Source organism: Odocoileus virginianus, chromosome 10 (assembly GCF_023699985.2).
Source record: "Odocoileus virginianus isolate 20LAN1187 ecotype Illinois chromosome 10, Ovbor_1.2, whole genome shotgun sequence".
Lineage (NCBI taxonomy): Eukaryota > Metazoa > Chordata > Mammalia > Artiodactyla > Cervidae > Odocoileus > Odocoileus virginianus.
The window spans coordinates 71007290-71126215 of NC_069683.1; the positions used below are offsets into that span (position 1 = coordinate 71007290).

At 36.9% G+C, this 118926-nt stretch overlaps 2 pseudogenes; one reads left to right on the forward strand and one right to left on the reverse strand.

Moving 5' to 3' along the window:
* Positions 1-26333: 26333 nt before the first annotated feature.
* On the reverse strand, positions 26334-27230 carry LOC110141481 (myosin regulatory light polypeptide 9 pseudogene; annotated as a pseudogene).
* Positions 27141-102060, forward strand: LOC110141472 (inactive caspase-12-like; annotated as a pseudogene).
* Positions 102061-118926: the final 16866 nt, after the last annotated feature.

Below are 118926 nucleotides of genomic sequence, written 5' to 3' on the forward strand. Positions count from 1 at the left end.
TTTTACAATAGCACAATAATAGTGGCTACTTTAATAATCAACTCACACTGATGGATAAATTAACAAAACAGAAAATTAACAAGGAAGCAAAAACATTAAATGATATATGAACCTCGTTAGACTTAGTTGATACCTACAGGGCATTTCACCCCAAAACAATGGATTTCATCTTTTTCTGAAGTGCACAGGGAGCATACTCCAGGATAGACCATATTCTGGGCCACAAATCTAGCCTTGGTAAATTAAAAAAAAAACAAAAAAGAAGTCATTCAAAGAATTTTTTCTGATCACATTGTGGTAAGATTAGATATCAACTACAGAGGTGGGGGAGAAGCTATATAAAACACAAACATATGGAGGTTAAACAACACTCTTCTGAATAGCCAATAGATCACTGAAGAAATTTAAAAGTAAATAAAAATATGTATGGGAACAAATGATAATGAAAACATGATGAACCAAAAATCAGGGGAGTTAAGAAGGAAGTCCATAGTAAGTTCACCTCAAGAAACAAAAGAAACATCAAATAAACAACCTAAATGTACACCTAAAGCTAATAGAAAATGAAGAACAAAAACACCCAAATTTAGAAGAAGGAAAGAAATGACAAAAAATAAGATCAGAAAAAAGTGAAAAAGGAATGATGGAGATCATAGCAAAGATAAACAAAACTAAAAGCTGGTTCTTTAAGAAGATAAGCAAAATAGACAAACTGTTAGCCATACTCCTCAAGAAAAAAAGGGAGAAAACTCAAATCAATAAAATTAGAAATGAAAATGGAGAAATCATAACAGACAACACAGCAATACAAAAGATCATAAGAGATTGCCTTGAAGAACTATACGCCAACAAAATGGACAACTTGGAAGAAATGGACAAATTCTTAGAAAAGTATAACCTTTCAAAATTAAACCAGAAATAAATATAAATTCTGAACAGATGAATTCCAAGCACAGAAAGTGAAACTGTAATAAAAATTTTTCCAACAAACAAAAGTCCAAGACCAGATTACTTCACAGGTGAATTCAACCAAAAACTTAGAGAAAAACTAACACATATTTTATTCAAACTCCTTCAGAAAATTCCAGAGGAAGGAAAACTCCCAAATGCATTCTATGAGGCCACCATCACCCTGATACCAAAACCGGACAAAGATGCCATAAAAAAAAGAAAACTGCAGGTCAATATCACTGATGAACATGGAAGCAAAATTCCTTGACAAAATTCTAGCATATAACAACACATCAAAAAGATCATACATCATGACCTAGTGGGCTTTATCCCAGAGATGCAGGGATTCTTCAATATTTGCAAGTCAATCAATGTGATACACCATATTAACAAACAGTAAGATAAAAGCCATATGATTACCTCAATAGAAACAGAGAAAGCTTTTGACAAAATTCAACACCCATTTATGATTAAAAACAAAACAAAAACAAAAAAAATTCCCCAAAAAGCAGGCATACAAGGAATATATCTCTACATAATAAAATCCATATATGAAAAAACCCATAATGAGCATTATGCTCAATGGCAAACAGTTGAAAACATTTCCCTTAAAATCAGGAACAAAAAAAAAGGGTGCCTACTCTCACCACTACTGTTCAACATAGTTTTGAAATTCCTAGCCACAGCAATCAGAGATGAGAAATAAAAATCAATCCAGATTGGAAAAGAAGTAAAACCCTCACTGCTTGCAGATGACATGATCCTCTACATAGAAAACCCTAAAGATATCACCAGAAAATTACTAGAGTTAATCAATAAACACAGTAAAGTTGCAGGATATAAAATTAATACACAGAAATCCCTTGCATTCCTAAACACCAGCAATGAAAACCAGAAAGAGAAAGAAACAATTCAATTCATCATTGCAACATAAAGAATTAAATACTTACGAATAATTTTGCCTAAAGAAACAAAAGATCTGCATATAGAAAACTATAAAACAATGATGAAAGAAATCAAAGACGACACAAATAGATGGAGAAACATACCATGATCATGGATTGAAAGAATCAGTATAGTGATAATGAGTATACTAGCAAAGCAATCTATATATTCAACACACTCCCTATCAAACTACCAACGGTATTTTTTTTTTTTTAAGTAGAGCAAATAATTTCACAATTTGTGTGGAAACACATATAACCTCAATAAGCAAAGCAATCTTGAGAAAGAAGAATGGAACTGGAAGAATCAACCCTCCTGACTTCAGATTATACTACAAAGCTACTTTCACCAAGACAGTATGGTATTGGCACAAAGAAAGAAATATAGATTGATGGAAAAAAAAAAAGATAGGAAGCTCAGAGATAAATCCTATGGATACCTTATCTTTGACAAAGGAGGCAAAAATATACAATGGAGAAAAAACAGCTTCTTCAACAAGTAGTGCTGGTAAATCTGGTCAACCATGTGTGTAAGAATGAAACTAGGACACTTTGAAACACTATACACAAAAATAAACACAAACTGGATAAAAGATCTAAATATAATGTCAGAAACTTTAAAACTCTTAGAGGAAAGCATAGGCAGAACACTCTCTGATACAAATCACAGCAAGATCCTCTATATCCCACTTCCCAGAGTAATGGAAATAAAAGCAAAATAAAGAAATGGGACCTAATTAAATTTAAAAGCTTTTGCACAATGAAGGGAACTATAAGAAGGTAAAAAGGTAGCATTCAGAATGGGAGAACATAGCAACAAATGAAACAACTGTCAAAGAATTAATCTCTAAATATACAAGCACAGCTTAATACCAGAAAAACAAACAAGCCAATCAAAAAGTCAGCCAAAGAACTAAACAGATATTTCTCCAAAGAAGACATACAGATGGCTAATAAACACATGAAAAGATGGATGACATCACTCATTATTAGAAAAATGCAAATCAAAACAGAAATGAGATATCATCTCATGCTGGTCAGAATGGCTGCTATCAAAAAGCCTACAAACAATAAATTCTGGATAGGGTGTGGAGAAAAGGAAACTGTCTGACACCATTGGTAGGAATGAAAAATGGTGCATCCACTATGTAGAACAGTGTAAAGATTCCTTAAAACATAAAATAATTTTAAAAATAAAGTATAAAAATATGGAAGTACTTCACAAATCTTATAGATTCAATACATTATCTTTCAAAATACCAGTTGATGCTTTTACAGATACTGACAAGGTGACAAGCCCAAAGACAAGGTTACCTTAAATTTTATATACACATCCACTGGATTCAAAAACAATTATGATCCTGGGGTGGGGGGTGGAAAGCCTAGAGGACTCAAAATATCTGATTTCAAAACTTAGAAGTTATGATAATAAAGACTACAAGCACAGGCATACAGATAGGAATATAATTAAGAATTCAGAAATAAATTTCATATTTTTTATCATATTTTTGATCAATTGACTTTTGACAAAGACTCCATGACAAGTCAATGGAGAAAAAATAGTCTTTTAAGCACGTAGAGGTGGGGAAACTGGATATCCATATGCAAGCCCTGAAGTTGAACCATTTAATGACATCATACACAAAAGTTGACTAAAAATGAATCATAGACCTAAATATAGGAGTTGAAGTTTCAAATTTGAATTAGGTAATAGCACCTTAGATATGACATCAAAAGTACAAGGAACAAGAGAAAAATTAGATATCTCAGACTTTATAAAAATTGAAAATTTTTGAATAAAATAATACATGTAAAGTGAAAAGACAACCCAAATAATTGGAGAAAACATTTTCATTTTCTGTATCTGATAATGGTTAAGCTTTCTGAATATTTGAAGAATTATTACAACTCAACAATAATAAGGCAAACAATAAATTGGCAAAATATTTGAATAGACATTTCTACAAAGAAGATATACAAGTGGCTAGTAACCACATGAAAATATACATGCTCAACATCATTAATCCTTATAGAAATGCAAGTCAAAACCACGGCGAAAGTGCCTTGCCCATGAGTAGTTGTTTGGCAGGCTGGGGCACTGGATCAATTGTCAACCCGGTAAGATATCAGCAGTGACTACCTTTCTGTTTGCTACTGGGCAAGAGAAGAGGAGCAGTGCAGAGTCTGTCCTTGGAGGCCAGATATTTCAGAGTATGGGAAGAAAGTCACTGCACACTATCTAGAATTATGATGATAAAGACTACAGGAAAATTCCATGTGTAGGTTGTCGGGGAAGGTAAACGAAAACTTTGCCATTCATTAGATAGCTGAGTAACTTGTAAGTGAACCTGAGAGTTCACTAATAGTGCACAATGGCAGGGTGAAGGTAAAGGGAAGACTTTTGACCACCAAAAAGAGTAATAAACTTTGACAAAGAGAAAAACAGGAACAAGGAGTTATTGTGGACTCCAGTTGAGACAACACAGTCACTAGAGCAAATTGTATACCCTCCTTCCATCTTAGGAGGTGGTGTACGTAGGCATTTCGATGTTAAAATATGTGAGGGTCTTAGTGCTATAACTAAGGTGTTCCTTGTGTTGCATAAAGAAAATTGTCACCAAGAAAACATCAAAATGCAAAAAAACATAATACACTAGCACTTCTTTCCTACTTGGATGGCTATATATATATATAAAGGGAGTTATTAGTTTTAGCAAGGATAATGAGAAATTAGAGCACTCTTACTTTGTTGGTGAGAATGTATCACGGTGTGAATGCTTTGGAAAATAGTAGTTCCCAAAAAACTTATATGCAATATTATCCAGTAATTATACTGACTAGTATTTATTCAAGAGAAATGAAAGTGAAAATGTTTGCCCACATGTAAACGTGTACACAGATGTTTATAGAAGCATTATTTGTAATAGGAAAAAAAACAGAAAACCTAAATGTCTGTAAACTGATGAACTGGGAATCAAGAGGTAGTATATTCATACAATGGAATATTAACAGTCAGAAAAGGACTGAAACACTGATGCATGTGACAAGATGAATGGACCATGGAAACATGCTAAATGGAAGAAGCCAAAAACAAAAGACCACACATTCCATGTATATGAAATATCCCTCCTCAAATCATTTAAAGAATCAGTTCTAGGTAGTCCTGTTTGGCAGGGTGATCACTGACCTCTTCAGACAGTTCAATTCAGTTGCTCAGTCGTGTCCGACTCTTTGTGACCCCATGAATTGCAGCACGCCAGGCCTCCCTGTCCATCACCAACTCCCAGAGTTTACTCAAACTCATGTCCATCGAGTCGGTGATGCCATCCAGCCATCTCATCCTCTGATGTCCCGTTCTCCTCCTGCCCTCGATCTTTCCCAGCATCAGGGTCTTTTCCAATGAGTCAACTCTTCACATGAGGTGGCCAAAGTATTGGAGTTTCAGCTTCAGCATCAGTCCTTCTAATGAACACCCAGGACTGATCTCCTTTAGGATGGACTGGTGGATCTCCTTGCAGTCCAAGGGACACTCAAGAGTCTTCTCCAACACCGCAGTTCAAAAGCATCAATTCTTCGACGTTCAGCCTTCTTCGCAGTCCAACTCTCACATCCATATGTGACCACTGGAAAAACTATAGCCTTGACTAGATGGACCTTTGTTGGCAAGGTAATGTTTCTGCTTTTTAATATGCTATCTAGGTTGGTCATAACTTTCCTTCCAAGGAGTAAGCATCTTTTACTTTAATGGCTGCAATCACCATTTGCGGTAACCTGTTAGCTTCATCCAATTGGACCAGAATAGGCAACTTACATAAGCAAGGTTAACTGAAAGCTGGTCAGCAACTTGTGATGTGACTATTGATTTGGATTATTGGTAGTCACATTCATAGACATTTAAAATAGTAATGTCTTGAGATAGTAAGTTTAACTTACTTTCCAAGTTCAATTAATCATGGTCTCAGGATGAAATAGATGATTCCCTCAAGTTAGAATTATTCAAGGAGGATTTACTAGAGTCAGAGAGGTGTGTGCAAGGTTTGAGTGAGACAAAGAGGATATCTTTGGCGGAAGAGAGGATAGCTGGAGAGTTTAGGGAAGTGAGAATGGAATAAATGACTAGAGCATAGGGCACAGTGAAAAATGTAAGGGAATGAGTCTCAAAAGTTTTCATAAGTATGGTAATGTGAGACATACATGCATTGAAAACTCTCTTAACAGATGTGAAAAATTCGAGGACTCAAGAATTGTTGTCTGAATATGATATATCTACATTTTTTTATTTCTTTCTTTTTTTCTTTTTTCTTTGTAAGATCAAGTACATGTCATTGGGCCTCTGACTTGAGGAAATTCCCACATATTCCTTTAAAGGAGTTGAACCTTTCTTCCCTTCTGAGGTAAATACCAGAAAATCTTAATGATGAAATCTGTTTTCCTCATCCAAACAGTAACCCCTGTTCCTTGCATCTTTTCTTTCCAATCTTTTTCTAGGAAGATAGAGCAAATGTGCATTTCTCTACTCCTCCAGCTAAGTACAGGAAAAGGGACAGCCTAGCAAGACAAACTTTTAGACAATAGCCTCCACGCTAGCAAAGCACCACAGCAAAAAGCTATGACTGAACATTTATCCATTCCAGCAAAGGCTAGGTGGGAAACCTAAATTTCCCTTATCTGGCTATATACTGAGTTGTCTTAAAGTGATATAAGGGAAATTGAATAGAGAGCTGGAACTTTTATCCTAAAAGGACAGACCCATGGTACTAAGGGAGTTTATATAAAGATCCTGGATTTCCATGCTGCCATGAACCAGTGAGATGTTGCTCTTCTTTCCTGCTAAGGTAGTGACAGGGATATTTAGTAGAGTCAGAACATTGACTGCCACCAGGTGCTATTAAAGCCTCCCATCTGTAGAATCAGTAAAGCTAGGTGGGGAACAATGAGGCATCTTCAACTTTTATAAGCCAGAAGTTATCACTAAAAGAATACTTGGGGACTAGAACCTCCATCCCTTTATAGCAGTAATGAGGAAACACTCCTCAGGTGTCAATAGAAGCCAGTTGAGGGACCTGAGCAGCTACTCCTACATTTGCCTATAGAGACCACCGTAGGTAAACTCTGTGAATAGTGTACTTAACCAACTGGTAATTGTTAGTATGACCCAGGATCATGTGAGTCTAAGAAGAGTATAGGAGCCTAAGTCAGAATTAAGTTTAAATTCTTTGAGGTCTCTCTAGATGGCTACTTACAGACAGTATCAGTTGGGCTTCCTCAGAGTAGAAGTCAATGGGAAGAAGGAACCATCATGCATAGGACTGGCCATGGTAAAATTCCCAATTTTTAAGTTAGCCCCCCCCTTTTCTTTTTTAGTTGGAGACTAGTTACTTTACAATATTGTAGTGGGTTTTGTCATACATTGACATGAATCAGCCATGTAAATTAGCCCTATTAATTACTCACTTTCTTCATTAGCCTACAGATAACCAAAGGATGACCTTGTTGGGGGACAGCCATTTTTAGTGACCAGACTTTCTTACTCAGTTATGTAGAACAGAGTTGAGCGTGGAAGAATCAGAAATCTTTTTGTGTTAACTTAAAGATGTTCATTCCACCTCATTTTGACTCCAGTAATCTAAGGATGATAAGGTGTCTGTTGAAAATCATGACAGTTAATCTATTAAGTGTTTTTTTGTCTTCTGTTTTTTGTTTTTTTGTTTTGTAAGACAGAATGCTCACCACTATTAGAACATAGATGATCTGGAAAGCTTAAAACATGCCACAATTTTTGCTTTATGGACTTAACTGCTCAAACTGGAAGAGTAGTGAACTATTAATAGTTGCCTAGTTCAGTTCGGTTGCTCAGTTGTGTCTGACTCTTTGCGACCCCATGGACTGCAGCATGTCAGGCTTCCCTGGCCATCATCAACTCCCAGAGCTTGCTCAAACTCATGTCCATTGAGTTGTGGATGCCATCCAGGTATCTCATCCTCTGTCATCCCCTTTTCCTCCTGCCTTCCCAACATCGGAGTCTTTTCCAATAATAGTTGCCAAAATATTCCACATGGGCAAATTTCCAGAAGCAGTCAAGGGCTCATCCAGTACAATATGACCTTTGTTGCCCTAAGACAAATGGGATCATTGTTGGCCAAAGTCATAAGTTGACTTGCAGTTGTAGTTTTTGCTTTAGAATCATATAGAGTATTAATAGTGTTCCCCGTCTATGATGGTGGATGTGCTACCATATCTGATTTGATGATGGCTTCAAGTGGAGATGGTAGTGATTGGGTAGTGCTGGCTTTATCAGCAACTGGATTGTAGTTAGTTTACTCAGAGAATGGATTTTTTTTTTTACTGTGGAATCTACCTGAGTGACCCCAAATTTCCAATTTGCAACAGTGATTTATTTCTGCAAATTGTGACCCCTCTCCTCTCAGTGATCATTATCCTGCACTCCTGGTTACTGGATGTATGAAACTGTCATTTCCTACATTTTGTTCAGTTTTTAGTTTTTCTGAACAGAAGGGCAAATCCATCCCGTTTTACTCCACCATGTCCAAATGTGGAAACTCACTTCTCTTTCTTAGTTGAAGCAGTAAGAAGAATATATTTCTCAGAAGATCCTTCCTCTAGGAGAAAAATACTGGCGAAGGTAATTGGAGGTTGAAGAGAGAAACAACATAGAATATCCAGATATAAAAATTGTTCAAGGGACTGGTATGTTCTTTTGTTCTATTTTTAGGGAAATCTTAACCATCATGTGAGAACTTAGGTTGCCAAGATTTATCCCTAATTCTTAAAATGATAAACCAAAGAAATGTGCTCAAACTTTTTCGGGGGGTGGAGAGCTTCACCAATGGCATTACAAGATGCTTCTGTGAGTATGAGCTTATTGACCCCTCTTCATCCTGCCTTTCACATACTTTTCTTTGCAAATATCCTCTCTTTGCAGTGAGTTTAATTAATTACATTCTGAGCAAGGAGCAGTCTCAGCATCCCAACAACAGCTTGATGGATCACAGGCTGAAGGTATAAATGACTAGTGAACATATTCAATTTATTAATTGGATTTTCCCATATAACTTCCAGCCAAATCCTTTTCAGGGCAAAGGGAAGGCCAAAACATATGCCATTAGCTCACTAACATTTTCCTTACAATTACTGGCTCTTCCCTTTGACATCTATGTGTTTGTAAACAGTCACACATCTAAACACAGATCTCATCTCTGTTTATGTTTTAAAGTTCATCTGTTCAACATATTTTCATTTTTGGAACTGTTACCAATAATTAGTCTAAAACAAAGTCTCACTATAATTTTACATAGTGAGACAATTTGTCCAGTTGTTGTTATATGCATTTCCTACATTTCACTCATCTTTTGAGCAGTTTTCATTTCTCAAAACTAAAATGTAAGATGTATGTCTGTGAATGGCTTTTTTTTTTTTTTTTTTTTTTTTAAGATCTAAGTCAGTGAGCTGGGAAGAGTAACAAGAAAGGTAACTAGTGGACACTGAGGGCCTTTTTACTTATAACAACCTCTCTACTTGGGATTGTGGATTGAGTGTCTCATTCAACAACCTTGTGATGTAGCTGCTGTTGTTCTGAATTAATAGGCAAATAAATATAGACCAAGAAAAAGACCAAGATCTGTGCATAGGCTTTTCTCAATTCTCCCAATTTAAAACACTTTTTCTTATATTCTTCTCTTTTGCAAATTAAGTATGTAAAGTCAAGCAGAGATTATACTGCTCTATTTTATTTTACATATGCTTATTTAAACACTACTAGGATTTCATTCTTATTATAATAAAAGCAATTCAAAAACTAAAAAGTGGTGTTTTTTAATTTTTATTTTTATTATCTCTTTCTTTTCTTTTCTTTTTTTAAAAAAATATAATCCAGTTTATTTATTTATTTATTTATATTGTAGTGAAGAGGGAGGCGGGAGGGGGGGATTGGGATGGGGAACACATGTAAATCCATGGCTGATTCATGTCAATGTATGGCAAAAAAAAAAAAAAAAAAGTGGTATTTTTAAAGGCATAAAATTTGTTTTCTGAGTAACCAATAACTTTGAGCTTTGCATTACATACATATATTCAAATACACATGGAAGTGGTGGTGGTTTAGTCACTAAGTCATGTCCGACTCTTGAGACCTCATGAACTGTAGCCTGCCAGTCTCCTCTGTCCATGAGATTCCCCAGGTAAGAATATTGGAGTGGGTTGTCATTTCCTTCTCCTCAAATATACATATTACTTTGTATACTGGTAACTTTTAAATTTCATGTATTATATTCAACTTTTTTTAAAATTTGAAATTAATCTTTAATTTCTTTCTTCATTAAACATGATATACTGACGTCTAAAATTGCTGCATGGTATTCTGTTGTGTGCTACAGCTTAAATTTTTAATCATTCACTGCTTTACTGTTTATACACACACACACACACACACACACACACACAGCATTTTATATTATAAATAATACTACCACCAACATCCATATAATTACATCTTTTCATATATGTAAATGTATAATTCATTTTCTTTGTCTATTTGGCCAATTTCCTCTTTTAATTTAGGAGATTGTAGTTTAATTAGCGAATGCACTTTCCAGTAACATTGCCAGCTTTACCTCGTCTTGCTAGAGAATTTAAATGATCTCTCTATCCCAGCACTTTTTGGGTTGACTGATATTGGCAGTCAGATAACAAACTCCTGATTCACAGCCATTCAGGTCTTAAAAGTATTGGATGTTCCAGTACTCACATTGTCAGAGCAGGTTCATAGAGTTATAGAAATTAAGAGATTGAAATGACCTTTTTGCTCCATTGTTCCATATACCTGCCAGCACAAGATTCTTCTTTATAATATAAATTATTAATAGCATGAACTGGAATATATTTCTTTAGAATTAGTTCTTCCACTCAAACAAAAAGGAAAAAGTCTTCAATGAGAAGAGGCATTCACCTAAATGAGTGACTTCAGCATCACATAAAAAATAAGGCTATAGTTTTACTGCAATTTTAACAGAATTATGTTGAATGATGCTATTTAGCTTGATTTAAAATGTTCTTTATCAGTACAATTTCTCTCTTTTTCTCAGAGCAGTATTCCATTACTTAAAACTTATTACCGATAGGAAAAGTAATTCATCTCAAAAGTAAATTTTCTAATATTCTTAACTGAAGAAGTTTGATAGCTGAGGGAATGGGCCACATTCTGATTTCAAGAATAACCACTTTAAGTAAGAATAATACTGCCAAAATTGACATCCCACCCTCCTCATACACAAATATGCAATTTAATGATATATAGGTAAGACAAAAATGTTCAGTTCTTAGGACATCATGTAGCACACACTCAAAAACTGTTTGTTTTGTTTTTTTCTCATCTCATTTATTCACCTTCCTTACCACCTAAATTAATCTTCAATTCTTTGTCTTAGATATTCATTCATTTATTTATAATACACTGAGTTCCAACACTATTGTGGTAAATACTACTGGTATAGTAAATGGATATGGGGACTAACTAAAGGTTAGTTTGTTTTGTTCTTTTGGAAATTATAATCTATTTGGGAAATTGGTTACTAATCAAGGAATCACACACAAAAATAAAAAATAATCTACTATTGTAGGTGAAAGAAATATGTATCATGAGAGTCCAGAGAGATTAATTTGTATAGTCAGAGCAAAACACCTACATGACTAATCTAAGGTGGAAAAGGGAGGAGAGGAAAGGCGAGAGTATCCCATCATAGAAAGAGAATACAATGAAAATTATAAGACACTGATGAAAGAAATCAAAGAACATATGCAGATGGGGAGATTCTCTGTGTTCCTGGGTGGGAAGAATCAATATTGTGAAAAAGACTATGCTATCAAATGCAATCTACAGATTCAAAAAGATCCCTATCAAATTACCAATGACATTTTTTTCCCAGAAATAGAACAAAAAACTTCATAATTCATATGAAAGGGAACACAAAAGACCCTGAATAGCTAAAGCAGTCTTGAGAAAGAAGAATGGAGCTGGAGGAATCAATCTTCCTGACTTCAGACAATACTACTAGCTATAGTCATCAAGACAGTATGGTACTGGCACTAAAACAGAAATATAGACCAATGGGACAAGAAAGAAAGCCCAGAAATAAACCCATGCACTTATAAGTACTTTATTTTTGACAAAGGAGGAAAGAAACAATGGGGAAAGACAGCCTCGTCAATAAATGGTGCTGGGGAAACTGGACAGCTACATGTAAAAGAATGAAATTAGAACACTTCTAACACCATGCACAAAGATAAACTCAAAATGGATTAAAGACCTAAAGGTAAGACCAGAAACTATAAAACTCTTAGAGGAAAACAGGCAGAACACTCGATGGCATAAATCAAAGCAAGACCCTCTATGACCCACCTCCTAGAATAATGGAAATAAAAACAAAAGCAAACAAGTGGGACCTGATTAAACTTAAAAGCTTTCACTCATCAAAGGAAGCTATAAGCAAGGTGAAATGAAAACCCATTGATAAAGGATTAATTTCCAAAATATACAAGCAATTCATACAACTCAATACCAGAAAAACAAGCAATCCAATAAAAAAGTGGGGAAAAGACATTTTTCCAAAGAAGGCATGAAGATGGCTAACAAAAACATGAAAAGATGCTCAACAATGCTCATTATTAGAGAAATACAAATCAAAACTACAATGAGATATAACCTCACACCAGTTAGAATGGCCATAATCAAGAAGTCTATAAACAATAAATGCTGGAGATGGTGTAGAGAAAAGGGAACACTCTTGCACTGTTGGTGGAAATGTAAATTGATACAGCCATTATGGAAGATGGCATGGAGATTCCCTAAAGAAAACTAGAAATAAAACCACCAAATGACCCAGCAATGCCACTGCTAGGTATACACCCTGAGGAAACCAAATTGAAAAAGATACATGTATCCCATTGTATTTACAATAGCTATTCTATTTACAGTAACTAGAATATAGAAGCAACCTAGAAGTCCATCAGTAGATGAATGGATAAAGAAGTTGTGGTACGTATACACAATGGAATATTATTCAGCCATAGAAAGGAACACATTTGAGTCGGTTCTAATGAGGTGGATGAACATAGAGCCTATTATACAGAGTGGAATAAATCAGAAAGAGAAAGATAGATATTGTATTCTAATGCATATATATGGAATATAGAAAAATGGTACTGAGGAATTTATTTATAGGGTAGACATAGAGAATAGACTTATGGACAAGGGGAGGAGGGAGGAGAGGGTGAGATGTATGGAGAGAGTAACATGGAAACTTACATTTCCATATGTAAAAGAGATAACCAACAGGAATTTTCTGTATGCCTCAGGAAACTCGGACAGGGGCTTTGTATCAGTCTCAAGGGGTGGGGTGGGAGGGAGGCTCCAAAGGGAGGGGATACATTTACCTATGACTGATTCATGTTGAGGTAGACAGAAAACAACAAAATTCTGTAAAGCAGTCATCCTTCAATTAAAAAATAAATGAAATTTTTTTAAAAGAGAAAAAAATCAAGACTAAAATATTCAATAGCTAAAATGAAAAAGACATACTAGATAGAATGAACAGCACTCTAAGTGATACAGAAGTGTGCATAAGTGATATGGAAAACAGAATAATGGAAATTATTCAATCAGGACAGCAGAATGAAAAACCCTTAAAAAATGAAAGCAATTTAAGAGATCTAAGGAATAACATTAAGCTTTCCAAAATTCACATTTTAAGTGTGACAGAAGAAAGAGAAGGGTGACAAAACTCTACTTGAGGAAATAAGACTGAACACTTTCCAAACTTGAAGAAGGCAGCAGGCATCAAGATTCGTGGAGCACAGAGGGTTTGAAACAGCATAAACTGTAACAATGAAAGGAAACCAAATATTGAAATTATACCAATGGCAACAATGTGGATGGACCTAGACACTGTTATTCTTATCAAAATAATTCAGACAAAGACAAACACTGTATGATATCTCTTATATGTAGAATCTAAAAAAAAAAATATGCCAACTGATATATATGCAAAAGAAAAACGGATTGACAGATATAGAAAGCAAACTTGTGATTATCAAATGGGAGAGGGACAGTGAAGGGACAAATTAAGGGTATGGAATTAGGAGATACAAAATACTATGTACAAAATTAGGAGCTACAAGCTACTATGTACAAAATGGATAATCAACAAGGATATCCTGTATAGCACAGAGTGTTATAGCCATTACCTTGTAATACCTTTTAATGGAGTATAATCTACCAGCAATACTGAATCACTATGGTATACAAGTAAAACTAATACTGTAAATCAACTATTTCTATAAATACTGGAGAGGGTATGAAGAAAAGAGAATCCTCATATATTGTTGATGGGAAATTGATAAACACTGTGGAGGAGAAGGGGACGATAGAGAATGAGATGGCTGGATGGCATCACCAACTCAATGGACATGAGTTTGGGTAAACTCTGGGAGTTTGCGATGGACAGGGAGCCCTGGTGTGCTGCGATTCATGGGGTCGCAAAGAGTCAGACATGACTGAGTGACTGAACTGAACTGATTGAGAAGAGTATGGAGTTTCCTTAAGAAACTAAAACTAGAGCTTCCATGTGATCCAAAAAACCTACTCCTGGGCATATATCCAAAGAAAAACATGGATTGAAAGGATATATGCAACCCAACGTTCATAGTAGCACTGTTTACAATAGCGAAGACATGAAAGCAACCTAAATGTCTATTGACAGATGAAAGGATAAAGAAGATGTAATATAGGCACATAATGGAATATTACTGAGTCATTAGTGAGAATGAAATAATGTCATTTGCAACAACACGTGTTGTACCCGGATCGCGGAACCCCACCAGACACCACAGGAGCCGCGGATCGATGCAAAAACAGTGAGGAACTTTATTACAAGCTTAAGCAGGGACTCTCTTCACACAACGGCGAAGGAGCCCCGAGTGAAAGTGGCGAATCTTTTTTATACTGTATAGCAGGGGAAGCGGGAAGGGAAGCTTAAGGGAATTGGTTAATTCACACTGTGCAGCAGGGGAAGTGGGAAGGGAAGCTTAAGGGGATTGGTTAATTCTTCAACTAAGGATGTCTTGTTAGCTACTGATTGGTGGGTTAGAGTAAGGGGGGTGAGGGACTTTCCTGTCCTCCCCTGATTGGCTTGTTGAGTTTCTTTCTCTCCTCGGGAGGGGGTTTTACTCAAAATGGTGGTGCTATCCTAAAATGGAGTCGTTTGGGTTTCACATTTCACATGACCTAGAGATTATCATACTATGTGAAGTAAGCCAGACAGAGAAAGGCAAATACCATACAATAGTGCTTATATGTGAAATCTAAAATGTAATAGAAATGAACTTATTTACAAGACAGAAACAGATTTGTAGACATAGAAAACAAATTTATGGTTACCTAAGGGGAAAGCGGGAGAGATAAATCAGGAGTTTGAGATTGGCAGGTATAAGCTACTGTGTATACAACTGGTAAACAACAAGTTTTATTGTTTAGCAGAGGGAACTATATTCAAGCTCATAATGAACTACAATGGAAAATAATTTTAAAATTCAATATTGCATTTAGAACATGACATACACTATGGTTATAGATAGTAAATGACTTTGCCATAAATTTTGTGAGTAATATGTGTAAGGTATGGAGTTAGAGTAGGTGAGGTTCAGAAAAAGAATGAGACTGGCACTCTACAGGAACAGATCTCCTTTAATGAAGCAAGAAGGGGCAGCAGTCAGATTAATGAGCTGCTGCACTCATCTAAGAAAAGAGTAAGTATATATAGGCATGTATGTAGAAAGATACTGCCTTAAGGGGGCCTCTCTTTCTCCAAGGTTGCTGGGAGTAGTTATCTCTTAAACGGCTGGGGCAAGGAGTTCTGGAGATCGGCTAGAGGCTGGGCAGGCTTGCAGATGGGCATAGTCAACCTAATCTCTATTTTTGCTTCGGGTGAGAGAGTTCTTTGTTTTGCCTAGAAGGGTGGGGAGGAGCTGGAGGAGACTTTTAACTCCAGGCTACCTTAAGCCATGCAACTTTCCTTCATTCTAGATCTTAAGGAATATATATATGAAAAGAGAAAGAGATGTGGCCGCCGTTAATGTTCAGGGCTTCTTCGTGCTGATAAATGAGGGTCAGGTGTTTCTAGTCCAGGAGGAAGTCTAAGGCCTGTAGTGTTGATTTTCTTTTCTTGCCATCAGGGTTTCAAGCACAAGAACAGTCTTAACTTGGTCTCGAGAAATGGCCCAAATCCATTCTTGGAGAAACCTTTGAAAGAGATTGAAGAGCCAGGGTCCAAATAAGAGGAATAAAATGATAAGTACCAATGGTCCCAGGAAAGGGAGCAACCAAGGGAGGATCTGTTGGAACAAGTTTTGGGGAATGTAAAGGTTTTGTAACTCTTTTCTGCGGCATTCAATTCTGTCTCTAAGTTCTGTGACTCTGCCCTGGACTATGCCCATTTCATTAACAAAATAGCAGCAGTCTTCCCCTAGAAAATGGCAGGCCCCTCCCTTTTCTGCAGTGAGAAGGTCCAGTGCTTGCCTATTTTGTAGGGCCACAGAAGCTACTGAGTTAATTTGTCTTTGGACTGAAACAAAGGACTCTGCTACTTGCCCCATATCCTCATTAAGTTCTTGGGACAGCTTGTAGTAAAAATGGGCCATGGTTGAAATGCCTCCAATCCTGGTGCATAGGGCTGCTGCTATGCCAGTCCCAATCAGGAGGGGGACTATGACAGCACGTCTTTTTCTGTGGGAAAGTTTCCCTTGGGGGTAGACTATTTGTTCTACCTCTTTTTCTTTGAGGAATGTTAGACCTGGGGTCAGGAAGACCAAGATGCAAGGTCCAGGGGGATCAAGGGGGAGACATGAATATGCATAGGTCCCACAGAGAATGAAGATTCCCAGGTTGGTGCAATTATTTGTGCTGTTCCAGAGAACCCAAGTGGAACAGAAGGAGGGAGTGGAGTTTGTAAGACCAGTGTATTTGGGACTAGAGTAGTTGATACAGTCTAGGCTTGAAGAGGCTGAGAGTAGGACATTGTCAGAGACTGGCCCAATAAGTTGTGTGTTTTTTTGTTGGGAAGGGGAGGTATAGTTGCCCTGTGACAGCCAAGTTGTGGGTAAGAGAATGGCTCTGTGTGGTGAGGGAGACAGTGACATGCATATCCAACACTGGGATGTGTGTTGTGTGCACTGGAAGAATTGGAAGGAAGAGTTGAGAAGGCGGGTAAGGTGTTGGTTATCAGAGGGAGGTTTTAGGAGAGGCTGTAATTGGGAAAGGAGGTCTAGGTGTTTAGAAGGCTCAGGGGTCATCTGTAACTGGGAAATTAAGTTTTTATAACTTGTTCTTGTTTTGTTTTTTTTTTTCTTTTCTTTTCTGATTTTAATTTTTTTTTCTGATTTTTCTTTTTTCTTTTTTTTCTGACTTTCTTTTTTTCTTTTTTTTTTTTCTTTTCTGATTTTAATCTAATATCCAATCCCCATCTGAGTACCCCCAGTGGGTAATGGGATAGAAACATATGTGTTTTTGTTTTTGTTTTTGTTTTTTCCCATTTGGCCTATGGCAGGTGCTCACGAAACTTATTCTCTTTTGTATTTTAACAGCGAGTAGGGATTTGGACTCCCCCCCCCCCCACCCCAAGGTTCATGGTGCACGGCCTTGAAGCCGTATTATAACATGAGGAATGAACATAGGAATAAATGTCTGAGCAGGGCCAGGGACTAGCCAGAAGCCTGGGGAGTGCAGCAAAAGATAAGGAACAGAGAAGTCATGGTTCTGTTAGTTAGGTAGTGCAGAGAAAATAGTACCCTAGGAGTAGAACACTGCTAAAAATGTATGTGGTACCAATGGAAAGACGAAGGATAAGTGACCAGTCCTGAGGTGAGACAGTTATTAGGCCTATAGCAAGGACTAAGATTAAGAGTGCAGTTATAGTTAGATGGGAAGAGGCCAGTCAGGGCAAGGGGCGGAAGGTCCCAAGTTGGTGGTTGCTTGAATCTGAGGAGGAACAATGTTCATTAGAATGTAGAATGATGTAGAGAATGAGAGTAAAGAAATCAATTTCATCTGGAGTTAGGTTGTAAAAGTTCCCCTGGAGCCACAGTTGAGACAGCAGCGTGGTCAGGTCTTCGAAAGAGGTTCCTGTCAGGGCGCTGGTCCAGAGGTCTTGAAGCAATTGGGTCAGGAACAACTGTAGGTTGAAGATTGTCCAGGTCATTCAGTGTCTTCTTGGATGGTCAACAGAGGTTGTCGCTGGATGATTTTTAAGGAGTTAGGCCCTGTGAGAGAGACCTGATAGGGGTCAGTTAAGGAGGGCAGCACAGGATCAGAGGTGAGGTGAGAGAGGTATACCCAGGAGGTGACTCCAGTGGGTAATGGGATAGAAACTTTTTTTTTTTTTTTTGGCTTGAAGTTGTACTATTCTGTCTAAGGCTGACATCTCAGGCAAAGTGGGTTGCCTATTTCAATAACGTGATAAGAGTTAACTACAGGCTTTTGCCTAGGCATGTTTCTATTATATCACGGTTGGAGCTGTTGGGTCAGGAACAGCTGTAGGTTGGAGTGTCCAGGTCATGCAGTATCTTCTTGGATGGTTGGCAGAGGTTGTCGCTGGGTGATTTTTTGAGGAGGTAGGCCCTGTGAGAGAGACCTGATAAATTAAGGAGGGCAGTGCAGGATCAGAAGTGACCCGTTTTAGGCGAGAGAGGTGTACCCAGGAGGTGACCTTCTCGAGTTTAGCTACAGTTGGGGTAAGCAGGATGATTTTGAATGGTCCCTGCCACTTTGAGTTTAGGTCACCCTGGGGATTACTTGACGGATAGACCATATCCCAAATTTGTAAAGGGGGCAAGGGGGCTTGGGGGTCAGGGGCAGGCAGGTTGTGGTTGACGAAATTTCCAGAGGGCATTGCGGAGTTCTGCCAGCAGAGGGGAGTGTAAGAAGCTTGGTATGAGAGGAGGCTCGGGGGAGTCCAGGAGGGAGCATGGGCCTTCTGTACATCACATCAAAGGGACTCAGCCCCAGGGGCTTTCTGGGCAAAGCCCACACTTTGAGGAGAACAATTGGCAAAAGTTTAGTCCAATCCCGATGTACCTCGAGAGTTAATTTGGTAAGAGTTTCTTTGATTATTCTATTCATCCTTTTTACCTTTCCCGAGGACTGGGGATGATACTGAGGATGAGATTTCCAGGATATCTCTAAGGATTGGACAAGTTGTTGGGTGACCTTGGATGTAAATTCCAGGCCCTTATCAGACTGTAGGGATGAAGGCAGGCCAAATCTGGGGATGACTTCTGTGAGGAGGATTTGGGCCACAGTGTGGGCTCTTTTGTTTATAGTGGGAAATGTTTCTACCCATCCCGAAAAAATGTCCACAAGGACCAGGAGATATCTGAATCTCCAAACCGGGGGCATATGAGTAAAGTCTATTTGCCAGTCCTGTGCTGGGAGGCTGCCTCGCATTTGATGGGATGGAAAGGGGGTAGGTTTAAGGTTGGAATTGGGATGAATGCATTGACATGTTTGACAGGAGCGGGTAAGGTTATCTAAATATTGTTGGTCAGCAGTGGATATGGGGAAGTGGTTACGGAGGAATTGTTGGAGTGTCTTGGACGAGAGTTGAAAGAGTTGGTGTAGATAAGAGAGGATTTCTCTGGTGGTGGGAGGGTCAGATGGAGTCAGAGCTAAGATGACAGGGGACTGGAGAGAGGGATGGGACAGTACTATCTCTTTTGCCTTCTGGTCTGCGGCATTGTTGTAGGCTGATATGAGACTTCTCTTTTGATGTCCCCTACAGTGGAGGATGGTGGCTTTGTTTGGTAAGAGTGCTGCTTCTAGAAGTTTGTGGATCAGGTCTGAATTAATAACGGGGGATCCCTTTTGGGTTAGGAAACCTCTCTCTCTCCATATTAGGATGTTTGAGTGAAGAATGTTATAGGCATATTTGGAGTCTGTATGGATGTTAACCCTTAGATTTTTAGCCAGAGTCAAAGCTCTGGTGAGAGCTATCAGTTCTGCCTGTTGGGAGGTGGTGTGAGGTGGCAGAGGTGAAGCTTCAGTTGTCTGGGTCACGTAATTGTGGCAAAGGTCCCCATGGATGATGGCATATCCTGCTGCAAAGGGTGGGGATTTTCGAGAGCTGCCATCAACAAACCAGTGTGGAGTGTCTGGGTCTCGGATGGACTGATCTGTTAAATTTTGAAAAGGGTTTTGTGTAAGATCTACTGTTATGCTGCAGCTATGAAGGAGAGGGTCTGTTTGTAGAGGATATGGGGTTAAGGGGAGAGCAGGGGGAGAATGAGAGCCGAGGGTCGAGGAGAAAGGCATGAAGGACTTGCACCCTGGAAGTGGGAAGGGAGAGGAAAGCCCGATGTGATAGTAAGTCTTAGAAGGTGTGTGGAGAACAGACTGCTGAAGGGGCATGTCTAGAGGGTTTATTTGCTTCGGGTACGAGGGCTGCGATAGCAGCCATGGCCTGTATGCAGGGAGGCTACCCCTTGGTCACCATGTCAAGCTATTTTGACAGATAGATTATGGGAGCCCAGGTGTCTCCGGCCCGCTTACATAGAAGTCCCAGCGCCTGTCCTTGGTTGGAATGGGCAAAGACAAAGAATGGTCTGGTGTTATCTGGCAGGTGGAGAGTTGGCACTCGGAGGAAGCTCTGGGTGAGCTGGTAAATAGGATTGGCCAGAGAGGAGGGGTTAAAGAGGGGCTCATCTAGACATCCTTTAGTAGCCTCATAGAGTGGCTTTGCAATGAGGGAGAAGTTAGGGATCCAGATAGAGAAAAAGTTTAGGAGGCCAAGAATAGACAGGTATTCTCTTTTTGTTTTTGGAAGTAGACAGTTAATTAAGGCCTGGATTCTATCTGGGGAAATAGTTTTTTGTTGGTAGGATATGCGGAGCCCCAAGTAGGTGACTTTTGTCTGTACTTCTTGGGCCTTGGATCGGAACACCCGGAAACCCCAGTATCCTAGGGCCCCAAGGAGTTTGACAGTATGTTGGAGACAGAGTTTTTGGGCTGGGCTACAAAGGAGGAGGTCATATACATATTGAAAGAGATGACTTGGGGTTAGGTCAAGTGTCTGTAGGTCCTTTTGTAAAGCCTGTCCAAAAAAGTGGGGGCTGTCTCTGAACCCCTGGGGGAGAACTGTCATTGTTAGTTATTGGGAAATGTGTGTCTTGGGGCCTTTCCAGGTTAAGGCAAAAAGGGGTTGGGAGAGGGGGTGGAGGGGGATGGTGAAAAAGGCATCTTTGAGATTTAATACTGTGAAGTGGGTTGCAGTTGGGGGTATGGCAGACAGAAGTGCGTAAGGATCAGGGGCTACTGGGAATGTCGGCATAATAGCCTCACTTTTTTCTCAGGTCCTGGACCAGTCTCCAAGTGTTTGAACCCTTTCTTACTGCCACAATAGAAGTGTTATGTGGTGAATGGGTAGGAATTAAGATGGAGGCTTGAAGAAGATGATCTATGATAGGCTTAAGTTCCTTGTGTGCCTTCGGGGAGAGAGTACTGTTGCTGGGTGACTATAGTTGAGGGGTCTTTTAAGGTAATGTGGACTGAGGGATGATGTTTGGCTATGGATGGGTGATCAGTGTCCCAGATTTGGGGGTCTAAGGCAGGTAGATCCAAGGGAAGGCCAAGGGTAAGGGATAGGGACGGTCCAGGTACCATCTTCATGCAGGAAATAGAGACTGTATCGAGGGGGCTACGGTAATAAAGACTCCCAATTTGGATAATAGATATCTCCCTAGGAGTGCCATTAGGCATTTAGGCATTATGAGGAATGAGTGTATGAGGGTTGATTTTCCAAATTGACAGAGTAATGGACGGCTGATTTTTGGCCTTAAGGGAACTCCAGAGACCTCCTTTATTGTGAGTTCTGAGTCTTGAGTTAGGCCAGAGTAGGAAGTTAAGAGAGAGAAAGTGGCTCCAGTGTCCACTATGAAGGAGGTATTTTTTCCAATCACTACCCCGTCTACCCTAAGTTCCAAGATCATGTCTGGGACATGGGCTGAGGGACTGGAACCTGGGCCCCATTATTGGAACAACTCTTGTAGTGTTGGGCTGGGGTTTTGGGGAGAAGTGGGGATCTCCCCACGGGCATCAGGGCGTCTCTGTGGACATTCCATTCTCCACGTCTGGGAGGTGGCAACCTCTCCAGGGATGTCAGAGCGTCCCTGGGGACAGTCCATCTTCCAGTGTGCCCATTGGCCATAGGTTGGACATGCTTTTGTAGGGAGCCGCGGGTTTGGGTATGCCTTTGCCCAGTGTCCTGACTGGTTGCATCGGAAGCAGGGTCCAGGGGGGTGGGGTGGGGCGGGAGGGAGTGCATCTTAAGTCCCTGTCTGGGATGACTTGGGCTGGACTGATCTCTTCCCTTAATTGCTGCTGCCAAAAGGGCATATTTCACTTTTCTCTCATGGTCTTTTTCTCTTTTAGCTTCCTCCTCTCTATTATTGAACACCTTGAAGGCTACTTCTAGAAGTCCTCTTTGGGGGGTCTCAGGGCCCTACTCTAGTTGTCAATGCTTGCGTCTAATATCAGAGGCAGACTGGCTGAACATGAAGGTATAGTAACCCAGCAGGGGTGGCGATATCTAGGTTGGTATACTTTTGGACTGCCTCTATGAGGCGTGCCAAGAATCAGGCTGGATTTTCGTCTGCTCCTTGGGTGATTTATCTGACTTTATTATAATTGGCATGGATATAAGTATTTTTCTGCATTCTTTCTAGAAGGCAAGTAATCATATGATTGAGTCCCTTGATACCTGGGTCATTGGGCTGGTAAGTCCAGTGGGGATCTAATTGAGGCACTGACTCATCAGCAACTGGGCTATCCTGGTCTTGGTTATGTAAGTGATTGGCATAGGCTTTTGCTGTTTGTCTTTTTCATTGGGAGTGAGAGTGGCATTTGAGATATAATATATGTCACTCCATGTGAGGTTTTAGGCCTGGGAGAGTCTCAGGAATTCTTATCTGTATCTGGTAGGATTTTCAGAAAGTGATCCTAACTTTTCTTCTATCTGGCTCATATCTGACAATGAAAATGGCACGTGGACTCGGGTGGGGCCCTCTGGCCCTGCCACCTCTCTCAGGGGAAACATATGTTGGGTACATGACCGTGTGGCAGGAGGGGAGAGAAGAGGGGAGGGGGGTCAGGGAGATAAGGCAGCGGGGTTGAGGGGGAGTCAGCAGAGGTTCTGGGGTCAGTAGGTGAATTGGATGGGGGGGAAGGAGAGGGTTGGCAGGTTGGCAGATAGGGAGGGGGCTTGTCCGCTGGGTCACACTCTGGGGGTACAGAAGATTGTGACCAGCGGTTAGTTGAAGAAGAAGAGCTCTTTTGTTTGGGAGGCAAGGTGCATAGAAAGACCTGGTGGGTGGAGCAGTTCTTGCATAGGGAGGGCCTGCTCTGAAGAGCCCAGAAGTCTTGTGCATGTGGGACCTCTGACCCTTTGCCATTCTGTTTGAGGAAGTTAGTGAGATCTGATAAAATATTTAAATCGAAAGTCCCGAACTCAGCGGTTTTGGTTGTCTAATTGGTATTGAGGCCAGATCTGTATACAGAGTTGTTTTAAGTGGTTCGCTTTGAGTTCAGTGAGAGAGAGTGGCTAGAGATTTTTGAGAACACAGGCCAGAGGGGAATCCTTTGGGACAGATTGTCCAGATCCCATAATTGAAAGACAAGCAGAGGGTCCTATTGGGAGCTCGAGTTGTCACCCGTAGTCACAATAGGAGTTATGAGAAGAGAGCTCTGTGGCGAGGTGGAGCGCCCCCCACCATCGCCTACAGAGTGGCCCTAGGCCGGGGTTCCCCAGGACCTGGAAAGGACTAAGTTTTAGGGCACCTCTAGAAAGTTGTTTGGATTGGATCTTACCTTAATTTAGGGGCTGGCTTGAATGGAGTGTTGCATGTAAAGCAGTCTAAAGGCAAAAGGCCTCTGTCCTGGAGTTGGTCGGTCTCGCGAAAAAAAGAGTGTAGAGGAAACACGAAGAGAGGCCAATATTCCTCAGGGTACGTGGAGAAAATAAAGCCATTACACAGAACTTGTACTGCTCATGAAAGCACAGGGCATCCTCTCGAGGAGGTCTTGATAGCCCAGGCAGGAAAGTGAGCTCTTCAGGCTTCCATGTTCTGAAGAGTTGGCCATGGAAAAGGAGAAGGAACCTCAACCTCCCGGATTTTGGCACCAAAAATGTAAGGTACGGAGTTAGAGTAGGCAAGGTTCAGAAAAAGAACGAGACTGGCACTCTACAGGAATAGATCACCTTTAATGAGGAAAGAAGGGTCAGCAGTCAGATTAATGAGCTGCTGCACTTTTGTAAGTATATATAGGCATGTATGTAGAAAGCTACTGTCTTAAGGGGGCCTCTCCTTCTCCAAGGTTGCTGGGAGTAGTTATCTCTTAAATGGCTGGGGCAAGAAGATCTGGAGATCGGCCAGAGGCTGGCAGGCTTGCAGCTGGGTGTAATCAACCTAATGTCTATGTTTTCTTCGGGTGAGAGAGTTCTTTGTTTTGCCTAGAATGGTGGGGAGTACCTGGAGGGGAGTTTTAACTCCAGGCTGGCTACCTTGAGCCATGCAACTTTCCTTCAATATGTTAAATATACTTTTGTTTAAGCTGAACCTTTCTCATAAACCTCTCTTACTAATAAACTGCATATATACTCTGCCTAGTGGATATTCCAGCAACTATTATAGTAAAAGTATCACCATTGCCCAGCAGACACTCTCACATTTCTTTTTAATCAACATAATGCAACCTCTCCTACACAAAGCATATACTCCTTATAATTTTACTCAACTGTCTTCTAAGGATAGCAATACTTTCTCATAACATTCAAATATTTGTTTCATAGAATTATAAATTGCTATTGGTGAATCATAATATCTAAAGGAGAGAATGACATAGGAGTTCTATTTGCTCTCTCCTGGTCCTCGCTAGCAATATCCATTCAACCTTGTGCAGTGTTGTTTTGAGTCTTCCTGAATTCTCACATATGGTGAGCCCATTGAAGTTCTGTGATCATGTTCCAAAACCATAAGTCAGGACTGACTAAATAATGAGTTGAGAGTTGTAAAAAAAAAAAAAAAAAGTTTTATTTTTATATTTATATTAATAGTGCTCTAGCAAACTCAAAAGCCTAATCTCTTTTGTGTGTATCTGCTCTAACTCACGTCACTTTCCTATATTAACCACACACTCATATTGAAAATGATAGCACATACTTTCCTATAGAGTTGCACCATTTTAAATTCTCCTCAACAGTGTTCCAATTTCTCCACATTCTCACTTACACTAATTGACTTATGTTTATTTATTGTTTTATAATAACCATTCATGACAGATATGAGGTGATATCTCATTATGGTTTTGATTTGTATTTCCCTGATGATAAGTGATGTTGAGCATTTTCTTCACATAGAGTATTAAAGTTCATAAAAAATTAAAAGTTGGACTTCCATATGAGATAGCAATCCCTTTTATGGGTATTTATCCAAAAGAATTGAAATCATAATCGTAGAGATGTCTGTACTCCCATGTTTATCACAGAACTATTCACAATACCCAAGATGTGGAAACAATCTGTGTTCATTGACAATGAATGAATAAAGAAAATATGTATATAAGAATGTATATATACATACAGCATAATACTATTTCTTCTTAAAAGAGAAAATTTTGCAATATGTAGTAACATATATGTAATGAGAACATTATGTTAAGTGAAATAAGGTAATCAGAGAAAGACACTCCAGTATTCTTGCCTGGATAACCCCATGGACAGAGGAACCTGGAGGACTACAGCCCATAGGGTCACGAAGAGTCAGACACTGAAGTGACTGAGAATGGACACAAGCAAAATGAATATCCTCTAAAGATCTGCTATACAACTTCATACCTGTAGTCAGCAATAATATATTGCACAAGTAAGTTTATTAAGAGGGTAAATGTCATGCTGTTATTACCATATTAAAATAAAATAAATGATAACACATAAAGAAAGGGGACATCATGGCAATCCATAGTTTCTTTTTCTTTCAATCATGTTCTGTTTCTCAGTAAACTGAATAAAGTGTTTAGAATGTGTGTTTCAGAAATTCAATAAAAACAATTTTGTACAGTGTTTCCTCTTGTAAGGTAGAATTAAATTAAATCATATTCAAACTAAAAAAAAATGATGATTCTTCATGCAAGTAAAATGGGTTTATAATTGTATAAAACTGGAATTTTATGATATGATGATAAACACTAAAATACATGATAATAATTTAAAATTTTAACTTTCCTTACTTGTAATATAATTGCAATTAAATTTTTCATTTTGCAAGATTTTATTTTATTTTTTTTTATCATAAAGTTTAATTATGGTTCAGAAAAAATTGAGTGAATAACCTTCTCTGAAAAAATATATTGACTCTGTAGACTGCAGTTACTGGGGGCGGGGAGGGTAGACGGCAGCTGGTAAGTTAAATTACCCTATTTTCTATTCTTAAAATGACAAGAAGTCCCACATCCAGTCTGATTATAGAGATGCATGTGCCCCAAATGGCTGAGAATAAATACAACAAGAAAGGCAGAAGCTGTAAAGCTAAGGGCATGCAATAGGCTGTAAGAGAAAGTCTCAGAAATACCCAGAGTGGCAACAAGGAACGTTTGGCTGGAATTTGAAGTTCTTTTTAGTCCTCTTTGTCTTTCCCTCCATGCTTAAGGATGCGCGTGAACTCAATGTAATTGAAATTCCCCTTTTTGTCAATAGGTGCTTCTCTGTACAGCTCATCCACTTCCTCATCTGTAAACTGGTCTCCCATTGTGGTCAGCAGTTCTCTAAGGTAATCCTCCTGAATGGTGCCAGTTGCTTCTTCATCAAAGCAAGCAAAAGCATTTCTGATGACATCTTCTGGATCTGTGCCATTTAACTTTTCACCAAACATCATGAGAAACATGGTAAAATTTATGGGACCTGGAGCCTCATTCATCATGGCATCCAGATACTCATCAGTTGGTTTTTTTTTCCCAGGGAAGCAAGCATGTCATGCAAGTCTTCCTTCTCGATGAACCCGTCCCTGTTCTGGTCGATCATGTTGAAGGCCTCCTTAAACTCCTGCATCTGGAACTGGTCAAACATGGCGAACATGTTGGAGGTCGCGCGCTGGGGGCGCTTCTTGGTGGTCTTGGTCTTTGCTCTTTTGCTCGACATGGTGGCAGTTAAATCCCTAACTCTGCCGCGAGAATCCGAGAGCTTCTGGAACCTCCTCGCTGCCTCAGCTGCCGCTACCACCTCCCTTCCACTCCCAGAGACGGTAAACCCCATTTTGCAAGATTTTAATTCACAAGCATTTATAAGAAATAAAGCATTCTCACATTCCCTTTATTTGGTTTCCTACACGATAATATTTTGCAAAATTATAGTGTACAATATCATAAGATGGATATTGATATTTGTACCATCAAGATACTGAACATTTCTGAGCTCAGTTCAGTCGCTCAGTCATGTCTGACTCTTTGTGACCACATGGACTTCAGCATGCCAGGCCTCCCTTGTCCATCACCAACTCCCAGAGTCTACTCAAATTTCTGTCCATTGAGTCAGCGATGCCACCGAGACATCTCATCCTCTGTCATCCCCTTCTCCTCCTGCCTTCAATCTTTCCTATCATAGGGGTCTTTTCAAATTTCTAGGGATTCTTTTTTTTTTTTTTTCATTTATTTTTCTAGGGATTCTTAAATTATGAATTCACTTTTTCCACAGTTATAAGACATTCTAATACTTAACTTTGTATTAAGCAAGTTTTGATAGTTTGTGTTTTTCAGGGAAGTAGTCCAGTGTAAGTTGTCAAATATATATGCATAAATTTTTTGCAGTATTCACTTATTACACTTTTGACTTCTGGAGGGTCTGTAATTGTGTCTTGTTTCATTTCTAATATTGAGAATTAGTATTATGTTATGATACTCTGATTCTACTTAATCAGTCTGTTTTATCTGGCCTCTGGGGTCTGTTGGAGAAGGAAATGGCAACCCACTCCAGTATTCTTGCCTGGAAAATCCCATGGATGGAAGAGCCTGGTTCAAGACTACAGTTCATGGGGTCTCAAAGAGTCGGACACGACTGAGTGACTTCACTTCACTTTCACTTCTAGGGTCTGTTGACATCTGAGTGTGAGTGATTATTTCTCATTACCATTGAGTGGGGTTGAGGGTTCTGATTTCCCATAAATATCTCCATTAACATCATGGGAGCTGTTACTTATAAACTGAAAGTGTTGAAATTCCAGCTCCCCACTTAACCTTCTCTAATGTCACTTTGTTGGGGGCTGGAGGGGTACCTTTTTTCTCCCTGTGAGTGTAGAGATCCAGGTTACCCAGTGGATTTTCACTGAAATGGGTGAGATTGAGGCCACAGTTATTTCTATGCATTTGGCTGATGCTGAGAAGTTATTGTTTAAAAATTTTTGTCTTACTAGGCTGCCTTTTTTCTTATCCTCCTGTGAGCAGAGACAAGAGTTTTTTGTTTGTTTATTTGTTTGTTTGTTTGCTTGTTTTTGTGTTTAATCTGAGACCATTGTGATACCTGAGTGGCTGGTTCCTTCAGATCAAGTCTTAGGCATATAAGAACAAAAGAAAACCTAGATAATCAGCACAATGTCTTTCCCAGGTCTCTAAGTATCTAGCCAGTCTGTCTTCTCTCTACATTTCATAATGTGTTTGTGTTTGTTTTTTATAGTAATGTTCAGGGTTTTCAGTTGTGCTTAGCAAGCATAGTGAAAAGTATATTTATTCCATCTTTCTGGGAGCAGAATTTTATTATAGTTTTTATGTTTTTTTTATGGAAAAAAAATATGATGCCTTTAACAGAACTTTATTCTTTTTGAAATAGGGTCTGCATTTTCATTTTTTATCAATACCTACAAACTATGTAGCTGGCTCTGCCTGGGTGTTTGACATGAAAGGAGGGGATTTCAGTGAGTGTTCAATATGTCATTTTGAATTTGAAGTCCTGCAGTATTAAAAAAAAAAATTGATTACATCATTCTCTCTTTTTAAATTTATCCAGTATTTTTGATCTCTCTAAAGACAATACTAAATTCTTTAAGGTCTATAAGGTTTTACATGATCAGGAGTCTGACCCCCTCTAGCTTCATTTAGCATCTTTTGCTCATTACTCTTTCCTCTCCAATAATCACTCTCTATCTACCAGGTTAAGTTTATTCCTAAATAGAGCACAATTGGGGAAAACTGACTGGTCAGGGATTTAGGAGAAAAAATAGCCAGAGCAAACAGCAAATGCAAAAGTTCTGGTTTTATTTTGCTGTTAATGCGATTTTTTTTAAATCTAAAACCATATATAATGGTATTAGTTAACATTCTGGGAAAGACTGAGGTTAATCAGGTTGCTTTGGAGGGACTCAGAGAAAGGAAAAGACTGAAAAATTAGGAAAGAAAAAAAATTTTTAATACTTCTTCTCTACAAGAAGAGATATGAAGTAGCAAATGTTACATATGAGAGAGGATCTTTGTTTTTATAAAGTTTATATATTCCCGTGGTTCTTTTGAGGGATCAAAGATACTGAGCACAATGTCTGACACATTGTCTTCAGTATTACAGTGACCTGCAGAGCCAAAACATCTCCATTTCCAGCCGTTGACTAGAAATAGTACTGAGGGAAGATAGTTCTTCAAACAACTAATGATTTCTTGGTTTCCTTTTACATGGAAAAAGAACTTTTGACCATTGAAAATATTAGAGTATCTGTGACATAAATTCCATTTATTATAACTTTCAAAGAAGTCTATAACCTAAATGAAATTGTGCTTTTTCCTAAGAAATCTTATTAATGGACAAACTACAAATATAAAGTATATGTTGTTTGTCTCCCAGATACTTAACCATTACTGAGGTTTATTTTGCACATTTATTGTTTAAAATTTTTAATATGTATTGCACGTACTTTACTGAATTAAAGAGTATGTGTCACCATCAGATAAATATGAACACATTTAACTTTTCCATATTTCTTCCATAGTGCACAAAATTTAACTGAAAATTTTGCCATTTTCACTAAAGACATTCTGAACCAATTCAGAAAAAGAGACCAAATGATACAAAAAATATATTTTCCCCTCTTGACTCATATTAATTTTGCATTATTTTCTCCTCAATTACAGACAATATTCATAAAATAATTTTGTGGATATTAGTCTTACCATAAAGCTTAATAATTATGTCATGTCCCACATTTCCCTTAGGTTCTTATTCTTTGCAAAATGTATATGGACTTAAAGTAAAAAAATACAAATATGTTTAGGGTACATGATATTCACAAGAAGTCAAGTTACATGTGAGGCTAATCAGATCATTTGACAGAAAAAAATAGTGTGGTGTCTTAGACTGCAGAACCTCCAGCTGTTCGGCCTTCTTTAGTGTCAAAGGAAAACTCACTCTGCTTTACCAGTGGCCCTTAAACACTTCATCACTCAGTTTAGTGAGATTCTTCTACAGATTAAGAAATCTCAGAAATTATATTAGGTAGTTATTGCAGTAATAATGCCATGCAACAAATGACCTCAAAATCTCAGTGGTAAATTTCATTGCTTACTTTTTACCCATGGGTGTTCAGGATAGCTGGGGATGCCCCTACTTCCTATTGTACATCAGCTCAATATGTCTTTTTCATGTTTCTCATCCTTCCCCAGGACAGGTGGGCTTTTGTCATGATCATGGCAAAATTCAAAAAGACAAGTATAATCACTTAAGTGCATTTCAAGACCCTGCTTGCAACAATCCTTTGATTATATCAAACACACAAAGAAGTTTCTGTGAAAACTTGGCATTTTCCCCAAGACACATTTCTTATCCTCTACTTTCTGAAAATTTCTCTAATGTATCCAACCCAGAGATTCTCCTTTATTGGTCTCCTGTATCACTTATTTTTTAAGTCACATAACAAAACTATTTCATAACATTTCCTTTAAGGTAAATTATTTTCAATGAATAATTATTTTTTATATTTGATAAAACTTCAGAATTGTATCCCAATGACTGTTTCTCAATTTTTATCACATGTTTACAGCACAAAAAATTAATAAAATAAATTCTTATTGACAGAAACTATGAGAAAATCTCTAGATTAGAAAGTTTTGGTTTAAGTTCTGTTTGTCAAAAGTGCATACATCAAGATAACTACAAAATACATATCATGTGTGTACTTTAAAGAAAAAAAATATTATTGGGTCTATGTCCAACACAGTCAACAGGATCTCTGGCCATTGTCATTATTCAGGTACCTGGAATGATGAAAGTGCCACTTTGCCACACGATTTTACCAAGGCAAATGAAACGAGCATAGCAGATGATGCACCATCTCCCAATTTATTCACTTAAATGTAATCTCAGGTATATTACTTCTACTTATATTTCATTAGTGAAAGCAAGTTATATTAGTGAAAATAAGTTCAAGCTTTAACTAAATAGAAAAGAAGTAAATAAAAAAAAATCATACATTATCACTATTGACAAACTATGAGTAACTTTTATTAGTTATATGGAAGAAAATAAAACCTAAGGATGCAGAATAAATTCTGAAGCCACATAATTAGGAAGTAGAAAATTATTCAAGTGAACAATACTTGAAACTATAGTGTTCAGTTCAGTTCAGTTCAGTCACTTGGTCACGTCCGACTCTTTGTGACCTCATGAATGGTAGCACACCAGGCCTCCCTGTCCATCACCAACTCCCAGAGTCCACCCAAGCCCATGTCCACTGAGTCGGTGATGCCATCCAATGATTTCATCCTCTGTCTTCCCCTTCTCCCCCTGCCATCAATCTTTCCCAGCATAAAGGTCTTTTCAAATGAGTCAGCTCTTCACATCAGGTGGCCAAAGTATTGGAGTTTCAGCTTCAGCATCCATCCTTCCAACGAACACCCAGGACTTATCTCCTTTAGGATGGACTGGTTGGGTTTCCTTGCAGTCCAAGGGACTCTCAAGAGTCTTCTCCAATACCACAATTCAAAAGCATCAATTCTTTGGTGCTCAGCTTTCTTTATAGTTCAACTCTCACATCCATACATGACTACTGGAAAAACCATAACCCAGACAGAATTTTGTTAGCAAACTAATGTCTCTGCTTTTTAATATACTCTCTAGGTTGATCATAACTTTCCTGCCAAGGAGTAAGCGTCTTTTAATTTCATGGCTGCAATCACCATCTGCAGTGATTTTGGAGCCAGAAAAATAAAGTCAGCCACAGTTTCCACTGTTTCCCCATCTACTTGCCACAAAGTGATGGGACCAGATGCCATGATCTTAGTTTTCTGGATGTTGAGCTTTAAGCCAACTTTTTCACTCTCATCTTTCACTTTCATCAAAAGACTCTTTAGTTCTTCTTCACTTTCTGCCCTAAGTGTGGCATATCTGCATATCTGATGTTATTGTTATTTCTCCCAGCAATCTTGATTCCAGCTTGTGATTCTTCCAGCCCAGCTCATGATGTACTCTGCATGTAAGTTAAATAAGTAGGGTGACTATATATAGCCTTGACATACTCCTTTTCCTATTTGGAACCAGTCTGTTTTTCCATGTCCAGTTCTAACTGTTGCTTTCTGACCTGCATACAGATTTCTCAAGAGGCAGGTCAGGTGGTCTGGTATTCCCATCTCTTTCAGAATTTTCCACAGTTAATTGTGATCCACATAGTCAAAGGCTTTGGCATAGTCAGTAAAGCAGAAATAGATGTTTTTCTGTAACTCTCTTGCTTTTTTGATGATCCGGTGGATGTTAGCAATTGGATCTCTGGTTCCTCTGCCTTTTCTAAAACCAGCTTGAACATCTGGGACTTCATGGTTCATGTATTGCTGAAGCCTGGTTTGTAGAATTTTGAGCATTACTTTACTAGTGTGTGAGATGAGTGCAATTGTTTGATCATTCTTTCAGATTGCCTTTCTTTGGGATTGGAATGAAAACTGACCTTTTCCAGTCCTGTGGCCACTGCATAGTTTTCCAAATTTGCTGGCATATTGAGTGCAGCATTATCACAGCATCATCTTTCAGGATTTGAAATAGCTCACTTGGAACTCCATCACATCCACTAGCTTTGTTCATAGTGATGCTTTCTAAGGCCCACTTGACTTCACATTCCAGGGTGTCTGGCTCTAGGTGAGTGATCACACCTTCGTGATTATGTGGGTGGTGAAGATCTTTTATTTACAGTTCTTCTGTGTATTCTTGCCACCTCTTCTTAATATCTTCTGCTTCTGTTAGGTCTTTACCATTTCTGTTCTTTATTGAGCCCACCTTTGCATACAATGTTCCCTTTGTGTCCCTAATTTTTTTGAAGAGATCTCTAGTCTTTCCCATTCTATTGTTTTCCTCTATTTCTTTGCATTGATCACTGAGGAAGGCTTTCTTATCTCTCCTTGCTATTCTTTGGAACTCTGCATTCAAATGGGTATACCTTTCCGTTAGACCCCAAATAATCATCTGACTACATTTTTTTCCCTTATTGCAATAAAGCCTAGCATTTCTGTAATAAGATGGGACAATCCTAGATTTCACCAAGTTTGTTTCCCATCTCTCAGAGACAGTCTCCCTTCATTGTCTGGTAAGAAGTATCATGAAAATCATAGTTTCATATTTTTCTGTAGTTTTTATTTGTTTTGAGCAGAAGGGTGAATCCAGTTAATGTTACTTCATATTGGTCATAAGTTACTGATACTAATATAATTTTTATAGCATGCTGAAATTCTCTTTCTATACCATGTGAATAGGGTTTATTTTATAATGAATCAGGAGCCAATCAAAAACCTTTTAAGATATATTCAAATGGAACATTTTAAGAAATATAAGTCATTTTGCAGGCTTTAATTTGAATTTGAAAAGGAGAGATGGCAATTGTGTGTAAAATTAGGAATCAATTTATCATAAATTCACAATTAAGATAACTATATAATATTATAAATTTCAATTTTATATATATTGGGTCAATTCAACCAAGCAAATGGGAATGATTAAACTTGAAGCATTTTTTAAAATTGTCCAAACTTCCCTGGCATCGTAACTCTCTAAATATGTTTTTCTGAATAGATAATTAAGGACTTTTGTGGAAAAATCTTTTTTGGAATTTGATTTATTCATCTCTTTACCCTTTTTTGTTTGTTTGTTTGTTTGTTCAGTCACCAAGTCATGTCTGACTCTTTGAGATCCCATGGGTTGCAGCATGCCAGGCTTCCCTGTCCTTCACTGTCTCCTGGAGTTTGCTCAAATTCATGTTCACTGAGTTGGTGATCTCATTCAACCATCTTATTCTCTGGCACCCCCTTCTCCTCCTGCCCTCAATCATTCCCAGCATCAGGGTCTTTTCCAAAGATTTGGCTCTTTGCATCAGGTGGCCAAAGTATTGGAGCTTCAGCTTCAAAATCATTCCTTCCAGTGAATATTCAGGGTTGTTTTCCTTTAGGATTGACTGGGAGGCTTGATCACCTTGCTGTCCAAGGAATTCTCAAGGCATATAGCAGGGCTCTCAGATATGGTGCTCTGGGACAGGCAACCCAGAAGGAATGGGGAAGAGGGGAAGTGGGAAGAATGTTCAGGATGGGGGAGCACAAGCACTCCTGTGGCTGATCTGTGCCAATGTGTGTCAGGGGCCAGCATAGAGTTGTGAAGTGATTGTCGTCCAATTAAAATAAATAGAAAAAAAAAAAAAAAAACCTAAAGTCTTCTACAGCAGAACAATTTGAAAGTATCAATTCTTCAGTGTGCTGCCTTCTTTATGGTCTAACACTTACATCTGTATACGACTATTGAAAAAAACATAGCTTTGATTTTATGATTTTATGGACGTTTCGCAAAAGTGATGTCTCTGTTTTTTTAATTCACTGTCTAGATTTGCCATAGTTTTTCTTCCAAGGAGCAACTGTCTTTTAATTTCATGGCTGTAATCACTGTCAACAGCGATTTCAGAGTGATTTCACTGTTTCAATTTTTTCCCATTATTTGCCATGAAATGATGAAACCAGATGCCATACTGTTAGTTTTGTAAGCATTGAGTTTTAAACAACGTTTTTCAGCCTCCTCTTTTACCTTCATCAATAGGCTCTAGATGACCATTATATCTACTACTGTGGGCAGTAATCCCTTAGAAGAAATGAAGTAGCCATCATGATCAAGAAAAGAGTTTGAAATGCAGTACTTGGATGCAATCTCAAAAACGACAGAATGATCTCTGTTCATTTCCAAGGCAAACCATTCAATATTACGGTAACCCAAGCCTATGCCCCAACCAGTAACACTGAAGAAGCTGAAGCAGAATAGTTCTATGAAGACCTACAAGACCTTTTAGAACTAACACTCAAAAAAGATGTCCTTTTCATTATAGGGGACTGAAATGCAAAAGTAGGAAGACAAGAAACACCTGGAATAGCAGTCAAATTTGGCCTTGGAGTACAGAATGATGCAGGGCAAAGGCTAATAGAGTTTTGCCAAGAGAACACACTGGTCATAGCAAACACCCTCTTCCAACAACACAAGAGAAGACTCTACACACGGACATCACCAGATGGTCAACACCGAAATCAGATTGATTATATTCTTTGCAGCCAAAGATGGAGAAGCTCTATACAGTCAGAAAAAACAAGACTGGGAGCTTACTGTGGCTCAGATCATAAATAACTTTTTGTCAAATTCAGACTTAAACTGAACAAAGTAGGGAAAACCACTAGATCACTCAGGTATGACCTAAATCAAATCCCTTATGACTATACAGTGGAAGTGAGAAATAGATTTAAGGGACTAGATCTGATAGACAGAGAGCCTGATGAATTATGGACGGAGGTTCATGACAATATACAGGAGACAGGGATCAAGACCATCTCCATGGAAAAGAAATGCAAAAAGGCAAAATGTTTGTCTGAGGAGACCTTAAAAATAGCTGTGAAAAGAAGAGAAGCAAAAAGCAAAGGAGAAAAGGAAAGATATTCCCATTTGAATGCAGAGTTCCAAAGAATAGCCAGGAGAGATAAGACAGCCTTCCTCAGTGATCAATGCAAAGAAATAGAGGAAAATAACAGAATGGGAAAGACTAGAGATCTCTTCAAGAAAATTAGAGATACCAAGGGAACATTTCACGCAAAGATGGTTTCGATAGAGGACAGAAATGGTAAAGACCTAACAGAAGTAGAAGATATTAAGAAGAGGTGGCAAGAATACACAGAAGAACTGTACAAAAAAGATCTTCATGACCCAGATAATCACAATGGTCTGATCACTCACCTGGAGCCAGACATCTTGGAATGTGAAGTCACGTGGGCCTTAGGAAGCATCTCTATGAACAAAACTAGTGGATGTGATGGAATTCCAGTTGAGCTATTTCAAATCCTGAAAGATGATGCTGTGAAAGTGCTGCAGTCAATATGCCAGCAAATTTGGAAAACTCAGCAGTGGCCAGAGGACTGGATAAAGTCAGTTTTCATTCCCAATCCCAAAGAAAGGCAATCCGAAAGAATGATCAAACTACTGCACAATTGCACTCATCTCACACACTAGTAAAGTAATGCTCAAAATTCTCCAAGCCAGGCTTCAACAGACAGGAACCGTGAAGTTGCAGATGTTCAAGCTAGATTTAGAAACAGTAGAAGAACCAGAGATCAAATTGCCAACATCTTTTTTGGATCATCAATAAAGCAAGAGAATACCAAAGAAACATCTATTTCTGCTTTATTGATTATGCCAAAGCCTTTGATTATGTAGATCACAAAAAACAGTGGAAAATTCTTTCAGAGATGGGAATACCAGGCCACCTGGCCTGCCTCCTGAGAAATTTGTATGTAGGTCAAGAAACAACAATTAGAACCAGACACAGAACAAAGACCAGTTCCAAATCGGGAAAGGAGTATGTCAATGCTGTATACTGTCACCCTGCTTATTTAACTTATATGCAGAGCACATCATGTGAAATGCCAGGCTGGATGAAACACAAGCTGGAATCAAGATTTCCATGAGAAATATCAGTAACCTAAGATATGAAGATGACACCACCCTTATGGCAGAAAGTGAAGAAGAACTAAAGAGCCTCATGAGGAAACTGAAAAAGGAGAGTAGAAAAGCTGGCTTAAAGCTCAACATTCAAAAAACAAAGATCATGGCATCCAGTCCCATCATTTCATGGCAAAAAGATGGAAAGACAATGGAAATAGTGGCAGACTTTATTTTTTGGGGCTCCAAAATCACTGTGGATGGTGACTGCAGCCATGAAATTAAAAAAAAAGAAGATGCTTACTCCTTGGAAGAAAAGTTTGACCAACCTACACAACATATTAAAAAGCAGAGACATTACTTTGCCAACAAAGGTCCATCTAGTCAAGGCCAAGGTTTTTCCAGTAGTCATGTATGGATGTGAGAGTTGGACTATAAAGAAAGCTGAGTGTCAAAGAATTGACGCTTTTGAACTGTGGCCTTGGAGAAGACTCTTGAGAGTCCCTTGGACTGCAAGGAGATCCAACCAGTCCATCCTAAAGGAGATCAGTCCTGAATGTTCATTGGAAGAACTTATGCTGAAGCTGAAACTCCAGTACTTTGGCCACTTGATGCGAAGAGCTGACTCTTGTAAATTAACTATACATCATATATGTATAGTTAAACAAAACAAAACAAAACATTGGCTTCAAAGCCAGATACTATGAGGGTTCCTCCTCCATTGCCAGACCACTAGACTGGAAATCCTAATGGAGGGCTCTGAACTTCTAGTCCTGTGGAAGAACATCTGTGGTATAAATATTTTCCAGTTTGTGGATCACTCACCTGGTGGGTATGAAATTAGACTTTCTCACAATTTTGCCCATCCTGCTATCTCATTGTGGCTTCTCTTTTTCTTTGGATGTAAGATATCTTTTTTGATAGGTTCCAGCACTTTTTTTTTTTTTTGAAGTGGGGGTGGTCAATGGTTGTTCAGCAGTTGGTTGTGATTTTTTTTTTTTAAGAAGTGGACTCATATCTTTCTATTCTGACATCTTGCTGGCCAATTTCTCTATCAATTGTTTTATTATGTAGGATAAAGAAACAAGCATATTACTCTTCTTCACAATTTAATGCTGCTGCTGCTGCTAAGTCACTTCAGTCGTGTCTGACTGTTTGCAACCTTACGGATTGTAGCCCACCAGGCTCCTCTGTCCAAGGGGTTCTCCAGGCAAGAATATTGGAGTGGGTTGCCATGCCCTCCTCCAGGGGATCTTCCCCACTCAGAGATCAAACCCACGTTCCTTATAACTCCTGCATTGTCAAGCTGGTTCTTTACCACTAGTGTCACCTGAAAAACCCAACTTAGTTAATACTTCTATTAAATATCAACTTTCTCAAAATATTGCAAAGTTATAATGACATCGGTATTAATGAATCATGCTTTAAAGATAAAACATAGAATAGGTCACTCAAAGAAAGTGAAATCTCCTTATGCATATGTGTTGGTCTTCCACTTAGTACGTGGGAGTAAATTCCCAGATGGTGAAGACATAAACATTTCTAAGCTTTGTTTGCCACATTATCAGCAAATGAGAATCATTTGCGTTAAGTCAATGTTCTTAAACTCCAGGTCTTGTTTGATCCGTACCCCCAGATCTTCATGAGTTCACTCTTTCTTGAAGTATTCCTGGAGTGTATACGATTCATAAAAACAAGTTATCAAGTCACTTTAAATAATACAATGATTTTTTAAAACATAATTTGCTTTGAGGACTTTTAGTAAATATTTTAAATCATATGGATATGTCTGAATGTATTAGTAAGTTTGAAAATACTTGAAAATGCTTGAAAACAACACCTTTTGAGTTATTACCATAATACTGATGAAGAGATAGTGTCAATGGGGAAAATTCAATTATTGAATCATATATTCTGTTTTTCTTAACTTTGGCTTTCAGTGAGTCAGGGAAGCAATCTAATAATACTATGTGCAAAGAATGAATACTTTTATGGCTCTGAAGTAATTACAGATTTGGTGCTAGTTCCTTAATTTAGTTAAATTAGAATGGAAAAAAAAATGTTATGGTTATGGTTATTTCTATGGTTCATAATATTGTGAAGTTTTTTCATAGATATTTTGTGTATTTGAACCTATATTTTGAAATTGGTTTTGTTTAGCTCTGTTTCATCCTCAGAAACATGTTCTCTGTATATATTCTCTTTGATTTACTCCTGGGAGTTTTATATGAGATGCTGTATTTTTCGTGTTTGCAAAGGTTTTAAATTTATTAGTCTTGGATAAAGCATGGAGAAAGCATTATTTACTATGATAATACATTTGCATAACACTACTCAATGCATTTCCACATTTGTTAAATAATTCTAATTATAACAATAATGTGAAATAAATAATGTAGTGTTTGTTCAGTTAAAGAAAGTTTTAAAAATATCTATGAGAGCTGATATAGTTGGACATAGTATACAGTAAAAGGTTTCTTCTGTGTGTGTCAGGTAGATAGCTGTTTGGTGGTGTTATTTGAAGAGATTTATCTTGAAAGTTTGCACCAAGATTATTCTTTCACCAAAATGGTTTTCCAACATTCTTTATAAAATTTTGTTGTACACTTTTTTATATATGTAAATTATATTTCAATAAAGCTATTAACAAACACTAGTCATTATGTCTTTTGTGTATTTTTTTAATTGAATATGTGTTTTGGAAAGAGTAAGACATTTAGTTAGAGGACATAAATTGACAACTCACTTGTTTCAAGCTCTGATGCATAAAAGGAAGAGAAACGCTTATGGGTAGATATGTGTTACAAACCTATTTGTGTTACTTCCCACTTTTTACCAGGGGCAAATCTTTCTCTGCAAAGACTTACTGCCTTCCAGAGTAAATTAGGTTCTCACAGAGCTACTGAGAGGGAAAACTCTTGATTTATACCGATTTTGAACAGCTGTGACAGCTATTTTATTCAATATAAAACCCCACAGTCAATCATATATAATAAAAGTGAAGCCTACATAACTCATTGAGATACAGTGAGAGCCAATTCCTTGTAAGCTGACAGAGCTTACAAACAACTAAATGGCTGTCATTTTTGAATAACCCTATATCATGAAATTTATATTTTACTTTACTACAAAGGCAACTCAGATATTCTGCAATTTTGCAAAATTATAAGAATGGAGAGTGAACATTTTAAGTATCCAATGTAAAGGTGGAAGCATACAAATTTTATGGAATAAAAGCACATTCAATAAAATGTTGGCATGGTTTTTATATTAGAAGAAGAAAAAAGAAGAATAGGAGAAAGGACAGCCAATTAAATTGAAATCTTTCTAATTTTGATAGCTAGAGCCTATGTTTTTTTGTTAAGCTTTTGTCAACATTGTATAAAAGCATCAAAAAGACTTTATGAAAATTATAAATAAATTATAGCCTGTTACAAACTCTATTAACTAATCCTTTTGGAGTTCTTATTCTGAATCTATATTAAATACTATGGTAAATGATATAAACATATCAGAAATTAATTTAGGTCCCTGAAATTTTTTTAAATTTTGGTTATAATACAAGGCTTATAAAATGTTTAAGGCTACAAGCCCCAAAGGGATATAGGATTCAGGATAGATAAATCACCACAGGTTGGGACAGTCTTCCCAAATGTGGACTTTCACCTAGCTCTTAAAATGTGATGTTTTTTTAGGGGACAACAGGAACTGGAAAGATTGATTAAATGTGAGAAAGTTCAAGTTATGATTGAAGCACTGCAATCATTCATTTAAATTTTTCTTAGAATCTTATTTCATGTAGTATATATTGACATTTTTAATTTGGTTTTTACATACATAGCATCACAGGTAGTTGGGTTTTTTTTGTTTGTTTTATTTTCAGTAATCATTAATAAATGTATCTCAATAAAAGGATACCTGTACTATTGAATGATGGAGTACAAAATTAAAATTAAATAATAAGAAAGTTCATTATCTTAGTATATGATACTTATCCATCTATCTATTTATCTATCTTCTGACTTTTTTGATTTTCCTTTAATTGTGACAGAATTCAGTCCTGCTAGGTTTCCTTTTCACACTCACCTTAAGAGATATATGCATTGTGTGTTTTAGCAAAGTAGTCTGAAGAAAGGTAACTAAAGATGTTTATTGTTAAAAAGGAAAATATACTTTTCTTTGTGGTAACTTGCTTCAGTTATGTCCAACTCTTTGCGAGCCTATGAACTGTAACCCACCAGGCTCTTCCATCCATGGGATTCTCCAGGCAAGCATACTGGAGTGGGTTTCCATGCCCCCCTCTAAGGGATCTCCTTGACCTGAGGATTGACCCCATATTTTTTACATCTCCTACACTGACTGGCAGGTTTTTACCACTAGCCTTACCTGGGAATCCTGTCCTTTGCTTTAGCTTAAGCCAGTATACATAATTGGTATATTAATATAGAGAATATATATTCATATTAACTTATGCTGTTTCCTTGTAGATTTTCTTCCTAGTATTTTTTAGGAAATATATATATATATATATATATATATATATATATATATATATTTATTTATTTTTAGGAAATATATATATATATATATATTTTTTTTTTCTGAATCTTGGAAGGAAACTTAGTTGAGAAATCAGGAAAGCATTTATTTTGTAAGAATAGGAGGTTAAAGATCAACATAGAGGTATTATTGATTTGAAAGAAGAAAAGCTAATTTGTAGAGTCCAAGATTAGCATTACCATTTCACAAGAAGGAGAGGGTTATGACCTCAGCACTAAGCCTTATCTTCATCTGTGGCCATAGACACGGAACCACAGACTGGTTAGAAATCAGGAAAGGAGTATGTCAAAACTGTGTATTGTCACCCTGCTTATTTAACTCATATGCAGAGTACATCATGAGAAACGCTGGGCTGTAGGAAGCACAAGATGGAATCAAGATTGCTGAGAGAAATATCGAAGACCTCAGATATACATATGCTATCACCCTAATGGTAGAAAGTGAAGAGGAACTAAAGAGCCTCTTGATGAAGGTGAAAGATGAGAGTGAAAAAGCTGGCTTAAAACTCAACATTCAAAAAATTAAGATCATGGCATATGATTCTATCACATTGTGGCAAATAGATGGGGGAAAAAACAGAAACAGTGACAAATTTTATTTTCTTAGGATTTAAATTCACTATGCATGTTGACTACAGTCTAGAAATTAAAAGACAATTGCTCCTTGGAAGGAAGCTATGACAAATGTAGACAACATATTAAAAAGAAGAGACATCACTTTGCTCACAAAGGTCTGTATTGTCAAAGATGTGGTTTTTCCAGTAGTCATATACAGATGTGAAAGTTGAACCATAAAGTAGACTGAGTGCCAAATAATTGATTTTCAAACTGTGGTGCTGGAGAAGACTCTTGAGAGTCCCTTGGACTTCAAGGAGATCAAACCAGTCAACCCTAAAGGAAATCAACCCTGAATGTTCATTGGAAGGATTGTTGCTAAAGCGCTGATACTTTGGCCACGTGATGCAAAGAGCTGACTCATTAGAAAAGAGCCTGATGCTGGGAAAGATTGAGGGCAAGAAAAGTGGATGACAGGATGAGATGGTTGGATGGCATCACCGACTCAATGGACATGAGTTTGAGCAAACTCTGGAAGACAGTGAAGGACAGGAAAGCCTGCCATGAAGTGATCCATGGGATCTCAAAGAGTCAAACACAATTTAGTGACTGAACAACAACAAAATCGTCTTATCTTTGGCTAATGGTGAGTTATTCTTGTAAATAGAGTGTTCAAAAAAAATCAATTTTAAAAAACAAAATCCTGAAAATGTCAACTTCAGCATGTGATTCCCTGTAGTAATGTGAACCTTGCTACTGATCCTTATGTTGTTATTCAAATACAATCCAGTAAGGATTTTCCTAGTAATTTCCAAAATTTGATTATTCACTACAAACTATAGTTGCTGCTAAAGAAAATTAACCATAAAATTTCATTTTTATCAAACAATTATTTTAGATCTATTTGTTGTTCAGTCTCTAAGTTGTGTCCCAAACTTTGTGATCCAATGAACTGCAGCACCCCAGCCTTCTCTGTCCTCCACTGTCTCCACAGTTTGCTCAAGTTATTGAGTGAATGATACTCTCTAACCACTTTATCCTCTGTTTCCCTCTTCTCCTTTTGCATTTAATCTTTCCCACATCAGTGTCTGTTCCAATGAGTCAGCTCTTCACATTAGGTGGCCAAAGTACTGGAGCTTTAGCTTCAGCATCATTTCTTCCAAGGAATATTCAGGGTTGATTTGTTTTAGGGTTGACTGGTTTGAGCTATCTATAATAATTGGTAAAGGGCATGAGGACTGTTGGAATTATTTTGAGTAATATTATTTCAGAAATTTCCAAAAAATCCTAAGATTTTTGTTCCTTTCTCCCAAATTCTGAAGATTGCTATCTGAAGGGAAGGTTGTAAGATTTACAAAAACTATCACTTTGAATCAGAGTTCACAGGAACCACTATAAATAAGAAAACTTAAAAACTATTCTTTACAGAATTTCTAAAGGTATTTTTCTGTACATCATGGTATCATTCTTAGATGATATTTGTTTTTGACTCAATTTGAGTTAATACCTGTGATTTGGTGAAATAAAATGTATTTGTACAAACATTCAAATATGGATTGGGTTGATTGTTTTATCTCACTGCTTTTTGTGTATTGTTCCAATGGCTGAGTATTAACATACTCAAATTATATACCATCTTCATTTATTAAAATAATTTGAAGATGCAAGGAATAGCTTAATTTAGCATGGGATACAAATATTTTAAAGTTTATTTTAAATGTAAGTTTCTCAGTTGTCTCTTTTGAACTTTCAATATTCTCATTAATATCTTATAAAAAGTAGGTGTAAGAAATGGCTGTATGGCAAAAACCACTACAATATTGTAAAGTAATTAGCTTCCAATTAAAATAAATAGATTAAGAAAGATAATGCAGTAGTTTTTACTAAAAGAAAAACTTCTAAGAATTATAATAAGCAAACTGCATTTTCACAATAGTATGAAAATGATTTATCACTCAAATAAAGCTGCATTTAACATTTTTGCCTGTCTTATGGAAACTGACACATGATTTTTTTCTTTCACATTTTTGTTTTCCATTTTGGTTTGCTTCCCCTGAAGCAATCTGCTTTCAGAAGGAGGTCAGGAAGGAAAAATTCTGTCTGCAGCATCATTCTGATTTCAAATCTAAAATTACATCTGCCCTGGATTCTAGAAAACACTTTTAACTAATGAAATGCTTCCTCTATTAAATTTGCTCTGATTCTATGGTTGCATTTCCATAGAAATTTGAGAAATGGAGTCACAGGTGACACTGAGTGATAGTTAAGCTTTTTTTTTTTTTTAACTACTTAATAGATTTCAGGTTTTTAACAGTATTGCAGTTAAAGAATAGGAACCATTTTACAAAAAGTCATTAAAATATCCTGAAATATGATTCAGTAAGTCAACATGGCTGTTTGACTTGCTATTAAATCAAATGACTATTTTCATATGATTGACATGTTACTTTCTTAATTTCATTTACTCAAAACTAATTACTTGCTTGAAGAGTGAAGAAACAATCATTTACATGTATGTTGTACAAAAAAGAGCTCATGAAACTTTAGTAAATTGAAGCTTTATTGGTCTGTAGGAAATCACAGAGCAAGGAACAGTCTACAGTGCCATTTATCTCAAATTTGTAAAAACACCATTTCCCTGTATAAAAAAATGAACATATCCAAAATAAAAATACTGCTTAGAAGCACTGATCTTTTTTTTTTTTTTTAAGATATTTGTAGTGTATAAGAACAGGTTGGTCACACAATTATGTACACAACTATCAAAACTACCCAGATGGGTAGTCATGAAGAAAGCAAGGTCAGAGGAAAATGGGGAGTCAAAAAGTGGATATCATAGGGCAGTTTACTAAAAAAGTAATTTATTTTACTTCCTAAAGTTTAAAAGCAATGCTAAGAAGTCTTTTCATGCAAAATAGTCATGGCATAAGGTATCAAAAGCAAGCTAATTTTTTCTTACTGTTGTTCAGTCCCTAAATCATATCCAACTCTTTGTGACTCCATGGACTACAGCACACCAGGCCTCCCTGTCCTTCATCATCTCTCAGAGTTTGCCAAAGTTCATGTCCATTCAATCAGTGATACCATCCAATCATTCCATCCTCTGCCACTCTCTTCTCTGTCTGCCTTCAAGCTTTCCCAGCATCAGAGTCTTTTCCAGTGAGTCAGCTGTTTTCATCAGGTGGCCAAGGTATTGAAGTTTCAGTTTCAGCTTTAGTCCTTTAAATGAGTATTCAGAGTTGATTTGCTTTAGGATTTCCTGGTTTGATCTTACTCTCTGTGGGACTCTCAAGAGTCTTCTCCAGAACCACAGTTTGAAAGCCTCAGTTCTTCAGCACTCTGCCTTTACAGTTCAACTCTCATATCAGTACCTGACTACTAGATTGACCATAGTCTAGACTATACAGACTTTTGTTGGCAAAGTGATGGTTTTCCTTTTGATATGCCATCTTGGTTTGTCGGAGCTTTCCTTCCAAGAAGCAATTGTCTTCTAATTGCATGGCTGCAGTCACCATTCACAGTTACTCTAAAGCCCAAGAGGAAATCTGTCACTACTTTCACCTTTCCCCCTTCTATTTGCCATGAAGTGACAGGACTGGATATCATGGCCTTAGATTTGTTGTTGTTTTAGTTTTAAGCTGACTTTTTAACTATTCTTTTTCAACTTCATCAAGAGGCTCTTTAGTTCCTCTTCACTTTCTGCCATTCAAGTGGTATCATCTGCATTACTGAGGTTTTTGATCATTCTCCTGGCAATCTTGATTCTAGTTTGTAATGCATCAGGTCAGGCATTTCAAATGATGTGTTCTGCATGAGTTAAATAAGCAGGTTGACAATATACAGCCTTGTCATACTCTATTCTCAATTCTGAACCAGTCAGTTGTTCTGTATAAGGTTCTAACTTTTGCTTTTTGACCTGCATACAGGTTTCTCAGGAGACAAGATGGTCTGATATCCCCATCTCTTTAAGAGTTTTTCACAGTTTTGTTATTATCCACAAAGTCAAAGACTTTAGTTTAATCAAGGAAACAGAAGTACATGCTTTTCTGGAATTATCTTGCTTTCTGTATGATCCATCAAACATTGGCAATTTGATCTCTGATTCCTCTGCCTTTTCTAAACCCAGTTATACATTTTAAAGTTCTCAATACAAGTACTACTACTAAAGGTTAGCTTGAAGGATTTTGAGCATAACCTTACTAGCATAAGAAGTGAGCAGAACTGCTTGATACCTTGATCATTCTTTAGTACTGCTTTACTTGGAAATTGGGATGAAAATTGACATTTTCCTGTCCTGTGACAACTGCTGAGTTTTCCAAATTTGCTGACATATTTAGTGCAATATTTTAATAACATCATCTTTTAGGATGTTAAATGGCTCTGCTGGAATTTCACCACCTCCACTAGCTTTATTGAGAGCAGCACTTCCTAAGGTCCACTTGACCTCATATTCCAGGATCTTCACCTCTAGGTGAATGACCACACTATCGTGGTTATCCAGGTTATTAAGATCTTCTTTTGTACAATTTTTCTGTATATTCTTGCCATCTTTCCTTGATCTCTTCTGCTTCTTTTTTTTTCTTCTGCTTCTTTTATGTCTTTACCATTTCTACTCTTTATTGTGACCATCTTTGTTTGAAATATTTCTTTGACACCTCTAATTTTCTTGAAGAGATATCTCATCTTTCCTCTTTTGCTGTTTTTCTCTATTTCATTGCATTGTTCATTGAGGAAGGTCTTCTTGTCTCTCCTTGCTATTCTTTCAAAGTCTGGTTTTAGTTGGGTGTACCTTTCCCTTTCTCCCTGGCTTTTCACCTCTCTTCTTTCCTCAGCTATTTGTAAAGCTTCCTCAGACAACCACTTTTCTTTATTGCATTTCTTTTTTCTTGGGGGTGGTTTTTTTCAGTGCCACCTGTACAATATTGCAAACCTCTGTCCATAGTTCTTTATGCACTGTGTTTACCAGATCTAATTCCTTGAATCTATTTGTCACCTCCACTGTATAATCATAGGTGATTTGATTTAGCTTGTACCTGATTAGCCTAGTGAAGTCCCTGATTTCTTTAGCTTACATTTAAATTTTGCTATAAGGAGCTGATGATCTGAGCCACAGTCAGTTCCAGGTCTTGATTTTGCTGACTGTATACAGCTTCTCCATCTTCAGATGCAAATAATGAGATCAATCTGACTTCAGTATTGGTCATCTGGTGATATCCATTTGTAAATTTATCTCTTGTGTTATTGGAAAAATATATTTGCTATGACCAGTGTGTTTTCTTGGCAGAATTCTGTTAGTCTCTGCCCTGCTTCATTTTGTACAACAAGGCCAAACTTGCCTGTTATTTAAGGTATCTCTTGGCTACCTACTTTTGTATTCATATTCCCTATGATGAATAGGATATCTTTTTTTTTTTTTTTTTGGTGTTAGTTCTAGGAGGATTTGTAGGTCTTCATAGAAGTGATCAGCCTCAGCTTCTTTGGCATTGGTGGTTCGGGCATAGACTTAGATTACTGTGATGTTGAATGGATTGCCTTGGAAATGAACTAAGATCATTTTACTGTTTCTGAGGTTGTACCTAAGTACTGCATTTCAGACTCTTTTGTTGATTATGAGGGCTGTTCCTTTTCTTTTATGGGACTCTTGCCCACAGCAGTAGATATAATAATCATCTGAATTGAATTTGCCCATTGCACCCATTTTAGTTCACTGATTCCTAAGATGTTGATATTTACTCTAGCTATCTCCTGCCTGACTCCATCCAATTTACCTTGATTCACAGAACTAACATTCGAAGTTCCTATGCAATACTGGTCCTTATAGCACTGGATTTATTTTCATCACCAGACACATCCACAACTGAGCTTTGACCCAGCTGCTTCATTCTTTCCGGGGTATTAGAAATTGTCCTTTGCTCTTCCCAGTAGCATACTGGACAACTTCCAACCTGGGGGACTCATGTTTTTGCATCATATCTTTTTGCCTTTTTATACAGTTCATGGGATTCTCATGGGAAAAATATTGGGGTGGTTTGCCATTCCCTCCTTCCATGGGTCATTTTGTCAGAACTCTCCATTATGACCTGTCAACCTTGGGTGACCCTGCACAGCATGGCTAATAGCATCATTGAATTACACAAATCCCTTCACCATGACAAGGCTTTGGTCCATGAAGGGGAACTTTTTAGGTGTATGCAAGAAAAAAAAAAAAATCCCTGTTAGTTGCCCATAAGATACCTCACACTGTTCAGAAAATATATAAGGATGTTCTTTGCCTTTGCTTTTGAAGACCAGTTTTCAATGTTCTCTGGAGTGTATTCCTGTCATGATTCTCAAGGCTCAAGAAATCCTTTACTTAGCTAATAAAACATAGCTATGCTGTATCTTTATCTCTACACACCAGTCCCTTGTAATTGCTAGGGTAAGAATTAGCTTATTTAAGAACTTAATTTTGGCTACTAAGTGATTATAAGGTTAAAGAAAGCTCCCCCCTCACATGTACTTGTCATTGTTTTCCTTAGAGACTAGGAGCTTGGACCGGGTAATCTTAGCCAAATTATCCAAGCTTTGTCATTCCAAGTTTCTTCATTTATAAAATAAGTGCAATGCAATTTCTTTACGAGACCATTATGAAGATTCATTAAGATAAACTTTACAAATGTTTATAATAATATCTAGTCTATAGTAAACACTCAGTGAATATTTAAGAGTTACTGTTGAGTTGTTCAAATTGCTGTTGTTATTGTCCCCAATGAGCACATGTTAACAGTGGAGGACTGAAGATAAAATCCTGCATCATAAATTTGCTTGTATTTAGTTATTCATTTATGTATCCCTAGTAGATAGATGGTGTTTCACACATTCAGTGAATTCTCAGTAAGTATTCTTTCAGAACTTTACTGCTGAAGCTAAAATATATTGCAGATTGTAGATATTTTAAATCAGTTAGGAAGAGAAGAAGAATGATTGTTTCAAGACTGGAACAAATGAATCTGTCCCCAAGATGTTTTTCTGGGAGTGAGCTAACAATTATGGCTCTCTGGGAAGTCAATGGGAAGTCCAGGGTCTGCTATTTCATCTGTGTTAAGGCTTGATTTTTTTTTTTTTTTTTTTCTCTCGGAGCATAGGCAGTTAAGGTCCCATGGAAGGTGAGGTAAGTAGAACTGGAAGGGTGAAGACAACAAATAAGCAACCTACAGAGTTCTAAACTAAAGGCAATAAAATATACTTTACAGAAGATGTTCAATGCTATTTTATCTCATCTTTGGCAAAGGATAAAATGCACATTTTCTCATCTGGATGACCATGAGTAAACAAGTGTCTATTTTTTGTGAATGGAAAATTATTACTGCTTCTATGAGGAAGTATCTAGGAAAGTTTGTCTTCTGCTTAATGCTACATACAATAACTAGGCAATTCACCGAATGACCTGAAATGACCTACATTTCACTGAAATGACCTACACTTTCCACCATATGCTGAGCCATAGAAAGGGTATCAGATTATCTGTCAAAAGCTAGCAATAAATAATTAATACCCAAGCAGTGAAACTATAAGTAATAACTGACTCCCCCACTTCTACCTGTGTATCAGGAAAGTTTTCTTTGAGGGGAAAAGTTTTCTCATATGTAAAATGAAAAAAATAAAATATATATCTCACTAGGATTTTTGAAGATGAGTTAATCCTTGTAGAACCTTTAGAACAGTGACAAGGTCTGTCTTTGCACCCAAGTAATAGCAAAGAACAAGTATTTACTCTCCCAAGGAAAAACCACCTCATAGACATTGGTTATTAAATATCAACAAATCAGATAGTTAGTTATGTCTCTTACTTATTCACACTTCAGAAATACTAGCTAACTGATGTTGCACTGAAGGTCTTATTTAGCACCAACTAAAATCTGGTCTTGCATTTCAATTTGCAGGTTAAGTTTGAGAAATTATGCCTGGAGAGGGAGACTGATGAATTTTCAGTTTCTTCAACATCTACATGTTCTAAAACAATCCCTTCATGCAACTCACCCAGCCCTGTTGAAGAGGAGGATTTAGTTTTGCAGATGGAAACTATGAGCACAATAATAGATTAATTTTAAGTTACCACAGTTTACTTTTTATAATCCTTTAAAGTGGAAGTGAAAGTCGCTCAGTCGTGTCCAACTCTTTGTAACCCCAGAATTCTCCAGGCCAGAATACTGGAGTGGGTAGTCTTTCCTTTTTCCAGGGGATCTTCCCAATCCACAGATTGAACCCAGGTCTCGTGCATTGCAGGCAGATGCTTTACCAACTGAGCCACACGGGAAGCACGAATAATTCTTGAGACAAGCATAAAAACACAGACTCACAAAGATGAACAGGACTTTATTGTCACTGAGTTCAAAATTCACATTTAACACTTGGAAGAAATGTGTCTTCCTTTGATTTCCTTAAATAAAATCTTCCTTACCATTTTGAAAGCCTGGAATGGGAATCTTGGTCCTCAGACACAGCTGCCTGCTACAAAGGCTCCTGTTAACTTGTTCTGAGCAGGAAATGACTGAAGGCAATTCAGGACAATGTCATGATGTCCAGTCCTTTGCGAATATGTAGTGCTTCATCCAACTCACTCCAGCAATAGGTAGAATTTAATCAACACAGATGTGAAGCTTCTTAGGTTCTAAAGAACAATACAATTAATGTAATGTAGATGTAAATTTCTTACTGAATTTTAATTCTCTTGTATTTATTAATTTGTGACCTGAAATTAAAATTTCTTCAACTTTAAAGTATCCATGTCAATATCTTTATCTACTTGCAGTGAGTTCTGAATAATTGTACATCACACAGACAATGCTGAGGTTTTGCAGTTCAGATTTAGAATGACATGATGACAAATATAAAAGTAACTGGACATAATGCATTTAATTTGCTAATAGATGACAAAAATCAAATTTAGCATAGAGTAACTGCACATACATCATTCACAGAAGCCCCTAGTACACATAAGGCAGACAACTAGCCAGGGGGAATGCAGTGGCCCAGATAGTGCAAATGGCAATTTTGACCTGAGGTAAACAGGCAGCACACTGTCACATTTTAGATGACAGAACAAGAGGCTATCTAGGGCTCTGGAGAATTTAGATTTTTCTAAACTATTCTCATGAATTTTTAGGCTCCCATGACTACTCAGAAGGAAGATATTGCCATCTGACTTCACCATCTTAAAAAAGAGAGAGAGATTGTATCATTACATACCTAGGAAATGGGAAAGGGGAATGTTATTATTGTTTTAAATGTTAGTGTATTTGTACATTGCTTAAAAACAAAATATGTATGTGTATGTGCATAAAAGAAACATATTGTAAGTCAAGTGTACTTTAATTATAAATAAATAAATACCAACTGAAAGAAAAAATGAATAAACTATAGTCCTTGCAAATAATAAAAAGTCACATTTTCCCCTTATATATTTAGTGTTTTGTTTTTACTTTTTAATTTCCATGAAGTTGAGTTTACAATGCATAGACATTTTCCTTAGAGATGAATTAAAGAATTCCAAAAAATAAAGATTGTTAGATTTTTTTTAATGATATAGATTATTTTATATTTTCAGTGAAGCCTTGAGCCTTAAATGACATTATTAAACAAATCCTTAAGATAATGAAATACTAATCTTCAAAAAAGACTATCAATGTATTGTACCATCTATATGATAATTCATTTATAATATTGTCAATTAACTAGGACACAGTCTAGTATATCTAGCTTAGACAGAAATTCTGAAATAAGTTCTATGGTACTTGAAAAGAATTACCTTCATATTATTTTTTGAGAGTGGGAAAGGAAAACAAAAGAAACAAACAAAAAAACCTCTTTTACCTAAGTAGGGCAGTGGGATTTGTTTGAAATCAATTCAAAATTTAATTCTAAAGTAGGGTACTTGCTATTCTCAGTTCAAAGCAGACCCTTCTATTTCTCTGGAGTTCTCTTCCATGTCCATGATGTTCATAAGAGAAGTCTTTCTATGTTTTGCATGATTTGGTTACCTGCCTTTGACTATTCACTTTCTGAGCAGAGACAGCTGACTTCACTACTCTGCTTATATATTAATTTTTCCAATCTTTGAGCCAGATCAGGTATTGAGGTATCCTCCTTTCTCTACCACTTTTAAGATACACCTGAAATTGTTTGAACATACTGAATATTTCAACTCCAAAGATTTTTTATTTTTAACAATAGCCTTTTTTTTTTTTATTATGGATAAGGACAGAAAGCATGAATCTTTGAAATTGAAGAACATGATGCGCATACTTTAATCGTATTTTGGTAAGAATCTCTTAACTCATCTTCACTGTGTCTATGTGACATACTTACTTTGAAAAGAAGTTCACAGACACATACTTTGATTTTGCTCAGTTTGTTCACTAAAATTCAGTTAAGACATGGAATCAATTTTTTTTTCTTTATGTACATACTCATATTTCAAGAAGGGCTTCCTAACAAAGGTGTTACTCCATTTCTCAAACCAGAACTCCATTGAACTCAATTGTCCTTTTTGTTGCTCCAGCTCATGAGACACTTATGTATTGTGATCTGCATCCCAAATTCTATCATCAAACAAGAGGTGCCTATTATATCCTACTTTCTTTAGACTTCCCTAAAGGATTTCTCAGAAAGAGAGTTTTCTTTCTACTTATTTATGCACATTTCTCACTAAACATTCCCTACTCATTTTTACATTCATGGTCTTTGCCATATTGTTTCTAAATGAATTACTTTATTTTTTTTTTTTTTTTTTTTTTTTTTTTAATTTTTATTAGTTGGAGGCTAATTACTTTACATCATTACAGTAGTTTTTGTTATACATTGATATGAATTAGCCATGGATTTACATGTATTCCCCATCCCAGTCCCCCCTCCCACCTCCCTCTCCACCTGATCCCTCTGGGTCTTCCCAGTGCACCAGGCCCTAGCACTAGTCTCATGTACCCAACATGAGCTGGTTATCCGTTTCACCCTAGATAATACACATGTTTCAATGCTGTTCTCCTGAAACATCCCACCCTCACCTTCTCCCAGAGTCCACAAGTCTGTTCCATACATCTGAGTCTCTTTTTCTGTTTTGCATATAGGGTTATCGTTACCATCTTTCTAAAGTCCATATATATGTGTTAGTATACTGTAATGGTCTTTATCTTTCTGGCTTACTTCGCTCTGTATAATGGGCTCCAGTTTCATCCATCTCATTAGAAGTGATTCAAATGAATTCTTTTTAATGGCTGAGTAATATTCCATGGTGTATATGTACCACAGCTTCCTCATCCATTCGTCTGCTGATGGGCATCTGGGTTGCTTCCATGTCCTGGCTATTATAAACAGTGCTGCGATGAACATTGGGGTGCATGTGGCTCTTTCAGATCTGGTTTCCTTGGTGTGTATGCCCAGAAGTGGGATTGCTGGGTCATATGGCAGTTCTATTTCCAGCTTTTTAAGAAATCTCCACACTGTTTTCCATAGTGGCTGTACTAATTTGCATTCCCACCAACAGTGTAAGAGGGTTCCCTTTTCTCCACACCCTCTCCAGCATTTATTGCTTGTAGACTTTTGGATAGCAGCCATCCTGACTGGCGTATAATGGTACCTCATTGTGGTTTTGATTTGCATTTCTCTGATAATGAGTGATGTTGAGCATCTTTTCATGTGTTTGTTAGCCATCTGTATGTCTTCCTTGGAGAAATGTCTGTTGAGTTCTTTGGCCCATTTTTTGATTGGGTCATTTATTTTTCTGGAGTTGAGCTGGAGGAGTTGCTTGTATATTTTTGAGATTAATCCTTTGTCTGTTTCTTCATTTGCTATTATTTTCTCCCAATCTGAGGGCTGTCTTTTCACCTTGCTTATAGTTTCCTTTGTTGTGCAAAAGCTTTTAAGTTTCATTAGGTCCCATTTGTTTATTTTTGCTTTTATTTCTGAAATTCTGGGATGTGGGTCATAGAGGATCCTGCTGTGATTTATGTCGGAGAGTGTTTTGCCTATGTTCTCCTCTAGGAGTTTGATAGTTTCTGGTCTTACATTTAGATCTTTAATCCATTTTGAGTTTATTTTTGTGTATGGTGTTAGAAAGTGTTCTAGTTTCATTCTTTTACAGGTGGTTGACCAGTTTTCCCAGCACCACTTGTTAAAGAGGTTATCTTTTTTCCATTGTATATCCTTGCCTCCTTTGTCGAAGATAAGGTGACCATAGGTTCGTGGACTTATCTCTGGGCTTTCTATTCTGTTCCATTGATCTATATTTCTGTCTTTGTGCCAGTACCATACTGTCTTGATGACTGTGGCTTTGTAGTAGAGTCTGAAGTCAGGCAGATTGATTCCTCCAGTTCCATTCTTCTTTCTCAGGATTACTTTGGCTATTCGAGGTTTTTTGTATTTCCATACAAATTGTGAAATTATTTGTTCTAGTTCTGTGAAAAATACTGTTGGTAGTTTGATAGGGATTGCATTGAATCTATAGATTACTTTGGGTAGTATAGCCATTTTGACAATATTGATTCTTCCAATCCATGAACATGGTATATTTCTCCATCTATTTGTGTCCTCTTTGATTTCTTTCATCAGTGTTTTATAGTTTTCTATGTATAGGTCTTTTGTTTCTTTAGGTAGATATACTCCTAAGTATTTTATTCTTTTTGTTGCAATGGTGAATGGTATTGTTTCCTTAATTTCTCTTTCTGTTTTCTCATTGTTAGTGTATAGGAATGCAAGAGATTTCTGTGTGTTAATTTTATATCCTGCAACTTGACTGTATTCGTTGATTAGCTCTAGTAATTTTCTGGTAGAGTCTTTAGGGTTTTCTATGTAGAGGATCATGTCATCTGCAAACAGCGAGAGTTTCACTTCTTCTTTTCCTATCTGGATTCCTTTTACTTCTTTTTCTGCCCTGATTGCTGTGGCCAAAACTTCCAAAACTATGTTGAACAGTAGTGGTGAGAGTGGGCACCCTTGTCTTGTTCCTGATTTCAGGGGAAATGCTTTCAATTTTTCACCATTGAGGGTGATGCTTGCTGTGGGTTTGTCATATATAGCTTTTATTATGTTGAGGTATGTTCCTTCTATTCCTGCTTTCTGGAGAGTTTTAATCATAAATGGATGTTGAATTTTGTCAAAGGCTTTTTCTGCATCTATTGAGATAATCATATGGTTTTTATCTTTCAATTTGTTAATGTGGTGTATTACATTGATTGATTTGCGGACCCAGCAAGGATCTCATTCAGATATGAAGGAGAACTCAAAAGCTTTACAGACAAGCAAAAGCTGAGAGAATTCAGCACCACCAAACCAGCTCTTCAACAAATACTAAAGGATCTTCTCTAGACAGGAAACGCAGAAAGGTGGTATAAAAGTGAACCCCAAACAACAAAATAAATGGCAACGGGACCATACCTATCAATAATTACCTTAAATGTAAATGGGTTGAATGCCCCAACCAAAAGACAAAGGCTGGCTGAATGGATACAAAAGCAAGACCCCTATATATGCTGTCTACAAGAGACCCACCTCAAAGCAAGGGACACATACAGACTAAAAGTGAAGGGCTGGAAAAAAATATTCCACGCAAACGGAGACCAAAAGAAAGCAGGAGTCGCAATACTCATATCAGATAAAATAGACTTTCAAATTAAGTCTGTGAAAAGAGACAAAGATGGACACTACATAATGATCAAAGGATCAATCCAAGAAGAAGATATAACAATTATAAATATATATGCACCCAACATAGGAGCACCGCAATATGTAAGGCAAACGCTAATGAGTATGAAAGAGGAAATTAATAGTAACACAATAATAGTAGGAGACTTTAATACCCCACTCACAACTATGGATAGATCAACTAAACAGAAAATGAACAAGGAAACACAAACTTTAACGGACACAATGGACCAGCTAGACCTAATTGACATCTATAGGATGTTTCACCCCAAAACAATCAACTTCACCTTTTTCTCAAGTGCACACGGAACCTTCTCCAGAATAGATCACATCCTGGGCCATAAATCTAGTCTTGGTAAATTCAAAAAGACTGAAATCATTCCAGTCATCTTTTCTGACCACAGTGCAGTAAGATTAGATCTCAATTACAGGAAAAAAATTATTAAAAATTCAAACATATGGAGGCTAAACAACACGCTTCTGAATAACCAACAAATCATAGAAGAAATCAAAAAAGAAATCAAAATATGCATAGAAATGAATGAAAATGATAACACAACAACCCAAAACCTATGGGACACTGTAAAAGCAGTGCTAAGGGGAAGATTCATAGCATTACAGGCCTACATCAAGAAACAAGAAAAAAGTCAAATAAATAACCTAACTCTACACCTAAAGCAACTAGAGGAAGAAGAAATGAAGAACCCCAGGGTTAGTAGAAGGAAAGAAATCTTAAAAATTAGGGCAGAAATAAATGCAAAAGAAACTAAAGAGACCATAGCAAAAATTAACAAAGCTAAAAGCTGGTTTTTTGAAAAAATTAACAAAATTGACAAACCATTAGCAAGACTCATTAAGAAACAAAGGGAGAAGAACCAAATTAACAAAATTAGAAATGAAAATGGAGAGATCACAACAGACAACACTGAAATACAAAGGATCATAAGAGACTACTACCAGCAGCTCTATGCCAATAAAATGGACAACTTGGAAGAAATGGACAAGTTCTTAGAGAAGTATAACTTTCCAAAACTGAACCAGGAAGAAATAGAAGATCTTAACAAAACCATCACAAGCAAGGAAATCGAAACTGTAATCAGAAATCTTCCAGCAAACAAAAGCCCAGGACCAGATGGCTTCACAGCTGAATTCTACCAAAAATTTAGAGAAGAGCTAACACCTATCTTACTCAAACTCTTCCAGAAAATTGCAGAAGAAGGTAGACTTCCAAACTCATTCTATGAGGCCACCATCACCCTAATTCCAAAACCAGACAAAGATGCCACAAAAAAAGAAAACTACAGGCCAATATCGCTGATGAACATAGATGCAAAAATCCTTAACAAAATTCTAGCAAACAGAATCCAACAACATATTAAAAAAATCATTCATCATGACCAAGTGGGCTTTATCCCAGGAATAAATGAATTACTTTAATAACACATTTACCAGTATATGCAAATATAAAATTTGCCACTTAGTTTTGTGACTTGTGTGAACATTTAATCACATTAAACCTCAGTTTCCTTGTTATACCTAAAGGCAATAATGCCTTCTCAGTTTATCCTAAAGAATTTTGAGATTTAAGTAATTTAAATATGCCAAGACCATTTTGAAACTGTATAAAATATAGATATGAATGACATAAAAATTAAATAATCATTCATATAGACTTGACTTCTCTCTTGCACTTAATGTTTCCTTTGTCAGAATAATTTTTTTTTCCCTTTTTTTTCAAGTAAGGCATTGAAGTTCACATTTCATGTATTGTTAAAGCTTGGCTCGGAGAATTTTGAGCATTATTTTACTAGCGTATGAGATGAGTGTTTTGGCATTGCCTTTCATTAAGACTGGAATGAAAACTGATCTTTTCCAGTCCTGTGGCCACTGAGGAGTTTTCCAACTTTGCTGGCATATTGAGTGCAGCACTTTCACAACATCATCTTTTAGGATTTGAAGCAGGTCAACTGGGATTCCATCATCACCACTAGCTTTGTTTGCAGTGATGCTTCCTAAGGCCCACTTGACTTCACATTCCAGGATGTCTGGCTCTAGGTGAGTGACCACACCATTGTGATTATGTGGGTCATGAAGATATTTTTGGTACAGTTCTTCTGTGTATTCTTTCCACCTCTTCTTAATATCTTCTTCTCTTAGGTCCATACCATTTTTTGTCATTTATTTTGACCGTGAGCCCATGTTTGTGTGAAATGTTCCCGTGGTATCTATAATTTTCATGAAGATATTGCTAGCCTTTCCCATTCTATTGTTTTCCTTTATTTCTTTGTACTGATCATTGAAGAAGGCTTTCTTATCTCTACTTGCTATTCTTTGGAACTCTGCATTCAGATGGGTATACCTTTCCTTTTCTCCTTTGCTTTTAGCTTCTGTTCCTTTCACAGCTATTTGTAAGGCTTCCTCAGACAGCCATTTTGCTTTTTTGCATTTCTTTTTCTTGGGGATGATCTTGATCCCTGTCTCCTGTACGATGTCATGAACCTCCATCCATAGTTCATTAGGCACTCTGTCTATTAGATCTAGTCCCTTGAATCTATTTCTCACTTCCACTGTATAATCATTAGGGATTTGATTTAGGTCATACCTGAATGGTCTACTTGTTTTGCCTACTTTCTTCAATTCAAGTCTGAATTTGGCTAAGGAGTTCATGATCTGAGCCACAGTCAGCTCCCGGTCTTGTTTTTGCTGACTGTATAGAGCTTCTCCATCTTTGGATGCAAAGAATATAATCAATCTGATTTCTGTGTTGACCGTCTGGTGATGTCCATGTGTAGAGTCTTCTCTTTTGTTGTTGGAAGAGGGTGTTTGCTATGACAAGTGTGTTCTTTCGGTAGAACTCTATTAGCCATTCCCCTGCTTTATTCCATACTCCAAGGCCAAATTTGCCTGTTACTCCAAGTGTTTCTTGACTTCCTACTTTTGCATTCCAGTCCCCTATAATGAAAAGGACATCTTTTTTTGTGTTAATTCTAGAAGGTCTTGTAGGTCTTCATAGAACTGCTCAAATTTAACTTCTTCAGTATTAGATGTTCAAGCTGGTATTAGAAAAAGCAGAGAACGGGAGATCAAAATGCCAACATCTGCTGGATCATCAAAAAAGCAAGATAGTTCCAGAAAAAAACAAAACAAAGCAAAACAAATAAACAAACAAAAATCTATTTCTGCTTTATTGACTATGCCAAAGGCTTTGATTGTGTGGACCACTATAAACTGTGGAAAATTCTGAAAGAGATGAATACCAGACCACCTGACCTGCCTCTTGAGAAATCTGTATGCAGGTCAGGAAGCAACAGAACTGGACATGGCACAACAGACTGGTTCCATATAGGAAAAGGAGTATGCCAAGGCTGTATATTGTCCCCCTTCTTATTTAACTTATATGCAGAATACATCATGAGAAACGCTAGGCTGGATGAAGCACAAGCTGGAATCAAGATTGCCAGGAGAAGGAACAATAATCTCAGATATGCAGCTGACACCACCCTTATGGAAGAAAGTGAAGAAGTACTAAAATCCTCTTGACAAAAGTGAAAGAGGAGAGTAAAAAAGTGGTTTAAAGCTCAACATTCAGAAAACTAAGATCATGTCATCCGGTCCCATCTCTTCACAGCAGATAGATGGAGAAACTGTGGAAACAGTGGTAGACTTCATTTTGGGGTCTCCAAAATCACTGCAGATGGTGATTGCAGCCATGAAATTAAAAGACTCTTACTCCTTGGAAGGAAAGTTCTGATCAACCTAGACAGCATACTAAAAAGCAGAGACATTGCTTTGCCAACAAAGGTCCATCTAGTCAAAGCTATGCTTTTTCCAGTAGTCATGTATGGATGTGAGAGTTGGAGTATAAAGAAAGCTGAGCACTGAAAAATTGATGCTTTTGAACTGTGGTGTTGGAAAAGACTCTTGAGAGTCCCTTGGACTGCAAGGAGATGCAACTAGTCCATCCTAAAGGAGATCAGTTTTGAGTGTTCATTAGAAGGACTGTTGTTGAAGCTTAAACTCCAAAACTTTGACCACCTGATACGAAGAGCTGACATTTGAAAGCTGACATTTCCCTGCTGCTGGTAAAGATTGAAGGCGGAAGGAGAAGGGTACAACAGAGGATGAGATGGCTGGATGGCATCACCGACTCAATGGACATGAGTTTGATTAAGCTCTGGTTGTTGGTGATGGTCAGGGAGGCCTGCTGTGCTGCAGTCCATGGTGTCACAAAGAGTCAGACACAACTGAGTGACTGAACTGAACTGAAGGTATTGAAATTAAAAATAAATGTTTGAGAAGATCTACTAAAATATGATTTTGAAAATAAGTTAGAGCCCTAAAAACATGTGGCATATTATGATTCTATTTAAACTGTGAACATAAGAAGGCTTCTTAGGTGATGCTAGTGGTTAAGAACATGCCTGCCAATGCAGGAAATCTAAGAGACAAGGATTCAATCCCTCGGTTGGGAAGATCCTCTAGAGAAAGGCACAGAACCCACTCCAATATCCTTGCCTAGAGTATCCCGTGAATAGAGGAGTCTGGTGGGCTATGGTCCATAGGGTTTTGAAGAGTCAAATACAACTGAAACGACTTAGTATGCACAGAGAAATATATGGAAATATGCTCAAAAGTTGTCTATGATTTCAAGCGGGGTTCACATTAATTTTAGAAAGCTTCTGTTATTTATATTCTGACAGAGAGAATTTATCATTTTTACAGGTACAGAAGAATAAAATTAACACACACACACATACACATACACACACACACACACACACACACACACACACATATATGTAGAAAAAAAGTTTCTTTTGCTTTACTGTTTTCCTTTCTCACATGTAATTCTCTCTTCAAAATTCTGCACTGTGCTTGATATCCCCACCAGTCTGTGAAAACATTCTTGCAGAAATATCAGTGGTTCCTTGGTCACCAAATGTGATAGACTTTGAAACTCTTAATTTATAAGACATACTTAAGCTATATGACTCCCTCTTTCTCCTGAAACTTTTCCTCATTTTTTTTGAGCAACATATATTATACCTTGTGTCCTTTTGCTTCTCTGAACAATCATTCAGTTGCACTCTTTTAGCTGTTTTTCTTCTTCTTTTTTTTTAATGATAACTTTCAGTAAAGGATAAAATAATGACTCTCATACAGATATAAAAATGAATATACAGGAAAGATCTACATATTTATGATGGAGCTGGACAGATGTTATAACTGGTTCAAAAGAGAATTTAAAAACAAACACCAAAATAAAACTAAAACTAAAAACAGACACAAAAATAGACCAAAAATATGGAAATGAACGTGTAAACAGTGAAAAGATTGTTTTTTTCACAAGGTAGAAAGGGAGATAATGGAATCTCCACCAGAAAAGACAGAATTTGTATGTCTATCAGTGATGTACAATTTACAAACTGCTGCAAAATATCTCAAAGTCAAAGAAAGTTTAGAATTAAGTGGTTCCCGGAAGATTGTGCTATATGTGGAGAATGCATAGTTTGTTTTTGAAATTTATTTTTCCCCCTACAGTATCCTATTAATATTGTTTATCTATATTCTGGTATTTTCTTATTTTACACAATATCAGTTCCATGTGTGTGTGTGCTTAGTCGCTCAGTCATGTCTGACTCTTGTGACCCTATGAACTGTAGCCTGCCATGCTCCTCTGTCCATGGGATTCTCCAGGCAAGAGTACTGGAGTGGGGTGCGATTTCTCCATCAATTCCATACTGAATTTATATACAAACAGTCTTATTTGTTTTTTAGAACCATTCAAAGATTGATTTGGTTATCCTTCCACTTCTTATGTTAATTTTAATTACAATAAATTACTCTTGATCACTGTGTATAATCCTTTAAATGTATCATTGCGTTTGATTTGCTAATACTTTGTTAAAGATGTTTGCATCTATGTCCACCGGGGATATTGGTCTGCAGTTTTCTCTTCATGTAGTGTTCGTACTCGGCTTTGGTATTAGGGTGAAGTGGTCTGCATAAAATTATTTCAAAAGTGTTCTCTCCTTTGTTCTTTGTTAGAATTTAAGAAGGGTTAATATTCTTTAAATGTTTGACAGAAAGCATTAGTGAAGTTATCTCAATGAATTTTTCTTTATTATGATACTTTTAATTACTAACTCAATCTCCTTACTAGTAACTGATCTGTTCAGTTTTTTTTAATTTCTGATTCATTCTTATTAAGTTGTATGTCTTTAAGAGTTTATTCACTTCTTCTAGGTAGTTTAATATGTTGCTGTAAAGTTGAGCATAAGTAGCCTGTTATGATTCTTTGCATTTTTGTGGTGAAGTTGCTCAGTCATGTCTGACTCTTTGCAATATCATGGACTGTAGCCTACCAGGCTCCTCCATCCATGGGATCTTCCAGGAAAGAGTACTGGAGTGGGTTGCCATTTCTTTCTCTAGGGGATCTTTCCAACCCAGGGATCAAACCCGGGTCTCTTGCATTGCAGTCAGACACTTTGCTGTCTGAGCCACCAAGGTATCGGTTATAAAAATCTCCTCTTTCATATATAACTTTATATATTGGAGACATTTCTGCCTTTTCCTTGATGAATCTAGCTGAAGATTTGTCTATTTTGTTTAACTTTTTCAAAACCTGTCTTATTACATTAATAATTTATATTGTCTTTTAACTATTTCATTTATTTTCATTCACATATTTGATACTTCTTTCCTTCTACTAACTTTAGCTTAGTTTTTTTTCTCTGTAATTCCTTGCAGTGTAAAGTTAGGTTGTTTATTTGAGATCTTTCTTGTTTCTTAATGTGGATGTTTATGACTATGAAATTACCTAGGGCTGCTTTTGCATTCTGTAAATTTCATTATATTGCATTTCCATTTTCATCTGTATCAAATTTTTTATAGATCTTTTTATTTGTTCTTTGACCACTGGCAGCATGTTATTTAATATCTATGCTTGTGAATAACATTTTTTTTTTTTATTTTACAATATTGTGGTGGTTTTTGTCATACATTGACATGAATCAGCCATGGATTTACATGTATTCCCCATCCCGATCCCCTCTCCCACCTCCTTCTCCACCTGATCCCTCTGGGTCTTCCCAGTGCACCAGGCCCGAGCACTTGTCTCATGCATCTAACCTGGGCTGGTGATCTGTTTCACCCTAGATAATATACGTGTTTCGATGCTGTTCTGTTGAAACATCCCACCCTCACCTTCTCCCACAGAGTCCAAAAGTCTGTTCTATACATCTGTGTCTCTTTTTCTGTTTTGCATATAGGGTTATTGTTACCATCTTTCTAAATTCCATATATATGTGTTAGTATACTGTAATGGTCTTTATCTTTCTGGCTTACTTTGCTCGGTATAATGGGCTCCAGTTCCATCCATCTCATTAGAACTGATTCAAATGAATTCTTTATAATGGCTGAGTAATATTCCATGGTGTATATGTACCACAGCTTCCTTATCCACTCGTCTGCTGATGGGCATCTAGGTTGCTTCCATGTCCTGGCTATGATAAACAGTGCTGCGATGAACATTGGGGTGATGTGTCTCTTTCAGATCTGGTTTCCTCAGTGTGTATGCCCAGAAGTGGGATTTCTGGGTCGTATGGCAGTTCTATTTCCAGCTTTTTAAGAAATCTCCACACTGTTTTCCATAGTGGCTGTACTAATTTGCATTCCCACCAACAGTGTAAGAGGGTTCCCTTTTCTCCACACCCTCTCCAGCATTTATTGCTTGTAGACTTTTGGATAGCAGCCATCCTGACTGGCGTGTAATGGTACCTCGTTGTGGTTTTGATTTGCATTTCTCTGATAATGAGTGATGTTGAACATCTTTTCATGTGTTCTTTTCTTGCCATCTGTATGTCTTCCTTGGAGAAATGTCTGTTGAGTTCTTTGGCCCATTTTTTGATTGGGTCATTTATTTTTCTGGAGTTGAGCTGGAGGAGTTGCTTGTATATTTTTGAGATTAATCCTTTGTCTGTTGCTTCATTTGCTATTATTTTCTCCCAATCTGAGGGCTGTCTTTTCACCTTGCTTATAGTTTCCTTTGTTGTGCAAAAGCTTTTAAGTTTCATTAGGTCCCATTTGTTTATTTTTGCTTTTGTTTCTAAAATTCTGGGATGTGGGTCATAGAGGATCCTGCTGTGATTTATGTTGGAGAGTGTTTTGCCTATGTTCTCCTCTAGGAGTTTTATAGTTTCTGGTCTTACATTTAGATCTTTAATCCATTTTGAGTTTATTTTTGTGTATGGTGTTAGAAAGTGTTCTAGGACACAAGAATAACATTCTTAATAATAATAATTGATAATATAGTAGTTTATTTGATTTCTAGTTTACATCACAGGGGTCAGGAAAAAAAAACTTGATATGATTTTAATGTTCTTATTTATTAAGACACATTTTATGACCTAACAAATGATCTAGCTCAGAGAATGTTCAATGTGCACTTAAGAAGACTTTATATCCCTTTGCTGTTAATTAGAATACTCTGTATATATTTGTTAGGTCCTTTAGGGCTAATGCAGTATTTAAGTCATTGTTATTGATTTTTCTGTCTGGATAATCTATCCATTGTTGAAAGTCCCTTCTGTTGAGTTCCCTACTATTATTGTATTGCTATTTTTCCTTTTATATGAAGTATTATTTATTTATGTATTTAAATGCTTCTATGTTGAGAGTGTAAATATTTACAGATGTTATATTTTCTTCATTCAACAGTATATGCCCTTTTTGTTGCTGTTCAGTAACCAAATCATGTCTGACTCTTAGTAACCCCATGAACTGCAGCATGTCAGGCTTCTCTGTCCCTCACCATCTCTGGAAATTTGCCCAAGTTCATGTCCATTGATTTGGTGATGCCATCCAACCATCTCATCCTCTTTCACTCTTTTCTCCTTCTACCTTTACCATTGCAAAAAAAACACACTATTTTGCATTTGCAACTTATAGCAATGTGATTCAGTTTTACTTGTTCTTTTAAGAGATGTACGTCAGCTTCTCTGTATTCTACAAGGGAGTGAAAAGGTATGGACATATCAAAATGATACTGCTTAATTCTTTTGGATTATCTGCATCCTTAGTGAATGTTACTCAGTCATGTCTGACTCTTTGTCACCCCATAGACTATACAGTTCATAGATTTCTCCTGGCCAGAATACTGAATGAGCAACCTTTCCCTTCTCCCAGGGATCTTCCCAATCCAGGGATTGAACCTCAGTTTCTCACAGTGCAGGCTGATTCTTTACCAAGTAAGCCACCAGGGAAGCCCAAGAATACTGGAGTGGGTAGTAGTCTATCCCTTCTCCAGTGGATCTTCCCTAACCAGGAGTTGAACCAGAGTTTCCTGCATTGCAGGTGGATTCTTTACAAGCTGAGCTACCAGGGAAGTCCCTTATCTTCCCAACCCAGGGACTGAACTCAGGCCTCCTCCATTGCAGACAGATGCTTTACCATGTGAGCCACCAGGGAAATAACTTCTGCTAATATTGTTGTGCAGAGATGGCAGGCATTAGCCCTTACATAATTGAATTATAGAAGCATTATTTATTTATTTTATTAAAGTGTAGTTAATTTGCTGTATTATAATAGTTTCAGGAGTACAGCATAGTGATTTAGTATTTTTGCATATTATAATCATTTAAAATTATTATAAGACAAAAGCTGTAATTCCCTGTGCTGTACAATATGTCCTTGTTGCTTATCCACTTTACACATCTACATAGCAGTTTGTATCAATTAATACCATATCTCTATCTTGATTCTTCATTTTCGCTCATCCCTGTGGTATCCACTAGTTTGTTTTCTATACATGTGAGTCAGCTTCTCTTTTGTAATACACAATTAAACCTTTTATTCTTTACATATTTATTTTATTTCCTTCTGATAAATACCCAGAAGTGGAATTGTTGTTTCACATGGTAGTTCAATTTTTTTTTTTAATTTTTTTTAGTAGCTTCCATACTGTTTACACAGTGGCTGCACCCATTTACATTAGCACCAACCATACACACTGGTTGAACAGCCTTTTTGGTGTGAAGACCAATTCAAAAAAATTAAAAGCACACATGTATACAATAAGACTTCTCAACATTTTCATATATATATAATTTTTTTCTCTGTTGAAATTATGCTTTTTAAACCCAGATAATAAAACACTATCTATAATTGCAAATAAACATTGTCTTTTTTTTTTAACTGAAGAATTTCCCTTTTTGATGAAATTTTAGAAACTATGTGTTTGACATGAATTGTAAAATACCTGTAGTGGTTTATCTTTTAACAGATTTTAAGTGAAATGGAACTTTATGGCTTCGGGATGTGGTTTGAACAGTGAGCGAAGACAGTAAATTGGCCTCATAATTCAGTTCAGAATTTAAAGGTTCTGAGGAGACAAGAGCTGCCATTGGGAATGGAAAGCAAAGTTGAATAGGAATGGCTCACAGATAGTGTGGTTCATCGTGTTTCAGGGTGGCTCAGATGGTAAAGCATCTGCTTGCAATGCGGGAGACCCAGGTTTGATCCCAAGGTCAGGAAGACTCCCTGGAGAAGGAAATGGCAACCCACTCCAGTATTCTTGCCTAGAAAATTCCATGGATGGAGGAGCCTGGTGGGCTACAGTCCATAGGGTTGCAAAGAGTTGGACATGACTGAGACTTCACTCACACACTTAATATAAGTTATAAGTGCAGAATTCATCTTTCTCTGGCTGACATCTTTCACTAAGCAAAATACTTTCTAGGTTAATCCACATTTTTGCAATTGGCAAAATTTAATTTTTTAATAATGAGTAATATTCCATTATATATATAGATAGAGGTATGGATATAGATATATAGATATTGCAATCCTTATCCACTCATCTGTTGAAGGGCACTGGGGTTGTTTCATATCCTGGTTATTAAAATAACACTGCTATGAATGGTGGGGTGCATGCATCTTTTTGAATTAATGTTTCTTTTTTTTTTCCAGATATACACCGAGGAATGAAATTTCTGGGCCATACCCTTGTTCTATATTTAGTTTTTTGAGGATCCTCAGTGCTATTTTCCATAGTGCCTGCACCACTTAACATTCCCGTCAATAGTATACAGGGGTCTCTTTTCTCTATATCCTTATCAACATTTGTTATTTGTAGATATTTTGATAATAGCCATTCAGACAAGGATGAGGCAAGATCACACAGTGATTTTGATTTGAATCTCTCCAGTAATTAGCAATATTTAGTATAGTTTCATGTCCCTGATAGCCATTTATATATATTTTTGAGAGAAATGTCTATTCAGGACTTTTGCCCATTTTTAATAAGTTTTTTGTTTTTTTGTTTTTGTTTTATATTGAATTGTAGGAGCTATTTATATGCTTTGAATATTAATCCCTTATTTGACATCTCATTTGCAATTTTTTTTTTTGCTATTTCATAAGTTGTATTTTTATTTTCTCAATGGTATATTTGGTTGTGCAAATGCTTTTAAGTTTAGTTAGGTTTCATTTGTTTATTTTTGCTTTAATTTCTTACACTGATCAAAAAAGAAAACAACAACAACAACAACAACAAAAAACTCTTGCTGCTACTTATGTCAAAGAGTATTCTGCCTGTTTTATTTTAGGAGTTTCCTGGCTTCTGTTCTTACACTTATTAGGCCTTTAATGCATTCATTCTACTCATAATTTAAGCAGAAACTCACAGTTGTATTGTTAATTCAAGATCATGAATGACATTTTCATTCAGGAAAATAATAGAATAGAGAGAGTAAGAGAATAGTAAGAGAATAGATTTCATGAATATAGATTGGGGCTTCACAACTTATTAATATAGAGCTTAATTGAAGAAAATAACTGCTGTATAGACTACAAAAATGTGTCACAAAATACATTTGTAACTGATATAATTAGAGGAATGTCTTTCACTTTGAGAAGGATTTCTATTGTGTGGATCATTAAAATGACATAAAATTTAGTTTGAAATATCAAACATGAAATTTATAAATGAGCAGTTTTTAATCTCTTTGAATTAGAAATGGAAATACATCAATAATTGTTCAGTTACTTTTTTGTACCTATTGAAAATAGATTTTTTTTTTTTTAATCTAGAATGTCTCTAATTCTGCTGCTCACTCCTCTCCAGACCTATTCTTTTCTACCACTTTAGAGAATAGTGTTTTGATGTTATAAATCCCTTTCTCTTCCTATATTTTCTCCAGCTTTTGTAAATAAAAGCACCCCCCCCCAAAAAAAAGTCACAAACTTCTTAAAGGTGCATAAGACAAGATGTCTGCCAGAATGGTGGAATGGGAGAAAAATATTAGCTCAAAATTTATCTTACCATGCTCTCAAAGAAGAATTTTATTTTGGGACTATTTCACATTCACAAAGTTATTAATTTTAATTAATCTGCATTAGAAATCACCTCCCCCACCTCACCACACACACAAAATCAGGTTAGTCAACTCATTTGATTTTTTCAGACCTGAAAGTAGTTCAGCCAGACAAAGTTAAAATGGATGTAAATATGGACTTTTTATTACAGTAGGTTAAGATTTTGTAGTTCAGTAGCTCAGCAGTGTCCAACTCTTTGTGACCCCATGGACTGCAGCATGCCAGACTTCCCCATCCCTCACCATCTCCTGGAGTTTACTCAAACTCATGTCCATCAAGTCAGTGATGCCATCTAACCATTTCATCCTCTGTCATCCCCTTTTCCTCCTGCCTTTAATCTTTCCCAGGACCAAGGCCTTTTCTAATGAGGCAACTCTTCACATCAGGTGGCTAAAGTATTGGAGCTTCAACTTCAGCATCAGTCCTTCTAATGAATATTCAGGGTTGATTTCCTTTAGGATTGACTGGTTTGATCTCCTTGCTGTCCAAGGGATTCTCTCAAGAGTCTTCTCCAACACCACACTTCAAAAGCATCCGTCCTTTAATTTCATGGCTGCAGTCACTATCTGCAGTGATTTTGGAGCCCAAGAAAATACAATCTGTCACATTTTCTATTGTTTCCCCATCTATTTGCCATGAAGTGATGGGACAGGAAGCCATGATCGTAGTGTTTTGAGTGCTGAGTTTTAAGCCAGCTTTTCACTCCCTTCTTACACTTTCAGCAAGAGGTTCTTCAGTTCCTCTTCATTTTCTGCAATAAGGGTGGTATAATCTGCATATGAGTGGTTATTTATATTTCTACCTGCAATCTTGATTCCAGCTTGAGCTTCATCCAGTCTGACATTTCACATGATGTACTCTGCATATAAGTTAAATAAGCAAGGTGACAATATGCAACCTTGGCCTACTCCTTTCCCAATTTTGAATCAGCCCTTTTTTCTATGTCTGGTTCTAGCTGTTGCTTCTTGACTTGCATACAGATTTGTCAGGAGACAGATAAGGTCTGGTATTCCCATCTCTTTACCACTAGGAAGCATACTACCTTTCTTTTTACTACCTGGGAAGCCCAATATATTCTTTAAATATTCATTCAATGTACAATATTTCATTGTACAACATCAGCCCATCCATTCTTCATTGTTAACATTCTTCACTGTTAAACATTTAGGTTACTTCTAAGTCCTGGCAACAGTATATAGTGTTGCAGTGACATTGGAGTACAAGTATCTTTTCAAATACGGGTTTTCTCCAGGTATACGCTTAGGAGTGGTATTGTTTTCTCATATGGTATCCCTGTGTGTGCATGTTAAGTCACCTAGGTTTGGTCCAACTCTTTGTGACCCAATGGGCCTCCCAGGATACTCTGCCCATGGGATTCTCCAGGAAAGAATACTGGAGTGAGTTTGAATTGCCATGGCCTCCTTCAGGGCATCTTCCTAACCCAGGGATTTAACCCATGTCCCTTACATTTCCTGCTTTAGCAGGGTGTCTTTAGCACTAGAGTCACCTGAGAAACCTATGGCAGTTCCATTTCTAGCTTTTTAAGGTACTTCCACACTGTTCTCCATAGTAGCTGTACTAATTTACATTCTGTTTAACAGTGTAGAAGAGTTCCTTTTCTCCACACCCTCTCCAGTGTATATTCTTTGGTTTTTGATGATGGCCAATCTGACCTTTATGAGGTGATACTTTTTAGTTTTGATTTGGATTTCTCCAATAAGTAATGATGTTGAACAACTTTTCTCATGCTTCTTGGCCTTCTGCATGTCTTCATTGGAGAAATGTTACTTAGATCTTCTGTCTATTGTTGTATGGGTTGCTTGATTTTTTGATACTGAACTGCATGAGCTGTTTGTACATTTCAGAGATTAATCCCTTGTTGTTCACTTCATTTGCAGATATTTTCTATTTTCTCCCATTATGTAAGTTGTCTTTTTGTTTTGTTTATGTGCAAAAGCTTTTAAGTTTAATTGCATCCCATTTGCTTATTTTTATTTTCATTACTCTAGGAGGTGGAACAAAAAAGATCTTTCAGAGTTTTATGACAGAGATCATGCTGACTATATTTTCCTCTAAGAGTTTTATAGTATCCAGTCTTACATTCATGTCTTTAGTTAATTTTCAGTGAATTTCTGTGTATGGTGTTAGAGAATGTTCTAATTTAATTATTTTACATTTAGCTGTCCAGTTTTTCCAGTACCATTTATTGAAGATACTGTCTTTTCTCCATTGTTTATTCTTGCATTCTTTATCATAAATTAGGTGATCCTAGGTGCATAAGTTTATCTCTGGGCTTTCTATCTAGCTCCATTGATCTATATTTCCATTTTTATGCCAGAACCATACAGTTTTGATGACTGTGTAGCTTTTTAGTGTAGTCTGAAGTCAGGAAGACTGCTTCCTCCAGGTTCCTTTTTCTTTCTCAAGACTACTTTGGCTATTCAGTGTCTTTAGTGTCTTTCTATAAATTTTAAGACATTTTTGTTCTAGTTCTGCAAGAATGGCATTGAGTCTGATAGGTATTGCACTGAATCCATAGATTATTTTGAGAAATACAGTCATTTTGACAATACTTATCCTCCCAACCCAAGAAGAATATCATCTGTTTGTATTATCTTTGATTCATTCCTCTTTCATCCATATTTTACAGTTTTCTGTGTACAGATCTTTTTCCTCGTAAGGTAATTTTATCCCTATTCTGTTCTTTTTGATCCAGTGGTAAATGGAGTTGTTTCCTTAATGGAGCTGTTTCTGGTCTAGCATTATTGGTGTATAGGAATGCAGTAAAGTATGTGCATTAATTTTGTATCCTGTGCCATTACCAAAATCACTGATGAACTGTATTATTTTTCTGGTAGCATCTTTAGGATTTTCTATGTATAGCATCATTGTATCTGCAAAAAGTGACAGTTCTTCTTTTCCAATTTAGATTTTTATCATTATTTTTTTCTTATTGCTATGGTAGGAACTCTTAAACTACATTGAATAAGATTAGTAAGGGTAGACATCATTGTGTAGTTCCTGATCTTAGAGGAAACACTTTCAGTTTTGTTTCATTTTGTTTTTTTCCTTACTCTTGAGAATAAGGAAGTAGTTCTTAACAAGCTATTTTCTAATGGTTTAACATAGAGGAAGCTGACAGAAATCTTTCAGTCTTCTCTGAAAGAGGCTTCTCTGCATACTTTAAAAACTGCTGACTGAGTGTTGAGCTTTTAATTAAGCAAGCATCACCAACAAAGGTTCATATAATCAAAGCTATTGTTTTCCCAGTAGTCATGTATGGATGTGAGAGTTGGACCATAAAGAAGGCTGCACGCTGAAGAATTGCTGCTTTTGAACTGTGGTGTTGGAGAGTCCCTTGGACTGGAAGGAGATCGAACCAGTCAATCCTAAAGGAAATCAATCCTTAATATTCATTGGAACAACTGATGCTGAAACTGAAGCCCCAATACTTTGGCCACCTAATGTGAAGAGCCAACTTATTAGAAAAGGCCCTGATGCTGGGAAAGACTGAAGACAGGAGAAAGGGATGACAGAGGACTAAATGATTGGATGGCATCACCAACTCAATGGACAAGAGTTTGAGCAAACTCTGGGAGATGGTGAAGGACAGGATAGCCGGGACTTCTGCAGTCCATGGGATCACTGTCAGACATGACTGAGTGACTAAACAAAATAATCTAGAATATGACTGTAATCAGCTCCTGAGACCAGGAGGCCCATGGGTATAGTCTTGTGTTCTTCCTCTTACCCACTCCAGCTTCCTAGATTCTCCCTAGAAGGAGTTTTTGCACAACTTGGCTCTTGAGCTTATACACTAACCACCCAGAGGATGTACTCTTTGATTAACTAGCTCAAGTAGCCCAAGGAACTTCCACTCCCTGGCTCTGAAGACCTGTAGCAAAGAAAGAAATAACTCTTAACCAGTTATCCTCCAGGGCTTAGTGTAGATAGTCTTTCCCTGAAAGAATTATATTTGCATATCTTAAAAATCACTTCCTGCTCAGGAGGTGTTTTCCAAACTAGGTGCTGACTTCTTGTTTTCCTGTCTTCCAATCTTGGTGCTGACTGAGATAATCTCGTTTGGGATACTGACTTGACTCGGCACAACTTCAACTACTGAGAGCTATTAAACAAAGATGGTAACTTGGACTATCACAAAAGATTGAGAAAGAATAAAGAGCTTGGGCTAGGCTGAAAAATAGTATTCATCTTCTATCTGAAAACAATCTTTCAAGACTGAAAGTAGTGGTCTTATATCTGATGTGTAGAAACAAACATAGAATCAAGGAAAATGAAGAAACAGAAATATGTTTCAAACAAAAGAACATGATACAACTCTAGAAATAGATCTCAAAGAAATGGCCATAAATGATTTACCTGATAAAGAATACAAAAAATAAAATATTAAGAATAGTTGTAACTATAATAATTTGTTAATCAACTCAGAAGGTAAAAATATAAAACGTGACATCAAAAACATAAAATAGGAGGTGAAGTAAAATGCAGACCTTTAGTATTTATTCCTAGTTAAGTTTATACCAACCTAAAATAGAGAGGTATAAACACAAGGTTTTATGGAAGTCTCATGTTACCCACAATGCAAAAATCTACAGTAGATACACAATCAGAAAGAGAAAGGAATGCAAGCATACTACTACAGGAAATCATCAAATATTAAAAGAAAACAGCATGTGAAGGAGAAAAGAACAATGAAGTTACAAAACAGCTGGTAAACAATTTAAAACATAACAATAGTAAGGTTATATCTATCAATAGTTACTTTAAATGCAAATGGATTAAATTTTTCAATCAAAAGATCAAATGGTTGAATGGATAAAAAACAGAACTTCCTACAAGAAACTTACTTCATGTTAAGGAGATAAATGAATAAAATGGAGCATCATAAAAAGATAATTCCATGTGAATGAAAACCAAAAGAAAGCAGGGGGAGCTATACTTAAAAACAAATGAAAAGGAATTTAAGCAAGGCTATAATGAGAATCAAAGAAGGTCATTATATAATGATAAGAGGGTCAATCTAACAAGAGGCTACATTTGTAAAGATGCATGTACCCACATAGGAGAACCTAAATATATAAAACAAATCTTAACAGAACTGAATGGAGAAATAGATGCAATACAATAATAGTAGGGGACTTAATTAATATCATTTCCAACAATGGATAGATCATCCAAACAGAAAATCAATAAGCAAATATTAAATTTAAACTATAGATCAAATAATTTATAGACTTTGATAGAATATTTCATCCAACAGCAGCAAAATGCACCTTTTTCAACTTTGTTTTGAAAGGTTGTTGCTGAACGATAAGACGCCGGAATTCTTGGCCTCCGGAGGAAACAAATTCAATCCGGGGCCAGAGACGAGGCTGGATCGCTCAGAGCTTTTGTGTAATAAAGTTTTATTAAAGTATAAAGGAGATAGAGAAAGCTTCTGACATAGGCATCACAAGGGGGCAGAAAGAGTACCCCCTGCTAGTCTTCAGCTGGATGTTATGTAGTCACTAGCACTCTGTTAATGAAAAGAAAGGAATGTCTTAAAACTCAGAGTGACACCAGGCCCCTCATCCATAAAATGCATTTTGGGATAATCTTGGCATCAGATGATTCATCCCGGGCTATAAAATGATTGACTTGAATCTTGTAGAAGGGCAGATTACCATAGAAATAGTTTTGTTTACATAGATTAGGGGAACAATATCTGAGTATAACATACTGATTTGTCAAGTAGGTTTTGAACCATTAGGCGGAACCTGACTTGAAGACAGAGTCTGGGGTAAATGCATAGCATATTAATATAACTTAAGACAAACATTTCCATAAGAAAAATGCATTGGTTAACACAAGGTTTGAGAATAGTTAGCTTCAGGTGAAACCAGGTGTCATTATGGCAACACAGTATTTTAAGAGAAACTTCCTTTTAAATTTGTATAGAGAAGAAAAAAAAAAATCTCTAGTGTTTCTTCCTGCCATTTAAGAGAAGTAAAAATGTCTGACACTTGCAGTCTATTTCCTCCGTTTGGAGACCTTCCTTCCTGCCTGTTACCTTTTCAGTTCTTTCTCAAGATTTCTTTGACTTTTCAGGATTCTTTGTAGCTCCATGTAAATTGAATGGATTAATATCCAAAATACAAAATAAGTCATTCAATTATATAGCAAAAGGAAAAAAAGAGATTAAAAATGAACAGATAAATTTAATAGATGTTTTTCTGGAAAAAAATCTAAATGGCCAACAGGTATATGAAAAGGTGCTCAATATCACTAAACAACAGGAAAATGCAAAGCATAAGCACAAACCTCACATCTGTTAGAATGGCTGTTAACAAATGACAAGAGATAACAAGTACTGGTAAGGGTGTGGAGAAAAAGGAATTATTGTGACTTGTTTGTCAAAATGCAAACTGACAATGGAAAAGAGTATGGAGTTCCCTCAATTAAAAATGGACTTAAGCATATTTATATCAAATTATCATGATTTTATATTTTATATATCTTGTAATTTTATGTTAATTATACCTCAACAAATCTGAAATTTTAAAATATCATAAATATTAATAATATGACAAAAACAAAATCCTGTTTCATATTGCTGATGTAGAGCTCTTTAATTCATTTTGTATTAAAATTAATGTAGTTTCATATATACTTTCTGTACAGATAAATTCCATTAAATTCCAACTTAAGAGTGTGGAGGAAAAAGAATTATTGTATGGTGCTGGTGAGTATGAAAATTACTACAGCCATTAGGGAACATAATGTAGAGTTTCCTCAAAAAAATTAAATAGAACTGTTATGTGATGTAGCATTTTCTCTTCTGGGTACATACATAATGGAAATGAAATCAGGTGTTGGTCAGAGTAGGTGCTTCGTGCTTAGCCATTCAGTTGTGTCTGACTCTTTGCAACCCATTGGACTGTAGCCTGACAGGGTCCTTAGTCCAAAGGATTTTTTCAGCAAGAATACTGGAGTGGGTTGACCTTTCCTTCTTCAGGGAATCTTCCTGACCCATGGATCAGGACCACATCTCCTGTGTCTCCTGCACTGTAGGTGGATTCTTAACTCACCGAGCCACCACGGAATACAAACTTGCAATCATATGGGAGTCTAGAGATCGAATGTACAACATGATGACTGTTAGAAACATTAAACTGCATATAGAAAACTGCAAAGCATAGATTTCAAGTGCTCTCACCACACATTCAAGAAAATGTAAATATATGACAAGATAAATATGTTGATTAGCTTGAATCCAGTAATTATTTCATTAACTATATGTATATTAAAATAGATTTCATACTTAAATACATACAGCTTGTATTAAAAAATAAATAATGCATTGTGATTTTGTTTTCAAATATATGCTATAAGTTCATACTTAAAATGACAAATGTTTTAAACTGTGTTAATAATGTTAAATCCAATACCTTGAATAACCTTTACATGATTCTGACTAACTGGCATAAAAGAGTCATTCATCTGCTAAGTCTATATCTGTACAGTATTTGCTCTCTATGTAGTAGCTCCCTTATAGTATTATGTTTTTGAAAGTGTAATTTTAGTTTAGTATATTTTTGTTATACAATTTGAAGTACAAAGGAAAAAGGAATAAAATCAAAATAATGAGGCTCTCAATACAGCAATCAAGTTGGAAATTCACCAACTAAAAGTTATTTCAGAATCAGCACTTACTATACACTTTAAATAAAAATATCTTTAAAGAAATTACAGTCTAGATATTTCACATAAAAATATAGATAACAGCACTGTTTCATTAGAAAACAAAGTAAAACCATACTGCTCAGCAAGTGAAGTAATTATTGTGTTCAAGTCATCTTCCCCATTTTTACATTAAAAGAACATACGAACTAACTTCTTATTTTCATCTCCAGAGATGCTGTATATACATATCAGCATTTTAGATTGATGTCATGCTTACCTACTTTCACAATAGCAGTATATATTTCATACCTCAAATTGGGAAAGAGTAGAATAAACCCACATTAATTTAACAGTAGTAACAAAGCATTAGTATTTGTACTACCACATTCTCTACCAATATTTTTAGGAAAAAAAAATGTGTAGTTTAAAATTTTGTCTGCTGTAGTGATGCAAAAATAAATACATTTTAACTAATATTTATTTCTCAACTATTAATATTTTATTTCTTATAATACTTGGCTCATTCAATAATTAATCAAATATATATGAAAAATATAGCTTTTTTGTTTACCTTCTATTTTTAAATAATCATAGATTCATAGGAAGCAATAAAAATATGAACAAAATGTACATATCAGTGAAAATGGCATTGTAGGGAACTCCAAATTTCTGTCTCACCAATAAAATAACAGATATTATCCAACTGGCAAAAACTTGTATTGAAATTATTTGGAATTTTGTATATTCCTCAAAAGGTTACAGTAAATTGAGGAAAGGTTAATAAAGACGAACTGAATCTCCAGAGAGTTTGGTAACATTTTATCTTATTTAGATCCTGTCCTCTGCTTCCCAACTTGGAAGTGGTTTTGAAGATTCTGGTCTGCATTCCCAGTATAAGTGTCTAATAATAGAAGGATTAGACTAAAACTTACTCACCAAGAATTGTGCTTCCTCATTCTGACATGTCTGATGACTCCCTGAGGGCATAGCCCAAATGGCCTATCTCTATTTTGCCTAGCTCAAAACTCTTCTAAGGCTGAGAAAGCTACCCAATAACGTTTATCAAGAGTATTTAATGGCAAATGTAATAACTGTTGCTGCAAATATTATAAGAAAGGGATAACCATTGGAAAAGGTAATTGATTCACAAAAAGTTGCACATAGAATTACCTAGCATGTCCACTGCTAGGTATTTCCAAAATATTTGAAAATATATGTTAAATGAAACAAACACTTGTAAATGAATATTTGTAGCAGCATTATTAGTAATAACCAAAAAGTGGCAACAAACCATCAGTCATGTGATGAATAGATTTTAAAAAGTCATAAATCTGTACAATGCAATACTATTTGGTCATAACAACAACAAAAAAGAATAATACATGCCATAGCATGGATGAACCTTGAAAAACTTATACTGATGAAAGAATCCGGTCATAATAGTCCACATATGGTTCAGTCCAGTTCAGTTGCTCAGTCCTGTCTGACTCTTGTGACCCCGTGAACTGCAGTACACCAGTCTTCCCTGTCCATCAGCAATTCCTGGAGCTTGCTCAGATTCATGTCCATTGGGTCGGTGATGCCACCCAACTATCTCACCCTCTCTCATCCCCTTCTTCTGCTTCAGTGTTTTCCAGCATCAGGGTCTCTTCCAAGGAGTCAGTTCTTTGCGTCACGTGGCCAAAGTATTAGAGCTTCAGCATCAGTCCTTCCAATGAATATTCAGGACTGATTTTCTTTAGGATTGACTAGTTTGATCTTTGTGCAGCCCAAGAGACTCTCAGCAGTCCTCTCCAACACCACAGTTCAAAAACATCAATTCTTGGGTGCTCAGCTTTCTTTATACTCCTACTCTCAGATCTGTACATGGCTACTGGAAAAACCATAGCTTTGACTAGATGGACATTTGTCAGTAAAGTAATGTCTCTGCTTTTTAACCTGCTGTCTAGGTTTGTCATTGCTTTCATTTCAAGGAACAAGCATCTTTTAATTGCATGACTGCAGTCATCATCTGCAGAGATTTTGAAGCCCAAGAAAATAAAGCCTGTCACTTTTCCCACTATTTCTCCATCTATTTGCCATGAAGGGATGGGTCTGGATGCCATGACTTTTGGTTTTTGAATGTTGAGCTTTAAACCAGCCTCTTCACTCTCCTCTTTCACTTTTATCAAGAGGTTCTTTTAGTTCCTCTTCACTTTCTGTCATAAGGGTGGTGTCATCTGCATATATGAGGTTACTGATATTTCTCACATATGGTGTGATTCCACTTATGGGAAAAATGTAGTCTTGGCAGCTATTTAGAGACAGAAAGTTTAGTTGCCACAGGCTGAGGAAAGGGGAAATGAGGACCTTAATAGGCAAGGAATTTCCTTTTAAGATGACAAAAATATTTTGAACTTAGGTAAGGGTGATGGTTACCCAATTCTCTGAACATATTAAAAGCTACTGAATATACTAAAACTCAACATTAAAAAAAACTAAGATCATGGTATCTGGTCCCATTACTTCATGGCAAATAGTTGGGGAAAAGTGAAAACAGTGGCAGATTTTATCTTTGTGGGCTCCAAAATCACTGCAGATGGTGATTACAGTCATGAAATTAAAAGACAGCGGCTCCTTGGCAGAAAAGCTATGACAACCTTAGAAGGCATATTAAAAAGCAGAGACTTCACTTTGCTGACAAAGTTTCTTATTGTCAAAGCTGTGATTTTTCCAATAGTATGTGATTTTTCATGTAGAGATTTTGGACCATAAAGAAGGCTGAACACCAACAAATTAATGCTTTCAAACTGTGGTGCTGGAGGAGACTCCTGAAAGTCCCTTGGACAGCAAGGAGATCAAGCCAGTCAATCCTAAAGAAAATCAGTCCTGAATATTCATTGAAAGGACTGATGCTGAAGCTGAAGCTCCAGTACTTTGATCACCTGATGTGAAGAGCCAACTCATTGGAAAATACCTGATGCTAGGAAAGATTGAATGTAGGAGGACAAGGGGGTAACAGAGGATGAGATGATTTGATGGTATTATTGACACAATGGAAATGAATATGAGCAAACTCTGGGAGATAGTGAAGGACAGAAAAGTCTGATGTGCTGCGGTCCATAGGATCTCAAATAGTTGCACATGACTTACCTACTGAACAACAGCACTGAGTTTTAATATTTAAATAGTTAAAAGAGTGGATTTAGTTTTGTGAATTTTATCACATATGCATGTTCATGCATACACACAAAAGTTTTTCTGGGCCATGGGTGAAAGTATAGGTTGTTCAGGTGTGACTTCTGTGCTGTATCTCAGGGCACTAGGGACACTCTGATAACATAGATCTTCCCTTAATTCTGTGCCAATATGCAAAGCCCCTTCCCCATAACCTGTCCTTTTTGTTTCTATTACAGTGTGCAGTACAGCATTTATTTATGTGGTTATTTCATTTCTGTCTTTACCCACAATACACAGTCTCTTCCAAGCTATCTAACACTGAGTTCTTATATTAAAATGTCAACAAGTACTCACTGAATAGAGGAATATAAAACAGGACGGGGAAAACTGCACCAAGAGATCTTCTGTAACCTTTATCCTTTTTTTTTTTTTTTTGCCAGGGGTAACATTTTGTGTAACTGTAGTACAATATTAAAATGAGAAAATTGACATTGACAGAATGCATAGGTCTTACTCTGGTTCACTAATCTTACACGCAGTCATTGTGCATGTATGGATCTACATAATTTCAGTATGTATATGTGATTTCAGTAACCACCATCACTGTTATGTTAATGAATTGGTATACTCTTGTAAAACTACATCCAACTCCCATTTCCTCAATTCTGTTAGCAAACACCCTCTTCCAACAACACAAGAGAAGACGCTACACATGGACATCATCAGATGATCAACACTGAAATCAGATTGATTATATTCTTTGCAGCCAAAGATAGAGAAGCTCTATAGAGTCAGCAAAAACAAGACTGGGAGCTGACTGTGGCTCAGATCATGAACTCCTTATTGCCAAATTCAGACTTAAACTGAAGAAAGTAGGGAAAACCAGTAGACCATTCAGGTATGACCTAAATCAAATCTCTTAACATTATACAGTGGAAGTGAGAAATAGATTTAAGGGACTAGATATGATAGACAGAGCCTGATGAACTATGGACAGAGGTTCATGACATTGTACAGGAGACAGGGATCAAGACCATCCCCATGGAAAAGAAATGCAAAAAGGCAAAATGGTTGTCTGAGGAGGTCTTACAAATAGCTGTGAAAAGAAGAGAAGCAAAGAGCAAAGGAGAAAATGAAAGATATTCCCATTTGAATGCAGAGTTCCAAAGAATAGCCAGGAGAGATAAGACAGCCTTCCTCAGCAACCAATGCAAAGAAATAGAGGAAAACAACAGAATGGGAAAGAATAGAGATCTCTTCAAGAAAATTAGACATACCAAGGGAACATTTCACAAAAAGATGGGTTTGATAAAGGACAGAAATAGTATGGACCTAACAGAAGTAGAAGATATTAAGAAGAGGTGGCAAGAATACACAGAAGAACTGTACAAAAAAGATCTTCATGACCCAGATAATCAAAATGGTGTGATCACTCACCTGGAGCCAGACATCTTGGAATGTGAAGTCAAGTGGGCCTTAGAAAGCATCGCTATGAACAAAGCTAGTGGATGTGATGGAATTCAAGTTGAGCTATTTCAAATCCTGAAAGATGATGCTGTGAAAGTGCTGCAGTCAATATGCCTGCAAATTTGGAAAACTCAGCAGTGGTCAGAGGACTGGAAAAGGTCCGTTTTCATTCTAATCCCTAAGAAAGGAAATCCCAAAGAATGCTCAAACTACCACACAATTACACTCATCTCACATGCTAGTAAAGTAATGCTCAAAATTCTCCGAGCCAGACTTCAGCAATAAGCTAACCGAGAACTTCCAGATGTTCAAGCTGGTTTTAGAAAAGGCAGAGGAACCAGAGATCAAACTGCCAATATCTGCTGGATCACTGAAAAAGCAAGAGAGTTCCAGAAAAACATCTATTTCTGCTTTATCGACTACACAAAAGCCTTCAACTGTGTGGATCATAATATACTGTGGAAAATTCTGAAAGAGGTGGGAATACCAGACCACCTGACCTGCCTCTTGAGAAACCTATGCAGGTCAGGAAGCAATAGTTAGAACTGGACATGGAACTTCAGACTAATTCCAAATAGGAAAAGGAGTAAGTCAAGGCAGTATATTGTCATCCTGCTTATATGCACAATACATCATGAGAAACGCTGGGCTGGAAGAAGCACAAGCTGGAATCAAGATTGCTGGGAGAAATATCAATAACCTCAGATATGCAGATGACACCACCCCTATGGAAGAGAGTGAAGAGGAACTATAAAGCCTCTTGATGAAAGTGAAAGAGGAGAGTGAAAAAGTTGGCTTAAAGCTCGACATTCAGAAAACTAAGATCACGGCATCTGGTCCTATATTTCATGGGAAATAGAGGGGGAGACAATGGAAACAGTATCAGACTTCATTTTTTGGGGCTCCAGAATCACTGTGGATGGTGACTGCAGCCATAAAATTAAAAGGTGCTTACTCCTTGGAAGGAAAGTTATGACCAAATTAGATAGCATATTAAAAAGCAGAGATATCACTTGCCAAAAAAGGTCCGTCTGGTCAAGATTATGGTTTTTCCAATGGTCATGTATAGATGTGAGAATTGGACTGTGAAGAAAGCTGAGCACTGAAAAATTGATGCTTTTGAACTGTGGTGCTGGAGAAGACTCTTGAGAATCCCTTGGACTGCAAGGAGATCCACCAGTCCATCCTAAAGGAGACCAGTCCTGGGTGTTCATTGGAAGGACTGATGCTGAAGCTGAAACTCCAGTACTTTGACCACCTCATGCGAAGAGTTGACTCATTGGAAAAGACTCTGACGCCGGGAGGGATTGGGGGCAGGAAGAGAATGGGGCAACAGAGGATGAGATGCCTGGATGGCATCACCGACTCGATGGGCGTGAGTTTGAGTAAACTCCGGGAGTTTGTGATGGACAGGGAGGCCTGGTGTGCTGCGATTCATGGGTTCGCAGAGTCGTACACGACTGAGCGACTGAACTGAACTGAACTGAACTGTTCTCTGACAAAACTGGTCTTCTCTTCATCTCTGTATTTTGTTCTTATTACGAGGGTATTATAAACATGGAATCAAATAGTATATAATCTTTGAGATTGACTTTTTTATTCAGCGTATGTGTCTTGCTATCCACCAAAGTTGCTGTATTAATGGTCCATTCTTTTATATCACTGCATAGTATTGCATGGTGTAGATGTGCTGTTTTTATTTACTCATTTGCAGATCAAAGAATAATTTCATTACTTCCAGCTTGCTGTTGTGATGAATAAGCTGTTTTTTTTGTGAACATAAGCTTCATTTGTCTGGAAAAAGTGTCCAGGAAGGTCCAGTTTTTTTATAGTATTGTTCCACGCATTTGAAAACAAATAAAATACTAAAGAAAAAGACCAGCTGAATGAAAAAATAAAAAGTATTTAGTGGTATTAAAAACATTTTTAGGAGGAAGACAGGCAATAAACAAGTAAATAATTTTTAAAGATAATTGCAGGTCACATTACATTCTATGAAAGAAATCATCTGGGATGCAATGGAGAAAAGACTGGGTAGTATTCTAGATAGAGCAGTCAAAGGGTAGTCTAAGGAGACACTAACTACTACTGGAACATATAAACATATCTTTTGATTAGAAGCAACTCTTTAAATGTTTCTTTAGTTAAATAATGCTGTAACTTCAAAGACTTTCATGATACAGAAAGTATATTATCAATTAACTGCCATCCATAGGAGCTATTAGCAAGGTTCTTATTTGAGATAAGTTGTACTTCAAAGCCTAAAGTCTCCCTAAGTGAAAATGTTAGTTGCTCAGTTGTTCTGACTCTTTGTGACTCCATGAACAGTAACTTGCCAGGCTCCTCTCTCCATAGGATTCTCTAGGCAAGAATCCTGGAGTGGATTTTCATTTCCTTCTCCAAGGTATCTTCCTGACCCAGGGATAGGGCCTGGGTCTCCCTTATTGGAAGCAGATTCTTTACCATCTGAGCCACCAGGGAAGTCCAGTCTATGTAGATCATACATAAAGTAAGAACACATTGGGAAAAAAATACAAAAACAAAAATGAGTTGGGGAAGATGGCAACTTTTAGAAGAGCCTGTTTACTCTCCTGTATAAGTGTAATCATGATATAAAAAGATGGAATTGTATCAGTAAACCTGTTTGAAGACAGATTGTATGCTGAGACTTTAAGATTCAAGTCATTCATTAGTCTATTGTGGAGATCTGTTTTAGAAACATGTCTTATTTTCCAAACTGTGGAGGCAATAGTAAATATTATTCTCATCCTATGATTTTGAACTTTTGGATGTAAAAAAAGTCCTTAAAGAAATAGGCTTATCATGGGTTGGGGACAGCACTTAGTTAACTTTCTGACCAAGACAGCTGAACATTTTCCTTAGCATGACTAAACTTTAGACAGTTTTCATTTTTTTCCCCTCACTATAGCACCATGACCTCCCTCTTCTTAGAGCACTTACTTTAGAAAATTTAAATTTCAGATTCTCATCTGTTCCTTGAGATATAAATCTTTTTTTTCTTCCCCCCAGTCTCTAACCAGTTTTATTTACCAGCAATGTCTTTCTCAAAGACCTGGAAGTTATCTCTTTGAAGAAAGATAGTGTCCTGGGCCTCCCTGGGGGCTCAGTGGTAGAGAATCCACCTGCCAATGTAGGAGACATGGGTTCTATCCCCGGTCTGGAATGATCCTACATGCTTCAGAGCAGCTAAGCCTGTGTGTCACAACTCTTGAGCCTGTGATCTAGAACCCCAGACCTGCAACTACAGAGACCACAGGCTGAAACTACTGAAGCCAGTGCTCCACAACAAGAGAAGCCACTGCAATGAGAAGCCCATGTACTGTAGTGAAGAGTAGACCCGTTTTCTCCACAACCAAAGATAAGCCTGTGCAGTAACAAAGACTCAGCACAGCCAAAAATAAGCAAATAAAATTAATCAAAAAAAGAAAGAGAGAGAGTGTGCCATCTAGTCTTGAGGAGAAGGCAGGAGCTGAAATTTCATGAGCACCAGTCAGCAAACACAGATAACCTAATACATTCACCCATCTCTCCACTAACATCTCTTAGCACTTTTTCACTAGCTCACTCCAGTGCTTAAAAGTTCTCCCTCAATTTGTATCAGCGGAGTTGATTTTAATCTTTCTCCCCTATTGCAATGACTTATTTTTTGCCTATTTTACTGGTCTAGTGAAATTTTTCTTTCACAGTTGCTCAAGCAATATTCTGAATATAGGATACATTTAAGTTACAATCTATTGTTTCCTAAAGTTGCTTAATACTTTCACGCTTAGTCACATAGATTACTGACTATGTGAACAGTTAAATGTTGAGCGAAGGCAGAGTCTGGACTGGAAGACTGGCATGGAAACATGTTGGAGTGTAAGTTCATGGAGATTAATAAAGGTAGAATGTCAGATATAAATACTATGACAACTCAGGAGGGGACTTGGGTACCCTGAGACTAGGTAAAGCAAGATGGAGAAAGAGTGGGCACTGCACTGCAGAAAAGAAAGCAACAGAGTGAGGAATTTTAGCAGCACAAACACCAAACAATAGATTGAGAGTGGGTATGGGGGTGGAAGAGGTAGAAGCATATGCTTTAAATAAAGAGCAAAACTTAGCTACAGTGTGTATATGGCATAGGACTCTAGCCATAAAAACTATCCCTCCTTCCCAGAGAAGTTACTGAGTCAGTCCCAGGCAACCAGAAATTATTACAGCTTGCATTTTAAGAACGAGTCCCTCCAAAGAGATATAATCCCATTAGTGAAACCTATTACCTTTCACTTATGCTTATACTTATGTTGAGATTTTTTTGTCTGAAATTATCTTCTCTGCCCTTTCGAACCTGTCTTTTACCCATTGTTTAAGATTCAAATCATAGACCCTTTCTTTATAGTGTATCTCTGAGTTATTTGTTCCTCCTTTCTGTGCTTTGTGCAACTCTTTGTTCCATATGCTTACCTTAAATATTAAAGTTGCTGGTGAGACACCTACTCTACCAGACTGTCTGTACCTTAAGGTCAAGGACCATATTTTTATCTTCCTTTGTGTCTGCAACTGATGCACAGTTCTTGACACCTAGTTTCTGCTAGTGAATGTTAAACCAAGCATGGCAAAATGGACAAGAACTAGGAAAAAAAAAAAAAAAACACTTCAGCCTAATTTTGATATTATATCTTTATCAACAAGTGAGAATGATTTCTAGCCCCCCCCCAATTTGATCGTATTAGAATAGTTTTGACTAATGAAAGGCAATCAATTGACTCTTTTTGGGAAAGGAGTGAAAAATCACCACCTTCAGAAGCTGAGCAGTTTGGTTTCATGTGCCCTCTAGATCCTGGCCTCTCTCTTACTTCCATCCTCTTTCTCACACAAGATATGGCTATATAAGCATTTGCCATAACTATAGGCCTGAATCGTTTAGTCTTAATTTTAATTTGTTAAAGAATCAATGTATTTTTCTTTGTTTTAATTTTTATTTTATATTGGCGTTTAGTTGATCACTGACTCCATGGACATGAATTTGAGCAAACTCTAGGAGTTCATGAAGAACTGAGAACTCTGGATTTCTGTAGTCTATGGCATCACAAAGAGTCGGACACAACTTAGCAACTGAACAAAAACAACAACAAATATTTGATGAACAATATTGTGTTAGTGAGAGGGTAATAGGCAGGAAGTCCAGAGGTCCCCAAGTACCAGGAAGAAATAAACTGCAAGTGGCAGACATTACTTTTCCTTCTCTACACAAAATTAAAAGAGGCTTCTTTTAATTCTGAGCTGATGACACCTGGCTCTGCCCAAGCTAACCAATGTGTTTTTCTTATGGAAATGTTTTTCTTAACCTATGTTAATGAAACCATGTATTTGCTTTGGAATTTGCCTTTCTTCAAAATGTTTCGACCTAAGACTAAGACTTTTTTTCTTTTCTCAAACCTTGGGCTGATAACGACTCAACAAACCAGTATTCCTGTCAATTGTTTTATGGCCAGGGGGGAGGGAAAAGGGGGATGGATGGCACACCTCATGCCATTCTATCTCAAAAATGCATATTGTGGGAGAGGGGCCTGGTGAAACTCCCTCAGCCTTGAGGTGTATCTTTTATCTGATTAATAGCTTTCTAACAGACATAAAATGCCTTGCTAAAAACTGGCAAAGGGGCACTCTTTCTGTCCCCTTCTGAAGTATATGCCAGATACTTTACCTATCTCTATTATTCCTTAATATAGCTTTGCTATACAAAAGCTCCAAGTAGTCAAATCTCATCTCTGACCCTGGATCAAAGTCCTCTCCTCCAGAGGTCATGAATCCCAGAGTAACACATGACTCACAGCAGCAACGTTTCATTCATTGTAGGTATACAGAAAAGTAGCCTTCTCCAAAGGTTCAAACAGGGTAAAGAATTCACCTACAATGCAGGAGATACAGGACACTTCAGTGTGATCCCTGGGTTAGGAAGATCCCCTGGAGGAGGAAATGGCAGTCCACTGCAGTATTCTTGTCTGGGAAATCTCATGGACAGAGGAGCCTGGGAATCTACAGTCTGTAAGATCACAAAGAGTAAGAAACGACTGAATACTGATGGATGGATGGATGTAGCCAAGTAATACACATTTATATACATGTATCTATTCTTTTTCATTTCTTCCCTATTTAGTTTATTACAGAATGTTAGGCAGAGTTCCTTGTGCTATGAGGTAGGTCCTTACTGGTTATCTATTTTAAATGCAGCAGTGTATACTTGTCAACTGAAACTCCCAACCTATCCCTTCTCCCAACCTTTTCCTTCCTGGTAACCATAAGCTCATTCTCTAAGTCTGTGAGTCTGTTTCTGTTTGTAAATAAGTTCATGCTCTTTGCAGCACTGTTTATAATAATCAAGGCATGAAAGCAATCTGAAGTATCCATGAACAAATGAATGGATAAAGATGTGTTACATATATTGGAGAAAGAAATGGCAACCCACTCTAGTTCTTGTCTGGGAAGCATACAGTTGAATATTCCTCAGCAATCAGAGAGAATAAAATAATGCCTTTTTCAGCAGCCGGGATGGACCCAGAGATTAAAATACTAAGTGAAGTCAGATAGAGAGAGACAAGAATCATATAGTATCACTTACATATGGAACCACATTTTTCTGTTTTTCATGATAGCTTGATCCTTCAACTAAATACCTATCTGCCTAAAATGAAGATGCAGGTACAAGTACAAAGAAAAACATTTGGCAGTGGTCCAGGCCCAAAGACAATTATGTTCTTTTTTAATTTAACTTTTATTGGAGTATGGTTGTTTTACAATGTTTTATTTATTTATTTATTTATTTATTTATTTATTTATTTTTATTTATTTATTTATTTTACAATGTTGTTTTAGTTTCTATTGTAGAGCAAAAAGAATCAGCAATGCATATACATATACCCCATCCCTTCTGGACTTCTTTCCCATTCAGTTCTCCACAGTGCTTTAGTAGAGTTCTTGTGCTATACATTATCTTCTCATTATTTATCTAAATATAGTGGCAGACTGGTTCCAAATTGGGAAAGGAGTATGTCAAGTCTGTATATGATCACCCTGCTTATTTAGCCTGTATGCAGAGTACTTCACATGAAATGCCAGGCTGGACAAAGCACAAACTGGAATTAAGAATCCCTGGAGAAATGTCAATAACCTCAGAAATGAAGATGACACCACCCTTATAGCAGAAAGTGAAGAACTAACGAACCTCTTGATAAAAGTGAAAGAGGAGAGTGAAAAAGTTGGCTTGAAACTCAACATTCAGACAACTAAGATCATGGCATCTGGTCCTATCACTTCACGGCAAATAGATGGGGAAATATTGGAAACAGTGAGAGACTTTATTTTGGGGGGCTCCAAAATGACTGCAGATGGTGACTTCAGCCATGAAATTAAAAGACACTTACTCCTTGGAAGGAAAACTATGATACCTAGACAGCATATTAAGAAAACAGAGGCATTACTTGGCCAAGAAGAAGTCCTTCCAGTCAAAACTTTGATTTTTTCCAAAAGTCATGCATGGATGGGAGAGTTGGACTATAAAGATAGCTGAGGGCCAAATAAATATTGCTTTTAAATTGTGGTGTTGGAGAATATTCTTGAGAGTCCCTTAGAGTGCAAAATGATCAAACCAGTCAATCCTAAAGGAAATAAGTCTTGAATATTCATTTGAAGGACTCATGCTAAAGTTGAAACTCTGATACTTTGGCCATATGATGCGATGAAATGACTCATTGGAAAAGACCCTGACACTGGGAAAGTTTGAAGGCAGGAGGAGAAGGGAATGACAGAAGATGAGATGGCTGGATGGCACCACTGACTCGATGGACATTCGGTTGAACAAGCCCTGGGCGTTGGTGATGGACAGGGAAGCCTGGCGTGCTGCAGTCCATGTGGTCGCAAAGAATCAGACATGACTGATTGACTAAAATGACCTATGTCCCTAATGTGGAAAGTATATACCAATGCTTGGAAAATTCACAGTTTATGATACTCAGAACTTTCAACAATTCGAATGTTTTAAGTTCCTTGTTAGTGGAGATATTTATATTTTAAGTGGAGTTCTTATATCTGAATAATGACTTTATTGGACTAGATGAACATTAGGTTTCCTTCCCAGTGTTTACATGAGACTATTTTGTTGGGTCTGAGAAATAAATCAATGTTGTAGCCACTAATAAAAATGGAATTTTATGGTGGTGTCAGTAAAAAGCAGCAACTAAAAAAAAAGAGTATTCAATTTCTTTTAGTCATTTTAAAATGAAATGATTTTCTTACTATATTAAGCTTTGTGGTAGTTGACAGTAAGAATTTCTGAGAAATGAATGTCCATGCAACCAAAAGATCTTCATGGTAATGGATGTTACTGTTTAATGAATTATTTTTTTCTTTTAGCACCACAAGAAAAGCAAGCTTCTCAGTCTTGTAAATGAAAAGTTTGTCCTCATGTTCATTTACATAAACTGAAGACAGCAAAGGCAAATGTGGTGATATGTTTTGAAAGACTTTCCACTCCAATGAGATACTGGGGACACACTCAATTTAAATTCTTGTTACAAATGCCCTAAGATCAGAACAAAGGCATAAAATGTCACTTAGTCATGTTATCTAACTAAGTGGTGCTTACATTCCATTTCCCCTCTGTTCCATCACATTCTGAACTCCTATTCACCAACCAACCGAAGCCCAGATCCTAGAGTGTATACTCAGACCTAGTACATTTTTTCAGTCTCATGTAGTATCTTTTTCCTCCATAGGACACATTTCCAAGTTCAAGCTAGCAGCCACCCACTTTATAATTTTAAAGGCCCGTTTTGTATGGACTATGGAAGCAAAATTAAGATGCCTGAGATAACTCATTTTGTTATATATTATATATGTTATTAATGTATTAATTCATCTATTTTGCAGACATATTCAGTGATGGAGAAGGAGGGCCAGGCACTCCTCACACTTATCTGCAACAAAGAATTTGTTTAGACAAGATCAAGAGCCTTCAGAGTGGTATGGCCATAGATATGATAAAAACTCTCCAGAAAGCAGGAATAGAAGAAACATACCTCAACATAATAAAAGCTATATATGACAAACCCACAGCAAACATTATCCTCAATGGTGAAAAACTGAAAGCATTTCCCCTAAAATCAGGAACAAGACAAGGGTGCCCACTCTCACCACTACTATTTAACATAGTTTTGGAAGTGTTGGCCACAGCAATCAGAGCAGGAAAAGAAATAAACAAAATCCAGATAGGAAAAGAAGAAGTGAAACCTCTCACTGTTTGCAGATGACATGATCCTCTGCATAGAAAACCATAAAGACACTACCAGAAAATTACTAGAGCTAATCAATGAATATAGTAAAGTTTCAGGATATAAAATTAACACACAGAAATCCCTTGCATTCCTATACACTAACAAAGAGAAAACAGAAAGTGAAATTAAGGAAACAATATCATTCACCATTGCAACACAAAGAATAAAATACTTAGGAGTATATCTACCTAAAGAAACAAAAGACCCATACATAGAAAACTATAAAACACTGATGAAAGATATCAAAGAGGACAAAAATAGATGGAGAAATATACCGTGTTCATGGATTGGAAGAATCAATATTGTGAAAATGAGTATACTACCCAAAGCAATCTATAGATTCAATGCAATCCCTATCAAGCTACCAACGGTATTCTTCACAGAACTAGAACAAATAATTTCACTATTTGTATGGAAATACAAAAAACCTCGAATAGCCAAAGCAATCTGGAGAAAGAAGAATGGAACTGGAAGAATCAACCTGCCTGACTTCAGGCTCTACTACAAAGCCACAGTCATCAAGACAGTATGGTACTGGCATAAAGACAGACATATCAATCAATGGAACAAAATAGAAAGCCCAGAGATAAACACACATAACTATGGACACCTTATCTTCTACAAAGGAGGCAAGAATATACAACAGAAAAAAAGACAACCTCTTTAACAAGTGGTGCTGGGAAAACTGGTCAACCACTTGTAAAAGAATGAAACTAGAACACTCTCTAACACCATACACAAAAATAAACTCAATGGATTAAAGATCTAAATGTAAGACCAAAAACTATAAAAGTCCTAGAAGAGAACATAGGCAAAACACTCACTGACATAAATCACAGCAAGATCCTCTATGACTCCCCTCCAAGAATATTGGAAATAAAATAAAAAATAAACAAATGGGACCTAATTAAACTTAAAGGCAACAACAAAGGAAACTATAAGCAAGGTGAAAAAACAGCTTTCAGAATGGGAGAATATAATAGCAAATGAAGAAACAAACAAAGGATTAATCTTAAATATATACAAGCATCTCCTGCAGCTCAATTCCAGAAAAATAAATGACCCAATCAAAAAATAGGCCAAAGATCTAAACAGACATTTCTCCAAAGAAGACATACAGATGGCTAACAAACACATGAAAAGATGCTCAACATCACTCATTATCAGAGAAATGCAAATCAAAACCTCAATGAGGTACCATTACACGCAAGTCAGAATGGCTGCTATACAATGGCTGCTAAACAACAAATGCTGGAGAGGGTGTGGAGAAAAGAGAATCCACTTACACTGTTTGTGGGAATGCAAACTAGTACAGCCGCTATGGAGAACAGTGTGGAGGTTTCTTTAAAAACTGGAATTAGAACTGCCATATGACCCAGCAATCCCACTCCTGGGCATACACACTGAGGAAACCAGATCTGAAAGAGACATGTGCACCCCAATGTTCATTGCAGCACTGTTTATAATAGCCAGGACATGGAAGCAACCTAGATGCCCACCAGCAGACGAATGGATAAGAAAGTTGTGGTACATATACACAATGGAATATTACTCAGCCATTAAAAAGAATACATTTGAATCAGTTCTAATGAGATTTATAGAACTGGAGCCCATCATACAGAATGAAGTAAGCCAGAAAGAAAAACACCAATACAGTATACTAACGCATATATATGGAATTTAGAAAGATGATAACGATAACCCTATATGCAAGGCAGAGAAAGAGACACAGATGTACAGAAGAGAATTTTGGACTCTGTAGGAGAAGGCGAGGGTGGGATGATCTGAGAGAACAGCATCAAAATATGTATATTATCAAGAGTGAAACAGATCACCAGTCCAGGTTGGATACATGAGACAAGTGCTCGGGGCTGATGCACTGGGATGATCCAGAGGGATGGGATGGAGAGGAGGTGGGAGGGTGGTTTGGGATGGGGAATACATGTAAATTCATGACTGATTAATGTCAACGTATGGCAAAAACCACTGCAATATTGTAAAGTAATTAGTCTCCAACTAATAAAAATAAATGGAAAATAATAAATAAATAAATAAATAAATAAATAAATAAACTCCACAGTGGCCGCCTGAAGCTCTCTCACTGACCCTGTGCCTTCAAGTCAGTTCTCTAAGAGCCAAAGTTCTAGGCAGAAGCATCAGATTGGCTACTTTTAGGTCATATGTCCATGCTCTGACTGCCGGAGGAGTAGAGAGAAGTATCTGCACCTCCATCCGTTTTTGTGAAAAAGAAATCAGGCTGTGTCCCACCTGCCTTTGGATTCCTTCCAAATAAGAATGTTAGGAAGATGGTCAGCGAAACAACAAATACCCACTACAGAAGCTCTGGATGGGTGCTTACAGAGGAGCAGGGTCAATTCACTCAGTTATATAGGATATTGGGATGAGACAGTGAAGAAGCAGTGATCCAGTGCCGGTGGGAGAAATTTTACTCTGAGAGACACTCACCGGTAGAAAAAATTAAGTATGAAATTAGAATGGAAATTTTCAGACATGCAAAATCTCAAAATATCTCATGTTTTACATCCTTTTAAGAAGCTTCTTGGACATGTACTACACCAAACAAGGAAATAAGCCAAGAAAAATAAAGGAAAACCAACCAGGAAGCAATGAATCCAAGGTAAAAGAGCTGTGTGAAGAATTCTTAGGATGAGGGTGAAGGAATCCCCCACATCACAGCTGAGCAACAGACCCAGACAGCCACCAGCTTCTAGTGGAGCAGGAGGACAGAGGACTCTGGGGAGTGGGACACGTATAGGAATGTGGATATGTGCATGGAGATATTTGGGGATACATTAGTGATAGATGCATAAAAAAACAAAGTAAATGAAAAATAAGCTAATTACTAACTCCAAATAAGGCATAAAATTCTACAAGGAATGTAATATAATGTCTACTATAATTCAATTGTAAATATTATAATTATAATAATGCAAACACTGAATTTTGATCTAATAAGAAATTGTGATAAAATCAGATTCTGGGATTTCCTTCAAAATAGTGTGAGATGATGGGAAGAATATGTGGAGTATGGATAGGGCATGACCAGTTATAGTTTAATGGTTGTTGAGATTGGGTAACAGATATATGAGGGTTCGTTATACAATGTCCCTTCTGTGGGTAGTTGAAAATTCTGTGTAATAAAATGCTTTGAAAATGAAAAAAAGAAAAAAAAAAGAATTTGTTTATCTTTCTAAGTGATATGGGGCTTCCCCAGTGGCTCAGTGGGTAAACAATCCACTTGCAATGCAGGAGACACAGGAGGCTCCAGTTTGATCCCTGGGTAGAGAAGATCCCCTGGAGGAGGGCATGGCAACACACTCCAGTATTTTTGCCTGGAGAATCCCATGGACAGAGGAGCCTGGCAGGCTACAGTTCACAAGGTTGCAAAGAGTCAGACAAGACTGAAGTGACTTAGCATGCACACATGCTAGTCAATATGGTTCTGAAGTTGACCTTTTGAGAATGCAAGATTTACTTCAAAACCTTGGGTACTCTGTGGTTGTTAAAGAGAATCTCACAGCTCTAGAAATGGACCAGGAGAGTGGAACAGGCTTCCTTCCCTCCTAAGCAGTTTTGAACATCTTCCTTAACAGGTGTAAGCACAAAATACATGTTATATAATTCATATTTGCCCCAGAATTGATCCCCTGAATTTTAGCCTCCTTCTGTGCAGACTCAGAGGAAATACTTAGAGCTACACTATATAGTATTTCACTAAATACGTTGGATCTTCTAAAGTTCTCAGTCTGAAAGTCATCTATTACTTGGTGCTCTGGGCCCTGAAATTTATTGATATCTACAGAATGAGTTTTTGAGACTTTCATACTTTCAATACCTTGTGTATAAAAGTAAAGTCAAGTGTGCAGAGCAACAACAACAACAACAACAAAAACCTGCACACACACATATAGACGTAAAGAAAAAATTGTGATTCTCGTCCTCCCAAAAGTATCCCAGATGGCTTTAGACAAACCTTTTTAAAGCTAACATTCTCCTATTCCATGATGAAGGAATTTGTTATATTTCTAATTTTTTGTCAAAATTCTCTTTCTTTCTCTGCCTCTGTCTCCTTTTTCTTGCTCTCTTTTCTATCTTTTTTTCTTTTTTAATGAAAACGTACAGGAACTCCAACTTGTAAAACAGATGAAAGCAAAGTTCTATTTGAGATACTTCATCTCCTTTGCCCCTCATTTACTCCATCTCCCAACATCTTCCTAACTGTAAAGTTCTATTGGAAACCATTGAGCTAGATACTATGTAAAATCTCTACTAACTTTAGTATTTTACACATTTTCTATTTGTCAGTATATAATTTCACTTATAATCCAATTCAGTCTACATCATCTTATTCTTTAGTGCCTATTCCTTTTTGTGAACATCATCTAGTATTTTAGTGTACACTATAAAAGAAGAGTTCCTCAATAGTAATTCTGGAGTCTATTTCAGGAAACAGATACAGCACTAGGGAATTTGCTGCTCAGCAAGAACACCAATCCTCAGATAGCATATTCCTGGCATTTATGTCACTTTGGAGTTCTGAATGAAATTTGTGGGACAAAGCACACAGAAAAAGAGCCAGATATTCTTCATGATTGGAGAAGGAAATGGCAACCCTTTCCAGTACTCTTGCCTGGAAAATCCCATGGACGGAGGAGCCTGTTAGTCTGCAGTCCATGGGGTCGCTGAGAGTCAGACACGACTGAGCGATTTCCCTTTCAATTTTCACTTTTGTGCACTGGAGAAGGAAACGGCAACTCACTCTAGTGTTCTTGCCTGGAGAATCCCAGGGACGGGGGAGTCTGGTGGGCTGCAGTCTATGGGGTCGCACAGAGTCGGACACAACTGAAGCGACCTGGCAGCAGAAGAATTCTTCATGATAATACCATCTTCCAAATTTTCAACAGCAATCACTACCAGAGTCTAAAAGACAAACCCAAGGTCCTCATCATGCAGGCCTGCTGAGGCAATGTGTCTGAATTCAAGAAACTTGGGGAGTGGTTGTGTAGGTTTTTCTATTAGTCTGGTGTCTAGCCTTCATTTCCCCAAGGATGGGAAGAGAAAAACATTTCAGTACTACTCTTGGGTCCAGTCCAGAAAGAAACTTTATTAAACCCGTACCATTTTTTTTCTTTCCTTCTTCCTCTTTTTTAAAGAAGTGATAAGTAACCTAGAATAATGAGGACTATTCCAATCATTTCGGACTTGGTTAGCAACACTGTCAATCTAAACTTAAGTGATCTATGCGTTGTTCCCAGTTAGTGAGGCAGATTTTCCTTTCTCCAGTGGCTCAGTGGTGAAGAATCCACCTACCAATACAGGAGACACAGGAGACAGTGGGTTTGGGAAGATCCCTCGGTTGGGAAGATCACCTAGAGGAGGAAAGGAGGATATAACAACCCACTCCAGTATTCTTGCCTGGAGAATCCCGTGACAGAGAAGCCTGTTGGTCTACAGTCCATGAAGTTGCAAAGAGTTGGACACGGCTGAGCAACTAAACAACAACAACAAGATATTTGCATTTTTAGTAAATGCCATGTTAAAATATATTTTAGCAAAAGTATAACCACAAAAGCAATTTTCTGTGTGTTTGTGTGTGTTAATATTAATATGACATCTTTTATAAGATGTGGATGTCTCTTTCAGAAGGTGCTGGGTGTTTGGGTGACTGACACAGGAAAAAGACTCTGCGTATAAGTATGACCAGTTCTTGCAATATTCCATCTGGGATGCTGCTATTAAAAAAAGCTGTGTGTCAAAGAAATTCATTGCTTTCAAATCTTTGCCTCCATGTAAATATATAGGCAACCTATTAGTTTCTGGATCTTGGGCTTGGTTATGATAATATCTTATCACTTAGAACATTTATTTCCTAATTAATGACGTACTTAAATGGAGAAGATTTTTAAATATTGAGATTTTCATAATAAGAAACCTGTAAATATTGATACTGGGGGAAATTTAGAAAATAATCAGGACTAAGGTGAGGATGCAGATTTAAAATAGTCGCAAATAGACTGTGTGAAAAATAAGAGGTTATTTTTAAGGTTATTTTTAGATGTAACAATGACACAGAATTGTATCATCTCAGATTTGGTCCACCTGATGATCTACTAACAACTAAATGAGCCAACCAGTAAAACTGCAAGGCTTACTCAACACACGCTAATAACCTTTTGATCTGTTATTTGAATTTAATCTTAGGTTAATATTTACGTGCCTGACTTCATGAACATGTAACCTGGGACTGAAAACCCTTCTTTCGTAGGAAATTCATTAAAAAGCTAATTTATATAAGTTATAAATGATAAAGTGTAGTAATTTCAAATTTTAATGTGCATGGAAATCATTGAAAATCTCATTAAAATGTAGATTCCTGATTTGGTATGTCTGGATCAGAGTCTGAGGTGCTTTATTTATTTATTTTAAGTTTCATGGTGATGCCAGAGCTGTTGGTTCATGGTGATATGTGAACAGGAAGGAATTAGAGGAACTTCTGAGTCTACTTGGGGAAATAGGAAGAAGGCTATGCAGGAAACATCCACTCCACCACTGGAATAGTTCTACTTCTTTTTGTTCTACATATTTGAATTTTAATAATATTTTATATGAAAGAAGACCTCTGTGCTTTTAGCTAAAAAGCAAGTTTAAAAAGTATATACAGTCTGATACATACTCTGAGAGTGTTTAATTGAAGAAATAAGGTGTAATATGTGAAGAAATAAAGAGCAATATGTGAAATTTATGCATCAACATGTTTTATATGTAACTATGCCCTGATACTGTATTAGGTGCAGACATGATAACTGAACATTATAGAGTATATGGTTAGGCCAGAAAGACAGATTTAATTGAGGGAAAATATCCATTATATTTAACATAAATAAATAATAATTGTCAACTGAGATGAGTACTTTAAAGGAGAACATTGTGCTCACATTTGGAAGTTGAAGGAGTGAACAATGATAAGAACATGAAAAACAAAATTGAATGGATTCACTTATGTCATAGGATTTTAAAATGGAGGGGAGAGACTATTAAGAACGTAAATCTTATACACATCCTCACCAGTTGAAACATGAACTGTTGAGCTGGACCAAACTGCAAATATTACAAATATTTGAGTAACTCTATGAGAATAACTGCTATTGCTCCAGCAAAGGACATTTGCTGAGTAATAGCATTGGCAAACAATCATGTTCAGCCAAAACTAGCTTTCTGCCTGCAACAACAATCAAAATTATTTGTAAGCAAATTATGTAGACACTCCCTTTTTTGTCTTTAAAAACTTCTGATTTTGATCCTTAGTGGGAAACTATTTGATTGTTGTTCGATTGCCAAGTCATGTCTGACTCTGTGACCCCCTCGAAACATACCAGGCTTCCTTGTCTTTCACTTCCTCCCAGAGCTTGTTCAAATTCATGTCCATTGAGGCAGTGATGCCATCCAACCACCTCATCCTCTGTCATCCCTTTCTGCCCCTGCCCTCAATCTTTCCCAGCATTGGGATCTTTTCCAATTAGTTGGTTCTTCACATCAGGTGGCCAAAGTATTGACGTTTCAGCTTCAGTATAATTCCTTCCAATGAATATTCAGGGTTGATTTGCTTTATTCATCTGGATTCATTCTGGATTCATTCCTGAATTCATCTCCTTGTAGTCCAAGGGACTCTCAAGAGTCTTTCAGCACCACAGTTTGAAAGTATCAATTCTTTGGCACTCAGTCTTCTTTATGGTCCAACTCTCATATCCATACTTGATTACTGGGGAAAAAAAAATGCAGCTTTGACTATATGGATCTTTGCAGTTTCTACTTTAAAAAAAAAAAAAAATCATGATTATATAGTGGAGGTGACATATAGATTCAAGGGATTAGATCTGGTAAGCAGAGTGCCTGAAGAACTAACGACAGAGACAGAGGTTTGTAATATTGTACAGGAATACCAAACTATCCCAAAGGCCCCGGAGTGGGGGGTGGGGGTGGGGGGTGCGGGGAATGCAAAAAGACAAAGTCTGAGGAGGCTTTACAAATAACTGAGGAAAGAAGAGAAGTGAAAAGCAAGGGGCAAAGGGAAAGAAGCAACCAACTGAAAGCAGAGATCCAGAGAACAGCAAGGACAGGTTAGAAACTCTTCTTTAATGAGCAACGCAAAGAAGTAAATGGAAAAAATAGAATGTGAAAAACTAGAGATCTCCTCAAGAAAATTGAAGATGTCACTGGAACATTTCATTCAAGGATGAGCATGATAAAGGACAGAAACCATAAAGACCTAACAGAAACACAGAAGAGATTAAGAAGAGGTGGCAAGAATATGCTAAAGAACTATACCAAATAATAATAATAACAGTAATAGCGATAAGTCTTAATGACTGGGATAACCATTATGGTTTGGACACTTACCTAGAGCCAGACATCCTATAGTATGAAGTCACTTGGGCCTTAGGAAGCATTATTGCAAAGAAAGCTAGGTAGATGATGTAATCCCAATTAAAATCCTAAAAGATGATGCTGCTGAAATGCTGCACTCAATGTGTCAGCAAATTTGGAAAATTTGTGGCCACGGGGCTAGAAAATGTCAGTTTTCATTCCAATCTCAAAGAAGGACAATGCCAAAAATGGTCAAACTAGCATACAATTGTGCATATTTCACATGCTGGTAAGGATATGCTCAAAATTCTTCTAGCTAGGCTTCAGCAGTATGTGAACCAAGAACTTCCAGAGTTACAAGCTGAGTTTAGAAAGGGCAGAGGGACAATATTTGGATTTCTACCCTAATCTTTGTACCCTGAATAGCACAACTTTGATCCAAAATAAATGCTTCTGCTTTATTTTTCCTCTTAACAGTTTTAGATTGCCAAGGGTAAGAGAGGAATATTCCAGAAAGGGAAAAAAAGACAAAAAAAAAAAAAAATGCCATTGTACAAGAAGGACTTGAGAAAGAAATGAGGTTAAGAAAGGAGAACAAGCAAGGTTAAAGCACAGAACCAGGTGCTAGTAATCAGAGGGAATTTGAAGAAGAACAAAAGAGTCACAGAATTTGAGACCTTTTATGTTAGTGAAGGTTATGTTAGGTCTTTTATACTAATCTATTTTACTACTAATTTTCCTTTGTACTTTTAATAATTTTACCTTATATTATTTCATTTCTTGTGCCGAGTCATGTCCCATGACTTTCTTTGCAGTCCCATAGACTATAGCCCCCCAAGATATTCTGTCCATGGAATTTTCCAGGCAAGAATACTGGAGTGGGTGGCCACTTCCTACTCCAGATGATTTTCTTGACCCAGGGATCAAACCTGAATCTTTTGTGTCTCCTGCATTGGCAGGCTGAATCTTTACCACTAGTGAAATCTGTGAAGTCCAGAAAGGATATGATCTTTTATACTAACATATTTTATTACTAATTTTACTTTATATTATTACTAATTTCACTTTATACTATTACTAATTTCACTTTATACTGTTTCATTACTTAAGTGAACTTAAAGCAATGAAATGATAAGATTTTCTTGCTTTTTTTTTTCTTTTTAAAAGTTTTGCTAAAATACAGTTGATTTACGATGTTATGTTAGTTTCAAGTAAAGAGCAAAGCGATTCTTTCTTTATATTTTGTTTCATTGTAGGTTATTTCAAGAATTTGGCCATAGTTTCCTCTGCTATATAGCAGATCCTTGTTGGTTATCTACTCATATATAGTAGTATATATTTTAATCCCAAAGTTTAAGGTATTCCTTCTCCTTCCCCATTTAACCATAGGTTTGTTTTCTATGTCTATAAGTCTATTTCTATTTTGTAAATAAGTTCACTTATATTCTTTTTTTTTTTTAGGGTCCACATATCAAAATCATGATATTTGTCTTTGACTTACTTCACTTAGTGTGATTATCTCTAGGTCCATTTATGTTGCTCCAAATGGTATTATCTCATTGTTTTTAATGTCTGAATAGTATTTCATTCTGTACGCATACACACAGTAGATGTTCTTTATCCATTTATCTGTCATTGTATACTTACATAGCTTCCATGCCTTGGCTATTGTAAATAGTTCTGCTATGAACATTGGGGCATATATATCTTGTTGGATTATGTTTTCTTTGATCTATGCCTAGAAGCGATATTGCTGGATCATATGGAAACTCTGTTTTTAGATTTTAAAGGACTTCCATACTGTTTTCCATGGTGACTAAACCAATTTATATCCCCACCAATAGTGTAGGAGAGTTGTCATTTCTTCCACACCATCTCCAGCATTTATTATTTGTAGACTTGATGTTGACCATTCTGACTGGTTGAGGTGCTATCTAATTACAGTTTTGATTTGCATTTCTCTAGTAATTAGCTATGCTGAGCATCTTCTCATATGCCTTCTGGGCATCTGTATGTCTCTTTTAAAATGATCACTCTGAGAATTTTGTGAAGAATGAATTACAGTACAATAAGTGTATATGTAGGGAGATAATTAAAATACTATTGCAGTACTACAAGCCATAGTTGATAAACATAGTCTTGGGATGAGATAAGTGGTTGGATCCAGGAAATAATTACCATATAAAATTAATATGGCCTATTAGTTTAGTACGTCTGCTGCAAATGAAGTGATGATTGAAGTGACTCAAGTTTGCAAGTGGACAATTCTGGTATATTCATTAAAGTGAGAATCCTGAAAGAAATTTTGAGGTGTCTTTGGCATATTTCAAGATGAAATGAAGAGTGGAGAGTTACACAACTATATATTTCAGAGGAGAGAACTACGCTAGAATTTTGGGAAATGCTAGCCTAAATATGATACTTAATATTCTAAAAAATGGACAAGCTTATCTAGTAACAGAAATAATGAGAATAAATCCTAAAGCTAAAGTTTGGGGAAAAAAAAACCACCCCTAGAGTTCAATATCTGAGACAGAAATATTAGTCAGCAAATTACATTCAGAAAGTATGGTCAGGGAATAAGAAAACTAGGAGCATATGTTGTCAGAGTTACAAAGAAATAATTTGTTGGAGTTATCAATATTTTCTGATGTAAATGGGAGACCAGATAAAAGGTGAGGGCTGATAAATGGCCATTAGACTTCATTAACTGGAGGTCATGGATAACCTTAGGGAAAGTCATTTGGTAAAATTGGTGTGGGAAAGAGAAGGCAGATAAGAGTGAGCAGACTAGGAGGAAATAATGTTAACTAGAGATAAATTGGATAAATTTAGCTACAAAAAAAGGAGGGAAAATAGGAAAGTAGTTGTAAATATAGTGATAATAAAGACAATATTAGCTTTTTTATGATAGAAAATTGACCACATTGCAATCATAAAAAGAGGTAGCAATTCAAGATAATTCACTCAGTAAAACAGTAACTACAAAAAAATATAGTGTAAAAATAGTATGGATGAAGAGGAGGCTCAGAATCAAGGACTATCAAGATCTGTTTTCTTTTTTCTATTATACAATAAGTGCTTAAATGGTTTATGTTATTTTCTACTACCTGCAATCCTAGAGCCCATAATGTTGATCCTGCCTAGTAAGAAAGTTAAGGGAAATTATAATTGAGGATCAATGATGATTTCTCTGGGCCTGTTATTGAAACATCTCAACAATATCCAGATTTGACCTCCCTCCTTTCTGTAAAGCACCAAAATCAAACTTTGTTCAAAAGCTATGACTCTTAAGAGTCTTGTACATTTATATGGTAGCTGAATCACCCATTATTTTAAAACCTTTGTTTTCAGATAATGTGTCTTGGAGATGTGACACAAATGTTCCTCTCTTTATTTGCTAACCTATCTATTACTTCAAAGAATATTCTTGGTGTCATCATCTGAAAGAGATTTTTTGAAAGGTAGGGATCTTATCTTTTTTTCAATTTTATGCTTTATAAAACTTTGTAGAACCATTTGCAAACCTTTTTCTCTGAACCCTGAAACTCTTAAGTCATCTTAGTGCTCCTTCCTATACTCCAAGTTTATTTAAGAGAAAGTTTTTGAAGCACACTACATTGAACAAGAGTGAGCTTCTCAGATTCTAATAACCTTGTTTATTCAAAGAGTGTTTCTGAAAGCATCATTTTATTTGTGTCTGTACTATCTCCAAAGAAAAGCTAAAAATCTCTTCAATTTATACTATCTGACAACACATTTAATAAAAACTATATACTGTATACTCATTCACTCCTGAAAAGAAGTCTGGATTTTCCTTTTAGAAATTTTCCAAAAGATTTCTTTATTATTTTAGGTTCAACATTCATTTGATACTCCAAATGTACTGACCCAGATGCCTGTGATTGAAAAAGGATCCAAGACACGATATTTCTATCTCTTCTCTGGGAGTTAAAATCATGCAAATTGTCTCAGGTAAATGTATCCAAGAAGTGGATTTGGGCGCACCCTCTGATCAGAGTCTATACAAAAAGTCTGGATAGAATTGAGAACAATGACAGAGTGGTGCGGCCCAGTAGTCACTGAGATTCACCTTACCTGCCTTTTCTTACTGGCCTCTAGTTGTGAAACTGTGGTTTTATGCTACTTTGGCCATAGTATAATGACTGCACATGAAATGAAAAGTCCAATGGTAGCCCACTAGAAAACATTTCAGTCCTCATTTCTCTCAAGGATGTACTCAGTGAGAATAAAATACATAGTTCTGATCCAGGCACCTAACCAAATAATTGCCTGCTGTGTAGAGCAGGTGTTTGGCTTTCTCAGTAAGAAGTCAGTTTTGCTGGGTCATATCCCTTCTCTGTTTGTGATGAGGGTGGCCTGGATCATGGTATCAAATGTTACTGTTAGTTCTATGCTGAGGCAAAGAAGCCCTAGTGTAGATCTTCCTGGTTGGGGATGGCAGGTCCATAGCCCTTAGGTGAAGATACACCTCACAGTAGAGATAAGTTCTACTTATGTCTTATCTCCAAGAGCCCAATTACTCATGTTTTCTCTGTTTTTTTTTTTTTTTCCAGAAAAACAGAGGTATTATCATTTCTATGAATTTACTATTTAAAAAGGTCAACTTTTGATCAAGAATATTTTTGAATAAACTTCCCAAATGCTCACTCTCCAAGAACACCAGGGAAAAATCACTCCTGCATATTGTTGCTGATTTAATGCTTCATAAATTCTTGAATAATGTTTGTTTTTTCATTTTATCATAAAGATAAGGCATGCTCATTACAAAACAGATTTTAAGTATAGAAAAACAGCAATTTTAATAAACAGATAATACTTGTTAACCATTTTAGTATTTCTAGTTGCAAGTCTAAACACTTTTGCAATTTTTTATTATCAAAGTCTATTACATGCATACATGAAACAATACTGATAATGACTGACAGAGGAATGAAGATAAATGTTCATTTTGATATTGCCACCAATTTAATATAAAGGAAGTCAATTTCTTTGGCACATTTTTGTTATAATTTTAACACCTTAATTAGTTCAGTCTTTATGTGAATTATTAATTCATATTATTTTAAAATTTTGTTTCAAACTTTTTTCTTTTTTTCCTTATCAACTTGTGTAAACTATTCCTGTATAATAGCTTATTAGACCATGGTCCTATGTTAGAAGATATTTCTTAATTGTTTGGTATCATATTTTGTGTATGATATTATGTGACATTGGAATTTTCAGTAATTAAATCCATTTATATGTTTTCTGTGTTTGCTTCTATTTTTAATTTAAATGTTGTACTGCTTCATTAATAATGTTTAGAATTGCTTTAAGATTTTTTCTTTCATTAAATTATATGCTATTTGCTATGAATTGTTACATACTATAGCTAAGGATTGGAGAGGGCAATGGCACCCCACTCCAGTACTCTTGCCTGGAAAATCCCATGGATGGAGGAGCCTGGTAGGCTGAAGCCCATGGGGTCGCTAAGAGTCAGAGACGACTGAGAGACTTCACTTTCACTTTTCACTTTCATGCATTGGAGAAGGAAATGAAAACCCACTCCAGTGTTATTGCCTGGAGAATCTCAGGGACAGGGGAGCCTGGTGGGCTGCTGTTTATGGGGTCGCACAAAGTTGGACACGACTAAATTGACTCAGCAGCAGAAGCATAGCTAAGGATATTATTGATACTTTTTGATGAATTACACGTTGCAAGGGAAATACTAGCTGATTCATCCTTCCTTTTCTTACTGATTTCTTTAATATTAATTAGAAGGTGCTCTGAGCTATTCATTTTTGGAGACTATATAATAAAGATATTAGATTTTGATATTTAGATTAGGGAATCTTTGACTACAAGGAATTGGAATCCACTCAAACTAGCTTAAAAAAAAAAGTAGTCTTTTAAGTTTAAATAGGCCCCACTTGTTTATTTTTGTTTTTATTTCCATTATTCTGGATGTGGGTCACAGAGGATCTTGCTATGATTTAGGTTATACAGTGTTATGCATATGTTTTCTGCTAACAGTTTTATAAGTTTCTGGTCTTACATTTAGGTCTTTAATCCATTTTGAGTTTATCTTTGTGTATGGTGTTAGGAAGTGCTCTAAATTTCATTATTTTACTTGTAATTGTGCAGTTCTCCCATCACCACTTGTTGAAGAGATTATCTTTCCCCCATTGTATATTCTTGCCTCCTCCCATTGTAAAAGGTGCAAGGGTTAATCTCTGGGCTTTCTATCTTGTTCCATTGGCCTATATTTCTGTTTTTGTGCCAGTATTAATTAAATTAAAGCTTTAAAAGATAACCCTCAGAATGGGAGAAAATAATAGCAAATTAAACAACTGACAAAGGTTTAATTTCCAAAATGTACAGGCAGCTCACACAACTTGATACCATAAAACCAAACAACCCAATCAGTAAGTGGGTAAAAGACCTAAACAAGCATTTCTCCAAATAAGACATATAGATGGTTAATAAACACATGAAAAGATGCTCAATATTGATCATTATTAGAGAAATGCACATCAAAGCTACAATGAAATATCACCTCACACTGGTCAGAATGGCCTTCATCAGCAAATCCACAAACAAGTATTAGAGAAGGTATGAAGAAAAGTGAACACTTTTGCACTGCTGATAGGAATGTAAATTGACATAGCTGCTAAGGAAGACAGTAAGGCAATTCCTTAAAAAAAATAAATAAATAAAACAGCAATAAAACTACCATATGACCAAGCAATACCACCACTTCTAGGCATATACCCTGAGGAACCAAAATTGAAAAAGACACACCTATACCCCAATATTCATTGAAGCACTATTTATAATAGGACATGGAAGCAATCTAGATTTCCATTGACAGATGAATGGATAAAGAAGCTGTGGTACATATATGCAATGGAATACTACTCAGCCACAGAAAGGAACACATTTTGAATCCGTTCTAATGAGGTGGATGAACCTAGAGCCTATTATACCCAGTGAAGTAAATCAGAAAGAGAAAAAATAAATCTTGTGCATTAATGCATATATATGGAATCTAGAGAGATGATACTGATGAATCTATTTGCAGGGCAGCAATGGAGATGCAGACATAGAGAAAAGACTTATGGGCATTAGTCAGGGGTAGGAAGGACAGGGTGAGACAAATGGAGAGAGAAATATGGAAGCATATACACTACCATATGTAAAATAGGTAGTCAATGGAAATTTGCCTTGTGACTCATAGAACTCAAATCAGGGCTCTGTAACAGCTTAGAGTAGTGGGAAAGGGTGACTGGTAGGAGGGAGGTTCAAGAAGGATGGGACATATCTACACCTATGTCTGATTCATGTTGATATATGGCAGAAATCAAGCCAATGTTGTAAAGCAATTATGCTTCAATTAAAAATAAATACACATAAATAACAATCTTAATGTAAGCATCTAACAGGTATTCTGATATTCCTATACATGGGGGAAAAAAAAAGCTATATCTCTGGAAATTTGGTCTAGAAAATTGAAAATCAGGAAATCATTCTCTCTGATTAGTCCCTCAGATGCAGAATGAGTCTATCTTTTAAATCTTACATCTATAAAATGCCAATTGTTGGCATTTTAAATAAATTAGTTAACTTCTTTGACTCAAGTTTCCAAGTATGAAGTGGATACACCAAAACTTGACCCATATAGAGCAGGTACAATTTTACACATATGAAGTGCCTCATTGTTACACCATCTGTTAGAGAAGGCAGTTTTTGTAGCAGAAATCATCACTCTTACATGCATTGATTTATCTTTCAGGCTATGTCAAATCACATTCCTAATTACTGTTGTTTTATAATCTTTATTAGTTTTTCTTTATTCACAATCTTCTTATTCTTGTATTGTAACACTTCCAGATGAATTTTGGAGAGATATTATAAGTTTTCTGACAACTAAAAGGGGGGTTTAATAGGATTTAAATACGCATATTCCTAGGACTGTGCTTTATATAATTATTAGGCTACATATTCTAATTTTATCTTTAAGCAAAAGTTTATATTTTCCTTCGTACAACCTGCTCAAATTTTTGGACAAAGTTCTTCCTGGACAAATTGCATTTTCTTACAGTTTTGAATGAATATATTTTTTCTCCATGATTTTGAATTGATTATTTCTGTAACTGTTAAGAAAATGACAAGCACTATAGATTCTTATATATATATATATATATGTATATATATATATATGTAAATTTAACTCAGCAGCCATATTGAACATTCATTGGTGTAGAAAATCTGTTTTTCATTTCAAAATTTTACATATAAAATTTTATTACCTGCAAATCATAAATATGTTTTTTCCTTGTCAGTATTCACAGCTTTCATTTCAAATCCATAAACTTTTATGTTGATCATATACCTCTATGTAAAATAAACATTACAATAGTGGTAGTGGGCATTCTTAATCTTTTTAGTGGAAACATCTCCAGCGTTTTATCATTAAGTCTAGCTTTTTGTTGACTTAAGCAAGATTTTTTTATAATTGTATTTTTATACTGATATTTTCGTATGATTTGTCTTCCCGTAAGAGATGAATATTATTTGGGCCCTTATGTCAACTAGAGGAAATAGACACAAAATATGACCTTTCTATTTGAACTACTGATACAATATATTAACAGGTGTTCCATTATCAAGCAATGATTATATCACTGAGATGAAATCTTCTTTGACATGGAAGAGGAAGAGATGAAAATGTACATGTCCAATCCATTTCAGAGAGGCTTTTCTTCTGGTAAGCCATTAATAACAATGTATTAAAAAAGCAACTCAGCTCCAGTGGAAGCTGAGAAATTTGATGTTCATTGCAGGTTGCCATATGCCTAAGCAAAAACAAACAAACAAACAAAAAAGAAGTTGCTACTAGAAAAGGAAAATGAAAACCTATCAGGTCTGAACAATATCTCTATCATACATTGTTTTCATATTTAATGGCTAACTAATATTCCATCTAATGGATATGTTTGAATGTATTTTACTAGTTCAGGGGATTTCCAAATTTAATATCTTCAATAATTTAAAAATAAAAATTTCCTTGTAAATATACATCTAATTCTGATAATATTTTTGGCACATGTTCTCAGAATTAAATTGATAGAGTCAAAGCATTAAAATTTAAATTTTCTATGTAAGGTATAATTTTAAAAAATCATCCAAATATTCACTCCCCATAAGCCAAAGGAGTTCATGATCTGAGGCACAGTCATCTCCCAGTCTTGTTTTTGCTAACTGTGTAGAGTTTCTCCATCTTTGGCTGCAAATAATATAATCAATCTGATTTTGGTATTGACCATCTGGTGATGTACATGTGCAGTCTTCTCTTGTGTTGTTGGAAGAGGGTGTTGCTATGACCAGTGTGTTCTCTTAGAAAAACTCTATTAGCTTTTGCCTTACTTCATTTTTCACTCCAAAGCCAAATTTGCCAGTCTCTGGCACAGAGAAGATATGCAATTTATGATTAGGTGAATGAATAAATCTATAAAATAATAGAGAGCTAGAGAGATAGACTATATAGTACATTTTGATAATAGCTTTACAATACCAACTTGTTTTCTCAATAAAAAACAGGTTTTACTTTTGTTGAGGATTTTTTGAAAATCATTTTATCAAACCTCTTCCAATTTTTATAGATTCCTCTTAAGAATATATACTAATGTCCTAGAAATTCATGCTTTATTTTTACAAACATTTTTCATTATATAAACACTGTTATTGTGTTTGTTCCCTGCTTAATTCAATAGCGGCCATTGGGGATACAACAATGAAAAAGATATATATGTTTGCTACTTATATAGAGTGAAAGTGAAAGTAGGTCAGTCCTGTATGACTCTTTGCGACCCCAGGGACTATGTCCATGAAATTGTCCAAGTCAGAATACTGGAGTGGGTAACCTTTCCTTTCTCCATGGGACCTTCTCAACCCCAGGATCAATCACAGGTCTTCCACACTGCAGGCAGATTATTTACCAGCTGAGCCACAAGAGAAGACCAAGAATCTGGGACTGGGTAGCCTATTACTTCTCCAGCAGATCTTCCCAATCTAGGAATCAAACCGGGGTCTCCAGCATTGCAGGCAGATTCTTTACCAACTGAGTTATGAAGGATACAATCTAAAACAAGACCAGGAGACAACTGTGGCTCATATTATGAACTACTTATTGCAAAATTCAGACTTAAATTGAGAATAGGGAAAACCATTAGATCATTAAGGTATGACCTAGATAAAATCCTTTGCAATTATACAGTGGAAGTAAAAAATAGATTCAAGGGATTAGATGTGATAGGCAGAGTGCCTGAAGAACTATGGATGGAGGTCCTTAATGTTGTACAGGAGGCTCTGATCAAAACCATCCCCAAGAAAAAGAAATACAAAAAGGCAAAATGGTTGTCTGAGGAGCCATTACAAATAGCTGAGAAAAGAAGAGAAGTGAAAGGTAAATGCTTATTTAGCATAAAGATCTAAAACAAGTTGCTGTCAAATGAATGTATCCCCCCAAATTTCATATGTTGAAATCCTAATGCTCAATGTTATGCTATTAGAAATTGAGGCTTTAGGAGATTCTCAGGTTAATAGGGTGGCACTCTCATAAATGAGATTAGTGCCCTTATAAAGGTGATTTCAGAGAGATCCTTTCCCCATATGATGATATGAGGGGAAATCTCACCAGAGTAGGGACTACGCCTGACCCTGCTGTTACCCTGATCTCAGACTTGGAACCTCCAGAACTTATGCAGTTTAAGCTCATTTATTTGTAGGTCACCCAGTCTGTGGTATCCTGTTACAGCAGCCCAAATGTTAAAATGCATATTATGTTCTAAACTGAACTATAAATCATTTCCATCACCACACTTCCCCTTGTCAGAATCCTAGCTTTGTAAGTTAGTTCCTTCTATTTCCCCTTTTGACATAAATTAAATCAACAAATCTGTTAAATTTACCATGTAGTTTCCAAATATGCTTTGTCTTCCTGTACTCACTCTCACTAGTTCATGTCAAACCCTCTTTATTTTTCACTTGAAATACCACGTGGACTCATACTGGCCAACATAATTCATATTTGTCTTTCTCTAATATTTTAGACTATCATTAGAGAGATTGCTCTAAAATAAATGTCATTCATCAATTCATCAGTTTCCTATTCTTTTCAGAGCAAAATACAAACATTGTCATAACTTGAAAACTCTATTGTGTCCTTACCTTCAGCTTTCCTCTTCTATTTTGAATCCCAGCTATACTGAAATATACTTGCAAGTCTCCATCCTATACTCTATGTGCCTCTGCATTCCTTTCTGGGGATTAATCTTGCTTCTCTGGAACAACTACATTCTCCAAACCTGGACCTTTATCTATTAATCTCTGATCTTTTCTCATGATAGTATTTTCAGTAATAACAACAGAAGTAGCAACAAAAATAGCAGCAACATGAGTAAACATGAGAACATATTGATTTTAAATATTTTATTTATACTAGGAAACATTTTAAAAATGTTTTCTTATTGAAGGTTCAGTTCCTCAGGGAAATTTTCTTTGTTAATTTTCTACCAGCTCCTGGGTACTCTTCCAACATGTTTCACATGTCATTCATCATTCATTAGTTCCCCACTCATTTCAAAGCAAACTACAAACATATTATTATAATTCACAAACTCTATTATGTCCTTACTTGTTTCAATTTTTTCTCTTCTGTTTTGAATCATAGCTATACTGAAATATTTGCAATTCAAAGGCTGTTAAATAGCTAACTGGTAGCTACAATTGTGTCAGGTACCCCTGGAGGAGGAAATGGCAACCCATTCCAGTATTCTTGCCTGGGAAATCCCATGAACAGAGGAGTCTGATGGGCTACAGTCCATGAGGTCCCAAAAAGTCAGACATGACTGAGCATCTTAACACCATCATTGTGTCAAATACATTTCCCCTGCAATTCTGATAAAGCAGGCATGCATCATTGGCTCTAGACATCTCCCTTTGTCACCCTTCCTTGATCTGACCTTAACTCTGATCTTCACCACAAAACCTTTGGTTTTAAAGGTTGATATAGCAAGAGAGAGTCTGGATTTATTAATATTATAGACAGCTAGACCCAGAATGACTGGGTAAAAGAGAATGGCTCTTTACCATACTTGTACCTGTTTAAGGTGTTAACTTACCTATTTCAATGTTCTTCCTTCTTGCTTAGTGTTTTATTTGACTTGATAAGTCATGTTTTCAGTTTTATTTAGTCTGAAAGTCTTTCCATTTCATCTTCTGGGATAGCATCTCAGTTAATATATTGAAAACTATCACTTCATAAACATAATTTCCCAAATAATAATTCTCAGCTAATGGTGTGGCCTTTTATCTCGAAAGAAGAAGAGAAGAAGAAAAATGCTTCTGAGCACAATAATGTCAAGGCTATTATTTTCAAGTCAGGTCAAAGTCAAAGTAAATGGATAAATTCACATTCCTTAGTTAGTCTAACACACGATTCTTTTTTTTTTCCTTACTTTTAAATTTATTTATTCTTTATTAAAGGATAATTGCCTTACTATTGTTTTGGTTTATAACATTGTTTTGGTTTCTGCCATACATCAACATAAACCAGTCATAGGTATACATATACCCCCTCTTGCTTGAACCTATCTCCCACATCCTAACCCATCCCTCTCGGCTGTCACATAGTACTGGTTTGAGCCCATCCATCTATTTTGCAAATGGTAATATATAAATTTCCATGCTACTCTCTCAATTTTTCCCACCCTTTCCTTCCCTTACTGTGTCCACATGTCTGTTGTCTGTCTGCATCCCCATTGCTGTCTTGAAAATAAGTTCATTAGCAGCATCTTTCTAGATTCCATATATATGCATTAATATACAAAATTTGTTTTTTCTCTTTCTGACTTACTTCAGTCTGTAAAATAGGTTCTAGGTTCATCTACTTCTTTAGAACTGACTCAAATGTGTTTTTAAATGTAAGACCAGAAACTATAAAACTCTTAGAGGAAAACAAGCAGAACGTTCTTTAACATAAATCACAGCAAGATCCTCTATGATCCATCTTCTAGAGTAACGGAAATAAAAACAAAAATAAACAAGTGGGACCTAATTACACTTAAAAGCTTTGGCACAACAAAGGAAATGATAAACAAGGTGAAAAGATAATCCTCAGAATGAGAGAAAATAATGACAAATGAAAAACTGACAAATGATTAATCTCCAAAATATATAAGCAGCTTATGTAGCTCAATACCAGAAAAACAAACAACCTATATATTTTTTAGAGGAAATTTAATACACTTAAAACTCATGTGTTTGCCTTTCATTAATATGAGGAGAATTTATCTTCAAGTTTTACTGGTGGAGAGAATGAAAAAGATTTCCTATTTGAAGTGAATGGAGCCCCTGGCTTTTATCAGAGTAACCAACCTTAGGCTGAAGAAGCCTCCATTAACAAATCAGTCTGAGGCACCAGAATTTGGAAGATCCAGAAAGTAAAAGGGAATCTGGGATCTTTTGAGAGTTTAAGGACGGCAAGTAGGAGCAATGTTCTTATTAAAGAAGATCTAGAAACCTTTTAAAGAAGCCCTTAAAAAAATCCAAAATTTGAAAATAAATAGAAATTATATGTGATACTTGCATAGAACACACGTAGTTTCCCTAAACTAGTGTGCACGTATACACATACAGAGGAGGAAGAACACCTCTCTCATCTCTCACTATGTCTTGTTTTGGTATGTTTCCATAGCCCTTTCATGTCAGAAACATTCAATCTTCTATTGGATTTGAATGTATCTTTGGTCTGACATAACAAGTCTCAGGAAGAATCACTCTGATTTCTAAAAACTTTAGAACTGGAAAAGTAGAGTAACAACCTTCTTACCTGTCTAAAAAAAAACTATAGAGAGAGATGTCCCCTGAGCATTAGAAATCAGGAGAACAATTTTCCTGATCTTTCTTCATTAAGCAATATGTAATATCTTTATAAGATTAAAAAAGATACAATTAAAAAAGCCTGCTATATTAAGCTCATGTTAGATACCCTGTCTCTTTTTTGCATGCTCCTTACTGTCATCCTTCTTTCTAACTTTTCTTTATTCAAATAATAGCCTGAGTAATCTTAGTCTGAAATACAAAATCCTAAATAGAATTTCCTGACTTCTCTGATGAATACTGTTCATTTTACAATGATGTTTTTGTTTGTTTGTTTGTTTGTTTTAGATTCTTCTCCCTCATAGCCCACTACAGAGTATCGAATAGAGTTCCCAACGCTATAGAGCAGACTTTTATTAGTTATCTGTTTTATATACAGTTGGAGAAGGAAATGGCAACCCACTCCGGTACTCTTGCCTGGAAAATCTCAAAGACGGAGGAGCCTGTAAGGCTACAGTCCCGCAGGTCGCAGAGTCGGACACGACTAAGCGACTTCACTTCCACTGTCACTTATATACAGTAGAGTGCGTGTGTTCGTCCCAGCCTCCCAGTTTACCCCTCCCCCATGCTCTATCTTCCAGTAGCCATAAGTTTGTTTTCCGCATCCAGAATTCTGCTTCTGTTTTATAAATTAATTCATATGTGCTTGTTTTCAGATTTCACATCTAAGTGACATCATATGATAGTTTCTTTCGTGTCTAAATGTCACTCAGTATGAAAATCTCTGAAGTCCATCCCTGCTGTGACATATGGTGTTAGTTTGCTCTTTTTTATGACTAATAGCCCATTGTATAAATACACCACATATTCTTTCTCTGCTGATGAACATTTAGGTGGTTTCCATGTCCTGGCTATTAGTAGTGCTGTAATGAACACTGGGGCACATGTATCTTTTTCAATTATGGTTTTCTCCAGGTATATGCCCAGGAGAAGGATTGCTGTGCCAGAAAGTAGTTCTATTTTTAGTGTTTTTAAGGAACCTCCACACTGTTCTCCATAGTGGCTATACAAATTTACATTCTCTCCAACAGTATAGGAGGGTTCCCTTTTCTCCACACCCCTTCCAGCATTTATTCTTTGGTGATTTTTTGATGATGGCCTTTCTGACTGATGGGAGGTGATACCTCATCGTAGTTTTGTTTTGCATTTCTCTAATAGTGATGCTAATTTTTTATATGCTTTTTATCCTGTATCTTTAATCCAATTTTAGCCTGTATCTTTAATCCAATTTTCTGTTGATGCACAAGGTTGTGTTTCCTCCCTGTTGTTTGACCTGGGGCCAAACTATGGTGCAGTTAATGAAGATAATGGTGACCTCCCTCAAAATGTCCCATGCATGCACTGCTGCACTCAGTGCCCCCAAACATGCAGCAGGCCACTGCTGACCCACGCCTCTGCTAGAGACTCCTGGACACTCACGAGCAAGTCTGGGTTACTCTCTTTTGGGGGTCACTGTTCCTTTCTCTTTGGTCCTGGTGTACACAAGGCTTTGTTTGTGCCCTCCAAGAGTCTGTTTCCCCAGTCCTGTGTTGGTGGCTCCATGGTGGGGTTAATGGTGACCTCCTCCAAGAGGGCTTATGCCATACCCAGGTCTACTGAACCCAGAGCCCTTGACCTGGCAGCAGCCCACTACTGACCCATACCTACACAGGAGACACACAAACACAGTTCTTTCTCAGTCTCTGTGGGGTCTTTGGATCCTGGTGCACACAAGGTTTGTTTGAGCACTCCAAGCATCTATGGCATGTATGGGGTTTGATTCTAAATGCAATTCCACCACTCCTACCATCTTTCTGGGGCTTCTCCTTTGCCTTTGGACATGAGGTATCTTTTTTTTCTGGTGAGATCCAACATTCTCCTGTCAACAGTTGCTCAGCAGCGATTTGTAATTTTGTTCTTTCTCACTAGTGTCTCATCTCTTTGTGGGCTCTTTGTAGCCCACCAGGGTCTTCTGTCCATGGATTTCTCCAGGCAAGAATACTGGAATGAGTTGCTATTTCCTCCTCCAGGGGATCTTCCTGACCTAGGAATTGAGCTCACATCCTTGTGAATCTTCATTGCATGCAGATTTTTCAGCACTGAGCCACCAAGCTTCTCAGGTGGCTCAGTGATGAAGAATCTTCCTGCTCAAAAGCTTACCACATGGTGCAAAATCTTCCTGCCAGTGCAGGAGACATAGAAGACATGGATTTGCTCCCTGGGTCAGGAAGATGCCCTGGAGGAGGAAATGACAACCCACCCCAATATTTTTACTGAGAAAATCCTATGGATAGAGGAGCCTGGTGGGTTACAGTCCAGTGGGTCACAAAGAGACAGGACACTACTGAGCACACAGACATGCACATTGAATTATAACTAACACAGGAAGATGTTTTTAATCTCTGTATTCCAATATTTAGAGTGATACCTGGCACAGATTTAAAATACATAACTCCCCACTAATTAATATTTTCACATACTTGAAAATAGATATCAACTATTTTCTGGTTTTACATTTTCCCTTAGGCAAGCAACCTTCTATTCTTCCTAATATTTTTGCATAAGAATTTCATCATTGGAGGTCAAGACTGGTGGAAGAGTAGAAAGACATGGGCATGGAGCTCATTTCTGCCTACACATACAACAAGGATATATCTACTAATCTAACAATTCTCACAGAGGACCAGCTGAACACTAGCAGAGGACCTTGGACACCTAAAATGAAAAAATAAAAAAAATCCCAGTGTAACCAAGTAGGATGAAAGAAGGAAGAGGAGGAAAAAAGAGGATCAAAATGGCACCCCTGCAGAGGGAAGGTAACTGAAGTTGAGGAGAGCCTCCTGCATCAGAAGAAGCCTTTAACCCCTAACTGGATCAGCTGGGACAAAAGGGAAGTTTTGAGGGTTATCAGAAGAGAGTGCAACAACTTAGACTGGGACACAGGAGAGAGTTATACCTACACAGATGGTCTGCACTGCAGTCCTGCACACCCCAGCCTTTAAGATAGGTGTCTACCTGTGCACATAAGGACTAGGTGTTAGAATGTGTGGTTTAGAGATTAAACCCAGGAAGGGAATTGCTGTCAGCTGGAAGAGTACAGTCTGAGGTGACAGAACTGAGGAAATCTACAACCAGGAATGCTCCTGGAGAAAATCCAGACAACCATAGAAGCAAAGTTCCATTATTGAGTGACACATAGGAAGATATATGTCATTGCAGCCTGTCTCACCACATACTGGCCTGTGACTTCTCAGGAATTAAGAAGTACCCACACCAGAGCTGACTCTTGCATGTCCATGACCACTGGCTCCTCAGGTGTCCATCACCACCAGGGCTCCTAAGACATGAGTTGTTATGCCGTTTCCAAGCACTATCCCAAACAAGGCAGACTCCTGTGTTGGCCTCAGGAGCAGACCTTTGTGAGTGGCCCACATGCAGAGGTGAGATTAAAACCACAATGGTGTCCCAGGAGACATGCAACTAAGGGCAAACCATGAACTGACACCTCTATGGCCAGCCTTGTAATCTCAGCACTTATGGGATGTTTGAATACACAGCATTTGCTTCCACAGCCAAGACAGGCTTAACTTTAACAGCTTTAGACTTTGTGGCACATATACGTGGGAGTTGGGCCAGGCTAAAATCAGAGCTGCCCCCATAGCACCCACAACAGGTCCATATATGTCACTTGCAATCCTGGGACTTGATTTCAGTGGATCTACACTGGTGTCCTGGTGAAAAAGACATCCAAGAGATGTTGTTTAGTCAGTCAGTCAGTCATGTCTGACTCTTTGGGACCCCATGGACTGCAGCACACCAGTCTTCCCTGTCCTTTACTGTCTCCTGGAGTTTGTTCAGACTCATGGTCATTGAATAAATGATGCTATCCATCTCATCCTCTGTGGCCTGCTTCTCTTTCTGCCATCAATCTTTCCCAAAATCAGGGTCTTTTTTAATGAGTCAGCTACTCACATCAGGTAGCCAAATTATTGAAGTTTCAGCTTCAATGTTAGTCCTTCCAATGAATATTCAATCCTTTAGGATTGTCTGGTTTGATCTCCTTCCAAGGGACTCTGAAGAATCTTCTTCAGCATCACAATAGGAAAACATAAATTCTTCAGCACTCAGCCTTCTTTATGTCCCAACTCTCACACCCACACATGACTAGTGGAAAACAAACAAACAAACAAACAAACAACAACAACAACAAAAATGTAGCTTTGCCTATGTAGATCTTGTCAGCAAAGTGATGTCTCTACTCTAATATACTGTTTAGGTTTGACATAGCATTTCTTCTGAGAAGCAAGTGTCTTTTAATTTCATGGCTGCAATCACCATCCACAGTGATTTTGGAAAATAATCAAAGAAAATAAAGAAAATAAAGTCATAAAGAAAAATTTTTTTAAAAGTCTTAAAGAAAATAAAGTCTGTCACTGTTTTAATTTTTCCCCATATATCTGCTATGAAGTGATGGGATCTGAGAGATAACAGTGCCAACTGCTGGCATACCCACAGTTAAGGTGAAGTTGAGAGCAGTGCCAACAGCAGTATAATTTGTGAGCCCTTATAATGGGCTAAAGGTGACACAACAGAGCATGCCCACAGGGGAACAACTCTAGAGAAGGAATATTCAGTGGCTTCCTTCTCAGTAACTATCCTCCAATTCCACCTAGCTTGGACCACAGAACAGAAACACAGTTTAAAAAAGATATGGGGTCCTCTAAAACAACAAGGGAGCAGACCCCACTGCTGACAGGGCAGTGACAACCACAAAACAAAGAGGAGGCCCCATTCAATATCCAGGGCAGGGTCTGGACATCACAACATCAGCCACACCTCCTAGAAAAGGAAACATGGCCAGCATACAATAAGGAAAGTGATGGCAGACATCTATACTAAAAAAAAAAAAAAAAAAAAAAAAAACTCTCACATTAAATAATGCTAAACTGCCACAAGCTACACAGGAACACACCCACATAAAATAGCCTGCCATCACAGTCTAAGGTTCTGGCCCTGAATAGAAGAAACCCCAGAGCATCTACTCTTGAAGGCTAGCAGGGATACAGTGCAAGAGCTCCACAGGGCTGGGAAACAGAGACTCCACTCTTCAAGTGTGCACATATGGTTTCATGCGCAATGGGATACAACTCAAAGCAATATGTACATAGAAACCTGGGGCCACACCAACCTAGGCTTTGCTGAATGTCTTCTGGGGAGCCAGAGGTTGACTTTCACTCACTGTGAGGGCAAGGGCACTGGTAATAGAAGCCCCAGGGAAGTTAGTAGAAAGGAAGACACCATAAGAATCGGAGCAGGTGTAAATGAAATAGAGATGAAGGAAGTAATAGCAAAGATCAATGAAACTAAAAGCAAGTTCATTGAGAAGATTAAAAAAAAAAAAGATACAACTTTAGCCCGACTCATCCAGAAAAATAAATGCAAGTGACTCAAATCAATAAAATGAGAAATCACAGAAAGATAAGTTACATCACCACAGAAATACAAAGGATCACAAGTGTCTACTATAAGCAAATATATGCTAATGGACAGCCTTGAAGAAATGGACAAATTCTTAGAAAGTTACACTCTTTCAAGACAACAAGGAAGAAATAGAAAGTAGGATCAGACAAATCACAAGTACTGAAACTGAAACTGTGATTTAAAACTTCCAATAAACTAACATCCAGTACCAGATGGCTTCATGGGTGAATTCTATCAAACATTTAGAGAAGAATTAATGCCTATCTTCTTCAAACTATTTCAAAAATTGCAGAAGAAAGAACACTCCGAAGTTTATTCAACAAGGCTACTATCCCTTGAACTTAAAACCAGAAAAAGATTATCACATACACAGAAAAAAATTACAGGCCAATATCACTGATGAACATGGACCCAAAAAATTCCAAAAAAATACTAGGAAACCAAGTCCACTAGCACATTAAAATGATCATACATGGGGGTCAATTCAGATGCATCCTTGGGATGCAATGATTTTTCAACATACATAAATCAATGAATGTGCAGCACTACATTAATAAGCTGAAGAATAAAAAACAATCATTTCAATAGATGTAGGAAAATCTTTTGAGAAAATCTAAACTCACTAGGGATTAAAAACTCTCCAGGAAATGGACATGGAGGGAGCCTACCTCAACAAAATAAAATCCATATATGACAAACTCATGGAAAATATCATTCTCAATTGTGAAAAACTGAAAGCATTTCCTTTAAGATCAGGAACAAGGCATGAATATCCACTGTCTCCACTTGTATTTAACATAGTTTTGGTGTTCCTAGCCATAGCAATCAGAAAATAAAAATAAATTTTAAAATTTCAAATTGGAAAAGAAGCAAAAACTGTCATTGTTTGCAGATGACATGGTACTATATAGAGAAAATCCTAAACATGCTCCAAGAAAATTACTAGATATCATCAATGAATTTGGTAAAGGTTCAGAATACAAAATTTATACACAGAAACCCCTTGTATTTCTATACACTAACTACAAAAGATCAGAAAGATAAATTAAGAAAATGATCCCATTTACTGACAAATCAAGAAGAGTAAAATATCTAGGAATAAGCCTATCTAAGGAGGCAAAATACTTAGAAAAATATAGACACTAATGAAAGAAATCAAAGACAACACAAACAGATGGAGAGACATGTTCTTGGATCGGAAGAATCAATATTGTCAAAATGATTCCACTACCCAAAGTAATCCATAGATTCAATATAATCCCTATCAAATTACCAACAGCATTTTTCACAGCATTAGAACAACAAAAATTGCAACTTATATGGAAACAAAAAAGATATGGTCAAGGCAATCTTGAGGAAAAACAAAAGCAAAAAAAGCAGAGCTGGACAAATAAAGTACTTGACTTCAGACTATACT